The sequence below is a fragment of the Octopus bimaculoides genome, chromosome 10 (assembly GCF_046866305.1).
Source record: "Octopus bimaculoides isolate indiv1 chromosome 10, ASM4686630v1, whole genome shotgun sequence".
NCBI lineage: Eukaryota > Metazoa > Mollusca > Cephalopoda > Octopoda > Octopodidae > Octopus > Octopus bimaculoides.
The window spans coordinates 88,420,267-88,564,445 of NC_142937.1; the positions used below are offsets into that span (position 1 = coordinate 88,420,267).

The following is a 144,179-nucleotide window of genomic DNA, read 5'->3' on the forward strand; positions in this document are numbered from 1 at the left end:
AAAGTTACGCTCCGAGGTACAAGTTCAGGCAAGGTTGTGGAAGAGGAGAATCATTATCACTGTCATCCTTATTGTCATATCCCCATCATAATCTCATCAACATCATCATCATCATTCCAGCATCATCACTAACACTACCCTTCACCCTTATTCTTACCACCCACCTTACTCACCTCTGTTGTAAATCCAGAAATAGTGAGAGGCACAAAAGCCAACGAGAGCATCTGTACAAGGTTCACTAGATCTGCTAGAAATAGCAGCCAGATATTCCCTTATACCACCTCTATCACTTGAAAAAACAAGAAAGGACACACTGGATAATTTATCCTTACATACCCTCAGGGCCAAATTAAAACCTCTAGAGGCCCTAAGCACTTAAAAGGTTTTGGTGCCCTCAAGTCATATGTAAATGGTTCAAAATGTAAACAAAAATAATTCAAAATGTAAATGATAATAAACCATAAAATGAATTTTTATTTTTCAAACTGAAACAAAACTAACAGTAAGATGGGAAATAAGGTTTATTTTTACATGCTTCCATTTTATTTATATTTGAAAAGCTTCCTCCTTCGTTTTTTTAAAAATTGCTTCTATACTTAGTAGAGATCATCATCATCATCATCATCATCGTCGTCGTTTAACGTCCGCTTTCCATGCTAGCATGGGTTGGACGATTTGACTGAGGACTGGTGAAACCAGATGGCTACACCAGGCACCAATCTGATTTGGCAGAGTTTCTACAGCTGGATGCCCTTCCTAATGCCAACCACTCCGAGAGTGTAGTGGGTGCTCTTACGTGCTACCAAAGCATTGTGAATATTATTTTAACAAGGTTAAAGTGATTTCTTTTGTGCCGTAAACCATTTTTCATTTCTGTGGTGCTCTGGTCCCTTGATGCCCTAAGCACATGTTTATTTTGCTTAATGGGTTAATCCAGCACTGCATACCCTTATGGAGACAGATGACCATGACTGGAGGACCTTTTAATCAAGGGCCTACTTGACCTAGGGCTAAACAACACAAACGGCTTGTACAGGAAGCACTGCACTACAGACAGTCAACCACTGCATGTCAGAATGTTTTGTATGATTGGTGTTATGGTCTCTACAGAACAATGACTCTGGTGACCACGTGTTCGGCTGGTGGGGAAACCTCTACATAAGATTTGATCTGGTAGGAATAACAGCCAAATATGCCTCAAATTAACCCCTGCTGCCTTAATGAGGCCACATTCAAGATAATATGATTTTGAATAGACACTGTGTTATGAACAACAACAATGGGATAATGATGACTAAAACACATTTGGTCATAGGTTTGCTTGATTCAAGGATGACCTGGGGTTAAATAACAGCAACATCAGCAAGTAAAATCAGCTTACGTCTATCCAATGGCAACATATGTGAACATGGCAAAGGGCTTTTCCAGTTGAGGGAGTTTATTAACAGATGGTAGTTGACACCACCATTTTCATCATTCCACATCTCTAGAAATGCCCTTAACCCTTCCACATTGATTGGAAATTCCTGCTCCAACATTATTCTCATCGCTTCATCAGTGCTCAGATAACCAGTTTTCTCCTGTGTACAGAAATAATAAGCATTATATATATAGATGCGTGTATGTGTGTGTGTGTGTGTGTGTGTGTGTGTGTGCATGAGTATATGCATGAGTATATGCACATGCACATATATATATATATATATATATATATATATATATATATATAATATGTCATCATCGTCATCATTTTCATCATTTAACATCTGGACAGTTTGACAAGATTTGATGGGGCCAAGCACTGCATCATGTTCCAGTGTCTGCTTTGACAAGGTTTCTACAGCTGGATGTCTTTCCTAATGCCAATATATATATATATACATATATATATATATATATATATATATATATATATATATATATATATATATATATATATATATATATAAATTGGAAATGTAAAAATAAAAACAAAACACAAAGGATTCCGCGGTACATGTGTTTCAAGCTTTATAGTTGTTGCATCATTATTGGTATATAATTGATAGTATAAAGCTATCTTCAGCCGCAAATGTATTCTTTCCCAAGAATTATATCACAAAGAAGAAATTAAAAGAGGGAGAAACATGAGAGATAAAATGTGAGATTCCACTTGGTATTGGCTATTGTAATATACCTTGTAGAATCTTTAATTTGATATATTTACATAAAAGTTATATATATATATATCATCATCATCATCATCATCATCATCGTTTAAGTCCGCTTTCCATGCTAGCATGGGTTGGACGATTTGACTGAGGACTGGTGCAACCGGATGGCTACACCAGGCTCCAATCTAATTTGGCAGAGTTTCTACAGCTGGATGCCCTTCCTAACGCCAACCACTCAGAGAGTGTGTATATATATATATATATATATATATATATATATATATATATATATGGCCGCAGCTCTAAGCTGAAACTTTAAAAAAAAAAATATATATATATATATATATATATATATATATGAGGACAAATTTCCGTCAAATGTAAATAATGTATGGGCAATGTTATTTAACTGTGTATAGAAATATTGCATACAACCAAGTATACTTACCGCATCAGCCTGCTGCATTGCAATAAGGACTTTAGTCAAGCGTGAGTACTCAGTCTCACTCAGATGTTTCCGCAGTGCAACCAGGAAACCAAAATGGTCTTTCATGTCACCGTACTGGAATGGAGTGCCATCATGGATCACTGTGCCAACAGTATCAGTTGCTATTATATGTCGACCAAAAATGTGGTCATACGGGAATTTCCTGCCATCTCGAATCCTGCAAAATATTTCATGTTATTGACGGATATTTGTCCTCATCTTGTTTGTTGTTAACACATTTCGGCTGATATACCCTCCATCCTTCATCAGGTGTAAATAGTCGGAACAAGAATAACAAGGTATTTTGTCCGGCACTGAAGCGATTCAGCAGCTACTTGTTGCCTTTATAAGGAAGATATCTCTCATGTTTTAACAGTTTCAGAAGAGATTACAAAGGGAGAGCAAAAAGATATTTAAAAATTAGGAATTACCTCCCTTACATTTCTGTGACTGTTCTTAGGAGTTTACGATTAAATTTTTCTGTTAGATGTTGTTAGTCTTTTATTCTCCTGACTCGTTAATGCAGGCTGAGTTCAGCTCTCACCGGGGTCAACTTTTGTTTGATTAACACTACAATTGCGTACAAGAGGAGGTCAACCTAATAAAGGCAACGTCTACGCAATATGTTTATTTATTTGCTTTGTTTACTTAACCCTTTAACTACGTAATTAAATTTCATGGTAATTCCAGAAACGATGTTAAATATCTATTATAAAATAGATTTGATATTCTCTGCAAGTCCCGTTGCTTCAATAAATTCCATATAGCTTAGCAGAAAAATAATTTCAAACATGACATTTCTCAACTAAAACAGATCATCATCATCATCATCGTTTAACGTCCACTTTCCATGCTAGCATGGGTTGGACGATTTGACTGAGGACTGGTGAAACCAGATGGCTACACCAGGCTCCAATCTGATCTGGCAGAGTTTCTACAGCTGGATGCCCTTCCTAACGCCAACCACTCCGAGAGTGTAGTGGGTGCTTTTATGTGCCACCGGCACGAAGACCAGTCAGGCGATACTGGCAACGGCCACGCTCAAAATGGTGTATCTTACGTGCCATCTGCACAGGAGCCAGTTCGGCGGCACTGGCAACGATCTCGCTCGAATATCTTTACACGTGTCTGTTTTTTTTTGTTTTTTTTTTGGCAGATTCTGATGACGATGATGAAGAATCAAATCAGTAACAGAAAGCCTCACTCCCTTCAACCAACAGCAACAACAACAACAACAACGATCTCAAATGAGTCCGAATGCTACTTACTGGTTTAGCGTAGTCCCTACCCGGGGATGTGTTTTCCTGTTGAACTCTTCGAAGTCGTAGGATATCAGGGGCGTGGCCTTCTCCTTCCTCGCCATGTCTACCCACTTCATGCTGGCCTTTGTTAAAGCTCCGTCGGAGTGCTTGACTACATCGTCGCCAAATGTTGCTGAAGGTTTGAAAGGGGGCTTGTAACCCCTCTGCACGTGTTCACCAGGGTAGAGGTCCTTGTGCGATGCCACGTACAGGTGGTGGTACTTATCGTCCTGTTCTCTCAGTTCGGCCTGGGAATAAGGGGGGTTGACCACTTTCCCAACATCCCCGTCTGTAGAAAGAAAGAGAGAAAGAAAGAAAAAAAAAGAAAGAAAGAAAGAAAGAAAGGAAGAAACAAAGAAAGAAAGAAAGGAAGAAAGAAAAGAAGAAAGGAAGGAAGAAAGAAAGAAAGAAAGAAAGAAAGAAAGAAGGGGAGAGAGGGAAAGAGGAAAAAGAAAGAAAGAAAGAAAGTAAGGAAAAAAGGAAGGAAGGAAGAAAGAACGAAAGAAAGGAAGAAAGAAAGAAATAATACAATGGTCCAAAATCAAACTTATGTTTGTTTACATATGACGTAAGTAACAATAAAAATTAAGTAGGAGTGGCTGTGTGGTAAGTAGCTTCCTTACAAACCACATGGTTCCGGGTTCAGTCCCACTGCGTGGCACCTTGGGCAAGTGTCTTCTACTTTAGCCTTGGTCCGACCAAAGCTTTGTGAGTGGATTTGGTAGACGGAAACTGAAAGAAGCCCGTCGTATATATGTATATATATATGTATGTGTGTGTATATGTTTGAGTGTCTGTGTTTGTCCCCCCAGCATCACTTGACAACCAATGGTGGTGTGTTTAAGTCCCCCGTAACTTAGCGGTTTGGCAATAGTGACCGATAGAATAAGTACCAGGCTTACAAAGAATAAGTCCCGGGGTTGATTTGTTCGACTAAAGGCAGTGCTCCAGCATGGCCACAGTCAAATGACTGAAACAAGTAAAAGAGTAAAAGAGTAACAAGAACAAGAACAACAACAGGATGAAAGAGAAACTGAAAGCCAGTCAACAAGCCTTACCAGGTTCAACGGTTTTCCCATGTCTCAATTGCTCAACATCCTCTGGGGCGTAAATGTGCCACTGTGACTTTTTTCCAACGCTTGCATGTTTTTTGCTCATGTACAGGTTTTCTTTAAAATTATCACATATTTCTTGGAACTGTGTTTTCATGTGTGGGCTGATCAGTTCTTCTAAAGGGTAAGGGTTTTTCACCACTTTACAGTGCCACATCTTTTCAGTGAAGTAGCGTTCCGGATCGTATGAAATACCATAGTGTCTCCTGCGGAGACCTACATCTGTCTTATAGTAGTCCTGGAATTTCTTTAAAAAGCATGGTGTCGGTGGCTGAACAAATGATAAAAAGACGCATATCATCATCATCATTATCATCATCATCATCATCGTTTAACGTCCGCTTTCCATGCTGGCATGGGTTGGACGATTTGACTGGGGACTGGTGAACCAGATGGCTACACAAGGCTCCAATCTGATTTGGCAGAGTTTCTACAGCTGGATGCCCTTCCTAACGCCAACCACTCCAAGAGTGTAGTGGGTGCTTTTACGTGCCACCGGCACGAAGGTCAGTCAAGCGGTACTGGCAACGGCCATGCTCGAAATGGTGTATTTTACATGCCGTATCAGAATATAGGTGACTTTACAGAACTCTCTAATTTGTGACCCCATATCAATGTTAGAAATCACTTTTATGAATTAGCCCTTAGTGACAAAATGTGACGAGAAAAACTACTATTGTTGAGTTCAATCTTGCCAAGGTTAACAAAATACCAGTCATATATATTATATACACAGTTGAATAAACATACATGCATGCATGCACACACACACACACACACACATACATACAAGTATTTTGACTGCAAATGATCACTAGTCATGAAGTATGAAATAAAGGATTCTTCCTACCTGAGCTGGGTACTGGAGGCACTCCCCCACCAAATCCTTTCGTTTCTTTGATTTTCTGCGAGTCTGCAACAGGTGGAGATTGTATAGAGGAGCAGTGATCATTATACCATCATCATCATCATTGTCATCATCATAGCCACCACCACCACCACCATCATTATCAACATCGTCATCATCATCATCATCATAGGCACCACCACCATCTCCATCTTCCTCATCATTATGACCACCACCGCCACCACCACCACCACCGTTATCAACATCGTCATCATCATCATCATAGGCACCACCACCATCACTGCCACCATCTCCATCTTCCTCATCATTATGACCACCACCACCTACCACCACCACCACCATTATCATCATTATCATAGCTATCCCCACCATCACCATCTTCCTCACCACATGTGAGAGGGACAGTCCTTTTTTTTTACCAAACTCTACCACCATCATAAGCATCAGCAACACCACCACAACCACCACCATCACCACAACCACAGCCACCACAACCACCACCACCACCACTACCTTCACAACTACCAACATCACCACCACCACCACCATCACCACCACTGCTAAAAAAGCCCCACAGTAATAAACACTGTGTTATACATTGTATATAACATTCAAAGCACAGAAGTGAATAAGTGACAAACAGACAGAATGATAAGTTAGAACGTAAGCAAATGAAATTTGGTTTTCTCATACCGTTTTCTTAGGCGTGTCAACTGTCACATTTTTGCAATCCTCTATCTCTCTGCCGACCTGAAATGAAGAAAACACCATGTTGGCAGAATCAGTCAGAATCAAATACATTTATATCTAACTGTATCACTGATCTGGTATTTACTTACTGCCACCACCACCACCACCACAACTACCACTATCACCACCACCACCACCACCATTACCATCATAACCCCCACCACAGCTACCACCTTCATTACAGCTCCCAACAAAAGCAACTTCACCATAATGTTACAATAGCAAAAGGTATGTCCAGCTACCCTTCCTATTGTTCACCCTCTCCTATTTCCAAGTAATATTTGTGTATGTGTATGTGTGTGTGTGTGTGTGCACGCATGTGTGTGTATGTGTTTGCGTCTCCTTTTCTGGACATTGTACAATAATTATAATTGAGCATCACCATCAAACAAGCTTCTATGAAATCATTTTCCAGCCTTGGGGAAATATTACCCTGCTTGAAAACAGGTGAGGATTGGTAACAGAAAGGGCATCCAGCCATAGAAAGTCTACCTTAATGAATTGTGTCTGACAAGCATGGAAAAGTGAAAGTTAAAACAATGATAATGATGATGATGATGTTGCTGATGCCAACAGCAATGATGATGACGCCAAGATGATGATGATCGTCATCATCATCATCATCATGAATTTATACATACATCAAAAGTGATTTTATACACAGTAAAATCCCAGTGGTAGACGTTATACTATACATTATAAAATAGACAAAAATCACATTTGTAAATATGATTGCACAACATTACAATGAGGTTGGATGTTTGGGGAAATGAAATTTGGACTCATACTGTTTGTTTTGGTGAGTCATCTTTTATATTTTTGCAATACTCCTGCTCTTTGCTGACCTGGAATTAAAGAAACACCATTTTCAGTGCATCAGACAGGATCAAATGCGTTTATATCAAAGTCTGTCATTGTTGTTGTATTCATCATGTTGTTATGACAGGATATTAGATCAAACATGGGGTTAGCAATTTTAAAGCATAATCTCGCTTCCAATATTTCTTAGAAATACAGTCACGACCCTTAACCGTGTCTACTCATTAACCCTTTTGTTACCATATTTCTGTTGAAACACATTGTCCTTGTTTCAATTAATTTTGGAGACAATAAGGAATTTAGTAAAATAACATTGTCATAATTAAGCTGAAATATAGAATATAAATTAGTAAGAAATTTTGAAGCAGAGTTTTAATTTAGATTACTTTAACCCTTTCCTTACCAACCCGGCAGAAACCGGCTCTGGCTCTGTAGTACAAATGTCTTGTTTTCATAAGTTTTGAATTAAAATCTTCCACCAAACCTTAGTCACAATTAATGTTCCTAACACTAGCTGAATTGATAACTAAGTTATTTTACTAAATTCTTTGTTATATTTTAAATTAATTGAAAGAAAAGCAGAGCATCTCAACAGAAATATGGTAACAAAAGGGTTAAAACAGAGGAAGTTTATGTTATGGAACCAAGAGTGGCCTCAGGTGGTTTCATATAAAAAAAAAAAACGTTAATAACAGAGAAACTAATCCTCAAAAATATATCTGCAAATGCTCAGCTTCTGGTGATTTCTCAGGCCTACCACATATTTATAATATATAAAACTGCATCTCAAAATGTAGGCTTTGGAGCCAGAAAATATATAAGCTCTGAACAGCTGATGATTTTGTATATGGTACAACGAGTGTCCCTTACACTGAAATACATGCTGAAGCTCATTTATTGGGGCTGGTGCAAAAGTTACACAAATAATCTAGATAAAATAAAGTTATTATTTAGTAGGGTTAAACGACAGCAACAACAAGGACAATGATGATGACGATGACAACGACGACGACAACAGCAGCAGTAGCAACAACAACAACAACACTATATAAAAAGATACAAGGATGTAAGTGTTAACATATTGTATAAACACAACAGCTTTAATTAATCAAGACTAATTAACTCAGTTCAGCAAACCATGAAGGAACAGGTTCCAGATTATCTGGAATTTTTCTCTGTTTTCTTTTTTCTGTTTTACAGGATTGTTCTGGAGGAAGGGACAGCAGCCATAGTTAGTGTCTTTCTTCAGATTGACAATGGTTAATGTTTTCCTCTAATTGTTGCAAGCTGATGACAAGTTCAAGAAAAATATGTGCAAGGAGGGAAATCTAAAGAACCAATGTTTTGTAGAGAAAAGACTATGCATAGCGGTTAGTGTAGGACCTTGGGAGGAAATATGGACATAATATATATAAACTGGTATCCAATCTCAGGTGAGATTTATCCCTCACTTTTACACAACACCCACCACAAAATATACCCACTGCCTAACATTACTCCACCCAAGATATAATTGCCAGCACTCTACACTACACATTTCCACTGTTTGACAACATACAGGGTTTGACAATATACAGGGTGATTCAAAAGTCTCCATACAAAGGAAAAATTAATTTTTTTTATAAGAGTTAGTTTATAAGATCCTCAAGATCCCCTGATCTGAACCCTCTTGATTTCTATCTTTGGGGGCATTTGAAAGGTACGGTGTATCACTGAAAGATAAAAGACAAAGCATTTGAAGGAACGCATCACTAAGTCCCTTGCACACTTATCACCAAATGTGGTATTAAGAGTTCACAATGAGTGGGGTAAACGTATTGCAAAGTGTATTCAAAACAATGGCAACCATATAGAGCCTGTTAAACAAAAAAAAAACTGTTTTTATAAACTGTTTCTTATAAAAAAGATAAATTGTTCCTATGTATAGTGACTTTTGAATCACCCTGTATATCTACTGCCTGATGATACCCCCACTACTGGACTCTACACAAACACTGCACTCTAAGTTCTTTGTGCAGAAAGAAGCAGACATACATAGGAAGCAAATGCTATGGCCTCCTCCTATCCAATCAATTATCCACTTCTGTACAATGTGTCATTTTCCTCAACAACAACAACAACAACATATCTATGCAACAACCATGTTACTCTTTATACAGAACTTCGCAGTTATCACTTTACGCACAACAAAAACTGACCACAGTAGAACACTGGACACCACAGAACTAACATAAGAGAGCATTCCATACCACTGGCTGCTGCCAAACACTCTGCATGACTGACCACTATGGAGTAGTGCGAACAGAACTCTGTGATCCTAGATCATAAATGAGGCATTGTGCATTCTGAAAGCTGGATTCGTACATTGTTCTGAAAATATGTGACTGGCTACCTTCATGTCTATCATGGTGTTTATTCTTGCAGAGCTGACTGATAGAAGCAGCAGCAGTAGCAGCAGCAGCAATTACAATGGTTACAAAATCAGCACTGGTTGCTTGAACTACTGGAAACATCTAAATGTCATTTAAAGTACACCCTACTGGCTTAAAAGGGGGAAAACACATTAAATTATGTCATCCCAGATTTCGGTCTGAAATGAAAGAATGTCTTTGATCACAGGTCTGCTGAATCTGGACTGACTTAGGGCTAAAAAAAACAGCAACAACAGCAGCAGCAGCAGCAACTGCTGTCAACTTTTCTTAACTAGCCACAATGAAATTTTGTTATCAAAAGACAAAGCTGGAGGACAAGTTAGAACAAGTAATTTATAATGGTATTTGTGGTTTAATTTCAACACAGTAAGTTTGAGAATATTTATATCTCCTTCTTAAGACGTAAAAATAGCAACCAAGATAGTTTTCTATCAACACATCACAACAGCTAGCACTAACAAAGGAAGTTCCACAAACACAACAAAACAATAGTCACTTCATTCTGAAATCATATTTACACTGGTTTATTTGATATTCTTCTTGTTATGCTAATGTCCTTGGCTAGTTTCCAGCAACAAGGTATTACATATGAGTAATGAGGTAATAACGCCTGTAGCTTTTTCAAGCTGTCCGAAGTTGAGATGGATTGGGACAAACGAGGTGACTTTGATGCGCTTAATAATCGGTTTTAATGATTTTAAGATTGAGTTTGTTGGGTGGGGAAAAAAAAAACAAAGACATGGGGGAGGTTAGAAAGAAAAAGAGCGATACAATTCTGGCAGTGGGGTGGGGGTGGGGTGGTTAGAAGACAGTGGGGAGTTAGGATGAAGAACAGGCCGCCTTTGGGGTTGTTAAGTGCAGCCTTGTGGAAGAAGTCTGCATTTGGCGTTAAAAAATATATACATTTTTGCTTATTGCTTGAAATTAGGATTTTCATTAATAATATATATATGAGTCTTAATTTAGCCTTTCAACGGTATATATAAATGTGTATGTGTGCTTGTGTGTGTTTGTGTGCATGTGTGTATCAGGTGCAGGAATGGCTATTGGGGTAAGAAGTTTACTTCTCTACTGCATGGTTCCAGGTTCAGTCCCACAGCGTGGCACCTTGTACAAATGTCTTCCACTATAGTTTCAGGCCGACCAAAGCCTTGCGAATGAATTTGGTAGATGGAAACCGAAAGAATCCCATTGTATATACATATATATATCTAAGTGTGTGTGTGTGTGTCTTCATGTCTGTGTTTGTTCCCCACTGTTATTATTATTATTATGTTATTGTTATTATTATTATTATTATCATTATTATTATTATTATTGTTATTCAGGTCACTGCCTGGAATTGAACTCAGAATCTTGGGGTTAGCAGCCCGTGCTCTTAAACACTACGCCATATGCCCGTGGGCATTATAAGCACCTTTGATTTAGCTTTGAAATTATGCCAATTAAATTACATGTTGAGCAGCAGTAGCAGCAGAGAAATAGATACCTGGATCACCAGAAACGCATGATCAAAATATGGCTGCAAAGTATGTGAAGTATAAAGATGGCACAGTTACAGATGTAACTGCAAAACACCATTCTCCCAGGGGACTCATGTGGAAAGAGCATTGTTCAAGATAAAGTAAACCTTCATATTAGTGTGTGATTGGAGAAACTTGTCAAAGATTTTGGTGCAGTCTCAGGATTCTCTGCTATAAGCATCTCTCTATCTCTCTCTGTCTCCCTTTCCCCCTTCTCTCTCTCTCTCTACACACACACATATATATATATTGGGTTGGCAGCTAAGTTCCCACAGTTTTTTTTAATTTAAATTTTTTTTAAGGTTTAATAAAAAATAACAACTAATTAATCAATAATGTATTCAACCTTGTTGTTTACAACTTCTTCCCAACATTCAACAAGATTTTCAATACCTCATTGGTAGAAATTACCCGATTTTGACTCGAAAAATTGATCCAACCAAGCTCTCAATTCTGCATCAGTATTGAATGAAACTCCTTGCATAGCATTTGAAAGAGATCAAAAGAAGTGGAAATCCGTTGGTGCCAAATCAGGAGAGTACGGCGGGTGTGGCAGCACTTCCCAGCCATGCGATTGAATGGCTTCTTTGGTCATACTAGCGATATGAGGGCGGGCGTTGTCGTGCATCAGAAGAACTCCATGCTGACGATTAGGTCTTTTCTCTTGAATAGCCATGCTGAGTCGTTCCATCTGTTGAACATAGAGTTCCGTGTTAACCGTTTGGTTCCGTTCAAGCAAGTCGTAATGGATAATCCTTTCCCAGTCCCACCATACACACAATATCGTCTTACGCGGATGAAGATCTTATTTCACGCGTGGTGTTGCTTGTTTACCGGAGCTAAGCCATTCCTTACGCTGCTTCATATTGATGTACAGGCACCATTTTTCATTACCAGAAATGATTTGGTAAAGAAATCACTGCTTGTGTCCATGAATTGAGCGGCGACGAGCAAGCAAACCAGCGGAGTGTGTGGCTCGTTGATTTTTGTTGTTGTCACTTAAAGCATGCGGAACCCATGCTCCATACTTCTGAACATTCCCCATCGAGTGAAGATGGTTCTCTATAACAGTGTGGGAGCATTCCAATTTCTCTGCCAGTTCCCTTGTCGTTTAACGAGAATTTTCATGCAAAAGTTGGTTTAATCGCTCTTCATTGAACTCAACTGGATGGCCAGAACGAGGTGTGTCTTTGAGGTCAAATTTTCCATTTTTGAACATGGCATACCAATCATGAGTGGTTCTTTCAGCTATGGTACCCTCTCCATACACAGCACAAATGTTGTGAGCAGCTTTTGCGGCCTTAGAACTTTGATTAAAAGCAAAAAGAAGGAGGTGTCGAAAATACTCGTTTTTCTTAACTTGACATTCCATTTTAATGATCTGAAAATAAATAAAAATTAACTAAAATTAACTAGAAAAAAAAAAAATAGATTCCAAAATGATTCAAAAATAGAATTCTCGAAAGAAATAGATTCCAAAATTTAAAAAAGCGATAAATTCCAAAATTTAAAAAAACGGCAGGAACTTAGTTGCCAACCCAACGTGATTGACCGTTGACTGGACACTATTCAATTTTTTTTCTCCGTGTTTTTCTCCTTGTCTCCGTATTCTTTCTGTTGAAGAGCGTAGCTCGAAACATTAAAGACTTTCCGTATTCCCAAGCGTCATACTAATACATCCTTTTGTTGTTTACACCACCTGTCCTCGTCTGTTGTTGTTTTTTCGTACATTCTCCCATATATATATATATATATATATATATATATATACTCTCTTTTACTTGTTTCAGTCATTTGATTGTGGCCATGCTGGAGCACTGCCTTTAGTCGAGCAAATCGACACCAGGACTTATTCTTTGTAAGCCTAGTACTTATTCTATTGGTCTCTTTTGCCGAACTGTTAAGTTACGGGGACGGAAACACACCAGCATTGGTTGTCAAGCGATGTTGGGGGGACAAACACACACATATATATGTACATATACACGACAGGCTTCTTTCAGTTTCCGTCTACCAAATCCACTTACAAGGATTAAATGCAAATTTAATGTACAAATTTGTAATTAGATTATTGAGTATTAATTGAAACAGCTGTAAGAAGCGAAGATGACCAATTTGCTAATAATAAATAATTGTTAACTTCCTTATCTCCATTTTCTTCTTTTAACTTTGTATATATATATACAAATAAAAAATACTTATGATGTACAGGGAATCACCAGCGAGGGAAAAATACGTAAACACACAAGAGAAAAGTACTTTCTTTCTCTCCCGCTTCTACCTCTTTCTCCTGCCCCTTCCATATTTCCTCTCTCAGTATAGTATCTACTCAAGGTGGCGAGCTGGCAGAATCGTTAGCACGCCGGTCGAAATGCTTAGCGGTATTTCGTCTGTCTTTACGTTCTGAGTTCAAATTTCACCGAGGCCGACTTTGATTTTCATCCTTTTGGGGTCGATAAATTAAGTACCAGTTGTGTCGATCTAATTGACTGCCCCCCCCCCCACTCCTCCAAAATTTCGGGCCTTGTGCCTAGAGTAGAAAAGAATATATTATCTACTCTGTTACTCTCTCTACGACCACCTTCTCACAACACCGTTTCCCTCATATTTCCGTTTTAGTTGTAAGGCGACATCACTGGTGCTGGTGCCATGAACAGAAGGAGAGGAAAAAAAAAAAAGAGCTCCCAGTTCACTCTGTAAAGTGTTTGCTATTTGAGAGGGCATCATGCTGCAGAAATCTTACCAAAACTGTGGCGACTATCTTCCAATTCATTGGATCCTGTAAAACCATCCAACCTATGGAAGACTAATGCAAAATGATGATGATAACAACGACGATGATGATGATGACAATGATATCTATATGTTATGTTTGCTATATAAGTGTTATGTACACACACACACACACACACATATGTAATCCTAAAAATGTATTTGTAGGTTGACATATCATTGGTTTCATATCTAATTAGCTGACACAGTAATAACCATAGACAAAGCGGTAAAGCTTTAATGAAAATTGCTCGTTAAAAACAACTTGATGGCTGTACCTTTCATAGACTGACAACTTCTAGACAGATTTTTGTGAGTACAAGAGTGTGGTGGGTAGATGGGTGGTGGTGAGGAATAAAATGAGAGAGCAGGAGTGATTGATAAAGAAAGAAAGAGAGGAGGGTGAAATGATTAGTATGCCACTGTGGTGATAGTGGTGGGGGTGACTTTCAACTTACAAAAACATTCTGTCTGTCAATTATGCCTAGACACACATATACAAATAAACTCTCTCTCTCTCACACACACACACGACTATACGATCAATTATGCCTAGACACATATGTAAATATATTGCAACATATAAATATACTGGCACACATGTCCATGATAGTATATTCACACTTGAGTGCGCACACACACACACACAATCACACACAAAAAAAAAACACACATACACACACACATGCGCATGCACACTTATTCTTGCATGTATCAGTTGTGATGTTACTCAAAAACCTGGATATTTACATATGAATCATCAGAGCAATGACTTCCTGACAATTCAAGAATTTTAATTCACACTGACTGATTATGAAACACTCGCCAGTCATACAGTGCTCCCACTGTTTACAAGCCTCTATTCATACCGTCGCATATTGCCTGTTTATTGTTAAGTTTAGAGATAGTTAAATGCCGTGGCTACAAATAGTTATTTCGTAGTACAGCAATCTGAAGATTCAGTCCATGGTTTTTATAATGTGACCTCTTCCAACTGAACTATAACCCTTGACCTTTTCCCACTGAACTATAACCCTTGACATACCGTTCTTTAACTTTTTGCCTGCCCTGTGCATCACGTGATACACAGGACATTTCCCTCGAATGCACTATGTATGATACACATTTCTAATTTTTTTTTTCCTTTCAACCACCTGAGTAACCATGGAACTTACGAAAGGAAAGCTTTGTATGAAACGAGCCAAAAGTCTGGAAACTTACATCATTCAAAATAGCTAATTCAGTGATAAGGAATATATTTTACAAAAGAAAAACAAAACATAAAGAAGAAAGAAAAAAAGCATCAATGTAGCATTAAGTGCCTCACTTGGCTGCACTCTAAAAAGTTCAACGGAACCCACTGAAGCTAGCCAACACGCTCGCGGCGATGGCGAGGCTAAGGCGTTGGAAAAGCCAGTACCCTCTCAGGCATCAAAAGCTTTGGATAGACGGAGTTAAGACTCTGAACTACTATAGTAGGGAATTCAACACACTGTATGGTTGTAACATTTAACACACTGTACTATGACCTATGGAACCCCGCACCACTACTACATTCTATTCAACATACTTCTGACTTTGAGCAGTAACCTCTGACATACTATACCGTTACTTTTTAATATGGCACCACGACCTCTGTATTATACACAAACTGTATTTTAACCTCAGACATTCTGCACTAACCTCTGATATAATGTGCCCCTATAACCTCTGTGTAACCTATTTCTGTCACCACTGTTGTACATTAACTAATACTCAGTTCTGTGACCCCAACATGCTCACTGTCACCTTTGACACGCTGCTCAGTGATCTCCAAATGTAGAGCTTAGCGACTGTCTACATAACTGGCCTTATTAATTCCCTTTAGGCTGTGTAAACAAGGGAGATGACGCTTAGCCCAGGATTAACTCTAATCAAGTAGTTATTATCTAAGGCATTTCAGCTGTGAGCATCCCATCTTTTTTTCCAGAATACATTATCTAATGAATTTTAAAGGACATGAATCGAAGGAGATTTGACTGTTATTTCCAGCATTTCGTCTACGTAAGGCTCTCACAGTAATCTAAACAGCCCAGCTGGTCTTTTTAAGGCAGCCATACGATCAAAAACTCACCAGATATGATCATCCTGTCTTTTTTCTCAGTCATTATGTATTTAGCACTGCAATATGCATGCAACGTAGTTTTATATATAGGACAGCTGACTGATTTAGGAGAATTTTGGCTGCTGTATCTAGCAGGACGAATGATCGCACGGAAACTTCCTGTTGGCACGTTTTGCAGATAGAGTGAAGATTTCAGCTTAACGTTAGATAGATGGCGGGGGAGAGAAAGATTGATACTGAGGGACAACTACTGACCTACTAACCATATTTAGATGATGTTTTTGGAGGTGGACCAAAAGACACACACACACGTGTGAATGTGCGTGTGGGCGCGAGCGCGCACACATATACACAAACACATAGAAAGAGAAAGTGAGAATAAATAGTTATATATGCAGGTAGTCTGGTTAGTTGGTTGTTAGATCGACACATAAGTGAATTCTATATCTGGAGGTTTAATTTTGGTGTAAGAATGAAAGAATTATACTTTGAACAGAATCTCTACAGGCTGTGGAAACCAGTTGTTACCACCTTGTATTTAATATGCAGAACGCTCCCGAGGTATTCCCCTTAAGCTTATAATAATATTTTGACAAGAGCCAATATCACTTGAACAAGAAAGAAAAGTAGAGTTTCGTGAAAAGGGTTAATATATGTAACAGTTCGACCGAAGCCCCTCATAGAAAAATGAGAGAAGTCTGTCGTTTTCCGATGTCTGGAACTATCTGTCCGAAACGCCATGTATTTATATATTACTCTCAAGATGTTTTGTTTGTTTTTGGCTCATGTAGTTAACATCCATCTACTTACATAGTTTAATGACGAGCATGGGCAGTTGTCTTTGCTCTGCTCGGAATTAATACAAATAGAACCCTCATCTAAACGAGAAGGCTGTATCAGAGGGTTGTCAAGTTTTTCGCACATTTCTCTGGTTGTTTGCCTGTCTTGTGCGTATCTTTGAAATTCTTAACTAAACAATAAACGTAAGAAGCGTGTCATTGTTGACCTTAGCAACGACCTACGTGTCATAGAGCATGCGCAAATCATGACTGTCACAAACGTAGTCAACGGTCTTAAGAATAGTAAGATGGTATTTTTTTCTCGTTTCATCACTATATGGTTCCGGCAGAATTTTTTATTTTTGAATGGTTAATTTTTTCAAGATGTTATCAAAATTGATGATTAAGGAGAAAATAATTAATTAATATGCAGAACGCCTGATTTTTTTTATAATCTCGCATGGAAGCGAGATTACAAAAGCAAACCTAATTAAATCTCGTGCATACGTAACTTCATTAACAATTCTATTTTATTTTAGCATGTATAATAATTATTTTCGTATTTATTTTGCATTTTCTGTCATTAAGAAAATAGTAATGTCCATGTTTATTTAATATCAAACACAATGTATACAAAAGGGAACTCTACTTCATGAAATCTCGCATACACGTGACTTCTCTGGACTATTGTGCTTAATTTGTTTTGTTTTTTTTAAATACTTTACTTAGAAACTCACACAAACATGATTACAGCTGTCAATAGATTCAGTCAGAACATGAAAATATTCAAATCCTTCTACTTGTCTATTATGTTAAGTGACTATGATATCGTTAATGTTTTGGGTTCTAGACTAAGGTCAGTAGCAGCAGCAGCAGCTCGACTGTTTGCTATTATGACGTAATGGTTGTTTGGGGGTTGCCGTCGTTGGAGCAAGGTGCTGTCGCCTGATTCCATGCATATATATAGTTCGCATTTTTCTAATCTGAGAGCTTGCCCAGATGGTCGACACCGCTCTATTAAGACCACCATAAGAAACTCGTGACTGTTATGAACACTCATGCACATACACATTTATATGAGTGTATGTAGCATATATGTATACACGTACAACTACGTACTCACACACATTGTATATGTGTGTATATATATATGTGTGTGTACACTTATATATAGTAGTTGATAATTCCCCAAGGATTGTTTCAAAACAAGTCGGCTCTATAGACTAATGCCACATCAACTTACATCAGTGGTAGAGAAAGGAGAGTGCTTGTGAGACTTGAAAAGGGGGCGGATAAGTTATGTTTAATAAAAATTAAGAGGGTTTAAAAAATTTTTTTAACCTGTCTAACACCACGACGAAGATATAAGAATTATATAGTTCCGAACACTATTTTGTCTTGTCATATAACAAATTACACTTTTTTTGTGACGAAGTATCCTGAATTTATACACCATCATATCTCATGCCAAAGGTGTGTTGTCCATCCTCTGGTGCCTATAATCACTTTGGTACCATTAAATAAAATATATATATTGACTTTCTATAAATGTTGAAAACGAACATTTGTTAAAATAACTTTATTATTATTAAGCTGGTGTTTTGAACATGAATCAGCATGAAATTTAGGTGGAACGTTTTAATTTAGATAACTTTAAAACGGAATTCATGTTTTAGCACCAAGGGTGGTTTCATGCGGGTTGGTATCGAAAGTGTTGAAAGTTTCACTACACCTCTGCAGCAGATGGTTTAGATGTCTGCATCCAATATATACTGTATGATTTGTAGAAGATCAGATCGAATTAATATCATCAATAATATAGTCTCATTCTCTTATGTTCTGTAATCAACTCCTAACAGGATCGAATTCACTTTGTGAAGCTCAAAAGTCAGTCATTTTAGGTCCAATGTAAGAAATACACAAAGGAAGAAATCTGCAAGTTACTCGTTGAAGCAACAGATGATTGCATGAAACCGTTTCTTCGCCAACGATTTTCAAGAGAGGGAATACGACTGAATTAACCCACTCGAACATACATCCATAATACAATGGAGAGTGATTCAATTGCTATATCACTCTGCTACAAGACTAGTTTCTGTGTCTAAAAACATTGTATTCTAAAAGCTATACAATACTTATACCTCTGTATACCCATGAACTGTATTTCTCATTTAAGAAAAAAAAAAAATCGAAAGAAAAAGCCTCTTGTCACTCATAAAGGATTGTTGGCCCTTTATCTAAAGGGTCGTCATGAGCAAAGCCATCCTTACTGAGCCGCGGCTGCTTGAGTAAGACCAGAAATTGCGAGTACGTGGAAGGAGTGAAGACGAATAACTCAACAGGTTATCTGTATCTTGGCCAAATAAACATTGCCGGGTCCACCTCTCCTCTCCAAAATTAAACTCTTGAGGCACGGTAGTGGTGGAACTCGATATCATTGTAGCAAACTAAAAATTAATACCCTATTTGATAAACGACGCTCTAGTTACGACTATTCTGCCTTTTTATAACAACATTGTCCACTTCTTTTTTTTTTTAAGATTATTTGGCCGCTATTTCTAGCAGAAGTAGTGACTGTTTAGAGCAGGAGTTTTGCTCATGGACCTCTTTGGTTCCTGTTTTATTTTTGCTGGACCCTCATAGCCATTCGATGTTTAAAAAATCATATTGTATCTCTATAATTAGATATTATTAGGAATTACATTGAAAAAAAAAAATGAAGATATTTTGTGTATCGTAGAGGTATAACCAATTTATTGCAGATACATTTTAACAAAATGGACCTCCAAGGGCCATGTGGACCCCGATTGAGAACCACTGGTCTAGAAAGTCCCCGAAGAGTACACAGTTCGCAGCTCGGTTTTGGTTCTTTAATGAGGAGTGCCCTTGAGAAAGGCATAAATGTCACAGGATGTCAGTTCTGGTTCTCTCGAGCATATGTGGCCTTGTGCCAAAGTATGAAACCATTTAAATAGCATGACCCTTCCTTTCTTCTATCAGTGAACTGTGTCTTTACATAGATCCTGATTTGGCATTTCCAGAGTTCAGTATCTAAGTCGTACACACAGGTGACAGGATACGATGCACTGTCCCTTCCGCTTAGGCGCCCCACCACACCATTACCATTAGCAATGCATCCAATATATCAAATTTAATCCACAAGCTACATTTTTTTCCTTTTCTCTGTCTTTCTTTTTCACTTTATCATTTGTTTGCCAATCTCTCTCTCTTTAATTAGCTTGCTTATGACTTTCCAATGTACTTCACACTGTGATAAATTAAACTGGACTATTTATCTAACTAGCTATCTTTACATATCAGGCTTACAGCTAGTTAAGTACGTAACTAACTTTCTTTCAACTCAATTTACGCCGTCCTTCTCTCTCTCTCTCTCTCTCATTACTTCGATCTGTTTTCTCATCAAAGATCAATGAACTGTATTTCACTATTCTCATCTCCCGACTGTTTCCTTTTGATTTGAACGAATCCAATAATTGCAAATATTGCTTGAACAAACAGTCCTTATAGCCATATCTAGTGTGTGCGTTTTTTTTTTTTTGGTTAAAATATTATGTTAGATTGTTTTCCTGGAATAAATAAAGGATTAAAAATTATTACTCATATTTATTTTCCCAAAGTGATTTATTTCTTAAACCAGATGACCTCATAGGTCGTTAATTATTATTTTAATGAATTGCTCTTCTTCCCACCCACCCTGTCTACTAATTTTGATATTTGGGTTATGAGTTCATGGTAATAGAATAAAAATGGAAAGAAAATAAACTGAGGTCTTCAGAGTGGAGATTTCATTAATTTATAAGTTCACATTGATCACATCACGCGCGTAGTGATATGATACTAAACTGTGACGATGAAGTAGTTCGTTTAGCGAGAAGTGGCCAGAAGACAGAGAGATAAGAATAAGTGATAAAAAAAAGGAAACATGAGTGAAAGAGTAAAAAGAAAGAGGAGAGCTGAATAGAGAAAGAGAAGGAAAGAGAATGAAAATAAAGTAGAAAAGCAAGTAGTTGAAAATAGTTGGGAGAAAGACTGAATGAATATGAAATGGAGTTAACGACGAAAAGAGAAATGTGACTTCAGAGAGAGAGAGAGAGGAACAAAATGAAATATACAAAAGACAGACAGTACTTGAGTGTAACTCAGGCACTCTACCACTCTTGTTTTAGAGAGTGGTAGAATAGAAGGGAGATGGAGTTAGGTTGATGAAAAGAAACATAGATAGATATAAGTAAAGTGACTCGAAAGAGAAGTATATATATACAGAGAGAGAGGGGGGGATATGAGGTCGAGCAGAAATATATAGTGTGACTTTGAAAGAGAGGCAATGTACAATGAGTGAATCATAAATGTATAGAGATTGAGAGAGAAAGACAGTGAGGGTATGAGGTGGAGAGATAGAAAGAAAGAGAGATACAGTGAGAAAACAGTGGAAAGGAGAGAAAGAGTGAGAGTATGAGGCTATACAGAGAGGTAGAAAAGAGGAGATATAGAACGAGAGAGAAAAAGTGAGTTTGAGGTAGAGCAGAGCGGAGCTCAGTAATAGAGGGTGAGAGTATGAGATAAAGTAGAGAGTGAGAACGAAGGAGATATAGAAAGATAGAGAGAAAGTCAAGATGAGAGTGATAGTATGAGATGTAATATAGAGGTAGAGAGTGAGAGTATGACGTATAGCAGAGAGTAAGTAAGAAGAAGATATAGAAAGAAAGAGAGAGCCAAGTGAGAGGGAAAATAGAAAGGTAGAAAGAAGGAGATATAGAAAGATAGAGAGAAAGTCAAGATGAGAGTGATAGTATGAGATGGCATATAGAGATAGAGAGTGAGAGTATGACGTATAGTAGAGAGTAAGTAAGAAAGAGATATAGAAAGAAAGAGAGAGCTAAGTGAGAGGGAAAATAGAAAGGTAGAAAGAAGGAGATATAGAAAGATAGAGAGAGAGGAGCTACTACTGCGTAGAGACGAGGCTTTACGACCATCACCCGTTCTTCGCTAGGTTTGTATGGGGCTTTTTACTTGTGTCTTTAACAGGCTTATTCCCTTCTATCTGTGTGTGTGCTGCCGCCGCCATCGGGACATTTTTTACCACCAGTGATAATTAAAATACGAGGTCGAAGTCGAGTGAAAGACCATCGAAATACTGTCGACACACAGGGACCGTTTAAACCACTTCTATAGAGACAGTTAAGATAACAAAATACACAAAAAGCTGAAGGTAAGGAGCCACATATATAGGATGGCGGCCGTTGTTTGTATGAACATCAATATATATACACATATATATATTGTATATATGTATATATATGTATAAGCTACTTACTATGTATTAAGGGAACGTTATTCTGTCCTCTATCTGTCTTTCTATCTATATATATATATACGACAAATTTATGTATGTAGATATTGTGTATATTTTAATATGTATATGTATTTATGTGTGTGATACAGGGGGGAGGATGTTTTAAATGTGTATGAAAAGCTAGCGAAAGGGTGTCTATCTATGTACCTATCTATCTATCTATAAATAGTCGTCAAAGAAGGGCGTGTTTGCATTGTATGTATGTATATATATGTATATAGATATATAGTGTAGATAATGTGTGTGTATATAATACATGGATGAGTTCCCTGTGTATAATTATGATCTGGCGGAAGAGTAGGTTAAGACAAGAGGAGGGGAGTCGTTTTATTATTTTTTTTTCTTTCCCCATCTGACACAATTCATTTGTCCACTCGTTAATTTAATAATTTACACACATCTGAGTGAGTGTGTATACACACATTTAAATATCTATATCTGATTGTGTGTATATATATATATTTGTATATATGTATGTATATTCCTCCCCTTGAGACTGCTGCTGTACTCGTACTTGGTTTATACTATCACTCTCTTTCTCTCTAACCTGCCCCTCTCTTTCTCTTGTCTATTCTCTCTCTTTCTCTTTATCCTACCCCTCTCTTTCTCTCTAGCTTACTTCTCCTGTCTTTCTCTTTATCCTATATTTTTTTAACTCTTTCTTCGTCACTGTGATATACACACACTCCGTCTCTCTTTCACAGCATTCCCAATCTCACCCCCTCAGCTTGCCACATAAACCAGACCCCCTACAAAATTTCAGCCAACAACACTATATAATTGTCATTAATAATTATTATAAATATGTCGATAACACACACACATATATATATATTTATATGTATATATATTTAGCTCTTCCCACCTCCGTGCAGCATCAACAAGAAACAGCCTACCACTGCCATCCATCCAAAATGTCTATATTTCCTGTTCGAACCGTCTCCTCTCTCTCCCCATTGCTAATTTCAACTAGAGACTTCACTATAACATTTATCTTTCTTTGTGGCCATTTTGTGTGTAGTATGTATGTAGAATATTGTGTATATGTCATGTCAATCACTCGCCTTCTACCATCAGTCTGAAACCACATATATATATATGAATGTATATATATACGTATATATTGAACCTTCTTCAAATATCTTAATTCGATTCATTCAATCTGCCTTTTGACTGTCTTGAGTCTTCTTTTGTGTTAGACAGTGAGAAAGTGTTTCTATTTAAAAGGTTTGTGCGTGTATACATATATATATATATATTATCGTGTTAAATAGAGTTTCTACATGGTAATCTCATTCTGTCAATTGTCCTCATAAACTCTGTCCCGTGTCTATGTATGTATTGTGTATCTCATTAGGACATTCTCTATGTACGTAACAAATAAAACATCGGTTATTGATGAGCGATTGCCTGTTATACACATGTGTGATTTATAGATATGCCAGTAATTCTGTATGTGGATGTGTGTATTTATTTATTTATTCGCCACCAGAGTAAGTTCAAATCAGAATGCCTATAGTGGTGCGTGCGTGTGTTTGTTTGTCTGTCCTTCATTTTAAATTGACTTGAGCTGTTCAGTGTCCTCAAATTGTCCACATCCACTCTCACCCCTACTCTCTAGTTGGTCAAATTAGCACTTGATAAATGACCTTATTATATCTGCTGTCTATACGAGCCAAACACACACATAGAATATGCACACACAGTCACATATATTATGTAATATAGACGTGTGTATTGCTATATAATTAAATGTATGGAAGAACGAGATGAACACATGAACGTCGATAGTACATTTCAGTGTGTGGTCTCTCTTCTTCTTCTTCCCCCCCCCCTTCTCTCTCCTATTAGCACTTTGATGTGCACATACATAAACGTTTGCATCACAGCTGCCACCTTGCAGCTATGATGCACCTTCATCTTAGAAAACATGAATTGTGTGTGTGTGTGTATAACCTGTAGCTTTGAGTCGTCTTCCAGTCTCTTTCTCTCTCACTCTCTCTCCCTTCGCCCATGACATGTCGAATTTGCTCAAACATCCTCTCACTCTCTCTCTCTGCGCCCACCACCGTTCTGTCTTCAGCCGATTCTCGTGATTACTCAGGGAGTTGGAAATACGTATACATATGTTGGGGGAAAAAAAGGGCCATATTTACACTTATTCCTTTCTCTTGTTAACTGCACACACACATGCACAATAGGCCTACTTTTTTATGTTCTGTGGCATGGTGTCCTCCTGCTCTGCTTTTGCGACACAGGACATTATTACACACCCACCAACTACCTTGTTAATGGCCCAAATTCTGGTCTTGCTCCTTTCATTTAGATGCACACACACACACACACACATACAATCCACATTTTCACATTAAATCGAACCAAAGCAAGATGCTACGTTGCTGAGGCATGGTCGGAGGAATAAACTAAATTAAAAGAAAGACCCCGTTTTTAGTGATGCTATAGTAATGGTGATGATTCCCCAGAGCTTGTGCCCCACGCTCTTAACTGATTCGATGCTGCATTTTTAAAATTTTCTTGATGATTAAAAAAAATTTTTTTTTCTTTAAACATATGATGGCGTTATATACATATTTCTTGATCCGCCACTTCCCCTGCTATGTCTGTATGTCTTGGGGTGGGGCGACTGGGGTAATTAGTAAGGAATGAGGGGTAGGGGAGTTAGTCCTCCCTCTCCGCCCTTTCATCATATGATTATTATTATTATTACAATGATGATGGTTTATATTTTTTTCTCCACCAGCGAGACAACACCCCTCTTTATGCTTCCATACTTCCTCTTCCTTTCCTCACTCTAAATTCTTTCTAGGTCGGCAGATGCAGTTACACACACACACACACAGTTATATATTATGGTGTAGACAACTTGGTATAGTCACACCACCAACACTTAAAAAAAAAAAGCTCCACTCCATTTAGACACAAACCTGTTTTTTTTTTTTTTTTTTTCCTCTTTCGTTTTAATTTCTGCTGTTTACATATATTTGTTTTTTTTTCTTCTTAATTTCTTGAGTATGGCTTTCCGAAGTCAACCCTGTGCTCGTGCGTGTGTGTGTGTGTGTGGAGCTAATCGAGTTCTTTACCCGCCCCTTTTTCGACACAAATTACTCAAAATTGAAATGTGGATGTATATAACTGAGTTTTTTTTCCTGTGTATATAAATAGAATTTTATGTAAATATGTATTCAAGTATGTCTGCCAACGATTACATGCAATTTATATATATATATATATATATATATATATATATATTTATACATATATAATATATAATAAACACATACGTATGCCTATGTGTTCGTCTCTGAGATATGATCTTATTTCGTCTAAACTTGAGGTATATTTCCACGAAGTATTTTAGAAATAAATGGTATTATAATGTATTTGATTATATATCGGGTGTTGTGTACTTTTTGTAATATATTTAATCATAATTTTTGTATGGTGGTTATCTCGCATCATGTCGACCTTGGTCAAGCAGATATTTGACCAAAATACATTCTACTAATGACTTTCGTTATATATATATAGCGTAATCTGACATATTATCTACTGCAGTCATAATTATCATTTTTAAGACAGCAAGATATGATATAAATTAAAAGGAACTTAGCTGATATTTCTAGCAGGTCAAATTACTACGTAAAGACTTTCTTGTTTGGATGTGTATATGTTTATATGTATGTACTTTTGTGTGCATGCGAGATCAACATGTGGCATTATGTGGTTCTCCACGTCTGTGTATTCTTTAAGGTGGATTATTATATCTTCATTAATGTGGTATCTGCTACATGTGTGAATAGTGAATGCATCAAGTCATTATAACCCGTGTGTACAGATTCACATATTTACTTTGTGTGTAATGTATGTATATATGTGTAGTGTATATCTAAATATATATATATAGCCACTCTTTTCTTTAATGCACAAACACGTGTATTTATAAGAATTTCTCTTAGTGCTTATGTATTTAGATATAATAATGTTTGTGTGTGACTAATATATTCATGTCATTATAGACAGATTTGTGTGTGTGTGGAGTCGTGTATCGACAAATGTCTAATATATGCATGTGATTATCAATAGTCTGGCTGTGTATGTGTGTGTGTTAATAATGTAATGTATTTATAAGCCTGTATGTAATGTGTGTGACATGTATCTATCGACAGGGTGTGTGTGTGTCTACGTAACCAGTTGTGCTGTTCAGCTTGCAGTGAAGTTAGTAGCCATATTGTATGTAATGTTTACTGCAACATTCTCTCTCTTTCTCTCCAGCTGGGACCTCCTTCTCCGTCTCAGCCGCCACCATCAACTCACTTCTCATATTTCCCCACCCTGATTTAGTTTTTTAATTATTTTTGTCTCCTATATACACACGCACGCAACACTTATATTACTTACTGGACATATTTGTTATGTAAATTGTACTTAACCGTGATATATATTTATGTTGTATAAAATGAAATGGCTGTGTTTATAGATTTCTATAAATCTTGCTATGTGGAATATGTGTATACAATGCGTATACACATGCCATGTTATACATATATATATATGAGGAAAATACAGATGTGGTATATAACGCTTGTTTCATATGTATTGGTCTGTCTTTGGAGAGTCATTATGCCAATATTAAATAACACGCACTGGTTCAATTCCTCCCCTTAATTCTTAGCCAGTTGGTTATCTATCCAAATTTGTTTCAACACACAAATTCACTTAAAGAATCATGCAAACCAAATATAAAAGCGAAGTCCATACAGTGTGTGTGTGTATGTATGTGTATATATAAGATGTATGTATGGGGTTAATCTATATAGTATCGCGATGGTGTGTGATCTGCTGTTTAAAATGTATATGAAATATATAATGTAATATGTGTGATTTCAGTGAACGTTCGTGAAATGTGATATATAAATAACTCAACGTGGTGTAATGGTGGAATGTATGCGTTACGTGAAATGTATGTTGTGTTGTGTATGTTCTGTTGCTTTGAAAACAGGTTGTCGATATTTTGTTAGATAAAATTCTTCATTTTGTCAATTTATGTATATTAGCAAGAACTTCGCTGTATAATTTTTGTCGATGCATACGAAGTATGGAGCTCTGCTATATTAACATATAGAACAAGCAAAAAACCAAAATATAACCATCGTCTCCAAATTGTACTCTGGGTTGAGTAATATGGCGGTGGTAGTAATTACAGTAGCCTAGCACATTTATACAGTTTGAAGGAGTTGATGGAACAACCTTAGCTTATTTAAACGGCTTTAGGGGTGGTAGCAGAATCGTAGCTTATTCACACGGTTTCAAACGGGGGTTAGTGGCAGAATCCTGGTTTACACTGTTTTAGAGGCTGGTGGTAGAGCCCTAGTTTATTTACACGGTTTTAGAGGCTGTTGGCAGAACCCTAGTTTATTTACACGGTTTTAGAGGCTGGTGGCAGAATCCTAGTTTATTTACACGGTTTTAGAGGCTGGTGGCAGAATCCTAGTTTATTTACACGGTTTTAGAGGCTGGTGACAGAATCCTGGTTTATTTACACGGTTTTAGAGGCTGATGGCAGAATCCTGGTTTATTTACACGGTTTTGGAGGCTGGTGGTAGAACCCTAGTTTATTTACACGGTTTTAGAGGCTGGTGGCAGAACCCTAGTTTATTTACAGTTTTGGAGGCTGGTGGCAGAATCCTGGTTTATTTACACGGTTTTATAGGCTGGTGACAGAATCCTGGTTTATTTACACGGTTTTAGAGGCTGATGGCAGAATAATGGTTTATTTACACGGTTTTGGAGGCTGGTGGTAGAACCCTAGTTTATTTACACGGTTTTAGAGGCTGGTGGCAGAACCCTAGTTTATTTACACGGTTTTGGAGGCTGGTGGCAGAATCCTAGTTTATTTACACGGTTTTAGAGGCTGGTGGCAGAACCCTAGTTTATTTACACGGTTTTGGAGGCTGGTGGCAGAATCCTAGTTTATTTACACGGTTTTGGAGGCTGGTGGCAGAATCCTAGTTTATTTACACGGTTTTAGAGGCTGGTGGCAGAATCCTAGTTTATTTACACGGTTTTAGAGGCTGTTGGCAGAATCCTAGTTTATTTACACGGTTTCAAGGGAAGAATCCCTGTTTATTTATTTGGTGTTAACGGAGTGTATTGGCTAAGTAAGCTCTCGTTTTAAAGCTCTTTCTCAGTCTTCAAGTGTCTCATTCCCCACCCGCGCACCTCTTCGTTTATTACAATATTCCTTCCATTATTGCTTGTTGCTTCTTACCCTCTCCCTATCGATCAATCTCTGTATCTACATAGCTGTTACTTCCCTCCCTATCAACATGCTTCACTGTTCTTGTTCACCATCTTATCTAGATTATTCCATTCGCCAAAAAAGAAGAAAAAGAAATAAAAAAGCCTGACACTAGCGACAAAAGTTCAGCTTGTCGTTCCTGACAAGATCGCCTCCCTTGTCTTCTTCCCCTCCCATTTCTCCGTGTTCTTCTTTCATAGCTTCGTGATCGAATCTCACAAAAGGTGGGTGTGGTGGGGGGAAAAGATGGTATTTGTTGAAAACAGGTTTACACTCACACTCACTCACACACACACACACACACACGTCTTTTTTTACGCAGGACATAAATACGTCGAATTTATTCGATATCGCCAGAGTTTGTATTCATACTTCCTCAAGAATGGCGTGATTTGGGTGTGTGTGTGTGTGTGTACTTGTCATCGTGGTTGGAATGTCTCATACTCGTATATCACTCGGACTATCGTTAACAGGGTAACGGGGAGTGTTGTTTTTGTAATGGTGGACTGTAGGTCCAACTTGAGCACGAGTACATTCTTTTATTCTATGACGTTGTCTCACTCTCTCTTGTCGCACACTCATCCCTTTCGGTTCCAGCACTCGTACCACCATCGCTGGAACCGCAGCGATGGCTGCTCGTCAGTCAGCCCACCCCTTTCTTGTATCATCCAGCACGTGAGCTGCACTTGTCATTCCAGTCAAACTGTCAACAACACGAAAATAGCTAAACTACAGGAAGAAGGGTTAGGGGGTATATTCTCTCCCATTAACCCTCTTGTTGCTTGTGGTGGGTGTTGTGACACTGGTTTGATATAAGCGACTGTACTCCTCCAAAATGTTTCGCCTTATCCGCGAGTTGAAATCGTTATTCTCTCTTGCATTCATTGTACCATTCCCGCTGGAGGTTGATTTAATTAACTCACTCCAAACGTATATAGATATGTGTATTTATTTCTTTATTGCCAACGGAGTTAAAATGGAGGGGACAAACAAGGACGGACAAAGAGATTAAGTCGATTCAACTGGTACTTATTTAATCGACTTCAAAAGGCAAAGTCGACCACGGCGGAATTTGAACTCAGAAAGTAACGGCAGACGAAATACCGCTAAGCATTTCGATCGGCGTGTTAACGATTCTGCCAGCTCGCCGCCCTAATAGATATGTATATATGGTAAATCATAGGTCCGAAAGAGAAGCACACTCCAAGTTATAGAGCAGTGGAGTATATAGATAGATATGGCCGGTGGGGCTACTCTGGGTTTCATATCCATCGTTTCTTCAAACCCTGAAACCCGTTGGCCTATGGAGGAGGAAAAGACTTTATGGACGTGAAACCCAGGGTAACTTCATAGACCGGAATGAATGTCTGTTAACAATGGTTGGTGTTGTTTACGTTCAGCGTTCAAATCTTTTCGGGAACAAGTATTGAGGGTGTGTTTAATCGACTGCAAAATTTGTGGCCTGTGTCGTCAGATTATACGCCATCGAAGATTGGCTTTTGCAGTCTTTTTGATCCCCCTCACAACGACACAGGTAAAAATAATAGGAATTGCCTTTTATATTGCTTGTATAAAGTTTTGCGAATTAAAGATTTCAAACATTTTAACAAAACAATCGAGAAATTGAGCCAAAGCTTCAACCCTGTGGAAGAGCAAACCTGTGACTGCCATTCTTAGCAGGCTGAATGACCCCATAGAAGCTTTCGGTAACTCAATATTATTGTGATGTGACGAATCTTGTAATATTGCATTATATTGTTTTCCTTTGTGTATGTATGTGTACACGCGCGCCCGTATGTATGTGTGTGTGTGTGTGTATATATATATATATATATATATATATATATATATATATATATATATCAATTTTAGTGCAAATGCAGCATATAAACATTGAAATATTGAAACCACTAGTGAAGTGCTCGTACGCGCGTGTGTGTGTGTGTGTGTGTGTGTTTATATATATATAAACTCAGTGGTTAAAAAAATTAACATAATTAGTCATATAACTTCAAATCTGTCCCAGATGTCCACACTATAGAATATAAATACATTAAAATACCGAGGTGCTTAGCACACAGAGCTCGAAGGTATATAAAAATATACATATATATATATATATATATATATATATATATATATATATATATATATATATATACACATAAAAAAACCGTGAAAACCTGTGATAAAGCGTATGGGGATAAAATACACGAAGAATATATACAATATATATACATATAAAAGATATATTATTATCTGTTGTGATATGGGCTACCATACTTGTATTGATGAGTGCTTGTATAATGGAGACGGTTTTCAGTGTGGAAATTTTTAACGCAACGTTAAGTGTAAAAATAGAATTGTGGATTAACATGAAATAAAGGAAGTGACGAGCAGAATGAATGTTTTGCTTATTTGCATTCCGCGTTCCAGTCGCAGCAGACACGAGAGTTAAGTAATGCTGTCGATTTGTCGATCATACCTTCGCCGACATTTATGACTGTGCAAACGTTAGAAATTTTATGATTTTCGAAGTGGGCTCGCGCTTAAGAAAAAAAAAATTGATTACTATGAATTGGATTTTTGTTGTGTTTATGTCGACCTATGTTATAGAAAGTTGAGGTGTCTTTTCTCTGTGAGAGGAAAAGACTGCATTTCGATTTATTTTTCTCCGGTCAGATCATTAAAAATAAAAAAAACGAGAACATGACAACAGAGATGCTTCCACAATGGATGCAACACTTAACCCTCTCCAAAATTTTACAGCAATTCTTTAAGAAAATGAGTTACCAAAGACATGTATTTGAAAATAAAAATTCATACCTTTTTACGCACAAAATGGCTAACATTTTAATAGTTTTCCTGCTGAGGTCAACCCCAACCTCCACCAACAACAACAAAAAAAAGAAAGAAAGAAAAAAGTAAAGGTCACCGAACATAGACTACCTTTTGGTAATAGAATAATATGGGAGTGATAGACAAGGACGAAGGCCCACTTTCGCCTGGGGAATACCTTTGTGTATAGAGGTATGGAGGAAGGTTGCATAACTCTGTTCTGCCTGAAACAGCGTGACCTTCCATATATATACCTACGAAATAATTGACTGATTGGTGAAATGAAGATGTTACCATTGACTGGAGCAGGTCATTTGAGTGTGACTGGTCTTTCCGATAGAAGAGGTGAAGTGACAGGCTGAAATTGGTGCACCAGTCAGTTTACAGGTCGGTTCTGCAGTATATGAGGTGATTGAATATAAAGATCTCAGTTAGAGGCATTAATAATGATTCTGACTCCTCACTTGTCACCTTTCCAGGATGGGTCGACAGTGAACACAAACGATCGTCTGGTGTCTGTTGTACAGACTTTACAAATACTAATGATCCCAAACACCACAAATGCATTGTAGAACTCTACCTAATAGTGAGTCAGTATATTGTTTGAAATTCTCAGACATGAGAAACAGATGACAATGATATTGTGTAATGTCTTTCTTCCTCTCTTCAGTTTGACAATTTCTTTTCTTTGTCCCCATTTATTATTACACCGTTATTGTATGAATGACTCAGCCCTGATGGAAAATAAAATATTTGTTAGGCATGGTTGTGTGGCAAGAAGTTTACTTCCCAACCACATGGTTTCAGGTTTAGTCTCGTCTTGGGGGAAAATATCTTCTATAGTAGCCTGCAGTTGACCAGAGCCTTGTGAGTGGATTTGGTAGACAGAAACTGAATGAGGCCCATCAGGTGTATATGTGCATCTTTGTATCTGTCCCCCCCCTCAACTACTTGACAATTGGTGTTGGTTTTGTTTACATCCCTGTAACTCAGTAGTTTGACAAAAGAGACCAGTAAGTACAAGTACCAGGCTTTAAGATATAAATCCTGGAGTTGATTTGTTTGACTAAAATTCTTCCTTGTAGTACTCTGGCATGGCTGCAGTCCAATAACTGGAATAAGTTAAAGATTTGGAGCAACAATGGTAGAATACCAGATTCAGTTTATTACAGTATTTAGATCTATCACTTTTCTTAGTCTGATTTAAGATCTCACCGGAGCAAACTTCATCCTTCTTTTTCCTTGGATAAGAAAAGTAAGTGTGGGTCAGCTTCTCCGGAGATTTTTATTAACTGTACTCCATACTTTGTGTTGTATTCTGCATCTAGTGTTTTAGTTCATGTGTGTTTTAGTTCATGTCTACCCCGAATAAGCAGAGCTGTAATCCAAAGCTTCAAAAGTTTACCAGATATGGCCCTTTCGACTTTTTCCTTTGTCTTTTCTAGACTACTTTATCTGCTGTGTCCTTCCATTTTTAAAGATAGTTGGTCTGTAAGTTAAGCAAGATTTGGTTCCTATTTCTATCAGGTTAAGGCTTCCACATTGGATCATTGTGTGCATAATTGTTATTTCTGTAAGCATTGAATCTGTCCTGGTTCCATGTGAAAATAATTTGAATCTTCATGTTCTAGCGATTATATTGTACTTTTTGAATATGTCCTGCAGCTTGCTGTGTACAAAGACCAACAGAAGAAAAGAACTTAGTTGAAAACAAGGTATAGCATCGGGAAACCCACCTGGCCATAAAATACTGCTTCAAAAAGTCTTGTCCAACCCATCCTGATTTGAAAAAATGGATGTAAAACAGTATCAAAATATGGATATAAACCTTTTTCACTAATGAAGGATGTCAAGATCCAATGAGAAATAAATACAAATTATACAAAGGATTCAAAAGTAAATAATTGTATTTATAACATTGTGCTTTCTCTGTTTTGACAGGTTTGTCAGAAACTAATATAAATCTGTAGATACTGCATAAATCATTTTGAAGAAATTATTTGTTGAGGGCCTTCCAAACATTTGTTTCAGATTTAGATAGCAGTAAGGTTTAAGAAAAGTTAAGACATATGCCCTGTCCCAAAGTTAAAGCAAGGTATAATAACATTTAAAGAAGATAAAGCATAGTAGATACCTGCTGTGTCTCTTCACATATCAACAAAGAACAGAATATTGGGAGGGAACTAATGACATTCTTATTATTTACTGATCACTCAGCAAAGCTTCCTTTCAAGAAGCTACCTTGTGTTTATTCTTTATTATGGCTGGTTGTTGAAACAGCTGCTCAAACATTCAAGTTGATCAGGGAATGATAGATCAGACATGTGACCTTGTCATTGGGAAAATAGGAGGGTGGCTACTTGACTACAGTATGTATAAGTCAAGTTGTTGCCACGAACAGTACTCTTTTCCAAAGGAAGCAATAATTGTGAGTGAAATCTTTTAGGGAACTGTGCTGCCATTGTCTTCATACATAAACATATGTGTATATATGGATAGGTGGCATGAGTGTTGCTGAGTGGTTAAGAAACTTTGTTCCCAACCATGTGGTCTTGGGTTCAATCCCACTGCTTGGGCTAGTATCTTTTAGTATAGTCCTGAGCTGAGCAAAGCCTTATAAGTGGAAGACAGAAACTGAAAGAAGCCTGTCATTGGATGTGTTTGTGTTTACGCTTGTCCAAACATCATGTAATGTTTGTAAACAAGTGTCATCATATAAGCATTGTTGTTTGTTTTCAGTATTCTGTGAAAAACCTGTTGAGCTATGGGGATTAGAAGTAGGTGAGGACTTGCATCAAGAAGGGCATCAGGGCATAGAAAATTTGCCTTAACCTCCATCTGATGCATAAAAAGTGGACATCAAATGATCGTGATATAAGAGGTGGTACCCAAAAGTAACCGGAAACATTCTCTGGGGTTCAAGCACGTTGCAGTTCAGGTTTCTGCTACTAGAAGTCACTTGATGCGACCCTCAGGTATCAGTATCCTGACTGGTGTTCAGTAGGGTCATACTGCCACATGGTGCATCCTTGCTTTGCAGTGCTTCTTCCCTTTTTGTTGATTTTTGCAATGGCTGAAATGAAAGAACAGTGTGCTTCTGTGAAATTCTGTTTTCTGCTGGGGAAAACAGTGGCTGAAACAGTTGTCACACCTCAAACAATTTACATGACGACTGCCGTCAGCAAAATACAAGTTTGCGAGTGGTTTTCACGCTTTGCGAAAGAAAGAGATGCAGTAAAATTTGTGACTCACTCGCTCATGGAAAATCAAAGCGGTTAAGACTGAATGATTGCCGTGAACTGAAAGAACAGATGGAAATTGATTTGTAGCTTTTTTTCGAAAGGTGGTGCTATGGAATTGGCAGATGTGGAAGAGGGGAACAAAAAATGATGGAGGTATTAAAAGGCATCATTTCACAAGAGTTCCAGCACTTCTTCCAACGGTCACTATTTAGTTATATAATTTGGGAGTTGGATATGGATTTACTTATTGAATCTATTTACCGGTACTGTTGTACATAGGGAAAATGTGTTCCTTTGCTGTTGTTTAATTAATAAAGTTAGTGTTTGATCCTTCCTAGAATTAACATTGAATGAATGTGATTACTTTGGTATGTTTGTTCCCAAACAACACTTACTTTAGTGCTGTTGACACTGCCAGATTGGATGGTACTGTCAAAGTGTCGAAACCATAGTGATATCTGTGGGGCAGCTGATGATGGAAGTATGTTGGATTGTTGGTATGGCTGTTATTGTATGTGCAGAATAGTTTTATAAGACATCCATTTGATATATATATACTTGTGTGTGTGCTCATGTACATGGGTATGTGTGTTTACATGTATGTGTATGTACTCATCGATTGTCTTTTAGTGTCCATATCTTCCTTGGTTTGGATGGTTTGACAATCCTCAGTAAATAAGAGATCAGTGATCTCAATAATTAAGGACTACATTGAAGTTCAATGTTTGTTTTGGCAGGTTTTCTTTGGCTTGATGCCCATTTTAATGCCAGCAATTTCACAAAATATACTTGGTGTTTTTTTTTTTTTGTTCTACCAGCAATAGTGACTTAACCATACAACTTGCATATATACATACATACATTTATGGATGGATAGGTACAAATGTGGGTATATATACATGTAAAACCCTTCAAGGTAGTGTGCCAACATGGCCCCAGTTAAAAATGACTGAGACAAGTAAAAAATGTGTGTGTGTGTGTGTGTGTGTGTATATATATATATATAAGAAAATAGATAATTAAATTAGTTATTCATTATAAAATAGGACATCAAATAATTATTAATATAATTATCTCTCTATTAAAATATATAGTAACCCCAGTTTATCCAGTTACCTTACAGTTGAATATTAACTGTAATATCCAGTACGTCTTGTACTTTTAATAGGTAATTAGCCAGTATATTCATTGGGTTTTATTATTCCTTAATGAGGTTTGTAATCTTTATTTGAACTTATATACATACATTATATATGTATGTATGTATATTAAAATGTGTGCAGACATTGCTGTGTGGTAAGAGATTTGCTTCCACATGGTCTCCGGTTCAGGCCCATAGTGTGGCACCTTGGGCATATATCTTCTGTAGCTCCAGGCCAACCAAATTCTTGTGAATGGATTTAGATGATGGAAACTGATAGATGCTGTTAGTGTGTTAGTGTGTGTTTGTGTTAGTCTCTCTTTTCCTTGACTTCATGTGATATTTTAAAAACAAATGTCTCAATCATGCTAACAGTAACTTGTTTCCAATCTTTGTGAAAACCTGCCTGCTCTTGGGAAATATTATCTTACTTGGAAACAAGTGAGGGTTAGCAACCGGAAGATTATCCAGATGTAGACAATCTGCTTTAACAAATTCCGTCCTACTCATGCAAGCATTGCAAAGTGAACATTAGATCATGATATATATACACATTTGTATGTGTACATATACTAATATACATATATATTTACATATATGTATGGGCATATATATGTGTGTGTGTCTCTGTCTGTCTATGTATATGTGTGTATGTGCATTTGTGTTTATGTATGTATATCCATGTGTGTGTATATACACATGCATATTTGATGTATGAATATATGTATATCCTGCCCCCGTCTCTTTGTTCTCCCTATTATTCCTTTGACCTCTCTATTCCTTCCCTGTACCTGTACCTCGCTTGCTTTACTTCCCCTTGCTTCACTGATGCACCCATTTATCTGTTTGACCACCTCAGCCTCCCTACATCTCTATCTCTCACTACTACCTTCCTCACTTCATCAAACTTTTCAAACCCAAACAGTTTTATAATCACTCTCTCATATCATACATTTGCTTTTTCATTTTCTGAAGAGAAAGCCACTATGAAAATCTGGATTAGCTGGTATTTTGGCCATTATGTTTACTTACAGCATTGCCTCATTCTTGCATCTGCTTGCATGCATAATATTTTTATACTAACTACTCATCGATCATTTGAAACAGCTGTAAAGACATGAACTGACTGCATTATGTATATTTCATACACAGCTTTTCTATAAATACATTTATTATGCCTGTTATTGCATGCATGTTTTTATGTATGTATCTATCATCATCCAGTGTTTTAAATCCAGGTTTTGTCCCCATTAAACGGGGGTGGCCAGATCTACCTCAATGCCATAGCGACCGAGGTAGGCAGGTGCAGCCCACTCCAACCTTTGGGCTGGCTGGTGCCCATTCTCCTTTGCTATCATGAGGCTATTTTGAAGCTGGATTTTCTAGACATGAGTGGTCCCAAGACCAAGGCCTCTACCATGATTTTTAAGAAATGTGGTGGAAAACTAGCTCAGGAAGGCAGGGACGCTACTCCTTGAGACGCCTTTTGGAGTTCCCTAACTAATTATGTACATATATATATATATATATATATATGTACATGTGTATATGCATGTGTGTGTATATGTGCATTCCTGCGTATATATATATGTATACATTTCGGGGTGTGTGTGTTTATATATATGTTTATATATATAAAATCTTATCTGTATTATAATGTAGGTGCATGTATTTGTGTTTTTATAGAAATGTACATATACAAGTATTTGTATTTTTGCCCACACACACACACACACACACACACACACACACACACACACACACACATGGTAGAGAACTTTGCTTCAGAACTCCTTAGAGTTTTTCGATCCAACTGTGGGATGCTGTTACTTGAGATCTAATTTATACCTTGTAGTTTATATTCAGTAGTTGGAGACTAAATCCTATGTAATAGAGTTCTATATTTAAGAGATGAGGAATTATGTTCATTATTTATATTTTGACGGATTTTGTCCTCATCTTGTTTGTTGTTAACACGTTTTGGCTGATATACCCTCCAGCCTTCATTAGGTGTCTTGGGGAAGTTTCAAACCTGGGTTCTCATTCCTAAGGTATCTTAGGAATGAGAACCCATGTTTGAAATTTCTCCAAGACACCTGAAGAAAGCTGGTGGGTGTATCAGCTGAAACGTTGTGTTAACAAACAAGATGAGGACAAAATCCGTCAAAATGTAAATTATGTATGTATGTGTGTGTGTGTGGGGGGGGGGAGAGACTGTGTATTCCCCTTGTTTTGGCATATGTATGCTGATTGTAAACAAATCGTTTTATATATATATATATATATATATATATATATATATTTATATAAATCATCATTTAACGTCTGCTTTCCATGCTGGCATGGGTTGAACAGTTTGACTGAGGCCTAGCAGGCCAATGGGCTGCACCAGGCTCCTATGTGGTCTGGCAATGTTCTACAGCTGGATGACCTTCCTAATGCCAACCACTCCTAGAGTGTAGTGGGTGCTTTTTACGTGCCACCAGCACGGGAGCCAGTCAGGGAGCGTTGGCATTGATGGTCATTTGTTTGCAAGTCCTACATGGTCTCTGGATTTGTCTCAACATGTGCCCACTGATTGTAAATATATAATGTGTCACCGTTCATACAGTTTTGTTTGTTGAAATCCAATGTGGGTTGGCATATGGAAAATTTTGCTTCAATGAAGTCTCGTCTTGAGCATGGGAGCAATGAAAAGGTGATGTTGAATTCATGTTGAATGTGTGTGCATGCACGCATGTTCATACGCATGTATAAAGGCACATGGTCTGGTGATTCTAGTATTTGACTCGATTGTAAGGGTGTGTCTTCTCATTGTGTTTTTGAGAAAAACACTTCCCCTCACATTCTCCGGTCAATTCAGCTGGATATGTACGTTATGTAACACACACACACACACACACATTTACTCATATATGTACATATTTATTGATGCCATAAGAATTTTAAAACTTTCAGAGAATGCAAAATAAATCTTTGAGAATGGTGAAACTCAAAGCAGATAAAGCTATGAATAAGCATGTAGCAATTTTCACCCAATATTTACACTCTTATTTATAGCTGTATCTGCTTCAAGTTTCAAAGCAGAAACATATTCACAAATTTTTACACATACACACACAGTGTGTGTTCATATATATACATATATATATATATATATATATATATATATATATATATATATATATATATATATATATATATATATATATATATATATATATATATATATATATATATATATATATGAATAAACACATAAATATATGTATGTGTATATATATATATATATATATATATATATATATATATATATATGAATATACTGTATATATGTATGTGTATGTATTTATATATATATATATATGAATATACTGTATATATGTATGTGTATCTATCAATATATATATAAATTAAATATTATTACTGTTAATAATAATAATAATAATAATAATGTGGCAAGTAAGGTTACACCTTTACAGGTAAAATATAAACTAAATTCAAATTCATTAGGGCATTTAAATACCACTTGCTATAAACAGCCATCACTCCAAAACCACCAATTATTCACCATCAAAACACACATGACCAATGCAATAACTGTAACAGAAACAGGCTTACTTTGCATGGAATACAGAAGTAAGGAATGTGTGTGTTTCAGGATCAAATGATTTCACTTTCTGTATGAAAAACCAGAGCTTAAGCTCATCAGTTGCAAATAACACTTAACATCTATTTCTGAAATATTCATCACTCCTTTTGATGGTGAGTAAGTGGTGGTCTTGGAGCAGTGGCTCTGTTTGTGGTATTTGGTTACCCTATTGAATTGGAACTTAGTTTATATATATGTGTGTGTGTGTATGTATGTATATATATATATTTAAAAGCAGCAGAAATATAACAAAAAACTGTTACTCAGTTTCACGTTCCCAGTCATCGGACATAACTGTCCGGTGAACGGCATATATATATGTGCATATACATATATATATATATATATATATACACACACACACACACACACACACACACACACACACACACACACACACACACACACACACACACACACACACACACACACACACACACACACACACACACACACACACACACACACACACACACACACACACACACACACACACACACACACACACACACACACACACACACACACACACACACACACACACACACACACACACACACACACACACACACACACACACACACACACACACACACACACACACACACACACACACACACACACACACACACACACACACACACACACACACACACACACACACACACACACACACACACACACACACACACACACACACACACACACACACACACACACACACACACACACACACGTCTAACCATGCTAGCATGGAAGGCGGACGTTAAACGATGATGTGATATATGTCTATATTATGTATGTATACATACTTGTGTGCGTGTGTGCACATACACACTCACACATATACATTCACACATGTATTCATACCCACATATATGGGTATATGTATATTTGTGGGTGTGTGTCTGTGGGAGAAGAGAGGCTTTAGGCTGGCCACCAAGTTGAAAGTGTACCGAACAGTTGCACTGCTTGCAAGACTTGGACAGTTTATGAATTCCATGCCACAAATTTAAACTGCTTCCACTTGAACTGCCCAAGAAATATAGAGATCCTCTCTTGAGCTGATCTTCCAAGCATTTACACACTGCTGACGGGAGTACAAGTCAAGTGGGCAATCTGCCTTGTTTGAATGGTTGGCATGCAACTCCCTAACAGACTGCTTTACAGTAGACTGGCAGAAGGCAAGTGCGCACAAGGTGGAGAGAAAAAAAATGCCTCAAAGATACATTCAAAGCCTCTCTGAAGAGCTTTGAGATCAACGCCAACACCTGGAAAATGCAAGCGCACAATCTCCCTGCCTGGTGGTGCTGCACCAACAGAGGGGCCACCTCCTGTGAACAGAATAAAATTGCAGGGGTACGAAGGGAACAGAACTGCACAAGTCTAGAGCCAACTCTTTGCTTTCAGTCCTAGCTGACCAGCAGAACCATCTGGGCAAGCATCAGACTGATTGGCCACAGTTGGATGCACCATGCCCTGCCTTCTCTCATGTGATGTTCATGGTCATCATCCACAATGGCTGATGAACTAATTTAAATTATCAAATTACTGTGACACAGATATTGTGTGAAGAGGTAATGATTTTCTTGTCTCATATACATACATACATAAGCAAACATTATATATATACTTACATGATGTATACATGAGGCACATGTATCCAAATATGTATGTATATATAGTATGCACACATAGACATATGTATAAAGTGTTTCTATCGTTATTCATGGGTCAGCAAATTCCTTACGGATGAGGCTGAATGGATTAAAAACGGGGGGGGGGGGGAATTTCTTTGTTTCATAAGACTGAGGTCTTAAACTTGTATAAATTCTTACACCTGGCAAAGCGAAAGCATTAGGGGCAAACTCTACCTTATTGATAAAGAATATGGTTGGGTAGGGGTAAAAAAAATTGTGTAATATTTTGTTTGGGATGGGAACTGACTATTATACGTCAGTTTGGGGAACCACTGCAATAACCTCTGTGCGTGTGTGTGTGTGCATTGATGCAATGTAAAACCAAAAAGGAAGAATTCAATTGTCACTAATAGTGACTGAGGGTGCATTGTAGCACCTACATTGCTATATGTATGTGTGTGTCTATATATATATATATATATATATATATATATATATATATATATCGTTGTTATATATATACATACACTTTGTGTCTATTTATATATGTATCTCTCTGTATGTTGTGTGTTAAAAACGGTGTCACGCCAAGCTGTTCTAACTGTCCCATTCTTTGGTGGGCGTGTATCTGTGTGTGTGTGTGTGTGTGTGTGTGTTATGGTATCGTGGTAGACTTAGCTCACTGAATAATCACACACACACTTCTACTATTTACTGTTTACTCCCTTTCCTGTTTTTTTTTTTTTTAGTTTTCCCTCTCCCCCCTCTCTCATACACATTTTATCTTACTCCTGCTAAACCTCTTTTTCATGTTTATTACTCTCTGACTGACACATGCACATTTTTTTCTCACATATACATAATCTCTCTCTTTCTCTCTGACATTTTTCTCTCTCTCTCTTTCTCTGACATTTCTCTCTCTCTCTTTCTCTTTGACATTTCTCTCTCTTTCTCTTTGACATTTCTTTCTCTCTCTTTGGTTTCTCTCCTTCCCCCCCTCTAACCCATCCACTCTCTGTCCACTTTTTATCCACACTCTCCTAACTCTCTCCAGAACACACACACACTCTCTCCCCTTCATCTCTCCTTCCATTGAAAATAGAACGATCGAGACAACGAAAAGTGACTCCAAAGTAGAAATTACCGTCCATCCAGCCTTCTTACACTCGTTTCTAATCTGCTAACCCAGTAGAATGACTGGTACGTTTTTGTAGTAATCAACATCTAATGCATATATACTGTGTGTGTGTGTGTATGCGCACTTGCATGCATGCAAAATATTGGTTACAAAGCCTTGAGATTTACCGTGTGCGTGCGCGCTTTGTGCTAATGAAATTCTTAATCCTCACATTTGTAGTGATAGCAAATGACATGTTGTGCCATTCATGTTTTCCCAGAATTCTCGTGAGCAAAGGTGTATAGTTTTACAGTTAATCTAGGTAGGAAATGCGAACAGCTCTAAATGAATCTGCTTCTGCCTAAGTGAACGACACCCTCTTCTGTGTGTGTGTGTGTGTGTGTGTGTGTGTGAATTTTTAGTTAATGGTGAGATTTTAGGTAATAGTAATCTTCTCTACTAGCACCACCACTTGTACTACAATTATTTCTTAGTATCTCCTCCACTGTTACTGTTAGCCTTTGCCACCACCACCACCACTACTACTACTTCTACTGTTGATATTGCGTATTACTACCACCACTACTGCTGTTATTGATATTACTAAATAACTGACGCTATTGAAATTGCTACATACTATCATTATTATTATTATTATTTGTGTTACAACAAAATACCATTATCGCTGCTGCTGCTGCTGCTACTACTACTTATTTCTGTCACTACGACCGCTACTGCTCTTGCTGTTACTTCCATACCACCACTTCTGCTATTATTGATAATACACTACACACACCGTCACCCTACTTATTGATGTTACTACAAAACTTCCAACTGCCACTGTTGTTTGAATTAGTAAATACCAACCACTGCTATTACAACACTGTTGTCATCGACATTGCAACACGCTGGTGCTCTTTGAGTGTCTTCACTGTTAAAAGAATATATGGTTCCAGTCCTAGATTCCACCCCCAAATGGTGTCAGATGCCGTCTAAGGGGTTGTGGGCATTGATTGGTCTTCTTTAGGGTGTTCAGATAAAGACTTCTATTATTGCCCTTACTAGGTCTATTTGCTATATATTTCCTGCCATCTTCTACTAATTTGTTCCATACAATTATTACCACTGATAGTGTGTACACACACATACACACACATCATCATTATTGTTTAACGTCTGCGTTCCATGCTGGCATGGGTTGGATGGTTTGATTGAGGTCTGGAGAGCCAGCGGCTGCACCAAGCTCCAATCTGATTTGGCAAGGTTTCTACAGCTGGATGCCCTTCCTAACGCCAACCACTCTGAGAGTGTAGTGGGTGCTTTTTACGTGCATGAGGGCCAGTTAGGCTGCACTGGCATCGACCATGCGCAGATGGTGCTTTTTATGTGCCACCGGCACAGATTTATATATATGTATATATATATGTGTGTGTGTGTACACACACACACACACACATCCTTGTATATGCATATATACACATATATGTGTGTGTGTGTGTGTGTGTGTATGTATATATGTATATCTGAGGATAGAAAACTCCGAATGACTCGTCCTTGTTTTCTTTGTATCACCTGTCTGGATGTTTTGCGTTCTTGTCCCATTTTTGTATTTTATATATATATATATATATATGGGTGTGTGCGCGTATATATGTATATTGTCAAAAAAACATGGATCAGAAAAAGAAGCATGCTCTGAAGAAAAGAGCAGTAAGTATTAATAAATATATATACACGCGCGCGAATATGTGTATATATCCATATACAAGGATGTGTGTGTGTGTGTGTATATATTCATATATATATATTATTCATGCATACATTATCTCCATGACTTCTGATTTATTTTTCTAGCCTTATGTTTATTTACATACTTAGACCTTTCCTCCTGCACATATGTACACAACACACACACACACACATACATGCGCCCACACATATTTATACTCATGCACATGCAAGCACACACACCCGCATGTTAGTACATGTATATATAATGTACTTGTGTACAATGCCCATCCACCGAATTCCAGTTACAGGTTGTTGGTTAACATCAAACTTCAATAGAGTGCTTACACAAGGTTTCACTTGGTGGGATTGAACTCAGAATCCTATAATTTCAAAGATTTTTTTTTTAACTACCCAGTGATGGCAATACTCATGGACATGCTGGCTGATCATTCACTGGTGGAGAAACTTTTTTTAGTTGCTGTAGAACGAAGCAGATGAAACAACAGCCTGTCTGTGTGATGGTGGTTTATGCGTGTTGAGCAAATTTTTGCTTGTCTGTCAAGTGGCATAGAACATCTGCCTTTAGACTTGAACAGTCGTCTCTTGTGGCCCTTGTGTAGGTCTGTATATATATATATATATATATATATATATATATGAAAACACAAACACACTTGCATTATGTATATAGGATTGACTCATTTGGCATGTGACTTTCAAATGGAAACAATTACTACTATCATGATAGCCATTTAAAAACACTGTTGTATTCTCTTGTGTTTTAGTTTGTGATAGAATTCACTAAGTGTCAAATTTTCCTTGACCAACTGTAAATTGTCTCACTGATCCATAGGTGGTTAAATAAATTGTTTTGATATTTTATAGTAGTTAATGTTAACGGGAAATAAAACTGAAATATATATATAGTGTTATGTGTGTGTATTTAAATTGGCTATCATCATGACTTTTTCAGAGAGAGAGAGAGAGAGTGTGTGTGTGTGTGTGTGTGTGTGTACACACATACATATATAAATCCTTTCTACTATAGGCAACAGTCCTGAAATTCTGGGAGAGAATGTTAATAGATGATATTGACCTCAGCACTGAACTGGTATTTAATTACTTAATTGACCCTGAAAGGATGAAAGGTAAAGTTGATGTCAGTGGAATTTGAACTTGGAACATAAGGATGGATGAAATTCTGCTAAGCAGTCTCTCCACTGTATCAGATGATTCTATAAACAAATGAAGTCCTTTAAGATAGTTGTTCCTCATCAAGTTATATATCTTGTTACTCTCACCTTCAGAAATATTGCACTTTATATAATTAATATGTAAGCATATAATCTTGGGTTAAAACTTATGTTAATGATATATTAATTATATTTGCAATCAATGTTTTTTCCTTCCAAAGCACCAACAGGGTAGAGGGAGTTCTTCTATCTCTCTTACATACTCTCTTTATTGCTGGTAGCATAATAAGATGCACTCAATCCACACTGGAAAGCATACGTAACGAAGTTGCCTGAAGTTGCCTCTTTGCGTTGTCATGATGTCCCTATATATAATTGTATGTGAACTTGACACTAATTTTCTTGATCTTAGTTTGAAGTGACATGAAATTACAAAAGTGTCATTGCTGATCGTAATGTCACTTTAATTAATCAACGAAGCATGACTGAAATTTGCATTAACTAAAATAAGATAATCACTTTTGGAATTTTCTCTTTTATAACTGATCCATATCTTCATTCTATCTTTTAAAATTGTTTACTTACCAATACATATTGAGGTCAATTTAATGTACTCTTTCATTAATTCAAATTGTACCTTGTTCCTAGGGAAAAAAAGATAACAATATAGTTGTGATTTTCACATCAATCCTCTTTTTCTTTTATCACAGTCTTTTTTATCCTTATCCTCATGGTTTGGGTTGAAATAATTTTCATTGAATTTTTATTTATTTCTTGTGGTTCAGTGCTTTTCTTTGCCACTATTGTGATTGAATGAACATTGAGCCAACAAATCTACGTATGAAATCACTCACCACTTCCATCTATTTGCTAATACTTAATGAATTAATTATGATGTTCAAAATGTTTAGTGGTAAATTGCAGAACAGCGTTTGGTTGATCATATGTAGGTTGTAAATTTCTGGACAGAATTTTTTGCAATAAAGACAAAGCGATCAACGTCAGGTTGCTGATTGAACAAATACAAGTGTTTAACTCAAATCAACATATTTGTGTAAATTGAAGGCTGTGTTGCTTCTGGATTGTTTCTGTGATGCTTGTTCACTTAGCTCTGTGCTGTATAACTACCCATCAACTATAACAACTAAATATATGGCTTGTATTTATCATAAACATTAGACACTTTCCAAATTTACAAATGCCTTACTTTAATTATAAAGGTTACATTCACTCTCTTTATGAAACACCAAATATTTTTTTTTTTTTGTTTGTTTGTCCTGAGGTCCATTCTTAATTTTTAGATGATTTTTCTCCAGATTAACATGCAGCACCTATTGGCAGCAGATAGGGTGAGGCAAGATAACTTATCTTATCTATGATACAAAACATAGGCTAAACATTAATACTTCAGTTGTGAGTTGTGCACATGACTGTAGCTTAATGTGAGGGCTGTAGTTGAAAGTCACAGCTAGGTAGATAGATTGAGGATTTGGAAGTTGGTACATCGTTGTCTGAGGTTTAATGGTGAATGTAACACTCTATCAGTAACACTGTACTGTCATTCAGAAGTATGCTATGACTTTTAGTATCCGTTATGACTAAGTACTCAGTAAAGTTGTGAATCTACAACAATCTGATTACATTGTTCCACATGTGTTTTCAACTTCTTTTTGAACTGTATAGATATCACACTTGGAATTTTACATGTTTAACCTAGTTTGGTATCTCTTGGTTCATAGTTTAACACTTGCATTATCTGGACAGTTGAGCTGGATTACATCTAATTTAGAAGTGTCTCTGGATAAAGTTTCAGTTTTTACAATTGTTCACTTTTCAACTCTCTTGGGTCAAATAAATGAATATCCAGATATTTTTGATGGCTAGAAATCATGATCATCAGCAGCAAATGTTTTGAGGCCATTTTCCCTTGCTAAATGAGGGTTAGTTTTGCAGGCTTCTGAAGTATTCATTTTGTTTCCCTTTTGAAGTAATGTCCTTTCACCAACCATTCTAGTTGCCTTTTACAATATAAGGATACAGTGAACCTGCTTTAAAACCAGGAAATGCACAGTAGTCAGTTCTCACTTTTTTTTTTTTTAATTATTATATTTGACTCTGTGACTTTAATGTGTGTGTGTTGTGTTATTTGAAATGCTGTAATTCTTGTGAGAAATTTTCATTCCAACTAAAGCCAACAAGTCAGTGTCTATGTGGTAACTTGTCCTTCTAGAAGTTTCCTTCAGATCAAGATCACACCCCACCATCTTATTAACATGGAGGATACATTAGATAATGTAGTCCTGAAAACCTACTAAAAAGAGGGTTCACAACTGGAATACTCAAGCAAGGATGACCTGAAGCTAAACAACTGTCTCCATTTAAAGAAAAACAAACAAAAAATTTCATGAGAGAAATATATTTTAATATATTTTTTAGTATACTTTCAAAGTTAGCCTTATTGTTCAGGTCTTATATATATTTTTTTTCTGATTATGTTGCAGCCTAACCCCTCCCTCACCCCATAAGAAGTTTAGTTTGTTGGATGGTTAGGAATTTGATGAACTCATTTTGCTGTTACTGCCTGGTGATATAATACTTGCCATATTTCTAACAGTAGACTGATTGTATGTTCCAGTTAAGTTTTTAAATAAGATTCTGAGCAAAAATATTTAACGTTTCTTTTAATTGATGTTTAGAAGGAAGACTTGTCCTGCTAGAAACAGCTGCTGACTATCCTGCAAATCAAATTTTACCATCCTAAAAATAAAAATCTTGTATATACAGCAAAGAGAGAAGTTGAAAGTGTGTGAAGTTTGCTAATGTGCAGAGTTGTGGGGTGTTCTAAATTGCAGAGCATTGTCAAATCGAGAAGTTGAAGGAAAATATGTATGGAATGACAGCTATGCACTTGGCTTTGTTGATGCCAAGTAGAAAGAGGCAGGAGAGTGTTACTACAAGAGTTGCTATGTGAGAGGTGGGGATACTCCAACTAGACCTGACAGGAGTATATGGCTGAAATATTAAGGGGACAAAGGCAAGGAAAGCTGCTGGATCAGATTTTAGTCACTGAAATGCTGAAAATATGTGAGGTTGAGCATGTACTAATCACTTGCTCAGTCAAATAGGTACTACAGGAAGGTATTATAACTAATGACTGACATACTAATGACTGACATAGGACTACCATCAACAGTAACAAGGGGGGGGGGGGCTTGAAAAAGCAGCTATTGATGGACCAAGTTATGGAAGTAGCAGAAAGAGTTATAATGCAATTGATGAGGAAGGGAATCAGTTCAGATGTGATAGTTTGAGTTGTTACCAGAACAGTATCACTGTTTTTCCTAGGTGAAACAACTAAAAAAAAATAATTTTTTATCTAAGAATATGCTACTACATCTAAAAATTCACTGATTTGTGGGAGGACTTTAACAGGGACCTTACTCACTGGTCTGCAGGTTGCTAAGAATACTAGGTAGACAAATAGTTTGTGAGAGCAAGCAATGCAAACCATATATAGTGATGCTACCAGCAAAATGAGTTAGCAATGAGTTCAACAAGGAATTTTGGTAGGTGTCCACAGGGATTCAATTTTCAGCTTGCTGGTTTATTATAGTTCTCCAACTCATGAGAGAGGAGTTGATGACCAGCTGCCTGCCAGAACTTTTGATACTGATGGCCCAGTTCTCGTAAGTTCCAACATAGGAGCCTGATTTAGAATTTTAAGAGTCAAAAATTATAAGTTTTGGAGACAAAAATTATAAGTTTTGGAGACAGAAATTATAAGTTTTGGAGACAAAAATTATAAGTTTTGGAGACAAAAATTATAAGTTTTGGAGTTAGGTTCTCAACATGCAGGAATTCTTTAATGTGCACAAGGTGTAAACTGGGTGCACAAGAGTTGCAGTAGTATCACAAGCAGGTTGAAAGAGAAAAGGAACTGAAAGAGTATCCATAAAATTCTTTCAAATATTCAGAAGGCTCCCTAGAAGTAGTTGATAGCTTCCATGCCTTAATTATTTGTGGAAGTGAATGCTCAGAGTGTAGATGCAGTGGAAAAAGTTCAGTTACTACCTCTGCTGGTGTATGTTTCTCAATAGAGAACAGATTGTATGGTTTTTGTGCACAAAGAGCAATGTTGTATGCCAGGGAACCATGTACGTTGAATGTTGAGGAGGGACAAATGCTGGAAAGGAAGACAAGCATGCTTTGCTGCATACTGTAAGGTTATGCATGAACGACAGAGCACAAATGAGGTGAGAGAAGAAGAATATGGTATAAGAGGAATCAAATGCTGTACGCAAGAGCAAAGACTGGCGGTGTGGATGTGCCTGTGAAGGGCGACAGTTGGGTGAAGAAATGCCAATTGATCCATATGGAAAAACCTGTGGAAGAGGGAGATCCCTGCTGACATGGGAAAGTGAATAATGAAAATTTATGCCGTCAAAAGGCTGACCCTCAAGAATTTCACAAATGACTAAAAAAATACTGAGGCTGTGCTTGAAAAAGAACATCCAATCCATGTAAGCTTGGACATAGGTGTGTTAAATTAATAAAGTCTAGTTAATTTCTCAAATAGTTTTTGTATTGTTAGTAGTGTGAAGTTGCTGAGCACTGAATCTTTGGATTTTCTTACCCCATTCTCTGTGGTAATAATGTTAAATTCTTCCATATTTGAATATTATACAAATTAGTCATGATGGATTAATTAGATTTTTTTTATTTCTTTTTGAGAGAAGATAAAGATATTGTGTATGAAAGGTGTGAACCATTTCAGCCAACTCGTTTTTATCTACCAAGTATCTAAGCTTTGTTACAGCCCCTTTTGTGTTCCTTTATGAAGTCCAGTTCTCTGTTTTTGCTTCACTGATTCTGTTCAGGAACATGATAAAAAGCAGATGAATTCAAGGTGAATAGCAGAGCGATGAGAGAGACCCAGTGTGATAGAGGAAAGTGTAATGGCAGAGGGATAAAGATATCGATAGTTACATGTTGCTAGATGATTGATTAGAAAAACAGCTTGCATGATGTGATAGGAGAAAGAGAGAGAGAGAGAGACAAAGTAATTGAAGTGAGAGGGGGAGTGATAGTTGTCAGCAGTAAGTGATAAAGGAATGAGTGCTGTGAGAGTGATGGTTACCATGAAGATTGGAGTTGGTGAGAGAGAGAGAAATAGAGAGATGAGTATGTTTTTTGCAGCTTGGGGAAATGATGATTCAACAAAGATTACACTGCGTTTTAACATTGCATTTTGTTGACAATTGCATCATTGGTTACAGGTTTTCAACTGGTCAGTCACTGGTTCACTGTATGCATGTGTTGTGCAATTGTGTTGATGTTTTTGATATTTGGAAGTGTGTGCCTGATGAGGAGGGATGTCGGACAGTGTTTGCAGTCGGCAACCTTTAGGTTCCTAAAAAGACTCTAAATGTATTTGTAAAATCATAGAAATGTTAGAAAGAGAATTTCACATTTAGCAGGAGTCATTCAAATTTGTATTAACATTTACAAAGAACCCATTAAAACTGTTCTTCTCTGTATGTATTTGTTTTCACTTATCAGGAGAGAGCAACAATTTATGTGTATGTGTGTGAGAGAGCAAGACATACAGATGAGACATTCATTGTTAATGGCAGGAAGAAAAATATGACTGTTGTGCTAAAGACATGTATGTGTACATAGAACAATGCAGCAGCCCTCGGAGAATTACTGGGTTAGAGGTAAGTTGTGACTGGTGTGTTTTATATAGCTGTTCCCAGTCAATCATTAGCACAAAAGCAAATGATTATTGGCAAATATATCTCTTGTAAGACCAGACCTCATGATTGCAGGCTTGTCTGTCTAAATATGTCAATTATGGGTTTTTTTCCTTCCCATCTCTTTCTACATCTCCTCAGCTTATTACCAAAGAAATGGTGAAAAATTTTTTTGTTAGCCTAAAATTGATTTATTGTTCTGCAGTTGGTTAGGTACAGGTTAGCTCTTATTCAGCTGATTTTACCAGACTTTCCAACTGTGACCAGCCTTTTTTTTTTTTCTTTTTCATGGATTTTGTTAAACCTGGAAGATATTATCCAACGTGCCCTTTTTTTTTTTTTATGGGAGGACATGGAATGAAAGAGATCTGGCTATTTCTCACAGATTGGGACAATCACAGAAGCCCCAATGTTATCAGTTGACTTTTGTAACAATACCTATCTAAAGCTAATTACAATATTTCCAGTTTGTATCTAGATGCAGTTATTCTTACTTTGTCGTACTTTGCTATTCTTAAGGACCCATAGATTATTCAGCAGACTCTTTGAAACCCACTCCAGATATACTGGCTGTGGTCATGAGCAGGCAGACACTATGTTCTTTACATCGCTCAAGTGGTTTCACAATGGTTCACAAATTACTTGAGCATGCTGGTCTTCAGTGGTTCAATACCCCATCCAAACAGTTTTCTCATTTGCTTAACACCAGTAAAATCAGACCCTTGCGCTTAGGTGATGTATTACAGTAAATACATTGTAGCCTATACTTTTATTTTTCTTACAGAAAACAATATTGTGAACCCAAACTAATTGCCAGTGATGGGATACAAACATACTTTGTTTACTAGACTGGTGGTAGAAATAGCTGTCAAATCTCCCTCAAAATTTTATAAAGGAAGTACACGTTAGATAATGTAGTCCTGGATAATTTGCTTAAAATGGATTGTCGTTGCTGAAATGCTTTTGATTATTTGTCTGTTTAATGGATCAGGGTTAATTTTTGGATAACAACTAACTGTAATTTACATACAAATGAGAAATTTCATGAAACTTTGCTGTGGTATCTTTTTAAGAGACTTTTTCTTTTTTCTTTTTTGTTCCCTCTAATTGTCCTTTTCCTTTAGCTTCTTAACATTTTTGACATTCAGTATGTGTTTTAGTGTGACTCAATCATTACATCATTTATAACTGTGCCAAGTGGTGCACCATTCTTAACCGGTACCCTTTGCATACCCACTGGGAAAGATTTGAAACCTTCTGTAAGCAGTCATCATCATCATCATCTGGTTGAGCTCGCTCAAACATTATTGATCTGCATACACCATCCATCCCAGTCCAGCAGCGGTTGAGGGAGTTCTTCTGAGAGGCATCCAGTGTCTCTGGTGTGTTGATCTACATACATCGTGTTCAGATGACCTACTCAAGTACAGCCGTACTTTGTCATCTATAGCAGTAAGTTACTTGCCAGCTGTTGTTTAGCTTGTCAGCAATAAGTAGTTTCCATTAAATAGTATATTAGATGCAGTCAGAATGATGTGTTTATGTTGCGTTTATAATTGTTTTAAGAGGTGACTAAAAGGATTGGTGATAAAAAGTGCATCTGACTGCATGATACACCAACTGAGAAAACTCAGCCAGATCGAGTCCAGTACACAACTGGTACTTAATTTATCAACCTCGAAAGGATGAAAGATGAAAGTCGACCTCGGCAGATTTTGAACTCAGAACGTTAAGACAGACAAAATACCGCTAAGCATTTTGCCTGGCGTGTTAACATTTCTGCCAGCTCACCACCTTAATCTCAAAATTATGATGAGAAAACAAAAATAAAAAAAAAATGCTCTTATATTCACGCTTTTCCTCCAGGTGTATCAAACAACAACACAAAATAGCTCTTGTGAACTTGCTGGTTTTCTCAGGTTTATCAGTGTATATCACAGAACTTCCATTCATTCAGTAATTTCTTTGTCGACTGGAATATTTTAACATCATCATCAGATTTCTGACTTAATTTCTGTATTTTCCAACTACTTCTCTTCACCAATTAAATCATTAATCATTGCTATTATTTCTGCTATTATTACTTAAATATGGTTTTTGTGTGTTTCGCTACACAACCGAGTACAGCTGCTTGCAGTGGTTTTTGTTTACATGTTCGATCAAGTGTTTTATGTAAGATGTATGCAGTGCCTAGTATTGCTATTTGTCTGTGCTCTTTTTTATTATTACTAGAAGGTACTAGATGGCATAAATGATAAAATGCCAGATTTGATACCTTGTGTTTATTTACATCATTTTACGTTCAGAATTAAAATACTGCCGAGATCAACTTTGCTTTTCATCCATCCCAGTTAATTACTGAGGTGGATTTAATCAGCTGAGCCCTTCCTCCAAAATTATAGCCTTGTACCAATAATTGCTATTATTATTATTATTATTATTATTATTATTATGAATGTATTTGCTGTTTCATGTCTATATTTCTATAGTTAAGTAGTTCTACAGATTGATTAGCTTATGAATTGTTTTAGTTACTGTTTCCTAATACTAGCTACTCACATTCGTCCATTGTGGTTGAAGGCCATTATGACTGGACAATGAATTATTGTCCAAGAAGGATGATGAGCAACTTCCTTGTAGGATATATATCCATTCATAGAATGTTCTGGGTTGCTGACACATTAGGGTGAAATTTTGCTTTACATGTGGTATATAACCACTCGTAACTTTTTATTGTTTTGGAATTTTTAGAAAATTTTTACAAATTTGTGTTCTACACATGGGAGTTTACATTACTATGCAACCCCACCTTATTTTTTGATTTAAGGGGTATTTAGCTGTTATTTTTAGAACATCTAATGACCACCTCATTACTGTCCTCATTTGTTTGTCTCTCTGATGTATTGACATTTTGCAATCTTTCTCGCTGCAAACACATTTAATGGTCTATTGCTGGGATTTCAGCCAAAGATTCAAACTGTCTGTATTTTAAAGTGTGATTTTAAAAAAAATTAAAATTTTTTTTTAATTCAAAAAAAGTATTTTTCCGTAGTCATGTGAATACCTGTGTGTAGAACACAAATTCACAAAAGCTTTCTGGAAATTCCAAAAAATAAAAAAGTCAGATGAGGTCATATGCCATGTGTTAAACAGAATTCTACCCACATTAAGATCTACATGGATGTTTTGTGTTCCAAAACTATTGTGTAACAAGGAAAAGAGGCTGACTGATGTTTAGTAGGTTGTAGGAACTCTGTGTAAATTAACAATTTAACTTGTATGGTTGAGATTAAATCAGATTTGTTGAGCCACTAGAAGTAGCCTTCTATTTGATGTATTATTCAAATCCTGTCAAGGCTCACTGACTTTGTTGATCTTTTTCTAGAGTTAATGAAATAAATCCCTGTCAAGTACTGGGTTCAATGTAACTGACGATTCCCCTTCTTCCAGTTTTCTGACCTTGTTTAAGAAATCTTTCTGCAGTCAAGTACTGGAATTGATTTAATTGACAATCTCCTCCCTCAAATTTGTGGCCTCGTGCCAAAGCTAGAAGTCATTTACATTCAGCAGTGTATAGTAAAATTGTTTGAGCAATAAGGAAATTGTTGGTGTATTTGTCTTGATGACAACCAGCCAACAAGAGAACTTCTATGCAGATGCTCTACCATCATAACCACTAAGGAAACACTAAAAACATCTACTCTTAGGCAACCCAGCAGTAACAGGATGGTCGTTGCTGGAATTCATTTGGTCACAGTCTTGCTCAGTTCACTCTAACTCAGTCGTGCTGTACACTGTGATTAACCAAAGCATGTTTAAAAGTGCAAGACTGATGCAACACTACGGCAGCTTCTAGAAACCATTTGTGTTGGTTATTCTGCAGCTACGACTCTGTTTGTTTCTCTAAAGCTTCTGACTTATTTCTTGTGAAAAATTAGAAATGTAGACACCAGGTCTTCTTGATATAATTCTAGTATATCTTTAGAAATCTATGACTTCGACACTAGTCCATTTGACTGAATTGATTGATGCTATTTTACTTGTACTTTTAATTAACAAGAAAGATTGGAGAGTAAAAATCAATCTTTGTTAGGATTTTAGTTAACTAAGAGCTTGAAGATGATAAAACAAAATATTGTAGTAAATTCTGAGTAATACTTCTTTAGAAAAATAAATTAGTTAATGGAGTGAGTATGGTGTCTATAACCCGCCCAAGCTCTCCCAGATTGAAATTAAAGTGACTGATATCCAACCCGGACATTTTGTAGGTGAGCAGTTAAAGGAAAAAACCTGTATGGAGTACTGATTGAAGATGTGGTCTGAATGCTTGTACAACAAAATGAATATTGTTTAAAGGTACCCTAAGGATAGGCAACAGCCATATTAAATTGGCATTTTACACCTTACACTCACCCTACATTCCATGGCATCCCAGCCATTATTATCACTGTGCCAAAATCTCACTCACTCGCACTCTCTTTCTCACTCTCTCACTCGTACACTCTCACTCACTTGCACTCTCTCTTTCTTATCCAGGAAATAACCCCCCCCCCCCCCCCCCCTCTTTTCTTCAGGTCTTTGAAACCTTGATAACTGGTATTTTCGTTCTATGAAAGTTATGGCAGATTTTACTATATAAATTTTTACAAAGTTCTTTTCTAACTCACATGACCTGCCGCCCACCAGTCATCTCTCTTGCAGATACTTTGTTGTTAGAGTGCCTCTTAAGTGTCCTTTCCTATTATCCAAGATATTACCTCAGTCTTCTTGAGCTGATGGTTAATTAGGTTGGAGCTCATTCCAGTTTCCGTAGCATTAAGTGACTGAGAGTATGCAGCTCCACTCCCATCCTGATCTGGATGCTTGTCACAAGGCACCCCCTCACCCCCCATGTTGCACTCAGTTTCAGCTGAGTGAACTGAATTGATATGAAACACAACATACTGTCCAGACCAGTTGAACCCACACCCCCTCTATTATACTATGTCTTTATTTATATATATATATATATATATAATCATTGCACTCTGTCGGTTACAATGACGAGGGTTCCAGTTGATCTTGAGTGTCTTTAGTAGAGTCCACTCTAGTGTAACTGCTCAAACCAGGTCTTCAGTTTCAGGACATCTTCCTCTCTCCTTTGTTCTTGCCTAGGAGGTCCTGACTGAAGTGGGTCATCACCTATTTCCTTCTCCTGACTAAGCAATATATATATATATATATATATATATATATATATATATATATATATATATATATATAGGCACAGGAGTGGCTGTGTGGTAAGTAGCCAGCTTACCAACCATATGGTTCCGGGTTCAGTCCCACTGCGTGGCACCTTGGGCAAGTGTCTTCTACTATAGCCTCGGGCCGACCAAAGCCTTGTGAGTGGATTTGGTAGACGGAAACTGAAAGAAGCCTGTCGTATATATGTATGTGTGTATATGTTTGTGTGTCTGTGTTTGTCCCCCTAGTATCACTTGACAACCGATGCTGGTGTGTTTATGTCCCCATAACTTAGCGGTTCGGCAAAAAGAGATCGATAGAATAAGTACTAGGCTTACAAAGAATAAGTCCCGGGGTCGATTTGCTCGACTGAAGGCGGTGCTCCCGCATGACCACAGTCAAATGAATGAAACAAGTAAAAGTGTAAAGAGTATATATATATATATATATATATATGTTGTTGTACTTGGGGATGGTCATATTGCCAGTTTAGCCAATAAAAACACACGCACTGTATATTTGGTGTTAATTTGCTTCAGCTTTATATTACATTAATCTTAATCTTATTTCGGCCAGAGTTCTTTCGTCACACTTCTGTGACCTCATCAGTGGTCCTTTGTTTCCTTCCTTCTTATGTGTGTCTCACCTTGCTAAATATCAGCCATTTTGTATTTTGTATTCCTATTGTATGTGTCTACGCATGCGTGTCTTTCAATGTGTCTGTGTCTTTTGTAAGTGCATGTGTGTATGGGGAGTGTCTGTATCACCTATATACTCTGTTAATACGTGTTCGTTTGTATTTGTTTTTATTTATTTATTTATTCATGTGTGTGTGTTTTTTTGTTTTGTGTTTAATTAAATTTTGTTAACGTATGTAGTATTTAATTCCACATGTTTATCTATGTATTGTATTATACTTTGTTCATATTATTATTGGTTTATGGGTAACATGTTGTCACATGCTGTGGTTTGTGATTTGTTAGTGGTGTGTGTTAGTGTTCCATTCTAGTTTGCTATTCAGGCTAGGTTTCTCTTCTATTATGTGTGTAGCTTCAGTAATTTGTCTAAGTGCTGCATCACTGCTATGTGTAGATAAGATTTTAATTTCTATGTTGTTGATTGAGCCTCTATGTTCTTGCTCAGCGTGCTGATAGATTCCCTGTATTAGATACTGAACTCTGGCTAAAAGCTAAGAACAATAAAACCAGAATCCTCCATTCACACTATACAAAACCTATGGCCTCCAAATACCTGATCCACCGGAACTCGGCTATTGCGGACAATGCCAAATTCAACATATTGATGGCAGACCTCGTCAGAGTAATGCGAAATGTCTCCTGCATGTGCGACCCTACAGAATTAAAGAGACATATACAACATTTCGTCCACCGCATGCAGTTCTCAGGTTACAGCCATAAAGAAAGGATCAGGGTATACAAAGGAGCTATGAAGAAGTTTGAAACAATCAAACGCAACGATAGGAATGGGATTTGCCCACTCTATAGGAGCAACTCATGGAACACCATAGAAAGGACTAAGAAGAAAATAGGGAAGGCAAGCTCATGGTACGATAGCCACAAGTACCAGAGCGTCATGTTCGTCGACACCACCCCTAGAGGCGAACTGGCGTACTGCTTTAGAAGGGCCCTAGACAAACTTAAGCTAAGAATTAAGGTTGTTGAAAGGCCAGGCAACCCTATTAAATCCCTTATCAGTAGAACATACCCTTTCAGTAGAACCCCCTGCACTGATAGGAACTGTATCGTATGTAGATTTAGCCCACGAACGAACTGCAAAACCAGAAATGTGGTCTATAGTATAAGATGTACAGAGGGACGATGCAGAAATAAGACAATGACATATGTAGGCGAAACAGCAAGGAGCATAGGGGAGCGGGCAAACGAACATTGGAGGGAACTTAAGGAAGGGAAGAACTCATCAGTTCTGTACCAGCACGCTGAGCAAGAACATAGGGGCTCAATCAACAACATAGAAATTAAAATCTTATCTACACATAGCAGTAATGCAACACTTAGACAAATTACTGAAGCTACACACATAATAGAAGAGAAACCTAGCCTGAATAGGAAACTAGAATGGAACACTAACACACACCACTAACAAACCACAAACCACAGCATGTGACAACATGTTACTCATAAACCAATAATAATATGAACAAAGTATAATACAATACATAGATAAACAAATGGAATTAAATACTACATACGCTAACAAAATTTAATTAAACACAAAAAAAACAAAAAAACACACACATGAATAAATAAATAAATAAAAACAAATACAAACGAACACGTATTAACAGAGTATATAGGTGATACAGACACTCCCCATACACACATGCACTTTCAAAAGACACAGACACATTGAAAGACACGCATGCGTAGACACATACAATAGGAATACAAAATGGCTGATATTTAGCAAGGTGAGACACACATAAGAAGGAAGGAAACAAAGGACCACTGATGAGGTCACAGAAGTGTGACGAAAGAACTCTGGCCGAAATAAGATTAAGATTAATGTAATATAAAGCTGAAGCAAATTAACACCAAATATACAGTGCGTGTGTTTTTATTGGCTAAACTGGCAATATGACCATCCCCAAGTACAACATCTGTTTCAACACACTATTTCACATCAAAAATCTTGCAAAACAAATATGTATATGTATATATATATATATATATATATATATATATACATACATACACACACATCTTTTTCAGTTTGTCAATTTTGTACAATTTCCTAGAATTTACACCATAATAATTGCTTGTTTTGATATGAAAACAAATGAACAATGAGAATCCTCATTTTGTTTGTGTATTTTAGGTTTTGCGAAGTTACGTTCCAAACATCAATCATATGATTGTATCAAAATATTCCAAATTTTTACTGAATCCCCAAAAGATTTCACAACAGATACTTAACTAACAAAGTAGCTATCTATGGTTGTGTTCACTAATCTAGATACCAATGTCTTTAATGACTTTGTTTAGTAGCCAGCTGTTCAATCTACTAGTGTTCACTACTGTTAACTAATTGTCTGACATTCCTGATTGTTGAAATTTTTCAGTGTTCTATGAAAATAAATTGACTGCTGTTTGGACAAATTGCAGTCACCATTTATTGAAATATTTTCAGCTTAAATATGTGGGTTATCTTTTTCTTTATTATCATCATCTACTTTTGAGAGCAGAGAAATATTTTCTGTGGTTTACTTGAGGCTCATTTCTCACTCACTATTTTGTTGAAAATCTTAATTCTCGAGTGGGTTCTATGTTCTAGTCTGATGATTAACTAGTGACTAAATAGTTGGAGGCTTATTCTATTTGTGCAAATGACCCAGCTGTCGGGGTCAGGCGACCCAGTTCTTTGTTTGCTTGGCACTTTTGATTTATAAAATCAAATGTTAAAATTCCAAAACATACTGCAGAACAATCATTTCCTGGCTTATTGATATTAAAGTGGTGAAGCTGGACACTACTTCTGAGTCAAAGATTAACGACCTTAATCATTTTTATCGTAATTGTTTTAAAACTGATCCCCTAATGTTGAAAATACGTAAACTATGTCACCAGCAATAGTTTGTAGACGAGTCTTTGACATAGTTTCAGATTCTCATTTCTCAAACCAAATCCACTTCTCTTGAGCTTTAACCCTTTAAGCGTTTAAACCGGCCATATCTGGCCCTGATAGTCTACATGTTTTATATTCAAACTGGCGATGTCTAGCCTCTCACACCTAACCTACATTGATATTCTAAAAATAAACAATCACATCATTGAAACCTCAAAGCTATAAGATAATGCATGATTAATTCAAAACAATTTGAGTGAAAAAGTATTACATTTAACAGAGTAATCTGAACACGAAAGGGTTAATGCTCTTGAGAAATGCTTGATTCACCTAATCACATTCTCCTTAAAAAAGTTTGGCCTTGTTCTTCAGCTGGAAGTACATTTTGTTTAGCCCTAAATAATCTCTCATCAACCAGACCTGTGATCAGAAGCATTCCAGATGTGACCACCCTCATTTTTTTTTTTTTCAAGCATACTATACATTATCTCTTATGTTTTTTCCATATTTTCAAGAGAGTAGGGTGTGGTTTGAGTGAGATTTGGCTGCTTTTTCTAGCTTCCTGATTGGCTCAATTGTCCCCTTAAAATAAACTTGAGTCACCACAATTTGACATTTCAATTTCCAGATGTGTAACCTTCCAAACTTGACAATTGTTTTCTCCCAAATGCTGGATGGTTTCTCTTGAATTGTTGGCATTCTTTCATTTACATTGTTTTCATACAATGAAAAGTCAGCCACATTTCATTTCTTTCTTTCTCTCTCTCTCTCTCTCTCTCTCTCATAAGATGGATTGCAACATTTTTGTCATAGAAATATATTTATTTTTTTACTACCCACAAAGGGCTAAACATAGAGGGGACAAACAAGGACAGACAAAGGGTTAAAGTCGACTACATCGACCCCATTGCGTAACTGGTACTTATTTAATCGACCCCGAAAGGATGAAAGGCAAAGTTGAACTCTGAACGTAACAGCAAACGAAATACCGCTAAGCGTTTCGCCCGGTGTGCTAACGATCCTGCCATCTCGTTACCTTATATATAACGATCCTGCCAGCTCGCCGTCATAGAAATATATTTTTTAAACGTGTGTATGTTTGTATGCATGTATGTGTTGGTCATTATGGACCTTAACATTGTTGCTTTTATTGTTTATCCTTAGGTCAGCCCTGAATTGGTAGACCTGCAATCAGACCATTACTGTCCAGTCTGTTTTATGTTGTATCAGGTATCCCATAAGTTCTGTCCGAATTTTGAATACAGAAAACAAGTGATCAAATGTTATATTTAATTTAAATTTAATCATCAATGTACTTTCCCTGATTATCTATGACTTCCTTCCATCTATTTACAAGCTTTTTAATCCCATCAATGTAAAACTCTTTTGGTTTCAAAGCGAAGAACTCTGAAATGTCAGTTTCGACCTCCTCCTGTCTTGCAAAAGTTATGTCCCCTAAATGTCTGTAAACTACGAAACAAATGGTAGTCTGAAGGAGCAAGGTCGGGAGAATAAGGTGGATGAGGAATTTTTTCCCAACCAAGCTCTTCGATCTTCTGTGATATGATCTTTGCAGTGTGGGGTTGTGCATTGTCCTAATGAAACATATCACTCCTTGATTCACTAAAGCGGGTATTTTTTTCTTCAAAGCTTGGTTCAAACGCTCTAATTGCTGACAGTAGACTTGAACATTGATTGTTGCATTAGATGGTAACAATTCAAAGTGAATTTACTCCTTTGCAATCCAACCAGATAGAGAGAAGAACGTTTTTCCCATGAAATTCCCTTCTCGCTTGTGGTTGAGCTCTTTCCTTTTTACCAAGCCACTGTTTACGACGTTTAATATTTCAATAGAAGATCTATTTTTCGTACCAGTCACAAGCCTATCCAAAAAGGATGAAATGAGTTTGCGAGAATGGAGAGAAGAGCAGTTGTCAACTCTGGAGTTGTGGTTGCTTTCGGACAATTCATGAGGCACCCATTTTCGAAGTTTAGGAACCTTTCCAAGTTGTTGAAGATGACAATGAACAGTTGTAAGGTTTCAACTGAGCTTTATTGCCAATTCTTCAACTCATAATGCAGGATTTTCTTCAAGTAATGCCTCAAGGAGCTTATCATCAAACTCAACTGGACATCCTGTTTGATCTTCATCTTCGAGGCTGAAATTTTCACTTTTGAATTTTGCAAACCATCTTCTGCAAGTTCTTTGAGTCAAGCATTCTTTCCCATAAACTGAGTGTATGTTTCGAGTCGCTTTGGCTGCAGAGTTTCCCTGTTTTGTACTCATAAAGCATTATGTGCCTCAAATGGTCTTTGGACACTTCCATGTTAGAAAGGGTTTTAATCAAAGAAATTTTAATTCTCTTATTCTGTAAAATAATATTTAATTTGTTTAAATGTACACAAATGCATAAAAATAATTTTTAATTCCATTAGACATTCTAAAATACTATTAAATTTCGTTCAATTTTTAAAAAAAGTAAAATCGGACAGAACTTATGGGATGACTTAATATATCCAGTACTAAATATGTCCAACATGTTTATTTATTGAAGTTGTAGGGTGTCATTTAAGGCAGATTAGGTGGTCCTGGTCCTTAACGAATATATGTGTTTGTAAATTGCATAGGTGTTCACTTGTTTATCTGAATCTTGGAAGAAAGTGTTTGTAGATATTACTGCATATAATAAAGCCAAGTCAACAGGTATAGCTAATTAAGTTAGCAATATGGGTGAATACTGAGCTCTTAGAATAATAAAAACCCTTACCCATATACGTCATTTGGGGGATAGTTGAGAGCATTAAACATCCTATATTTCATGAGAATGGTATCTCTGAATTAAATAGTTTCTTCATACCGATTCTACTCACTGCTTTAGCAAATACAGTGAAGGCCAGGGTTTACAGATGAAGCCAGAATAAGACTGAAGCATATGTAGATATATTTCTTTTTTTTTTATCTGGTAAAATAAAAACTAGTTATGCACAAATGCCTTTTTCTTCACCATTTATGTCTAGCTAGATTTTTGGCCTTCTTTGCATGAGGTTGTTGCTGTTAACCTATTTATCGCCTTCTCTCTTTCCTCCTCCAATCCCCTCCCCCATCTTTCAGTCCCTCCCCCCTTCACTCGTACTACACATTAATTTCTAATTAGCTGTTTAACGCTCTTGTTAACTATGTTAACACTGACATACCTAAAGACTAATTACTTGTAAAGGTCCTCAGCCTGTTTAATAGATTTCCTAAGGCGTTAGGTCAGTTTCGAAGCAAAGGCATGTCTGGTTGATCAAGTGGACACTAGCACGTCGTTGGTACACACAGCATTTGAACTTAGAATGAAGAGGGATGAATAAATACTGTACAAAATTGAACCATACTCTCCTGTTCCAACTCTAGTTAGAGAAGCCCCTCTTTTTCTCATGCCTTTTTAATGGCAGCTAATTAGCAATAACTACTCGGTTGTTACAGCAATGCTCCTCTTGCGCTATCAGTTCAGTACTGCTTCGTTATTTGTGTGGGAGTAAGATGCAAACATACTGGTTGTTGCAGCAGTTACTACTGGCGATATTTAATAATGACTGAATTATCTATTTGGCGAGTGAAAAATATCTACTGACGAACATTCAACAACTAAGCGTTGTTAGCCAGATTGTTCTAGAAGTGATTACTCTTTTCACGTAAATCCTCCTCTCTCTCTCTCTCTCTTGTTTAAGCATTTGTTTCAAAAAGAAAACTACAATAAAAATTTAGTTCTTATCTTTTTAAATCGTATTTTTATTTTTAAATGCATTTATCACTTTGCTTGCTTATTTTGATAAAACTTTTATAGTAACCTCCATTATTTTTATGTAACCTGGCTAAACTCAATGTATAAAAATTGAATTAGCTAAAACTAGAGGATGTGCTGGACTATTTGCTACATGGCTGTAGGTTCAAATCTTGCTAATATCATTATGCTGTGCCCTTTTTTGCTTCAGTTTGTGTGACTGACAAAAAGAAAAAGCAAAAAAAAAAAGAAAAAAAGAATGAAAACCTGACCATGAGTGTAGACAATATCCAGCTTCGAAAATAAAATCGATCCAACAATTAAACTATCTTATTCATGCGTTGTTGGTTTATTTGTTGTGACCTGAACAGTCACGCATATCGAAACCGATTAGTGGTGAGCTGAATCATCAAGGTCGTCTGTCCCCACTGACCCCAAGTGAACATGCTCTGCTACAAGTATTGAGTACTTTTCCCTCTTTGTAAACTGCAATGTGTGTATTAATTTTAGCAATTACGTTTATATTTGTATTTGTGCATACACCCACACATAGAGATAATTCTTAAAAATTGATTTTTTTAATTTTTTTTTTTTTTATTTACATTTAAGAAAAAGCATTTTTCATTACACAAGTGTGTATTTTTATCCCTGTTAGATGCAGCAGTGATATTAGTTGATAAAGCAATGAACCACAATGGTCCACTTATGCAGGGAAAACGATGCATTTCCGCTATTTGTGTTATGAAATGAACAAAATCGAAAGCTATTTAATAACTATTTGAAAAAAAATGAATTAAGAAAATGAAACAAATTTTTAGCTTTGTCTTGAAAAATCGTTTTTTGTTGTTTTTTTTTGTTTTTTTAACAGTTTGAATACATACTTAATATTATATTTAAGATTAGTGTCAGTCTTAAGAATTATAACATTTATACATGTTTTAAATTTTAAGTCTGTCCTTAATCTTCCATAGAAAGAACTGCTTATGCCTAAGCCTTTTACTGTAGTGATATCATCTAGGACCACTAGAAAAAACAATTACTCATTAAGAAAGCCGTATTATAATAGTTGTGGAATAAATACTTCCTAGTTTGTCTTTAGTAAGGTTTCTCTGAATTTCTGTTTTCAGTTTATCCTCATTCTTTATTTACTTAATTCATAGAAGTCTCCACTTGTGCAATTGAGTTAGGTTCATCAAACTTTATACTCTGGTTATAGTGTTATACAATAATGTGCATTTTCTTTTTGCATTTGTTTCTTTTTATAAAAATTCTGGCTTGTGGCTAGTTGTTGTTTAGCCATAGGTCATCTCTAATCCAGCAGACCAATGATCAAGCATATTCCAACTGTGATCAACTTTTCTTTTATTCAGGTGATATATCTAAGACTACATTACATTGTATCCATTTTATTTTTTATTTTTGTTAGTAGTGTTATTTGGAGGTGATTTGGCTTTTGTGTATTGCAAGTCAATCTTAGTCTTCCTCATTGTTAGTGGGGTAGATAGACCTGTTGGCTGAAATGGTAGAGCATCAGGCTTGTTTTGTTAGAATATTTATTGGGTTTCATTCCTTCACATCTTCAGCTTAAATCCTATTTGAGTCAATCAAAATAAATACTTGTAATTTATCAAATTATTCAGTTATACTACCATCTTTACAAAGGGATAAAATATTGGCCTTTTTTTTTTTTGTAAAAAATCAAAATTACTCTTGACGATGAGACTTCATTTATTTCAAAGCAATATCTGATCAAATTTATTCTTAGAAATATACAAGAAAGGAGTGTAAGAACCATAAATTACTAATGGTGAGCCTTGATGATACTGTTAAATCATTAAGGATCGTCTCTAGATAATTATGTAATTACTGGAGCTGGAAATGTTTTGCAATACAAGCCATTGAGGAAGCCACTACATGACTGTTCAACATGCTAGAAATAGCTACATCACTTTCAGATCACACTCTTCTGTTTAGAAGGATTTCTTGTATAACATGGTGTAAGATAAACTATTTGAAAAGACTGGATGTTCACACCTCTACAGCCCTGAGATCACATCGGGTTGACTGATCTGAGGTAGAACGTTCTCTTTCTATAGCTACAAAGTTTGAGGCACCATCTGTGACAGTTACTGCAGCTGTCAACTAAATAGATTTTAAACTGTTTTCTTTCTTTGATATATTACTCAAAGTTAATGCTACCATTTCAAGCAACATTTGGAAAATTAGTCTGTTGTTGTTTACAGTATTGGAAGTGTTTGCTAGCCTGTTCTTGCCATTCTTAGACAAGTCTTAGGCACATCTAAAGAAAGTGAGACTCAATATGATGAAACTATGTTTGTTGGAAACCTGTTACTTAACTGTTGAGTTAATCGGTTATTACATTATTGACAATGTTGGTGATTATTAAAACTCATTTTGCATGTCCTACATAGAATAAGAGCTCTTGATTCTAAGTGTATTTACTCTTTAACGTTCATAGTATCCATGGCGTTAGACATAGAAAGAGTGAATGTAGTGATTTCATGGATATATCTTTGTATGGTATTAGAGTGTGTATTTGTAACATGGGAAAATGATGGAATTAAACAAAAAAATTGTGATTTCCTGCGATTTGCTGGGAGATTTTGTTGCTTCCAAAGGTCAGGTCAACAATGCAATCTGTGACAAATTTTTTCAAAGACCATTGCTTTTAAAGTGTTCTCGTTCAGTCAGTTTGGATGTAGAACATGGCAGCTGAAGATGATTGAAGAAATTTTATGAATTGAAATGTGGTATAAATGAAGACCTACAAAGTGAGGTGACCCTGTTGAATGTGTATTTCTCTGGTGTAATCCATTACCTTATTGTATAGGAAATTCAGAGACGTAGGTAGTAAAGTGGTTGTACTTAATGAAATATTAGTTATTAAACAGCTCTGGTCTTCAGATCTTGGGAATTCTCACCTTCCATCTTGTTCATATTGATTCGTATGAGGCTAAAGTATATTTCAAACGAGCTCCTATTGAACTGTCTCAACTTTCATTGTGTGAAAGCTTTATCATTGCAGACTGCTCACTGCAGCAGCCGTGTGCTATATATTTGTTATCTAATTTTTATTGCTCACCCATTGTATCTCTTTGTTTACATCACTCTTTGTCTGTCTGTCTCTCTCTCTTTCCCTGTGTGTGTGTCTCTCTCTCTTTCCCTGTGTGTGTGTGTGTGTGTCTCTCTCTCTCCCGCGCTCTCTCTTTCGCCTGCTCTCTCTTTCCCTCTTTCGCTTTTCCCCTCTCTTTCTCTGTCCTCTCCTCCCCCTCTCTTTCTCTGTCCTCTCCTCCCCCTCTCTTTCTTTGTCCATCTCACTTTTCCTGTCTCAGAAACGACCTAGAATACAAGAACCTCTTTTCCATTCCAGCACCTATTTCCTTCTGCAATTGAGGTTGCTGAAGCTGGTTTTAGTTACTTTGAACTTGGGTGTATATATGAGACTGCAATATATACAGTTTCTTTTTAAACTGTTAAGGTGTATAATATGGTTTTCCCCAATAACCTATTTACTAAACTCGGTCAAAAATGTATTAAGTTTCTGTTTAAATTCTCTTAACACCTAATATATTGGCAAAATGATTATAAAACTTGTTTAACACTTTCATTACTGTATTTATTTTGAGATTCATCATTACTGTATTTATTTTGAGATTCTCTGTGTTTCTTTCAATTATTTTAAATATAACAAAGAATTTAGTAAAATAGCTTAGTTATCATCAATCTAGTGTTAGGAACATTAATTGTGACTAAGGTTTGGTGGAAGATTTTAATTCAAAATTTATGAAAACAAGACATTTGTACTACAGAGCCAGAGCCGGTTTCGGCCGCAAGGTTTGTAATGAAAGGGTTAAATGTTCATTTGATGATTCTTTTGTGAAAAGAGTCTAGTCCTAAATTCTTTGTATTGGTGCCTTTAATTTAGGGGTTATTTGTTAAAGTGAAGGTAGTGAGCTGGTAGAATTGTTACTCAGAAGGCTTGGCAGCATTTCTTTTTGCTGTTTAAATGCTGCTGAGGTCAGCTTTGCCTTTCGTCTTTTGGAGATTGATAAAATAAGTACCAGTTTAGTACTAGGGTTGACGTTACTGACTTCTCCACTACCCCTAGAATTGCTGGTCTTGTGTCAAATACAGAAGGAATTATCAAAGTGTAAGCTGGCCAAACAAGTGATGCTCTGTGTTAAAAAAATAATTAAAAAAATTAAAAAGAAATTCAGGTTTGTGAAATTATGTTTGCGTTTCATGAGACTGAATAAAAAATTCTTTCATTTCTAAGGAGGGCCTCTGGCTGAAACATCAGAACTCATGCTTCCCCATAGAATGTGCATGCGTACAGACACACAGTCTTTCAACCAATAAATAATATTCGTCAGTGGGCAACATTTATCTATGCTGTATCCATATGGCCAATATGTTTGGACTCGTGCTGCTAAATAGATTCAAAGGGGGAGGTGCAACTTACTGCTGTAATCAGCTGGTTCTCAAAACTTCTACTGGTTTTGTTGTTCTGCAGTGCAGAAGTCAGTGTTGATCTGTTCAATTAGGAAAACTGTCAAATCACTCTGTCATACTTACATTGGGTAAATAAATATTGGTTGATTGAGTAGACTTAGTGTTAATAGATGAAGAAGGTCTTAGAAATGAAGTAAAATAGATTTTCTGCTTTTAAATCGATGCACAGAGTTTTTAGATAACCATGTATATTTTTGTTCTTTAGCTCTAAGCTCTCAAGTGAAGATCTGTGATCAAACACCTTGTTTACCCAGACTACTTTATCCAATGTTTTTATATGGTAGAGTGTGATTCAAGGGAAATTTGAGTGATATTTTTAGCAGGTTGAGAGATCTCATAGAGACTCTTTAGTTAGCTTGTGTTTTGTGTTGATAATTCTGTTGTGAAATATAAACAGTAAAAGCAGAGTACTTGTAAATCTTTAGTTGTTGATGTAATGGTCTGTGGTGATAAATATCAAGTAGCTGTTAGTTTATTTTGTGAATCTGGTCACTTTGCATTTGTTTGGTGGTCAGGCGAGATTTAGGGATGATAACTGTGTGAGAAGAAAGCTCCAAAGTATTAATGATTGACAGGTAGGTGTAAGGTAAGGAGATCAGCTCTTAAAAAGTTAGCTTTTATGGGTGTAATAAGAGTGGGCAGTGTTGATTTATTAGTTTTGGTTGTGGGTGGGTATGTTACTGTACAAGATCCATCGAATGATAGAGAGATCACAATACTATAGTGATAAGTTACTGTTACCTGAAATTATTTTTTTTATAGAAACATTGACATGTTGATATAAAAGTTAACCTTTGACCTAAGACATGATAAAATACTTATTACTCAGAAGAAAATATACTTACCAAGTCTTGTGACCTTGTTAGTTTACCATCTGGGAGTGAAAAGCAAGCATTATGTTTATCTCTGCTTCTCTGAACACCTACTTACTCCTTCACCTATTTATTTAATCAATTTAAGCTTTGTATAAAGCTGGTAAACCATGGCAAGACTGAGAAAGGTATATATTGATTGACGATGGATCTCTGTCAGTTGAGGACAAGGATTCAGTTTGAACAGTTGAATTATCCACTCATTTAATTAGCATTCAACAGACATAGGCACCCTTAATATTGTTCTTAGGCAGAATCAGTGTGGTACAGTATGTGACAAGTGTTGTGTCTTTCAATTAGTTACAATCCATTCTACAAACTTCTCTACAGCTTATGGTTGCCCAGTTTTACTCACATGTACCTGTCAGCCCAAGGTTATAGAAAAGGACGCTTGCCTTAGATGCCACATGGTGAGATTGGACCATGAACCTTGTAGATGCATGCAAAGTGAACTTCTTAAACCATTCAGCCATACTGTACTTATGGTATAATACATTGTCCCCTGTATATATTTAAAAAATAACTGTTAAAAGAGAAAGTACAGATAAAGAACAGATGTTTTTGTTGAATTTTTTAATAGCTTCCATGAATTGGAAGAACTTACTTATGGTTGGTAAATCCTTTTTATGGTTGGTAAATCCTTTTTATGGTTGGTGATGTGTCACCTTTGTAGTCTTTTAAAAGTTTTTAAATGTCCTTCCTCTCAGATAATGCCATAAGATTTGTGAAAAGTCTCAAGATCTTACAGAGCATTCGAAATGACTTGTAGGATGTAGTTCAAAGGAATATGGCCCATTCAATGCCAGCAAAGTCTTTAAACTTACTTAGTATCTGATAGATTTTATACATTGATAAATCTAAGATAATGGAGGATTAATGTTTCATAGTTTATATCTTGATTCTTCCCAATATTTTTTCCATCTTTGACTAATTATGCTTTTGTTGAATGATTTAAATTGGGATAGATTTGGAACACAGCCTTTATCTATTTCTTTTTTTATTCCTCTTGTTTTTAATTCTTTCTTGCTTCCCTTAATACTTGTGTCACCAGGTGTCTAAATCTTTGTTACTTGTTTATTATTTTTCACTAAATATCTATTTTTAGAAGAATGATCTAAATTTTTATTGAAATAGCTCCAGGTTTCATAAACTATTTTAGTAAATAGAAAATCCTTTTTTTCATATATCTCTTAGGCAAAATCTAGATATCATTCCTCACTACTCTGCATGAAATAGTACAAAACTTATAATGCAGTCTGAACTTCATATTTGTATTTTGGAAGGTCCAGGTTGCCCAAAATCCTGTTCCATTGTTTGAATGTGACCCATCAGTATAAATGAACCAGTTGTCAGAACAGTTTACATCATGCTCTCATATCCTTCAACTAATCTCTGTTTGTGCTCCCTCTTTTAAGCATCCAGTCGCCCATTCTGTATCCGGCTATTCCTTCTCAGGAATGACACCCTCTTTAACTCTATCCATATACATTTCATCTGCAAAAGCCATATTGATGTAATGTTAGCTTTAGTAACCTCTCTGAGACCTTTTTAAAAGGTTGGTCATTGGTTCTTCTTTTGGAACCAAGAAAAATTTCGAACTTGTTCCTGTAACCGAGATGGTAAGCTGCTCCTCTTAGCAACCACTGCAGATTTAGGATTCAGAACATATTTCCCACTCCCATTTTAAAAATCAACCCTTGTCATGTAAGCCTCTGATGAAAGACATTCCGGCCATGACCTTCATACTCCCCACTTCCACATGTTTAGTGAGTATTTCTAAAGCTTAATTTGTCCTTTGAGAGTCTCTCTCTCCCTCTCTAACACATTAGTTCCTCATCTACTTAGTTTAAATACACAGAACGTCTTTTCCAATAAATCCTCGATTAGTGTATGAATAAAAAAAATAAGTTCATATGAAGGCAGTGCTTCAATGTGGTTAATTATCTCACACCCACCAGTAATGTCACTGAAATTCCTGTACAATATAACGTGTATCTGAATATATTTTTTAAACATTTTTTTCCCCCCTTTCTAATTTATCATTCCATTCTAATTCATCCTTGTATGGACTATACCAATGTCATTTTGCTTTCGTTGTACCAGATTCCTCATCCTGCTGTGTTTTTCTCCCCTCCTTTAAATAGATGCCATTAACATGTAATTCTCCCCCTCCTCATAAACCTATTTGTAAGTTATGGGAAATGTGTCATCTGAAGCAATTTTTTTTCTTTCTTTATGTACACCTCCAACCCTGCCCCTCTCTCTGCTTGATACCATGTCAACTGTGTTCTCTTGCTGTCAACATGCTGTTGATGCCATTTCCTTTGATATTTAGACTCCTCACCTTTCCTTTTCTAGCCACTGAGTTTATCCAGTTAGCCAAATGATCCACAATCCACAAAGAAATAGAAAACGTTTATCAGTTAACTTTTTTATGACCTACTGTTGTATTTCCAAGACATATATATATATATATATATATATATATATATATATATATATATATTATTCTTTTTTTTTTCTATTACTGGTGTCAATATTGGTATTGTAGTCATTCTTGGGTGTCATTTGTAAGTGCTTAGTCTGATATTTAATCAATCCCTGTTTAGAATAGTTAAATGGTTTTGTTATAAAGGGAATTAACTCAAAACGTAAATTCTAAAAAGTATTTTTGTACCCACATATAATGTACAATAGGATTATGATAAAATGCTTGTGTAATTTTAATTTGAATAATAATTGTATGTGCAGAAAGGGATAAAGAATAGAATTCATTACATTTTAAAAGAGATTAAAACAGATTTATTCCTAAGAATAACTTTCGGCATAAACCTATCATTACCATGTATACAAAATTCGATGTGCTCTTGAAGTTCTAGAAATATGTTTGGCATCTAATTTCCAGTTACATCCTGAATTACATTAGTTATTCCTAGCCTGAAAATCATCTATAGAATAAGATTTAGTTGAATTAATTTCCATCTTTACATGTCCCAATAAAATGAAGTTGAAAATGTAGTATGTTAAAAATAAACAAAAGTAAAATAGAAATATCGGTTTTCTAAATATTCTTTATGGACTAATTTTATCATTTACAGAAATAGTTAGAAAAATTTAAAATTGCATTAGGATTTTATAATGACTCTGTCTTATATACCATTATTATTCATTTTAACATCCAATTTTCCCTGCTTGCCTGGGTTGGACAGGAACTGATTTGAAGGCAGGATTTCATGGTCAGTCTTCCTGTCATTAATGCTCACTTGGTTTGCAAGTCAGGGATTTTATTTATTCACAGGACTTTGAAAGTGCTAGGCAAATGGTTGTCCTGTCCTTCAGAAATGTAAACATTCCCATTCTGTGTAAACAGTGACAAGCAAAAAGTCCAAGATACACATACACACTCATTTTTACCAAATTCACTTGGCAGATCACCTACCTGTCTGGGACTTTAGTAGGGGGACACTTTCCCTAAGTGTTAAGCTGTGGTTAGAAAGTGAAATTCTTGATCATACAGCCATACATATATACATACATATAGCACAAGTATGACTGTTTAGAAGTTTGCTTCCCGGCTACATGGTTCCAGGTTCAGTTTCACTGTGTGACATCCTGGGCAAATATCTTATGCTATAGCCTTGGATTAACCAAAGCCTTGTGAGTAGATTTGGTAGGTGTAAACTAGAAGAAGCCCATTGTGTGTGTGTGTGTGTGTGTGTGTGTGTTCCCCATCAGCACTTGACAATTGGTATTGGTTTAGATCTCTGTAACTCGGCAGAAGAAGCCAACTGAATAAGTCCCAGGCTTAAAAATTAAATCTTGGGATCAATTCATTTGACTAAAATTCTTCAAGGGGGTGCCCCAGCACTCCCGCAGTCAAATGACTGAAATAAAAGATTACACACACACACACACACACACACATATATAAATAGCATGCTTAATGTATGCACACCATCAATAAGTCAGTTGCTGCAGTATTTGCCTTGAGATAGCATCTCTTATGGATCACTATTCATTAAATCAGTGAATATTTTATTCACATTCTCCTGTATCAGAGATGATGAATTCTTGCTGAAGCATGTGACTGACTGTGTGTATACACCATTGAAAAGGCCAAAATACATCTGGCACCCTTGCTGACTACTGCTGCTGGGATGGATTTTTTTCTCTCTTATATTTGTGTTTTTAACTCTGTAAGTCCTTAAAAGATACTATCTCGGGGCAAATACTGTAATTGTTGGCCTATCAACTGTGTATACATTAAGTGCATTACATAGATGGTTATTTTAATTTAACACTGCCCTAATATTCATATCTTTTACTTGTTTTAGTCGTTAGACCACGGCCATGCTGGGGCAGTATCTTGAATTTAAGTCAAACGGAATTATCCCAGTATTTTCTTTTTTTTTTTAAGCCTGGTGTTTATTCTATCATTTCCTATTGCTGAACCACTAAGTTACGGGGGACATAAACACACCAACTCCAGTTGTCAAGTGGTGGTGGGGAACACATACATATATACTCACACACACACACACACACACACACGACAGGCTTGGCTCAACGCTATAGTGAGACACTTGTCCAAAGTTCCACGCAGTGGGACTGAACTCAGGACCATGTGGTTGGGAAGCAAACTTCTTACTACACAGTGATGCCTATTCTATGCCTGTGCCTCAAATTCTAAACAATAAACTCTTTCTTGCATTGAATTATTTTCCTCTAGTTAGTAAGTACCAATTATATATGCCTAAATTATATGCTGCATTCTGGTGTGCAATTTCTGTCTATCAAATTTCACTCCTAAGACATTGGCTAATTCAATTCTATGGTGGAATGCAATTGTTTTTACAAAGTGAACTTCATAACCACATACTCAACTTAACACTTAGATCTTTTTCTTTTTGTATGTGCATTTTTTCAGATTTACAAATGGTGACATGGTTATATACTCTATAAGTTAAATCTATCATGGAAAGCTGGTTTCATACTGATTCTAATATTGTACCCAGTTGTGACCAGTGCTTGTTTTCAGTTAATGCAGGTAGTGGCAAGTTATATACAGGCTGTAGTAAGCTCTCAATTCAAGGCCATGCAACTGACCCCTTTAACTTCAGTTACTTTGTACTCATAGACTTGGCTGTCCTCCCTTAGTCTGCAAGAATAAGGAGGAGTGATGGCAGTATAAAGTAATTACACATAGTTTATACACTTCAAATTATATGAGGAAAACCAATGATTACTGATCACAATGTCTCGGAGTGTAGGTTTCGTTTGTTACATCAGTTAGATCTTTAAGAAGTGCAGTATTCTGATAGGTAAATTAGCTCTAGAGCAATGTGTTGCATATTCATAATATTTCTGTAGCTTTAGAGGTTATCTTTTTTTACTAGGCACTTAATTCTGTTTGCAATATTGCTCATTCCTCTGAAGACACATGGGGACACCTTACCAATTTGCAACAGCTATAATCTGCTTGATCATCATCTTTGAGTTTATATGCCATTGTATAAGCAAATACATTCACACTTATGTCCTTATGGTTGCATGTTAGTGATGTAACACTAACCTATTTTCAGTTTCAAGCAAAAGTATAAATGCCAGTCAATGGCTAATTTTGGTTTCTATGTGTGAAATAATGTCTGGACAAATATAATGCTCTAGTCAAACATTTTCTCTCAAATTAGACTTGAACTGATAAAATAGTAAAGAAAATATTGGGCCCTGCACCACAGGACTAATTCTGCTTTCAATCTCATTACGTGAAACAGTATTTACCACATTGAATTTTCCCAAAATTCATTCGTTGCTATTATGTTAAACTATGATATGTCCAAATTTGGCCAAATGCATTTTTTTTTTTTTTCCAATATTTATTTTTGCTTGCAATAGCTGGTTCTTTTGGTCAATCTATTGTATCTCCAGCTGCTTCATATGCCAAGATATCAAAAATTGTCAAAGCATAGTACAGCAGTTTTGCTATGGAATGGTGAAACTAGATTTTGTTTTCTGAAAAAGCAACCTTTTGGACTTACGATCTTTTTGCATAATAGCAAGGATATGAATTTGAGAATAAATATTTTTGTGCATGTATAAGGGTTGAATTTAGGTTAGGGGCCATGTGAATGTTTGTGTCATGTATAAAGACTTAATATACATGTTTGCTGTACTTGTTACCTCCTACATGGTATTTGAAACCATGTTACTGATACCGAACTGTTTTTGATTGTACCTTCCTTCCCATCACTATCCTTCTTTCCTGGAATCTTAAAACCCAAAATAAAAGCTTGCAACCAATTTTTAATTATCAGTTGACTGTTTTGTTTTAAGACAGTAATTCATGCAATTATGTTCATTAAAGTTTATTTCTAACCCAAAAATATAAGCAATTGGAAAAATCCTGCTTCATTGTTTATCATGTTAGTCATTTGTCCACCACTGGCAGGGATTGAACTGCCACACAGCACCCATTCTTGGTTTGATTCATGGTGTGTTTAGGGTATTTAGCTCATGATTATATGGTTATGAGTTTGATTCCAGCCAGTTTGATTCAGAACACTTTTTCACTGAATATATATCATCAAGTCCAAACTCAATCTTCTTGCCTCTGATGTATCTTCATTTGTATATAGTATTAGGTTTTTAGAACTGCAGAAATAGATTCATATTTGGAATGTTTTTTCTGTTGTTTTTTTATAAAAACTTGACAATTTACTGAAATGCTGAGTCACTGGTCTCTGACCACCACCATAATACTTCTTGAAGTTTATTGGTACAGTTAATTTACCTGGATAATTCTTTTCTACTCTAGGCACAAAGCCCTAAATTTTTGGGGAGGGGGCCAGTTGGTTAGATCAACCCCAGTTTGCAACTGGTACTCAATTTATCGACCCTGAAAGGATGAAGGGTTTTGGCCGAATAGATCAACTCCTGTACTTATAGTTTTTCAAAGCCTGGCATTTACTCCCTTAGTCTTTTTTGTCAAACTGCTAAGTTACAGAGCCATACACAAACCAACACTGGTTGTCAAGTGATGTTGGGAGGCAGGCACAAATATAATGATACACACAGCCATTGCCAGTACCGCTGGACCGGCCCTTGTGCCGGTGGCATCCAGCCATAGAAATCAAGCCAAATCAAACTGGAACCTGGTGCAGCTCTATGGGTTGCCAGCTCTGGTCAAACCATCCAACCCATGCCAGCAAGGAAAACAGACATTAAATAATGATGATGATGATGGCGGGGCTGTAGTAGACACTAGCCCAAGATGTCACACTGTGGAACTGAACCCAGAATCATGTGATTGGGAATATTGATAGAGTAGAATGTTCCCACCCACCTACATACCTTTTGATTTGTGCAAAGGGAGGCAACTCAAATAGCTATAAAAAAATTAAAAGAAACCTGATAGTTATGGTTGTATGGATGGCAGCGGCAGTGTTGGTGTTTATAATAAGGAATGAAGAAAAATATAAAGAGAAAGAACAAGAGATTAGAATTCACATGAAAAGATAGAAAGATGAAGAGAAAGAAAATAAGAGATATAATAATGGAAGGTGGTAGTGTGTTGTTTGCTTCTGATGGCTGTTTTTTGTTGTTGGTAATGGTGTGACAGCAATGACATTACTTGACAAGTTATTTGCACCAAGGCAACACTAAATCATGTTTTTTTTTTTCCTTCAGAATTTGGCTACAAAAATTAATAGTTTGCTGTCAACTTTACTATTTACCACCACCACCACCACCACCATTACCTTGCGTTGTACCAACAGCCTCACCTGAACAAACTCTTACAGTTTTAAGAGTGTCTATATATGTGTGCACATGTACACATGCATGTGCATATACTTCTGTATCAATTCATTAGCATTTCTTTTTGTCCCTTTTTTTTCTCTCCCTCCTATCTTTCACTGTTACCGCCTCAACACTGGTTGCAACATCTGCTTCTATCTCTTCTTCCCTCCATTTCTCCGTCTTACTTCCAATGCTGTCATCTCCACCATTGCAACAACAGACAATTTACTGCTTATGTTTCACTTGCAAACCATGTGGAATCGTCTTGGCTTTCTCTAGTTGTGGTTTTACTTTTTCATACGGATGCTTTGTCTTTGAAGGTTTATGGTTAAATGTAGAAATCCCAATTTTAATATTCGGTTTAGTATTTGTTTTCTGCTCATGTTTTTACATCTGACAGTCAGAGGGTTGTCCAAAATACAAATTGTTCCACTAATTACTTTTAGCTCTTCTGTTTTGATTATACAACTATTTCATTTCATTGGCAATTGAAAATGTCTCCTAACCATTTCCTTTCCTTCTATTGTATTTTATGTAATTTTTGGAGAAAAAGAAATGTTTCCCCTGAATTCATGGAATCTGCGTTATTACCTAGTGCAAAAGGTTTTTTGTATTCTTTACAAAGCACTTTCATCTCTTTATGATGATTTGAAAGTGTTTATTCCATGCATAAATTCTGTTACCAAGAGAGGAATACAGGAACTCAAAGCTATTAAAAATTATAAATTTTTGTTGTTATCTTTTTTCTTGACATAATTTTTTTTTAAAAACTGGAGTGGCTAATGTAGTCATTTGGTTTGACTTTCCTATATTTTCCCAGTACTTGCTTCTTTTTCATGTTAAGTATGACTCAGTAATATAAAGGAACGCAAGTAAATGATTCGGGGCATTTAATCCTGCAGTTTCTGTCATTTCTCTGGCTTAATAATAATAGTAATAATAATAATAATAATAATGTTGCTAATGTCGGCTCTCACAGTGACCTGTCAATTCTTATCACCGTATGTCATGCCAATATACATCTTTGTTTGCATTACTTCCTGAGTTTGTCAATATCCTTGTTTGTGGGTTTTTTGGGTTTTTTTTTTTTTTTGCTTTTGTGGATCATTTCTCAGAGAAAAATAGTATCAAAGTATGTGTTGGCTCTGCAGGTGTGTCATCAGAATGGCGTAATTGACTTGTTACAGGTGTTAGATCAGTGTTCTTCATGTTATTTTTGCTTCACTTTATGGTTGAATGCTTAGCATTTAAAGATGTTACTCATCTACAAAAACCTTTTCCTCCATATTCTGAATACATTTGATTTGATGTTGTAGCCAGCCAGTCACTATTGTTGTGAGTGTGCTGTGCATGTTACTTCCTAGTGTTTACTGCATTGAGCAAGTTTGCAAAAGGTATTACAAGTTCCCTTGTTAATTAATACTAGTTCTAAAAAGGGCCTAAACATTGCATTGCTTTTGTATATCACATGGGCCCAAGAACAGACCGGAGTTTGGTATAGACAGGGTAAAAATTCTGGTATGATTACCAACCTTTATGCTATAAAACTGATAGGGGTTGCTCAACAATATACTGCCTACCTTTACTATAATAATTTGTGAAATAAAATTTGTTGAAGTCCTGTTTCAGACTTCTACAAATTAGCATTCATATCAAAAGTTAGCTTAGCCTGGCTTTAAGCATGAAAGATAAAAATGTAATATATATATATATATATATATATATATATATATATATATATATATATATATATATATATATATATTGTGTGTATTGTATAAAGTGGGACGTCACTTTACTGTGAGAGGATGTATCAAACACAGAAGTTGTGTAGACTTGGAAATGAAGCAAGCATGCTTCCCTGGAAATGTAATGTGTGCTTGCATGAATGACATGGTACAAATTATAAATCAGTCGTAAGAGCAAAGACATGTTTATACAGATGTGAGGTGTATAGAGGAAAGCAAATGGCTGGAGAAGTGCCAGGATATTTGAAAGGAGACTGTAGAAAAGGAAGATAAAGGAAAACATGGACGGAAGATGGTAAAAGAATGTAACAAATGGTGAGATACTGTGTTGGAAAAGAACCCATCTAACTCAAGCAAGCATGGAAAAACAACTGTAAAAAATGTGTGTGTATATACACACACTGCCCCCTTTTTCACCTGGGGTAACTATGTATCTTCTTTACAGCAAAGCACCTTTTCCTATCCTATCGTAGTCTTGCAAACTACTTGGCAACCTCACTGGTGCTAGTAACATGCAACAGCTCTCTACAATGTGGTTGTTTTTGGCTTGGGTTCTAAAGCCAGATGACTTTCCTAACACCAGGCATTGGTGCTTGATGCAGTTCACTGTCCTGTCAGATTGAGTCAAATCACCTAACCCATGCCAACATGGAATATGGAAGCTAAAGCTACACCTACTCACAAAACCACATGTTTGTGCATGAGTGTGTAAGGATGTGTGAGTACAAGCACTTCAGTAAATGTGCAAGATCTAATCAAAAGAAAATTATGACTAACTTGTGGACCAGAAATGCATACCCTGGTATCATGTTGGTATCGTGTCACTTATGTTCAACAGTTAAAATGTCTTGTTTGTCTTAAGACTGTTTGTGGTTGTCTGTATGATGACACTTGGCTATTAACAAGTGGGCGTGGTGTGACTGATAGTTTTCTCGTTATTTACTCTTGTGATTAACATTAATTTTCATTTAAACACACAACCCCCAACCACATTTCCTGATCATATTTCCATCATATTCATAATTCTTATAAATCCAGCTTAGTTAATAATGTACAATTTCCCAGAAACTCTAGATATCTGAAGTACTTGCAGTATTACTTTTAGGATCTGATTACATTACTTGTTGAAATCAAGGTCAGCCTTTCTTGAACAGATCTATGATCGAAGGAGATTCAGAGATGTCCATCTCATTTTAGGTTCCTCTCTACTCTGACCCTTGTGTACCCAGGACTACGTTTTCTACTATGTACTTCCTTTTAACATGGTAATATATGCTTTGAGTGGTATTTGGTTGCTATTCCCTGCAAGTCTTGCAACACTGTATAGAGGCTTTCATAGTAACTTGTCTTGTCCACTGTTTATCAGTGTTTGCTTATTATTTTTAGTTATTATTCAGAATAACAAGAAATGGATCCAAAAGTATAACATTACATGTGCCCCACCCTCAAAATCTTATTCATTTAGCTTAGTTGACTATTGTTGAACTGTTACCTGAGTAGGAAGCAAGTTGGTGCATAAGGTAAGACTAGTATGTGTGTGTTTATATTTAGTGGTGACTGAACAAAACATTAGTGGTTCTGAACCAATCATGGTGTTCGTAAACCTTAAAAGAAAAAAATGTGCAAGGAGGTGGTGAAATATGATCTTCAGTTGTTGAGTTTCACAAAGGTGATGACGAGTGGCCAAGTCTTCTGATGTTAAATGATTATTATTTGGGAAGTGGGATTACTGTGTGTATGTGAGAGAGAGAGAGAGAAAGAGAAAATGAGCTTTCTAAATAATCAAATGTTTTATATATCTGTAAAACAGTCCATTGAGTTTATAATAGGTGATAAAGGTTGACTCTTGCCTGATGAAGGGAAATATGTATGAAATTAATGTACTTTTAAACAATGGAGCAAACATGACTGATGCCTTCATATAGTTTGTATGGTGGTTGGTCTAGTTCCAGGAATTTTGGGTACAAGAGTGGAAAACCATGGCCCTCCTTTTATACTGCACAATGTAACACCATTCCTTGTGGTATTAAACTGCAGTGTTTAACACTTGCTCTTTGTCTTTAGTAGCGCTAACCCTTAACCTATATGCAAGCCTTCTCACTAGATCCATTATCTATTCAATATTTTTTTTTTTTTTGGTGTTCTGTTGAGTGTCACTGGTCTGGGAAGATTGCAAAGGTTGTGGAAACTGACCTTTCCACCTCTGATCAACAAGTACAAAAATTCTACACAATTGCCTTCTAACTCTGTCCCTCCTCCTCAATCACCACCACATAGACAGTCACACAGTCATTCATTTTCTGTCATTTCTCCCTCCATCTCTCCCTCTCTCCCCCTCTCTCTCTTTCTCAAAAAGTTTCTGCCAAAAATCCTGGCAGGTCACTGTAGTTGACCTTCCTATTAAATTTCCCTCTCATTCAAAGAATTGAGGAAGAGGCTAAGTGGTGGAATTTTCTGACAGAGATGGTGGCTGTATTTTTTTCTTTTTTTCTTTTTTCATCGGAACCGCGTTTATCAAGATGTGGTAAGCCTCACAGCTCGTCTACTCGATAGATATTGTGTAGCTTTAATCTATGCATCCATCCATTGATTATATTGACTCTCTTTTTATGGAGATATAGATAATTCAGTAGAGATTGAACTTGTAACTGTTTTTCAAAGTCTATGTGTGCATACTGCAATAATCCAGTGCAGTTTGCTACATCAGTCATCAAATCGCTGTTTTAGCATTACAGGAGTTTGGGGATTCTAGATTATGACACTATTATAGAAGGACAACATCACATCCTGGTTTGTTAGAAAAGGACTATCATCCTCAACACTCCTGACCACTTGACCTGCAACTGAAGTCCTATTTTTGTATGTGTATAAGTACATGTAGTAGTAGCAGTAGTAGTAGTAATTTTGTGTGACTAGTTCAAGCTATAAAAAAAAAAAGAAAGAAAGAGTACTCAATGCTTCAATAGCGAGTTGAAAAACTTATATGTATTCTCAGGTTTAAAAGTGAGAACAGTGTCTACCTGAAAATTGTTCCTTGCAAGAAACCTCATTGCATATTATTATTATAATTGAAATCACCTCCATGCTATTTTACCGTTGTTTTATTTTTTTTTATAGGCCAGTTGAAGTGGTTTAAATTTGTTGGGGCTTTTTTTTTTTTTTCCTCCATATTTGAATCCTACTCTTCTTACTGTTAATAACTCAACTGTGAAGAGGACAATTGTTTTTGATTGGATGACAAGGAGAGAGAATTTCAAATGAAGAACAGATTGTCATTTCTTGTTTTGCTTAAGCATTAATTCACTTGATTTTATTCCTAATTTCTTTTAATTATCTCCCCCTTTATTTAAAAGATTTTTTTGTTTACTTAAGGTTGTTAGCAATGGCCACCAGGTAGCTTTGTCTTCTTTCTCTGTATTTAAAAGAAGCTTTAATAAATTAAGACTCTATTGTGTATGCTATTTGAAGTGGGATGTATCCTATTTTATCTAAATTTCTGCAGCTGGTCCTTTTGAGTTACTTACTTTTAGTGTATCTTCCCCCCACACACACACACACACACATACACTATTTTTGCTTTATAACGATTGGAAAAAGGTGGGTTATTATGCCAAAATTATTGGCTTTGAGACCAGACCATTTGTTTCAAACTATTCTCGCCAGGTTCTCTATAGCCAGTCTCATGTTGAATTGAAGAGAAGAAAAGCACAACTAAAATTATTATCTGAATTTTTTTCTTCTAGAGCTGTCACAACAGCTAAGTTTTTAAGTGATTTATGTATATTTTGTATGTGTGTGTGTGTGTTTAGAGTTACTTTTATTGTCTGGCATTCCAGTGTGAAGTGCTTATTTGTTTATCTGCACAGGGGCTCGTTAGCTTTTTTTAATCTGTTCCTTAACAACAAAGATCATTAAGCCTATTGCATAACTCTCTAATCTATAACTTTGGGGAATGGGACAAAGATCTACCCTTGAACAGTATTCAGTCAGATGAACATAACTTTCTTCAACATTACCTGTTGCATTTCCATCTACCAAAATTCCACTCACAAGGCTCTGGTAAAGACAAGGCTATTGTAAAAGATTTTGCCCAAGATGTCTCACAGTGGGACTGAACTCAGAACCATGTGATAGGGAACAAGCACACCCGATACATACTTGGTTCAGATATAAATATATATGAAGCGTTTACTGTCTCTAGTCTAAGACGAAAAGAGCAAGTTCTCCTAGTCAGCTCAAATCCCATCTCCATTGAACTTGGGGAACTGTGTTACACTTAGCTTGGCATTAAGTGACCATAAAATTATCTGTGATCTAATGTTGTATATGGTGAGATAGTATTGTGTGTATGTATGTATATATATATATATATACACACACACACAAACAGCATAGACTTGACAGAATGTAATAGCAAGATCTCTATGGTGGTAATCAGTAATGCAATTTTCCTAGTTATACAACAAATGTGAGATTCAACACTTGTGGTAACTCTTTCTGTCCTAGATTAATGCTTGTCTATAAAACATGCACACTCATATGAGCAGTAACTATTTAGTCAAAATCTGCAGCATTTTTTCCCCTTGTGTATGGCAGTGGATGCTTGTAATCTTCAGTGGGTTGAGGTTAGTTCGTCTCCATTTGGTTACCTAAGTGAGACTATATATTATAGACTTAAATAATTGCACACCTTCATATACAGCCACAAACACATGCTTTTATAGTTTGTCTGAAACTTTTTTTTTCTTTCAGTTGTAGGATGTTTCTTTTGGAACAGCTGAGGTTGGCATAGCTATATATGTGTGTGTGTGTGTGTGTGTGTGTGTGTGTGTGTATGTATATACCATAGAATAGTTTTTCTAGAGTCATTGATATATGCTGTGTAATGTGGTCCACATAGTTGTTTCTTTATTTTTAACACCTGTTCACTTCTCTTGAGTGCTTATTGTTGAAGTGCGTAAGGCTGGCTAGGTCAGCTACTACTTGTTTTTTTCTTTTATTTATACCTGTTAAGGTAGAGTTCACAACTGAATTTGAATTGACAAACTCTTTATAGCAGTAGCAGCAATGATTGACGCAAGCCTGTTATATTTTATATGAGGCATAAAGTCAATTGAATCAACCCCTGTTCATGACTACTGCTAATTATATCTTATCTGTTCTGAATAGATAAAACATAGTTGTGTATGTGTGTGTATTCTTGAATGTCTTGCTCTAAATTTCATCATAGAACAAAGAAATAAACAAGAGTAAGAGATACAGTCAGACCCTTCTTTCCGACTGTGTTAAATCTTGCTTTCAACACTTTAACTTCTAACCCTTTTTGTAATCAGCGTACCCAAATCTACCCTTGGTTTGGTGATACAACTTGTTGTTTTAAAGTGATTTAAATTAAAATCTTTCCATGCTAATTTATGTTCCAAACACCAGCTTAATAATGACTACTTTAACTAAATTCCACAAAAGCAACAGAACCGAATGGTTAATGGAAGGGTCAAAACTCCACAACTGTTATAAGCTAAAAAATTTAATCAGATTCTCTTGAGTCTTCTAAAGGTTGTCTAGATACACTGATTTCTTTCCGAATCAACCATCTGTAAAACGTTATATAACCAGTGCCGAGTAGCTACTATTGTTGAGTGTTGGTAAACAAAAACATACATGAAAAAAAGAAAAAGAAACTTTGCCTCTTTCTGAATTTGTGAGTAAGTGACATTTGACTTGTAGGCTGGAATTCCAAATGAGATCATTCATTGTTTTGTTATGCATGTTTCGTGCTCAGTCTAATCTAATCTATGATTTAAAGTGAGGAAAGTGACATCACCCACAACCTTTTGTTGACCTTCCCAGTCTGATGAAGATCAATGAGAGGTATAGACAAAATCATTCCAGGAGTTTCAGAGGTGAAGTGGGTGGTGTCGGAGTGGTACACTGCTTCTTAGTTCAGGGAACAAAAGCTGGTATAGTAACAACAGAAGTGTGGGTGTTATATAGACAGTATAGTCCTGGAAAAATAGGGTTATGCTCTTCTTTGCTGTCATGTCTCACATATGGACCTTTTTTGGACTGAATAGTGACTGGTTACGAGAAATGGGTTCTCTGTAAAAATGTCCAGCACCAAAGACAATGGGTAGGGAAAGGAGAAACACCGTCACCACCAGGCTAAAGACGGTCTTCACCCATGTAAGGTGTTATGTTTGGTGCGATATGAAAGGTTTAGTTGAATTTGAACTTTTAAACGCAAACCAAATGATAACAGAGGAGATTTACGTTGAGCAGCTTAAGTCAGCGCTAGAAGGAAAATGACCATCTTTGGCTTCAAGACGAAAGGTGTTCTTCCACCAGGTTAATACTCAGCTGCATACATCAAGGATGACATTCCAAAGGCTGGAGCAGTTTGAATGTGTGTGTGTGTGTGTGTGTGTGTTTAATGTTATTTAGCAAAATTTGGTGTTTATTTCCAGATTGTCCAAGTTAGTATTCTGTTCTAGGTTGCCATATATATATCCAACCCATGCCAGCATGGAAGGTGGATGTTAAACAATGATGATGATGATATGGTGACATTTTTAACCTAAAAATACTCTACCATTCTTATACTGCAGATATAAAATGTGGACCTTAACTTCTGTAATTCAGTGTTATCTTGGGTGATGGTTGACAGTAGGCTAACCCCTGCTTTCATAACAGTTAACATAAATATTTTGTACACAAACAACTTAATTCATACCTTATATAATAAAGTGAAGTGTGTAATAAAAGTATAATGTTGTATAATATGGTGTGATTGTGTGACAATAAAATGACTATTTGTGTCAAGTGAAATCCATACTCATCATGATGTTGCCTTCACAGTGAATGTTAAGTGAATGGGCTGTAAACAAAACAACCACTAGCAATGGATGTATTCCATTCACACTACTTGACAAGAGTACTCTACCATTTCATTGCATTCAGGATGAATATTTAGTCAGTTGTATAGACTAATGATGGTAGTTTAGCCTACCAGCCAGTCATTGTTAGTTTGATTAACCTGGCATCCATGAATGAGTTTGGATTGCATATTTTGGGCTACAAAATCTAATGCATCAATGTGTCTTTTCTTTTCCCTCTAATTTGATGTTGTATGAGGGAGATTTAGTACCTGCTTTTAGCAGGCTCGGTGACTATAGAGGTTCCCACTACCGGTATGGTTTATTATGCTCACTTGTCATAACACGTTTCTGTCTAGTAGAAAATAACTTGCGGACATGGTTTGTTAAGGTCATTTACAGAACAGATTTCTCTCCTGCTGTAGCTGCTTATACCAGGTTAATTACACACTTGTGTTGTTAACCCTCTCGAGTTCATTTAGAAGTATGTGTGACGACTGTCAATAATCACTTTGGAATCTGAAATGTTTGACTGGTTAAATTTGTATGGCTTCAGAATGAATGACATATTCTTTGATGGTGAGATGCTGTTAGTTAAACAAGCCCGAGTTAGAATATTCAAATGCAAGTTCATATTTTGGCATGGCACTGACTTAGTCCCTGTTCACAAATTTTGTTGTTCAGCTATTTTGTATATTAGGGACTACACAAAGTGGTTTGTCCTTTCCTTTTTGAAGTGGTAGCATGTGATTTGGCAGCTCTTTCTTGCAGATTGGATGACCATATACTCTCTCATCAGGTTGTCTTATCTATTAGTAGGTCAAGTGGGGATCCTAAATAGGTTAGATCACTATTATTAGTGATGGGGGACACTATAACAGAGTTTAGTAAGTTTGCAGAACAGTTAAATTCCTTCAGTATATGTGGGGTAAACAAAACACTACAGTGTATTCCTTCAGAAATCAGTTGTCACCATTGTCTCCACCATAACATCCTGAAATCTGTTGGTCAGCTGCACTGAAATCTTTCTATCTTACCTAAAATGGTAAAAAGCAGCTGTTGCTTAAGTCCCCTGATAAGCTGTGATCAAAAGTGTTTGTCATGACCATCATGTTACTTAAAAAAATTTTTTTTATTGTATCAATGACAACATTGCCTATTATGTGCCCTTCTATTCAGACAGTAAAGTATTGAGTGAGATTTGGCTGCTGTTTCTAGGAGGTCAAGCAACTGCATAAGGAACAAGAGCCGCTTATTACTATAATCTTACTCTTTTTTCTAATAAGCAGTAACTGTATGAAGCTTGGAAAGTTGTGCATGCTTCATTTATGATTTTCAGAACAATATCTTGATCATTTTTTAAGTTTCACATCCAATAATCTTTTGAAATATGTTATGGAGGTTTTGCAATGTTTTTAATTGTTTTTCTTTTTCTTTTTGATATTTTTTAGATTGCTTGTTACAACTGAGGATTCTTTGAAAAGATGGCCAACAGAGGAGCAGCCCAACGCCCAAATGGTGCCACACAAGGCAAAATATGTCAGTTTAAATTAGTTCTCCTTGGAGAGTCAGCTGTGGGCAAGTCAAGTTTGGTTTTGCGCTTTGTAAAAGGGCAGTTTCATGAGTATCAAGAGAGTACGATAGGAGGTAAGTCCTTGATTTCTATTTGTTTTATACATACTACAGTAGCACTGTAGTCCTGTTTTATATCTGCTGCAACTATAATGTAGTCATGAGTGAAGGCACATAGTCCAATAGTTAGTGTTGAGCTCACAATCTTAAGGTCTTAGGTTTGATTCTTGGAACAGTTGGCATTGTGTATCTTTCACCAAAGGCAGTTCATTTTACTCATCTGAAATGAGTACCTTCCAAGTGCTGGTGCAGCGCTCTCCCACTTCAGTGTCTGTCTGCTTGTGACTACATAAATCATCATCATCATCGTTTAACATCCGCTTTCCATGGGTTGGACGACTTGACTGAGGACTGGTGAAACCGGATGGCAACACCAGGCTCCAATCTAAATTTGGCAGAGTTTCTACAGCTGGATGCCCTTCCTAACGCCAAACAATTAGTGAAGGCACAGTGCTTGCAACCAAGTTATATTGGCTTTTCTCTGACTAGTTATGCTACTGTAGTGATGTATTATATATGCTGCAGTAGTTCATGTAATCATGATAGTACTGTGATATTATGTTTTTATATATATATATATATATATATATATATATATATACACACACACACACACACACACACACACACACACACACACACACACACACACACACACACATATACACACACACTATAGCTTCAGGCCCACCAAAGCTTTGTGAGTGGATTTCGTATATGGAAACTGAAAGAAGACTGTCGTGTGTGTGTGTGTGTGTTTGTACCCCCATCATTGCTTGAAATCCTCCGAAAGGACACTCCAACCTCTGGCCCACAGATATGCTATTGCCTTTTTTACCACTATTGGCTGGTCTCCTGCTAACCCCACTTAGGCACTCCCAAATCACTCATCTCTCTTCTTATCTTTCATATTGTTTGTGTTTGTGTTTCTTAGTCCTTATTTTAACAATAATAAGGCCCGCGTCTTTCTTTCCCAAAACATGCTCCCTCTAGAAAGCCACACACACATGACCGGATTCTTTTGGTTTTCGTTCGCTAAATCCAGTCACAGGTTTTCAGTCTAAGGCTACAGTAGAAGCCACTTGCTCAAGGTGCTACATTGTGAGACTGAACTGAAAACCATGTAGGCGGGAAGCAAACTTCTTAACCACACAACCATGCCTGCACCTTCGTGTGCGTGTGATTGTGAAATTTGTTCTTCAACCAGTCTCAGGCTCAGCCCCACTGTGTGGGACTTCATGCAAGTGTCTTCCAAAATCTTGGGCTAACCAAAATCTTGTAAGTGGATTTGATATGTAGAAACTGAAAAAAAGCCCATTGTGTGTTTGCATTTCCTTGTTTTGATATTATCTGTTTGTTGTAAATGGGTGTAACTGTCATACAAGCAAAGGGATTCATTTCCAATATTTTGCAAAAACTTGTGGTTAAGGAGAAATATCATGTTGCTTGGAAACAGGTGAGGATTGGTGATAGGAAGGGTATCCAGCCATAAAAAAATATGCCTCAGTTAACTCAATGCACTGGAAAATGTATGTTAAAATGATGATGAATGGCGATGAGGCGAGATGACAAAGGACTGAGATACTTGGTGCCTGGCTGTACACAAGAAGACCCTTACCCCACAGCAGAAGTGTTAAGACTGATTCTTCTGGTGGTGTAAAACACTCGTGGTGGCACCACTTACAAGCACCCATGTGGTACTGTGTAAAATCACCCATGCAGCACTTTGTGAAAGTGCTTGTGCAATGCTGCATAGAAGCACCTACATGGTACCATGTAAAAGCAGCCAGCACACTCTGTAAAGTGGTTGGCATTAGGAAGAGCATCCAGCTGTAGAAACCTTGCCAGATAAGACTAGAGTCTGGTGCAGACCCTGCAGCTTGCCAATTCTGGTCACACTGTCCAACCCATGCCAGCATGGACAGCGGATGTTAAATGGTGATGATGAATATTATATGAGAGAGAGAGAGGGAGGGTGTGTGTTAATAAATGACAAATGAACTGGGGTTACATAATCCCACTCCTTGGGCAACAGTTGTTTCTGCTATAGGGAGCTGTGCCCCCATTGGTGATTGACAGTGTGCCATCTTATAGCTTCATCAGAACCTTAAGAGTTTAGATGTTAGGGCATCAGTGAATTCTCACCGCTAGACTCTTAGCTCTGGCATATTGAGCTATAAAAACTGGTTATTGGTTCAGCAATGACTAAACAGAATTATAAAATATATTCATATATCTGTTTTGTATCTAGCTGTAAGATTTTGAGGATTGTTGCTTTTAAGTGTTTGGCTGTGCTCTCTATGTCCACGTCAGAAATCTACTTAAACAGGACTGGCTGAGGCTGTGCTACTTAACAATGACCTGTTGAACTATTTATTTCACACATCAGTGAAACTATGTGGGCAGACATAAAATATTCCATTATTCATTATCAGCAGTAACCATCCATGTTAGTTTTATTGGGAAGAGAAATAGGAAATAGGTGCTGTGACTGTCACGTTTTGAAGCTGTTTACATTATCAAAGTATGTGAAAATAATCAAAAATTAGATCTGATGTGAGCTTACCCATTCTATTGTATAGTGTTCACTAGTCCTTAGTGGTATTCTTTAAAATTACAGATAAGGGATAACCAGTATTATTGGGTGATGGCCATGCCTTTCCGGAGAGCATTAATGATACATTTCGTTTTTGGATTTGGTTTGCAAGATTCTTTATGTGAGTTCGTGTGTTGAAGCATATTCTGTTGTGTCTGGGGAGAGTCATTTTCTTTTTTTGTCTTATAAATTAACACACTCACCAGTAAAATTTTAAGACACTCACCGGTAAAATTTTACTGGTGAGTGTGTTAAATTATAAGGCACAAGAAGAAAATGACTCTCCCCAGACACAACAGAATTAGTGATACAGATAATGTGAGATTATCCACAACTCTGAATTGAAACTTAACCTACCTGCCTCCTCCTTTGAAAAATGAATGTCTCCCCTAAGGAATTCTGGGGACAAATACTGAACTCCTGTTCCATCCATGAAGTGGATATATACCTCCATCTGGGTAGGAAACTAGTCTGTTATAGCAAGCTCACATTTCCAGATGATTTTTTTCTCTTAGCAAGGAAGCACTGATAATTATAGTTGTATAATTAATTGACTAATAACTCATAGGAACACACTGATAATCAAACATAACATATTCTTTTACTCTTCCTCCTGCCCTTGCACTTCTTCCTCTCACCTCTCTCTCTCTCCCTCACGTTTTCCTCTTGCCTCTCACTTGCACCTCTTCCTCCCATCTTCCTCTCTTGGATCTCCTCTTCCCACCTCTAATCTTTTTGCTACTCTCAGTTAAGTTGGTGTTTATGCAAAGCTGTTGGTGACACCTGGCTGAGTTACACACCTCATCAGCTTGGTAACTTGTAGCAGAAAGCCTGACAAGCTCACCCTCTTCCCTCACTGAATTAGATCATCATCAAACCATTGTTATTTTCTCAACTAGGCAACTGGTATTAACCAGTAATTAACCGTCTGATAGCCTCCATGTTGCTACTGCCTCCTCTAGTATGTTGCTTCCACATCCATACTGTTAATTTTAAAGAGCTTTTAAATAATCCTCTTTCATTTGTTGGGTTATAGAGGTGGTTGACTGATACCCTAGCTCAGTGCTTCTCAAACTGACTAAGAGCATCCCCTTCCTCTTCGAAAAGAAAAGAAGAAAATGAAACTTGTCCCATCTCTCCTCTTATCAATGAAAAGACAATACAAAATAATTTGCACCCATGTAATTTTTCTTTCTTTAACATGGAGTTGGTTAAAATTAAAAAGTTTTAAATCATTATAGATTTATTAAACACAGCATCCCTCTTACTAACTGTGCTATGTGTTAGTATTATAGCTGGGTGACCAACCCACTGGTTGTGGTGGCTCCTATTAAGACTGCTTGACGAAAAGCTCAACATTCATTCATCATCAGGTGAGGTGATCCAGACCTGTTTGATGGAAAGTGTTTCAGCATTACCATTCTGGTAATTTTTTTTTTTTTTTTCTAACAGCATAACCTGGTAGTGCCGTTGTGCAGTAATGTGTGATTTGTGAAAGATTTAGCTGCTTTTTCTAGCAGATAACCATATGTATATAGTTGGTGTGAATCAGTGTCATGACTGGTTAACTTCACTTTCCGATTGTATATGTTGTTGTTAGGCCACAGGTTTATTCCACTCCAGCTGTGAACATATTGTCTTTTATTTGGGCTTAGTACATCCTTTAACCCTCTCATTACCATATTATTGATTGATATATGCTGCTTACATTTCAAATCATTTTGAAAATGAGTTTATTAAAAACAAGAGCACAAACCTCTGCCAAAGCAACACCAACATCCTTTCAACGATTAACCAGAGATTATTTCAGATATTCTCATTTTAAAAATCAACTCGACTGCTCTCACAAACGAGAATACTAAAAATGAACCTGACCACTCTCAAAAATTAAAAGAAAAAACTGGAAAAATAATCCAGAATCCTTGTCTGGTACCGGATCGATCCCAAAATCTAATCAGTTCGTGCCTGTCACGATGCCAAACATCCCTGAAAGTTTCATTTGAATCCATCCAGCAGTTCTTGAGATACCTTGTCCACAGGCAAACAAACACGACACTGAAAACTACCTCCGTTTTAGCTAAGGCAGAGGTAAAATTTTGATGGAATGTTTTAATTCAGATCAAAACACACATTTTTACATCTGAATCAAGGGCAGTTTCAGGTGGACTAGTATCAAAAGGTTTGAAATGGTATGATTTGAGAGAGATTTGGCTATTATTTTTTGGAAGTCTAGTGCCTATTATTTTTTGGAAGTCTAGTGCCTATGTACAGGCTCTCTCAGCAGTTCATGGCTAGTAGTAGTGATGGTCGATATTAAATATATCCGCTGGTCGACCTCTCTTACTGTGTGTAGTAAGCGCGTAGTGGTTAGTTTCATAATCGTGTGACTTTCTCATTAGATACTAGTGTAGTTAATGTCTGTAATGGTGAAGAAATACCATGTAGCTGTCTGTCTCTTTCTCTCTTTACGTGACTAATGTGTTTACACATGGCTAGTTGTATGTTGCTCCCAGCAGAGTTGGGGATCCATCAGAAGTAAAAATTTTTGTTGGTCAGTCAATTTACTGTACCAGGGTCACATAGACACATCCCAATTATAAAGATGTTAAATTCACTAAAAATATTCTTTTCTACTCCAGGCACAAGGCTCAAAATTTTTGGGGAGTGGGGGCTAGTCGATTAGATCAACCCCAGTACACAACTGGTGCTTAATTTATCGACCCCGAAAGGATGAAAAGCAAAGTCAACCTTGGTGGAGTTTGAACTCAGAATGTTAAGACAGATAAAATACTGCTAAGCAGTTCACCCAGTGTGCTAACATTTCTGCCAGCTCACCACCTTAAATTCACTAAAAATATTGTATACACAGACATTGATTGCTAAAATCTTGTTTCTGTGGTTTGTTGCCTATAACGTTGCATATAGAAATAAAACTAGTTAAAAACTCACATGTATTCTGATCACTGTAATGTTTCTCTCATTTCAGTGTTCTTTACTTGCTATTATTTATCGTAGGCATAAAACAGTGGGTCATGCACTGGTTAATAATTACTTTTGACATTCACAAAAGGCTACACATTCAATGGAAATATAGTTAATTAAATCAATCCTAGTACTTGACTGGTGTTCATTTCAGCAAAGTTAATCCTGGCAGTGTTTGAATTTAAAATGTAATGATATATAATTAAGTACTGCTAGGTATTTTCTTTGCCTTCCTATGAATTCTGCCATCCATAGATTTAATGTCATTTTTCTTTCCCATAATATGAATTGTGCTGGGTTGCACTACAATATTTTGATTGTATACTATCTCCTCCACTGCTAATAAATTCAACTCTTGACTTTTTTTCCTGTGTCATCTTTGTCCTTTGAGTTCCATATCTCATTCATTCATAGCTTTTTTCTTTACCTGATATCTCAGTTACATTAACACATCTACACATCAACCCCCCTTTAATCATCAATTACACTTTCACTCATTTGAGTGTGAGAGAAAAGTAACGAGTAATGATCCACTCTTATGCTCATCTTCTTGTACCTTGAGAGTTTGCTCTGGTACCCCGTCACTACCGTCTTTATTTTCTCCCCAGCTACCTTTGTTTGTCCCTCTATTTTATACCCGGCATAAATCCACCTCTCCCTCTCAAAATATCCACCGTCCACTTTAAGGGGGCTTTTTTTTTATATTCTTTTTCTGTCTTGCGAGTTACTTGCTGAGCTTGCTAGTGCCTGTGCCATGTTAAAAGTACCCATCACTCACTGTAAAGTGGTTGGCATTTGGAAGACAGTAATATTATTTAAGGTTGGTTTAGGCAACTATTTCAAGAAGGTCAAACAAGGACATAAAAGATCTCTCCTCCCCCTATCACAATGTCTTTTACTCTTCTGCTGTTTTCTCCTTTCATTGATGCAGTAAATGTCTTGAAACATATGAATTGTGCTCAATATACATGCTTTAATCACTTGCATAGGTATACTTGTTTACTTAGCTGCACTTGTTCACTAGCATGTGTGTACTTGTTCAGTAGCATTTGTGCTTGTTCACTGGCATGTGCATGTTTGTTCACTGGCATGTGCATGTTTGTTCACTGGCATGTGCGCAGTTGTCCATTGGCATGTGTGCAGTTGTCCATTGGCATGTGTGCAGTTGTCCATTGGCATGTGTGCAGTTGTCCATTGGCATGTGTGCAGTTGTCCATTGGCATGTGTGCAGTTGTCCAGGCATGTGCACAGTTGTCCAGACATGCAAGCACTTGTTCACTGACATGCGAGCGCTTGTTCACCGGCATGCGAGCGCTTGTTCACTGACATGCGGGCATTTGTTCACCAGCATGCGGGTACTTGTTCACTGACATGTGCGCTTTTGTTCACTGACATGCAAGCACTTGTTCACTGACATGCAAGCACTTGTTCACTGACATGCAAGCACTTGTTCACTGGTATGTGTGTACTTGTTTATATTCATGTATGCACACATTTGCATCCATGATTGAAATTTTGTCGATATGCTCAATCATATTATTGCTTGCACACACACACACACACACACACACACACACTCCAATGTACATGTAATTAATCAACTAGTAACACATTACATGTGCATGTTATATTTAATTGGTTACTCATTTCACTTCAACTAAATTTCTTTTCCTATTGCTGCAAAAGAAGTATAAGACTAGAATACCATTAGTACTGCCACATTTGCTGAAACTGAATCGTGGGAACTTGCTCTGGCTATATTCCTAGTAATAATTGCTGTTAATTTTCTCTTGGTATTTTAATTACAGTTTGGCTATTGTGGATTGTTTTTTTTTTTTTTTTCCTGGTTAAATATGAAACCATAGTATGGTTTGTGGAGATATACCTAAGTTCTGTACTAACCTGTGTATCAAACGTTTTAGTTTCCATAATTTATTGGTGTATAAAGGTGTGTGTTTATATATTCACACACACACAGGATACATCTATTTTTCCATGCTGGCGTAGATAGAATGGGTTATTGTGGTCTATGTAATTTGTGCAGGCAAGAACAGAAAAAAAAAACCCAACCTGCTTTGGTGATGTGTATTTCTTTGTGTGGACTCAGTTTGGTTTATCATGTCACTGGCACTATGGAAATTATTTCATATGAAGCGGAGTAAATAGTCCATGCTATTTATTCACTTTCAGTTCTTGAAAGTTACTCCCCTACTAGAGGGACAACCGTGTCATGCATCTTGCAAAGTTCACTTCCTATTCATTGTTGCTGAGTGGTAATTTGATTTGGCTTGGCATATTGGTCGTTTTTATTGTGTAGGTAGGTAGGGGCTGCAAAGTTATCCTGGGTGTGAGTGAGGCTGTCTCCAAGGCAGTTAGTAGATAGGCTTATCAATGAGTTATATGAAAGCTTTCATGTTTGGTGGCCAAGGCAGGTGGGTATTTATACTAAATCGGCATTGATATGAAACGATCCTAACATTCTAACTTCTTTCTTTCTCTCTAAATGTGTGTGTGTGTTTGAATGATACAAACATAACTCACCTTGTATTTTTCTCGTATCCTTAAAAACATCCTCATTTATATAAAATTTCAGTAATTTTAATTTTTTTAATCTTTGAGTTGAAGTGAAGCAGTATGACTGTTTTAGCTATGAGACCATATTGAAAATAAGATGATACAAGGAGTTAATCAAGTCTCATATCACAACTAAAATAATTTACAACACTGGAGAGAAAAGCAACGATAGTCTGAGGTTGGCTCCATGACGTAGGTAGTGAGAGATGGACATTTAGGTGCTGAATGGGGTCTGCTAAATATGGAGATAAAATGGTAGCAACAAATAAAACTTTGATTTTGCATTTTCTAAACTATTAAGTGTTTAAATGTCTACATTCTCCTACTTCTCCTGAATATTAGGCCTCTCAATACCAACCTACCTGAGACTGCCAATATTCATGTTGAAATTAAAATCTCAATTGAAATGTCATAATTTCATGGATGAAAATGATATTTTGTTGTGTTGCCTTCATCCTTTATTGTTAAACACCATCCTCATTTATTTTCCAGTAAACACACGTTTTGGGTTATATTCCAAACACCACCCTAATAAAATATTGTTTTACTCCTGAATCCTTGGAAATTCTGTTTGCTTCAGTTAAATGTCATCATAATTCAGAATTTTTGTACCGAAAAGTTTGAAACTCAATTTTTTGACAAAAATTCTTTGATTTCTTTAATACAAATTTGATCCTCCGTTTCTCTCTTCACAGCTGCCTTCCTGACTCAGACAGTTTGTCTTGATGATACTACAGTAAAGTTTGAAATTTGGGACACAGCTGGACAAGAACGATATCACAGTCTTGCTCCAATGTACTACAGAGGAGCCCAAGCTGCAATTGTGGTCTACGATATAACAAATCAGGTAAGCCTTCTTGTTATTATCAATGGCTTGTTGAAAAATTTCAGTTATTGCTGTGTAGCCCTGGTCAGCCCTATTGTTGTTAATTGGCTCCTGGTCAGCTTTGATTGAGTCTTCTTATAACCTGTAGGGTGTCTGCAAAGTGACCTGGTGTATTATATCTCTGCCTCTTTTATGGGACCAGAGATGCTGATTGGGCATGTTATATTCTCACCACTCTTCACTTTGTTTCTACACACTTTGCGATTCTGGTAAACGAGATGGACTCTGCCAGAACAGTGTGGTAGCTGCTGCTGCTTCTCTACACTTACCATCTAGCGGTGTGCATTCCACCCAACACAATGATTAGATCAGTTGGGGTTTGATGTTGCTGTTGCAGGAGAGATAGTGTTTCTGGGACAATGTTGAAGATGTCTTGGTGTTCAAGGATTAATTTTTCATGTAATAGCTGGAATTGCAAGGATTTGAAGCTTGCTTCAGCAACAGTTGTGCATGTGTTTGTGGTATTTAAAAAACATCAACCCATGATTGCATGAGTCCACCTGACCCATGCAAACATGGGAAAGTGGATGTTAAAACTATGGGGAGGATGATATTAACTGTGGTGATGATGATGATGATGGTCATCAGGTGCAGTCATCAAACACATATGTATAAGGTTGGTGCAAAAATAATCAGTGTTAACCATCACCTTTAAAACAGTGTCCCTCTGTTTTATTAACCATAACCATCAGAATTTTTGCTCATTTTTGGGAAGAGAAAGTCTGAGGGCTTGGTTTACAATTTCAAAATCAGTGGAAAGATGGTGAGACGGACTAGCTTTGCAGGTGTATTTTGCTGCCTGTCATTTCTAAATATTTATAATTTGTGTATAAATATATAACATCAACCACTTAACTGTGCCTATCTACATCATCATTTTACAGCCATTTTTCTATGCTTGCATGGATTAGACAGGTCTTATCCAGCACAATTTTTCACCTTGTTTCTTATGCCCTCACTCTTAAGAATAATGCAGGTTACACAACACTATGGAAGATAGGTATACGACGTGGGAATAGTGAACGGGTGAACAGCTAATTCAACAGTGCTTTCAGAATGCCTTCACCCGTAAGTGTCTTTAGATAATCTCAATGTTCCTCGATAATTTTGTGAAGACATTAACACCAACTCTGAAAACCATCTGGATAAATTGTTTACAAAGCTATTATTTGTTCATTACTTCAGTGAGCCTGAGGATGATTTCCATAACATTTAATTGTAGGTGCTAGACAGGTGTTTTCATTTAGTCTGATGAAACCTATCCATGTCTTACGTTGACTCTTTTTATGGGTTAGTCAAAGAAGAAACAGCAATGCTCATGACACAATTTCCAAGATCTCTGTGACTGAAAGGAGGAATTTATCCTCAGAGTAGAGGCCAAAATGCTTGCAATGAAGTGTATTCAACTGAAAGCATGCAAAGGTCAGGTGGCAGTGCTAAATCAAGCAACAGATTAAATCTGTTATCCAAGAACAAGACCAGTCCTTCCAATCAGCTTCTACAACTTCCATTTACCATATTTCACTTGCATAGCTTTTTCATAAACACTTAACTTTTTGTTGGCTCAAAGTTTTGTGTTTAATGTATAAACTAACAGAACTGTGAAAGAGTAGACTGCTCTGTCTTTGATATTCCCTTGTTTTATAAGTAAAGCATATCGGCTGATTGGTTGTTTTGGATGAGAGATGCTTTTGTGCATTACGTTGCCTGAAAGACCTACCTTCCCAACTACAGCAGAATCAGCCGGTCCTTTACCAAGATGATTTAAACCAGCTTGGTGGAATCCTCCAAAGCGTCACACCTTAACTCAAGTGCCTCAGACATTTGGAGAGGAAAAAAAAAAAAAACTCCTCCTTCACACTGTGTATAATTAATACTCCTTAACTCTCCATCTCCACAACCCCAGTTTCACTACAGTGGATAGACAATCTCCCACAGCATCCCTTCAAAAGGTGCACTTTTCAATGTACAATTAGCCCTAGTTTTTTTTAAAACAAATTTTGAACCCTTCCTCCTCCAAAAAGGGAACACCTCCAAACCTATTGCTCATATATCCAACATCTCAAAGGTGAATGAAATGGGTGTTAATGACCTCCCTCATCACTTTGTCTCTTTTTCTCTCCAATCACCACCAGATCTATTAAAGATTTACTCTTCTGTGTCACTCATTAGTAATTGTTCACTCTTAAAAATTTTAAGTCATTTAGTTGTACCTGATATCAGCAATTTCCCTTTGACATAAGAACTTCCTGGCTAAGTTGTCTTCTGTCTCTCATTTCTTGATCAGAAATCTCTTTGTCAAACTACACTATTTGCCAATAGAGTCTCTGTCCCACACACTTGCATACACCAAGGTTTGCTAATGTCTCCAACACCTTTCCTTCTCTATTGTAATGAGCTATTTAATATCTTCTCTCTCTCTCTTTCTCTCTCTCTCTCTCTCTCTCTCTCTCTCATTTCACTGATCTTGCATTGCCCATTGAACATGATGGAGAATTTCAAGTAATAAAATTAAAACAATTCTGTAAATATCCAAGACTGTAGACAAAGGACAATTATTTAAATTCAAATGCAATACATGGTTTTTATGAAAAATAATTGAGAATTTTGCATCACTTGCATCTTTCCACCCTGATCTATGAATATTTTGAAATTATTACTCAAGAAACAATTATTTCTGAGTTTGCCAAGAAATCTATTTCTTCTCAGATGTGGTGGTAGTATTTCATTGAAAAAGAACTTCTATTCTTCTAGTGAATATATGAAATGTTTCTATCCATGCTACTTATTGATTGTCATGTGTGTTTCTGTATGTAATTATCAGTGTCAATGTTAAGAAGTTCAGCAGTGACATATTATTCTCTTCTTTTTGTCTACACAGGATACTTTTAGTCGAGCTAAATCTTGGGTAAAGGAATTGCAGCGACAAGCCAGTCCAAATATTGTTATAGCTTTAGCAGGGAACAAGGCTGATCTTGCAAACAAACGAATGGTAGAAAATGAGGTAGGTTAAAGCATTTTCTACATAAGCTTTTTCTGGGGGGGGGGGTTTCTGATTTTCCTTTATCTGTATGTAATTGTCTGCTTAATATCATGAACGTAATTGCAAAACCTGAGAAAATTACGTATTCTTTTTTCAATTTTTTTCTGTTCTTCATCTCTTTAAATTTTGTTTTTGATTCTACCCAAATTTTTAAACAAATGTAAAATAAGTACTTAAATATATGCAGTAGTTAGTGACAAAGAAAGGAATATAGAGAGAAATATTTTACCCTTCAGCATTTAAACCAGCCATTATCCGGCCCAGATATTCATCTTGTTTTTTGCATAACCAGCCAGATCTGGCCTCTGCCATCTATCCTATAATGTCATTCTAAAAATAAACAATCACTAAGCTACAAGATTATGCATGATTAATTTAAAACAATTACCAACCTTGCCTTCCTGGCACGTGAAAAGACATTCGAGCGTGGTTGTTGCCAGTGCAACCTGACTGGCTCCTGTACAGGTGGCACGTAAAATACACCATTTTGAGCATGGCTGTTGCCAGTACTGCCTTACTGGCCTTCATGCCGGTGGCACGTAAAAGCACCCACTACACTCTTGGAGTGGTTGGTGTTAGGAAGGGCATCCAGCTGTAGAAACTCTGGTTTAGTCATCTGGTCCACCTGTCCTCAGTCAAATCGTCCAACCCATGCTAGCATGGAAAGCGGACGTTAAACAATGAGGATGATGTGAATGAATAAGTATTACATTTCACAGAAAAATCTGAACACTAATGGGTTAAATTTATTTTCACTGCTACTGATGAAAGGCAAAAGACAGGACAGAGTTCTGTTACCTGGAAGCACTTTAGAGCAGTCAGACATAATTTGTCAGCATCTAAATCCAAGAGAATGTAAGTTCTGCCTTATATGGCTGTTTGCTTAAGAGGTTTGCTTTACAACCGATATAGCTCAGGGTTTGATCCCTCTGTGCAGCACTTTGTACAAGTGACTTTTCTTATGACCCTGGGTTCACTTAATTCTTTGAGAATGGAATTTTGTAAAGTGGGAAGCTGTGTGGTAATGTGTTGTATATTTGTTGTTGATGTATATCAGTAATGGATATAAGCAGCATCGGAAACACTGCAAAACTTGTGCTTTTCAAATGAAGGCCTTTGCAGTATTTGTTCTGCATCAAATTACAAACACTCTGATCAGTCTTGATATCAGAAATAGGGAGACTAAAATTAGCCTATTGGAAACCTCTAACAACATTATCATGTATTCCAATTGCAATACAAATTTAAACAAAATTACAATCTTACTTGGAATGGGGACTGGTAAATTCATATCAGATAACACAAACATTTGCATAAAAAGAAAAATAAACTTTCATCATTAATAAGTCCATTGTTTGAATGGCAGCTTCCAATGTAGCCAACTCCTATCTTAGATGCTTGCAGATGAAACCATTTATGAGCTCAATCTCTCAGTATCCCATGTTATGTTTTGTGTGAGTGAGTGTAGGAAAGAAAAGTTCTTGTTAGTGTGTACAGTGGAGTATATTAATAATGATATAAAAATTAGTCAAAAGCAAGGCAGGTACCTTTTCTTTATATTCAGGTATAAAAAGATTTTTTTTTTTAAAGGAAATTAACACAGATAGAAAAATGGATTTAAGCAATATTTTCCTTGGAAAAATCCATATTTTCATATCTGCATATAAAGAAAAGCTGCTTCCATTACTTTAATTCTTCTATCATTATTGATACAAACACAGAGTTGAGATATTGAAACCTGTGCACTCTAGGCATGCCATTCTCAACTCATTTCTTTTATATATATATTCATAGTCCTGTTTCTCTCTGCTTATCACTGTGAGTGAGTGCATATTTAAAACATTGTAAGGCATACACTGGTGTCCTTTTGCAAGATTCAACTTTATATTACAGGAGGCACAAGCTTATGCAGATGAAAATAGTTTGTTATTCATGGAAACATCGGCCAAAACTGCAATGAATGTCAATGAAATATTCCTTGCTATTGGTAAGTAGATGACTCCTTTGATTTGTCAATTGTTATTTCGAATTCATTTTTATTTCAGTGTGGGTCTAAAACAAAAGTGTCAGACATAGATTGGCTCCCTTCCCATAGGACTATTTACCACTTCATACCATGAACTCCAGAATTAAACATTGGCTTTCAAATCTTTCATGTCTTAGACTTTGGTTAAGGCAGTCAGCTGGCTGAAATGGTAAAACATCAAACAAAACACTTTATATATCTTTTTGTTCCTCAACAAAAGGCGGTGCTCCAGCATGGCCGCAGTCAAATGACTGAAACAAGTAAAAGAGTAACATTCCAAGGTCAAAACCTGCCACAATTGGTGTATTTTATTGATGCTGTTATTGGAACATGGGCCATAAAGTGGCAAATAAAATACCTTGCAGTATTATGTCCCTTTTTTGTGTTCAACTTTCCTTTTCAAACTTCAGAGATATTTGGGGTTCATGAAATATAGAACCAGTTACATATTTGGTTCAGTTAAATCTAGCTTCCCCCTACAAAATGTTTACTTGAAAAAAATTAAAAGTGCATTGCAGGGATATGATGTCAAGGACAAGTGTAAACTTAAAGTCATCTGTTGAATGATTCCCTTCATTAAATTCTGTCATTATTGAATGTGCTCCAATTTTTCCTCAATACAAGTTTAAATATATCAAACAATTAAAGGTTGAATTTTAATAAACTGGTATTAGGCTTTGGAATTGCTTATCTCCCTTAGCTTTCATTTTTGTTAGTTTTTTTTTTTTTGCCTGGCTTTATACCAATTTACAAATTTTGGCCTTTTGATCATTCAGTATATTTGTTAGTATTGAAGGAAAACAAGGTAAATATTCAATAATGAGGAGTATATAAAGAAAATAATTATTCAATAAACTATTTAAGCTTTTGCTTATGTCTTTGATATATCCCAGCAATACATCAAAAAGGAAAAAGGTTTTCTTTTTAAGTAAACAGGTTACATATTTCTTTAATCACTTTTAAAACCTGAAAACAAATTGTTTTCAAAATTCAGAGTTTTGATGTTTTTTTACAATTATGGTATTTGTATTGTGAGTTTTTGGTTTTTACACACCTTCAATAGTTCTTCATTCATTTGAAATTTTACCTTCACATATTTTACTCCTATTATTCCTTGATTGTTATTTCTGCTAATTCATCAATGTAGGTAAGATTTCGGTTTTTTTTTTGGTTTTTTTCTTCTAAATCAGAATTTATTTTAGTCATAGATTTCAGTGAAGCTAAACAAAAAAAAAAAAAATTATCAATTATCAATTATCATTATAAATGGCGGTGCCCCCAGCATGGCCACAGCTCATTAGCTGAAACTGGATTAAAAAAAAAAAAAAATGATAAAATGTATGAGATCCTCTCAAGCAATTTAAATTTTAAGGAAGCTAAAAGTAAAAATGCTCTGTTAGGTCTGGATAAACCTCTTTGAGTCTATGATCATGATGAGAATTAAGTCCTGTTCTTGTTCAGCCCAAAGTCAATCCTAATCAAACAAATTATCAAAGATGTCCCAGCCATGACTTTGTCTTTTTAGTGGTTTATAAGTTTACATTATCTACTTCCTGTGTTTAGGAAAGAAGTTTGATTTATGGTGACTACATTGGTTTTTCTCATTTGCTTGATACTTTTAATAATCTGATCTGTGTAGTTTGGTGTGTTTGTCTAAGAGGCACACTAAAATGGTAGCACTTAACAGGATCTTGGTGATTTCAAGAAAAAGAAATTTTATTATATTGATGTTAAAATCTGAAATGACTTCTATTAAAAAAAATTTTTTTTATTGCTAATTAACTCCTTAATTATGCTTGTATCTAATGATAAAAAATATTATAATTTCAGCAAAGAAATTGCCAAAGAATGAGACTGGAGGTACTTCGCAACAGAGACAACAGGGACTGACGCTGAATAACGACCAAAACCAACAGACTAAGGTCGGATGCTGCAATTAATGTAGTGTCACATTGTTGTTTGTATTGGTCAGTCAGTGGCTGAGAGCGAATGAAAGAGTGGACAAAGTTATGTGTGCGGGGGTAAAAAAAAAAAAAAAAATTATTAAAAAATGACGACTCAGCCAGCGAGTCACTCAAAAATGTCACTGCAATGGAAGACCTTTAATTAATTAATTAAAAAGAAGAAAAAAAGCAACAACACACACAAGAAAAAAATTATATACATACATATATATATATATATATATATATATACATATATATATGTATATATATAATTTAACAAATATAAAGCAAATGAGAAGAGTTGAACAGCAACACCACCACTACCAGTAACCACCACGTCCACCACCTTGTGGTCATGTCATCAAAGCATTAGTTGGGGACTAAAATTGTATTTTTTACACATAACAGAAGAATGATAATATATGCTGCAGCCCTATCTGAAGAATGAAAGACACAGACAGAAAGACAACACTTAAAACATGGACAAAGTCTGGGGGGTTTTTTCCTCTTCTCTTCATTTTTTTTTTTTTTTTTTCCAATTAAATTTTTTTCTCTTGTTTATTTGTTTTTTTTTATTTTGTTTGCTTTTTTTTTCAATTTCTTTTAATTTTACATATATATATATATATATAGTGATATATATATATATATATATATTTGCATATAATACCCAGATGACTTGTTGTATAGACACACACACACTCATACATACACAGAATTTTCTTCTTTTTTAAAAAAAAAAAATTTAAGACTGATAATCTTTACTTATTTCTTTGATGGAAAAATGAGACTTTTTTTTTTTTTTTACCTGAGAAGGAGAGGGAAAGAAAGTGAAAAAGAAAAGGCACACATAGAACAAAAGGAAAACAGCAAAAAAATCTTGTAAATTTCTTTAAAAAGGTTCTGCACCTGTGTAAAATATTGTATGCTTTGTCTGTGGGGGTCATTCATAGGGTTAAGGTTTCACAAAAAACTCGTCTGTGTCATGTGTGTGCATTATATAAATATATATATGTATATATATATATATATGTGTGTATATACATATATATATGTAATGTATATATTTGTTCAAAGCTAGTGATTCACTCCTTTTGTTCCTTGGTTTCTTGCCATGTGTGATCCTTCAAACAACAAAATATCTGTAGCAAGAAGCTGTGTAGCAATGGAATAAAACATCAGCTTCGAATGAATAATTTCTATATGTATTGAGTACTTTTTCTCCCGTTTGTACATCTAAACGTGTGTGTATATAGATGATATACTGACACATACTTTTGAAAAAATAAAAAAATTTCTAGCTCGTTAATAAAGTTACTTAAAATATTATATATATTTAAGATGTGTGTGTAAATATATATATATATATATATATATATATATATATATATGTATATATATATATATATATGTATATATATATAATTACTTAAAAAGAATTTCTGAAAGTTTAATAAAGCTGATGATGATAAATTATATTAATATTAACAAACAATGATAATTTGTAATAAATGTAATTAAGGAAGAGAATCTTAAAAACCTGGTCTTCAGGTTTCAAGAAAGATTCCATTGTTCTGCTAGTACTGTTTCAGAACTTACTTTAACCACCACTACAACCAGCACTATCATAACCACCACCACCACCATCACTTCTACTACTACTACCACCACCACCACCAGTAACAACTTCTACAATAATAGCTACTACTCTTAATATTTCTAGAGTCTTGTTGTTACCACTTAACTAAACATCTTCTGCCTCTTCCTGCATACTACTACTACTACTACTACTACTACTACAGCTCTTAATTTTTCTATTTTTATGGTTGGCTGTCTTTACCTCACTGTCGCTAATTAGTCACAGGACTTGTGCGCATACACACACACACACACATTTACACATTCTCTCTGTCACACACACACACGCACACACACACACACACACACACACACAAGCATAAATATTCTGACAGCTGAACTTTGTAACTTATTTACACTCACGCTGAAGACATGAACACACACACACACACACACACACACACACACACACACACACACACACACACACACACACATTAATCATTTGTAAGAGGACAGTGCTGGACAATGATGGACTAGTGTGGTCAAAAGTAGACTAACCATTGCTACTGTGCCGCCACCATCTCTGCCACCGTCGTCATCATCACCATCATCATCATCATCACCACCATCATCATTATCGTCGTCGTCGTCGTCTCATTATCATTCCAGCTTCTCAAAAATTTTCTTGTCCATTGTATATTGAAGGTGGCAGTGATGGTAGAAGTGGAAAGTTCTGGGTTTGTGTACTGGGTGGGGACCAAACTTTCTATAAGATTATATACTATACGTACACATATGTAGGTGTGTGTGTGTGTGTGTGTGTGTGTGCGTGCGTGCGTGCGTGCGTGCATATGTATATATATATATATATATATTATACAGACAAATGCGATATGTATGGACATATATACACATAATTATGTGATTATATGTATGTGTGTGTGTGTTGATCTATTTTCTCACCCGTTCTTTAAGCTCTCACCATTTAGTGTATGTGTGTGTGTGTGTGTGTGTGTTGTGGTAGGGAATACATTTCCTCTCTTCCACCTTAGCTACTCCCCTTGACTCTGTTATTATTTGTCTTCTCCACCCCCCTTTTATTTTTTTTTATAATTGTTTCTATTACAGTTAAACCTTCCCCTCTCTCTTCCCCCCCCCATCCCAGTTCACTTTTTTTTTTCTCTCCTGCTCTTAATCTAAGCTAATCATAATTTCTTATTTTTATTAATTAATGCATCGTTAACTGCTTTGGGTGATATTTAGAAACGGAAGACGACTGTGTACACACTATATACATCCTTTGTACATGTTAGGCACACACATACATGCATACATGCGCTTTATGTACACATTCTGTGCACGCTTATGGCATATGCTATATACATGCATACCATATACATATGTTATATACATACATTTCTTTATATACATACCTACTTTTGTTACAAACATATATGCATACATGTTTATATGTTGATTTATATACACGTGTGTGTATATGTGTAATATATACATGTGTGTGCTCCCTCACCTTTCTAAAGGAAAACATCGTTGAATGCTCATTTTTTTTTTTTTTTTACATTCTGCATATACTAACACACACACACATGCATATATATATATGTATATATATACACATACCTACATTCACACATGCAAATATACACCTATTACTAAACTATGTTATGTGTAGTAGGGAAAAACTGTTTATTTTCTCCTCCAGTGTGTATATTGCGAGGTATATATATTCTGTATATAAATGATATATATCTCATACTCGCAGAGATGATGGGGATTTTTCTGTTGTTTTATTGTTTTTTTTTTTATTAAATTTAAATTTTTTTTAAAAAACTCCTTTACTAGTGACTTTAGAAGCGCATCCTTAATTTGATTCAATGAACTTCCTACGTATAGTAACATTGTTTGGAATAAATAATTCTATCTTAACAGTTTCCTTTTTTTATTAAGATTCTTTCAGCTTCTCAACCTTTGCAGCAGGTTTCGGAGGGAACGGAGGAGGGCAAGGAAAGAAAAACCTTCAATAATAATAACGATAATAATAATATAATGATGGTGGTGGTGGTGGTGATGGTGATTTTCTTTTTATCCCCTCACCCCCCATGCCCCATTTTGAAGCAAATACAAGAGGACGCCTGGAAGATAATCAAGTGTGAATACTCAGCTGGAAATGAATCTAGGTTTCTCAACTATTGCCATTTTGTTCATGTATTGACCTCTCTTGTTAATGTTCACTCAATTTCTCTTATAAAGTTGTTCCCACCTCCCTTTTGTTTTTTTAATAGGAAATCAACTCAACCCCTTACAACATTGTCTGCTTATCGCCTTTTGGGATTGTCCACTCGATCCTCACCTCCTTTCGGAGCTGTCTCCTCACCTCACTCCTGCTTGATAAACTATTCGTAGGAGTAAATTCTTGCAAGCCTCTCAGCTTCACCTTCTATTGAGGTTATCTGCTCAGTCTTTCCTGTAGCTTATATATTCACAAGTACTTGAGGTTCAAATGTAATAATTGTGTTTATAATGATGAGCTCATTGAGTTGTATGTAGATTGAGCCTTAAAAAAAGAAAAAAATACCAGTTTACCTCCATTACCATTTTATTTTGCTTCCTGTAATCTATTTGCAAATGAGATCCCTTTTCTAGAAATTTAAATATTTCCTTATTCAACCAATTCTCTTTTTTTGTATTTCTTACTGCCAGCCTAACTCAACTGTGAAGTGAAGAGTGGAACCTATTTGTGCACCATGCAGGTCTGAGGATTACAGAGTTACGTACCTTAGTAACTAAGCCTTTTTTTGTTTTGTTTTTGGATAACCTAGCTAAGAAATGTTTAGTTCATGATCTTGTGAACAATAGTCCAGCTCGCTAGGCAAATTGTTTTCTTTTACTGTTTGGATAGTTGATGTAATATTTAGTATTTATATTCTTACCTCTTTACTCTGTTAAAACGTTTTTACTTTAATCTATAGGAAAGGGTAGTATCCATAATTTTCACAAACCCTGTAAATCAAAGATTGTGGTTGATGTTAACATTGAACATGTAGGAGTCAATATCTGCAAGAAATTTATAGCCAAAGAGAGAATTCCAGAGGATTCACAGTCCTAAGTAGAAGGATGAGAAAAAGCAGTCACTGAGGGAGAAGAGAGGATATAGTGTGATGAGAAGTATCATCTGGTAGACCTGAGAGTAGTATCTGTCATATACTGGGGTTAATGTGACCATGTACCAATAAGAAGTTATCTTTAACGTTGTCAAAGACTTGGCGTTTAGATCCACTTGATCCACCCAGATTCCATGACATAACATCAATATTCATTGTAGATTTTTTCAACTAGTTAGTCCCTTGTAGGTTAAAAACAGAATTCTCATGCATGTATGTATGTGGAGATATATGTAAAATATGTATGTATGTATGTATATATATATATATATATATATATATATATATATATATATATATATATAATATATCTTTTGTTGGCCTCAGTCAGAGGCTGAGGCCATGCTGGATCACCACCCCTCAGTGTGTTTGGGTTTCTTTTCTATACTGTTTTTTAGTGAAGTAGCAAGTTGGACAAAGCTGCTCTTCTTTATGCATCCTGCCACGATGTGGGCTCATCTGGTATCTCAGATAAAAATTTGTGCAGATGATCTTTGAAGACCCCCCCCCCCCCCTCCACATCTACACCTTGCAAATCTCTGAAGCTGTTTGGCAGAATGTTGATCAGTTGTGGACCCTTGAAACCCAAGCTGTTACAACATTGGATCCTTATTCTAAGCAGAGAAGCTGGGATCTTTGGCACTATGCAGTGCTTCTAGTTTGGTGGTTGGTATAGTTTTCAAATCCAAAGTTGGGAGCTAGACCTTCCAGGTTCTTCCATATCTATATTACTGCATATATGTGGAGGCATGTAGCCTTGTGGTTACGGTGTTGCACTTATGATCACTAAATCATGGGTTCAACTCCCAGTCCGGGTACCATGTTGTGTTCTTGACCAAAACACTTCATGCTGCTCTCTGATCATTTCGATATCTGAGGTGTGGTACACTTATGCATCTGTACAGGCATTTGATCGCTATAAGCATATCATTCATGTTGGTTGTTCAGCAAAAACTGAAGACTCGTATGTCATCTTTCATGGGCGATTCCATCGTATAAAATATATGTATATACATATATTTATGCAAATGTATATATGTGTGTATGATTGATAAGTGCTAATGCATGAAACTCTAAGCCTTTGAGTCACTGTGCTGCCAAATATTGATAGAAACAATAAAATATATGGATATATATGACGGAATATAGCATTACAAGTAAGAGGTATTAATCTTCATGATTGACTGGTTTCTGTGTAAAATACAAAAATGTTTTTATCACCAAGCCAGTCTGAGACCAAGTAGACCTATGAACATAGACATTCTAGCTGTGACCATCCTACCATTTTGTATATAGGGGACTGCATTGTCCAATATATCTTTCTTTTTTCTTTTTCTTTTTAAGCAGGGGAAAGTGTGATTTGAGCCATATCTTTTAGATGAAGCAGTAACTTTGCAGAGTCTCTTTTGTTGGTTCATATGTATAAGCTTGTCTTCATTGATGGGGGATGAATTTTAACATTTCAGGCAGGGCTCTCCGAAGATGTGCTGAATAATAAGTGGACAATCTTCTTCATAGGCTATGAGATCTCTTGACCTGCTAGACATAACAACCAAATTCCCTCAGATCACAATCTTCTACCATGCAAAAGGACATGTTGAACAACGTAGACCTAGATCAGTAGTTCCCAAACAGTGCATTGTGACACTGGTGTGCAGTGAGATGTAACTAGGCATACTGTGAAAATAATAAAAATTATCTGCAAAAAATGTGTAAACTACAACTGAAATTCTAACTATAAAGTCTTGATAACTATGCTTCAGTTATTGAATAAAGAAATTAATTGATTTTCTCTGGTTTAAATTATTTGAATGTAGGCAGACAGGATCTTTAGGCAAGTTGTGATAACTTACCTGAAGATCCTGTGTGTGTACAGGTGAAACTCAGAGTAGCTGCAGGGTAACTCGACCAAAATAAAATATTAACCTCTACCATGGAATTGAGTACTTTTTTTTACCCCTGACAGCTGATACCAAATGGATATATATATATGTGGCGTTAGGAAGGGCATCCAGCTGTAGAAACTCTGCCAAATCAGATTGGAGCCTGGTGTAGCCATCTGGCTCGCCTGTCCTCAGTCAAACCATCCAACCCATGCTAGCATGGAAAGCGGACATTAAACGATGATGATGATGAGATATATATATACAAAACATTATGTACAAAGTGTGCTAAAAAAAATTTTATTTGCTCTACAATACACAAGTAAAGTCTTGAAACCTCTGTCCTAGATATACAAAAAAGAGGGAATAGTGAAGTTTGGATTTGCTTTTGATCATAAATCTGCTTAGTCATGGTTGACTTGTGGCTAAACATCAGCCATCACCTCCACAAATTTTCTCAATCTAGCATTTCTCTTACTAGCTGCTATAGATGCTGCAACAACATGGGAAGACTTGGCCAGGAGTCTGGTTTTGTCATTTTTGTTGTTGTTTCTCTTTGAAGTCAAATCTCCTGCATAAAACTTACATTGTTTAGGAAATGGGTTCTCTGGTTATCTTACCTATTATTAATGCCCCATGTCTAATATATATATCTCATTTTAGACACTATATTCTGTCACCCATCTCACCATTATCTGTTTTCCTTTTCTTCTCCTTCTTCTGTTTTCAATTTAACTCCCATTTTTTTCCCTTCCATTTCAAACTTGTCAAAAATATGTTGTTTAGATGATTGCTGTGGTACAAACTTCATTCGACACCCTAACATTTTTATAACTTTATTTTATTTTACGATTTTTGAATTGATTAAAATAATAAATTGTTGGCTGATTGCTTATCATGAAATCTGTTTTTGCCCCCCTCTTTTTAATGACAAGTATCTGTTCTTTTGATTCTTTGAAGCATAATGGTTATTTGATAATAATTCCCCCCCACCTTTTTTTTTTTTTCACAGTTCCCTTTCCTTTTTTTTAAATTTTTTTTTTATCAAACTCTGTGTTTAGAGAAAAAGAAACACATGAGATTCACACATGTCGACTGTAATTTTATTATTCCAATGTTTATTCAGCTGTAACGTCCCAGTAGCTTACAGCAGAAATTTAATATAGAAGTTGACCTACAAATTACAGCAATTAGTGAAGTCAGCCAAGGAGGAGACCTCTTCTTAATCAGTTTGACTGCTATTTCTAGCAAATAAATTTCCACTAAATCACATCCTAACATTTTTATAAAGAGAGTGGGGGGGGAGAGAAATTAAAAAAGACAACCATTGCCTTTCCCTTTCTATCCCATCATGCTACCCTATTGTTTCCATGCCAATAGTCAGCATCTAGTCATCACGATGACTCCCACTCTCCTCCCTAGTATCCTTTCACTCTTATTACTCCCCCTCCCCCAACCCATCATGTTCATAGTCTCTTTTCTCTTCAATTTCTTGATCACATTTACTCTAAATGAACAGACAGGAGTAGCTGTGTGGTAAGTAGCGCGCTTACCAACCACATGGTTCCGGGTTCATTCCCACTGCAGGGCATCTTGGGCAAGTGTCTTCTATAGCCTCAGGCTGACCAAAGTCTACTGAGTGGATTTGGTAGACGAAAACTGAAAGAAGCCCGTCAAATATGTATATATATGTGTGTGTGTGTGTTTTTGTGTGTCTGTGTTTGTCCCCACCAACATTGCTTGACAATTGATGGTGGTGTGTTTATGTCCCTGTAACTTGGCAGTTCAGCAAAAGAGACTGATAGAATAAGTACTAGGCATCCAAAGAATAAGTCCTGGGAAGCAGTGCTCTAGCATGGCCGCAGTCAAATGACTGAAACAAGTAAAAGAGACAACATAGAATAGAGATGTTTTAGTGTTGCAGGAAATAAAGCAGCTTCTCTATTGTTTGTATCAGTAACACTCTGTAAAGTGACTGGGAAATGAATGATTACAAGAGAGGAGAGATGGGATGCTTTTAGTTTTGCTGGGGATAAGACAACTTGTCTAGAGTTGTCAGGATAAGATGCTCTCAATAGGGAAGGAATTGATTTGCTAAAACCCTTTAAACATTGGGCCTCATTGAGGCAATAACAAATGACTGTTACCTTTGGCGATATGCTGCGCTTGAGAAGGCCCATCAAGCCAAACAGAACCGTAGTCATGGCTGATGCTGGTGTCATATAACAGGTACGTAAAAAGCACCCTTCAAACGTTGGGCCTCATGGAGGTGTAATTGACCAAGATCTTTAGCAATATGCCATGCTTGAGAAGACTTGTCAAGCCAACTTGTGGCTGATGCCAGTGTCCTGTAACTGGTACCCGTTCCGGTGGCATGTAAAAAGCACCCATTAGACTCTTGGAGTGGCTGCTGTTAGGAAGGGCATCCAATGGTAGAAACTACATCAGATCAGACTGGAACCTGGTGCTGCTCTCCAGTTTCAGTTAAACTGTCTGATCCATGCCAGCATGGAAAGCAGACACTAAATGATGATGCGTGTCAAAATGTGAAATGCTTGATCAAGACTTGGTCAGTCCTCTGACTCATTTAGGAGAGCAACGACTCTAAAGAGAAACTGGTTTGGACTGTGATAACCCACTAAACTCATGTTGGCATAGAAAAGAGATGTAAAATGATGAGTCATTTGTTAATTTAGCCCCAGTTATTATGTCTGAATAAAAGACAAGATGGTCATTGATGGAACACGTTTGATCACAATTCATTAACGAAGGAATGAGTGTAAGGGTGTTGGGAGACGGCCAAAACAGTAAAACTTCGGACTGAATACATTTTTTTTTTACAATGCTTTAGGTTCCTACATTGCCAGGATTAACTTTGCATCTCAATATTGTAAGGTTGATCAACTATTATAAATATCAGTATTAGAATTGGCTTAATAAATCATACCTCACCTGGCCAGGTATTCATTCTTCTGCTTTATTTCCTCATTTTAAGCTGATTGGTTAAACGAGCTCTCAGTTAAATGCTGGCATGGTTGTGCGGTTAAGAATCTTACTTTGCAATTATGGTTTCAGGTTCAATCTTACTGCATGGTATAATGTGCATGTGTCTTCTGTTATAGCCCCAGGTCAACCAATGCCTTATGAGTGAATTTAATTGACTGAAACTATGGAAGCCTGTTGTGTGTGTCCATCCACCTCTTGATAACTGGTGTTGCTTTGTTTATGTCCTGATAACTTAGCAGTTTGGCAAAACAGACTAATAGAATAAATACAGGAGTCAACCTATTTGACTAAAACTCTCCGTGGTTGTGCTTCAAAGCTGTAGTCCACTGATTGAAATAAAAAAAAAAAATTTTAGAACATTTGAAGCCTGTGACATTAGACTTTATAAACCTCTTATTTTAATCAGAAATGAACCTCTTTTTTTTATTTTCCTATTTTATGCTTAAAATCAGTCATGTTAAAATTTTAATGCAGACTGAATCACTTAATTTCATACTGTCACCATGGCTTACAGTGGTGGGTTGTATACATGCCACGTCACCTCTGGCACCAACTTACAGCTGGAGGCCCTTGAGTCACTCTGTTGCTTCTGCTAAATATTAATAAAAAAAATATCTATAGACTCATGATTTTAGTTCTATTTTTCCTGTTTGGCGTCACCAGACATAATGCCAAGCTCTAATTGTGGAGGGTACCTGTGGAAAAGGTAGATTCAGTAAGATGTGGTGAGAAAGGATCTCCGGACGCTGGGCCTCACTGAGGAAGCAGCAAGGGACCAGGAAATGTGGCGATTTGCTGTACTTGATAAGGCACACATCAAGCTAAGTAAAATCATTGTCTTCCACACACCCAGGCTGGTCCTTTCAGGTGTGGGGGGCCACATAAAGAAGCATGGGATTAAAGGAGTGTCATCATCATATGAGTTGGGTGGTTTGTTTCCAGTCTTCCATGAAAACATGTTCAGCCTTTGGGGAATATTAATTTGTTTAGGGAACAGTGGAGATTGGTGATAGGAAAGGTATCTAACTGCAGAAAATCATGCAAATGTAGGAAAGTGGGCATATGGCATAGTGGTTAAGAGCGCGGGCTACTAACCCAAAGATTCAGAGTTCGATTCCAAGCAGTGACTTGAATAATAATAATAATAATAATAACATTGAAAAATTCCTTAGGAATTTAGGAATGAGAATCAAGGTTTGAAATTTCCCTAAGACACCTGATGAAGGCTGGAGGGTATATCAGCTGAAATGTGTTAACAAACAAGATGAGGACAAATATTTGTCAAATGTAAATAATGTACATAATTCCTCATCTCTTAAATATAGAACTGTATAATGATGATGATATATTAACACATATATATATATATATATATAAATATAAATATAAATATTATTACAATACAATATTATTTTCCAGCAAAGTGAAGCACTGTAGAGGTAAGACGAAAATTTTTTATATTATATTGCCCACACACATCTTTGCCTCTATACATTCAGTGAAGTATTACCTAGCGTCAAATGGTTATCGACTGCTATTTCCAGCAAAAATTGGTACCTTGTTATGCCACTATTTCCTATTGATATACATATATGTTTAGGGCTTAGCCAAAATCTTCTTTGCTATTGTAGACTCTAACTTTCCATGTTGCTGTAAATATCATTTGATCTTCAACAGACCTACCCTAAAATTATACCATTTCTCTCTGCCTAATATGGAATCTATTGTAGCCTCATCTAATAAGCAAAAACTTAACACCTACTACCTAATTAACACCTTTAAGCAGAACAGTCAAAATAAATATAATGATATAGATCCCAGCAGTGGTGGTACTAACATTGGGTACTAACACTGACCCAAATAGTCAAAGTCACACCTATAACCCTAACACTATAATTAATGTAAACCATGATATATAGATAGCATCACTTCTGATAGTGGTGGAACTGTGAATGGAGATAATAATAATAATTTAGCAAAAACCAAAGTCTTAGTCATTGGGAAAAGAGATAAAATCACAAGTCCCTTCTGGGAGATGACCCTGCTCAATATGTAAGGAGGGTGTTGATAGAAACTGCATATGTTGTACCCAGTCCAAGCTTTGGACACATAAGACGAGCAGTGCTATCAAAAGAAGATTAACAGAGAATATAGTATTTGTGTGTGGCAAATGTGCAGGTACAATAAGCTATAAAAATACATAGGTGATAGGCTCCCTCAAATACTCAGGTGGATTATTAAAAGTGGTAGATAAGTTCTGTTACCAAGGAAACCAAGTTGGCAGTGGGGGGGGGGGTCTGAAAGTATAGTTGCTTGGATAAGAACAAGCTGGGCAAAGTTCAGAGAGCTTCTACTTTTGTTGATAATTAAGGGCCTCTCACTCAGAGTGAAAAGCAGATTGTATGATACCTGTGTATGTGCAGCTATGCTACATGGAAGTGAAACATGGGCTTTGACTACAGAAGACTTGTGAAGGCTTGAAAGAAATGAAACTTAGAATGCACTGATGGTGAGGGTTAGAATAAAAGCCCATTAACATGCCCCCTCCCCCCTCTCAGTAATGCTTTCACTCTTTGGGCAAAAGAAAAATGTTTTGAGCCCTATTCCGGGAAGGCAAAGGTTTTCACTTCCATTTGGCCCTGGAGATGAAGAACAACTGACATTTTTTGTTAAAAAAATAAGTCAGCTTATTTTTAAAAAAAACATACTGTGGTTAAGAAGCTTGTTTTGCAACCAGAGAGTTTTGAGTTTGATCCCACTGCACAGCACTTTGGGTAAGTGTCTTCTGTTATTGCCTGTGCTGCTTTAAGGAATGGGCACACTGGGCAGTTGCCTAGGTGCCTCATGGGTCTAGGAGTTGTATTCTGATCTTTGCATGCTGTAGAAAAATTAGACAGATAGTGGGCTGCTTTCTGATTCTGTCTATAAAATCCACTCACAAGGCTTTGGTCATCCCAAGGCTATAGTAGAAGACACCTGCTCAAGGCATGCAATGGTAAGTCGATGTCGGTGAAATTTGAATGCAGAACATAACAATGGGTGAAATACTGCCTAGCATTTCTTCCAGCTCGCTAACGAACCTGCTAGTTCGCCACCTTGAACAACAACAACAACAACAATAACAATAATATAATAATAATAATGATAATAATGGCTTTAAATTTTGGCACAAGGCCAGCAATTTCAGTGAAAGTTGGGGTTAGGCAATTACATCAACCCAACTGCTTAACTGATGCTTATTTTATCAAACCTTTGAAGATGAAAGGCTAAGTCAACCTTGGTAGTATTTGAACTCAAAATGTAAGGAACTAGAGGAGATTCCTTTTAATTTTAGTACAAGGACAGCCCTTTTAGTGGGAGATGGTTAGTTGATTACATTGACCCCTGTACTTGACTGGTATGTTTTAGTGAAAGGATGAAAGGCAAAGTCGGCCATGGTGGAATTTGAACTCAGAACTTAACCCTTTCATTACTATATTTATTTTAAGAAGCTCTGCGTTTCTTTTAAGTATTTTAAATATAACAAAGAATTTAGTAAAATAACTTAATTATCATTAAGCTAGTGTTAGGAACATAAATTGTGACTAAGGTTTGGTGGAAGATTTTAATTCAAAACTTATGAAAACAAGACATTTGCAGTGCCATCATCAGTTGCACAAATAAATAGAATTTTAACAAATTGGACACAAGAATATAATTTTTCTCGGATTTTTTTAAAACGGGGGCCACATTTTTCATTAATGTTTTATGTAGTGTTTTTGGTACGGAAAAACTTTCAAACTTCGTATACTTATCTATTTTGTGTTATAGAACAGAAAAATATTTTTGTATTCGAATTTATTTCATGTAAAAAATTGTCTTATTTCGATAATTTCAACCAATCACTGACAAGTATTCAGTTGTTTATATTTACTCCTTTGGCTCATTAAGCGATGTAAAGCGTATTTAATCTCCATACCTTCGTTTTATTTGCTTTTTTTTCATTTTAAATTTGCTTTAACCCTAACCCTAACCCTAACCCTATGGTTAGGGTTAGGGTTAATTGTTTCAGAATCGTTTGTTTATGTAGTCGGCACTTAATGTATATCGGCTGAATGGACGTCAGTGATTGGTTGAAATTACAGAAATACGACAACTTTAACATGGAATAGTTTATGGATTTCTTTTTTTTTAAAGAAGACTAAGAGAAAAAGATGTTTTATATGACACATTCTACCAGTGTTCCAAGTTTCAAAGTGTTTCGTTAATGAAAAATGTGGCCCCCGTTTTAAAAAAGATCCGTTTTCTCAAATACTTTAACAGCGCAAGAAGATGGAAGAAATTCCTGTTGTCGCTATTGTAGTTAAGAATAGACTACACTTGCAAGAATGGAATCGCTTGAAACGGTCGTACGGCATCACCTCTTGATATCTTGTTGCTTATTTTGATTTTATTCACCTTACTTTGAGCTGTGCGGATAAGACTGGACTCACTTGGTGCTTCAACTTAAATACCTAATTCAACTGAATCTCAATTATTTCTCATATATATATATATATATATATATATATATATATATATATATATATATATATATATATATATATATATATATATATAGAGAGAGAGAGAGAGAGAGAGTATCGTGGAAGAGTCGGTCGTGCAATCTTAAAATACAAAATCTGTTTAATTCACTCCCATTTACTTATTCGGATTTCAAAATTATAACAGAACAACGACAATTTAGCCATTTGACACTCCAATATAACTAAGACTATGTCACTGACGAAGATTTTGACACTTCAACACAGTATCAGAATGAATCCACTCGCAAGACAAGTAGAACCGCTGTTTAAAAGTCTGGAATCAGTTGTATTTACACACACGCATCTGAGTGTACGTGTACGTGATTGATTGCGTCATAGCAACAATGTAAGGGAGATAACTGTATACAGATTTGACAAAAACCCACGCAAAAACAGAAAAAAAGTATAACAAAACAATTACCCCCACCTACCCTACAAAACTTACAATTAAAAAAAACCCACTTCAATTATCTCAAGCGAAGTGGGTAGGGTTAGTATATATATATATATATATATATATATATATCTTTGTGTATTAGTAGTTTGGTCGGAAGACAATCATTAATGTAGTTTGAATAGACCGTAAGAGTCGGATTGTTTGGTGCAGTAAGCCGAGGGGTCAATTAGCAGAAAACCAGAACCCCACAAATGACAAAAGAAACACCGAACGAAGAAGATACATTTCTACAACAACAACAACAATTAACTAGGATTAAACAAGCGTGAAAGACTTGATAAAAGGAAGAAGTGAAATTATAAATAAAAAGGGGGCGGTGCTCGTTAGGAGTTTTGTTAACTTTTAACGCTATCACCACCGCCGCCGCCACTACCATCAAATGTAGGAGGTTGAAGGCTATGTGCGTATATGTATGTATTTATGTATATGTGTGCGTGTGTGTGTTTGTGTAAGTTGTATTAACGGATAGTTTGAGATTGCAAACGATCACTTAGTCAAAAGTAATTAATCAGTCTTGAACGAAGCTTAAGAAATCGATGTTTACCGTTCAAACCATACAAATCAACACACACACACACTACAGCGATGTTTTAACATGGCACTATGTGCGTAAATGCTAAGGTAAGCGTTTTTGTTACTTTCAAATGAAAAGGGGTCGGGTTCGTATCCTTCGTATTCCTCTAATTTTTCTTTCTTTCATTTTTGTCTTTTTCTTCTGGGTGCGCTGCTTCAGCCTCCAATTCTTCTTCTTCTTCTTCACCACAACCTCTGAGTAAAACCATTCCGTTTCCCACCCGCTTTAGCTATTGTATTAGATTTCTTTTCCCTCATTTCCTTTTCCTTGTTTCCTCCCCCACAATTTTCTTGTCTTTCTCGTTCTATAATTCGTATATACTGGCTTGCTCCAGTAGGTTCCGCTGAACCTTCTTGTGTGCGACCAGTTGCTGTAATAAAAAAAATTTTTTAAATTCCCCACAAATAGTTTCAATACAGTTTTAATAGAAAGATTTGGGAAAATTAGAAGAAAGTTCTCAAGTAATTTTCTTTCGTATAAATAAATGTTCATGTTAATTTAAGAATTTGCCAGTGAAATCTTTTTAAACGACTCTATTCCAAAAGACCTACATGTTTATATGCTGTATATGAAAATAAAACATATTCTAATAATTTATAAGGAATCTGGGGGGTGTTTGGGTGAGAACAAGTCTCTCACACATTCTTTTTTTTACTTTTATTTTTGATAAAAGCGTTACTGACCTCTGCCATGTAGGGATCTTTGGCGCTGTAAACTAGAGGTCGAAACACACTTAGACACTTGCTTCCAATGGATTTAATTTTACTACAACAAATTAACATCACAGATTCAGAACTTCATACTTATAAAGAAACGGAAAGCAGGAAGTCAGAGCATTTATGCTTTTGCTAAGATGGTTCAAAATATAATAGAAAAAGGCTGATGAGTCTGTGAAGTGGAATCAGGTCACAGACGGAACTCACAATAAAATGACTGCTTTTTATACATGAAATATAATAGTTGCAGATAGAACAATACTTTTGAGGAATGATGTTAAAACACGTTTATGTGTATGTATTGTCTTTCTATATTTATGTATAAATATGTCTGTGTATGTAAGTATATGTGTGCGTATGCATGAATGAATATATCTGTATGTGTATGCATGTATATATATATGTATATGTATGTATATATGTGTATGTATGTATATATGTGTATATATATATGTATGTATATATATATGTATGTATATATATATGTATATGTATGTATGTATGTGTGTATATATATATATGTATGTGTGTGCATACATATATATGTATATATATGTATATATGTGAGAGAAAGAAAGAGAGAGAGAGATAGCTAAATAGATACAATCATACATACACACATAATATAGGTATGTGAATCAATAGGTAATCACCTCTACCCTCAACCCCTGTAACCCCCCCATTACTATCCTATCTTTAATCATTCCTCGCTCTCCCTGAACTCTCTTTCAACCTCTACCCAACCATTCCTCCTGTGCCTCTGTTCCGAGAGTCTACGCTAACACCTCATTACCACATCGCAGCGTTCTGAGTCCTTCCTTCATGGCATGTAGCTTACAACATCTCCTTCAATTGAATGGGGTTACAGTAGAGAGGGAGGTTGCTTTATACTAGGGAACCTCTCTTCCTCTCTCTCTCTCTCTCACACATACACACAGAGACCCCCATCCACCCACCATATATAATATATATAAGTGTGAGAGTGTGTGTATATTTTCTTGGTCATCTATCAGTCTCATGCTACCAACACAACCAGCATCAATATCAGAAGAATACAACCACTGCCATTACTTACTCAGAAACTCCTTAATGGCCAACAACAACAGCAACAATATTATGAACAAGATAAGTAACTCCATTTAAAATAAAAAAAAAACCCCAGAAAAATAGTAGATAATATGGTACCCTTGTATACTTTAAACTTTGAATGAAATGTCTTTGATCTTGGATCAATGAAGATCGAATTGCAACCAATCAGCAACCACATTACAATAAACAAGAATAGTACGATCACTGCCACCAACCATAGTACTCCCACCATTTTCATCATCACCAACATGAAAACCAATAAAACCAACAACAACACCAGCAACAACCCACCAACTTTTGAATAACCGACTGGCTAGCAACAACAATAATAGTATCAGCATGATAATGTCTGAAGCTACATATGTTGTATGTCGACATAACGTGTGTGTGTAGTTTTATGGCTCTAGATGGAGGGTAATCTTTCAATTAACTGTAATCATACAGTACTTCTACCCACCTCACTCCTTCACCTATTTATCTTCTCATTACCATTCTTACATCTATAGGAATAAGACAACACCTTTCTGTTTTCACAAAACAGTTCTTTTCTAATACTGCTTTTGTTTTAACTACATATTTGTTGTTGATAATGTTGTTTATCAGTACTATTGAATTTATCCATTTAGTTTTTATGTGGAACCAAAGGTAGTAATGAAATAAGGAACTGCAAAAAGGATTTCACCGCATATTAAAACTTGATGTTTTAAAAAGATTTTGATGTGGGAGAAAACCATCAGCCATACTGCCCTTTCGTTACCGTATTTATTTTGAGATGCTCTGTGTTTCTTTCAATTATTTTAAATATAACAAAGAATTAAGTAAAATAACTTAGTTATCATTAAGCTAGTATTAGGAACATAAATTGTGACTAAACTCTGGCTCTGAGTACAAATGTCTTTGTTTTCATAGGTTTTGAATTAAAATCTTCCACCAAACCTTTGTCACAGTTTATGTTCCTGTCACTAACTTAATGATAACTAAGTTATTTTACTAAATTCTTTGTTATATTTAAAGCAATTGAAAGAAACACAGAGCATCTCAAAATAAATACAGTAACGAAAGGGTTAAGTGAGGAATTTTCGATATGAGTTTTGTAAGCCAAGTACAGTGAAAGGCTTTATTGGTGTTGAGAGAAACACGGTTACTTTCAATGAACTCATCTAAAGTGAGAGCTCACCGGTGTCTGATGTAAGAGAGTCGGTGTTCAGTGGATCTTGCTGTGTGGAAGCTGTACTGATGGTAACTAAGAACAGAGAGAGAAATTAAAGTTCATGGAGAACATCATTGTTAGTGGATATTTCTATTATCTTGGAGGTGTTAGAAGTGGGTGCAATGGGGCAATATTTGACTGGATTTGAGAAATTACCTTTTTTGAAACAGGACACACTGAGATGTGTTTCAAGATATCAGTGTGTATCCCTGTAGAGAGTGAAAGAATAAAGAGTTTGTTGGATATAAAGAGCATATTTCTGGGGTTCAGTGTGTATGGGTACTAGAAGGGACACTGTCAGGGCTGGTGGGTTTGTTCCACACTGGGTAGTGTGTGTTAAATGTGTTTGCTTTTTAAATGGGAAGAGCATCGTTTAATGGGGATGTGAGAGCCATTTGTAGCAGGTCACGTGACCACACAGAGGCTCCTTGGTGTGTGTGTGTGTTCGTGTTCATGCATGTGTGTATTTAGGTCACTAAACTTTTCACATATAAACTAGATAAACATGGTGTAAATTTTATTTTCTATTTCCTGTAGACACACACACCAAACATGCACACATATGTGCACACACAGACACACACACGCCTGTTTGTAGACAGTCTACTCCTCTTTCGTAAAGAATGTAGACATTTATGTGTATTTGTGCATGAAAGACACAAATACAATATACACACAAATACAATATACACACATATACACACATATACACATACCTATATATATTTGTAGGTTTAGAAAGAAGGCTTTGTATATGCTTCCGACCTCATCTGGGCTGTTTACAAACCTACAAGAAAATGTAAGTTTCTATAGATTTATTCATATATATATATATATATATATATATATATATATATATATATATATATACATATGTGTGTTCATATGATTACCTGAAATACATCTGTGTATAAACAATATATATATAAAAGAAAGTATAAATAGAGTCAAAATGAAGAGGGGTACAATTCAACAGCCATTTAATGACCACTATACAAGTCTCATTTTTCACACATGAAGAATGTCTTAGCCTAGAATTGGTGGTAAACCATAATACTGCTGGGTATCTGGTAATTCTAAGAGTGAATGGGCTCTATTTTGTACTCTAATATGTTCTTCATGGAATACACTTCAAATATATATATTTCCAGCCATCTGGTTTGCCAGTCCTCAGTCAAATCGTCCAGCCCATGCTAGCATGGAAAGCGGACGTTAAACGATGACGATGATGATATGTATATATATATATATATATATGTATATATATTAACAATATTAATGATAGGAGTTACTACAATGTTGCAAGGCATTACCTTAAATTCTTTCCTTTATACACCATCTTATATGGACCAACACATGTTTCTGAGAGCAACCGGTAATCGTTTTGGTGTAATCCCTTACTTTTTACACACACACACACACACACACACACACACACACACACACACACACACACACATATGTATATGTATGTTTGTTCAGTTTTATTTCAAGATTTCTTGCCAATAGAGAAAGAGCTGGTTTCTAACCTAGATTCAAAGCTTTTCCATTGGAATATCAACAACAGGGTATTTTTGTTTGTTTGTATGTATGTATGTATGTATGTATGTATGTATGTATGTATTTTTGTATGTATGTATGAATATGGGCAGATTTTAATGTTTTATGTATGTATCCTCATGCATATAGCTACATATCTAGACATGCTCATATATATGTATTCAAATGATAAACTTTTGGGAAGTTTTACAGATTTTTACAGTTCCAGTGATGGTTTGGATCTGTAGTCTTCGAATTAGCTTTCTCCTTTCTGGTTTTGAGAAGCCTAATTTCTCAAGATTAGTATTTAGGCAGTGTGTTACATATCCCAGGACCCCAATAATTACAGGTATAAACCTGAACTTGTAATCTGGATAGAGTAAGTACAGATTTCTCGATAGTTCTGCATATATATATGTATGTATGTATATATATATGTATGTATGTCTTTAGCAATGGACCTCATTGATCTTCTGAGGCTTCCATCGATAATGTTTTGAACATGTCGTATAAATTCCGGTGTCCTTTTAGTGTTTGAGCATGGTGAATATTTTTTTCTCTTTGATAAAGGTGAAACATTATCATTACATGCTTCCATTTCCAATCAAACTTTGTGTACAAATGATCTTGCAACATGTAGAAAGATGCTAATTTCTAAATCACGGTGGTTTGCATGTATAGCCAGTATGACTGTATGTCTTTTCATTTCTTGAGTTAGCATGATATCTAGAAAGGGGTATCTGAAAAAAGAAAAAAAATGATATAGTAATTAATTTGAAGGTGTAGTGAACTAAAAACGAAATGTCATCAAATACCCCGTGCACCCTGTCTGTGTGTGTATATATATATGTAGAGAGAGAGAGAGTAGCTGTGTGGTAAATAGCTTGCTTACTAACCACATGGTTTCAGGTTCAGTCCCACTGCATGACACCTTAGGCAAGTGTCTTCTACCATAGCCTCAGGCTGACCAAAATCTTGTGAGTGGATTTGGTAGATGGAAACTGAAAGAAGCCCATAGTATATATATGTATATATGTATACGTTTGTGCGTCTGTGTTTGTCCCCCCCCCCCACCATCGACTGACAACCGATGTTGGTGTTTCTACATCCCCCGTAACTTAGCGGTTTGGCAAAACAGACTGATAGAAAAAGTTCTAGGCTTACAGAGAATAAGTCCGGCGGTCAATTTGCTTGACTACAAGCGGTGCTCCAGCATGGCTGCAGTCAAATGACTGAAACAAATAAAAGAGTAAAAGAAATTATATATAAATAGGTTTAGGAGTGGCTGTGTGGTAAGTAGCTTGCTTACGAACCACATGGTTCCGGGTTCAGTCCCACTACGTGGCACCTTGGACAAGTGTCTTCTACTATAGCCTCGGGCTGACCAAAGCCTTGTGAGTGGATTTGGTAGACGGAAACTGAAAGAAGCCTGTCGTATATATGTATATATATATATATATATATATATATATATATATATGTGTGTGTGTGTGTATATGTTTGTGTGTCTGTGTTTGTCCACCCCACCCCCAACATCACTTGACAACCGATATTGGTGTGTCTACGTCCCCTGTAACTTAGAGGTTCGGCAAAACAGACTGATAGAATAAGTACTAGGCTTACAAAGAATAAGTCCTGAGGTCGATTTGCTCGACTAAAGGCGGTGCTCCAGCATGGCCGCAGTCAAATGACTGAAACAAGTAAAAGAGTAAAAGAGAGAAAATTAGAAATATTTATTCATGTTTTGAGTTTTATTTTCCCTGCTTGCTTTGCCAGACCTCTCTGTGTGTGCGTGCATAAATACACACACACACACGCACGCACGCACGCACGCACTCACATACAGACACACATGCACAAATGTATTTAGGTTAAATATTTTATATATGTATTCATCTATATAGGTGTATATATCATCATCATTTAATATTTGTTTTCCAGGCTATATATATGGCGGATGTTAAATGATGATGATGATATATACATACATACATATATATAAATGAACATGTATGTGTCTGTGTGTGAAATATTTTCTAAAACTAAGCAGTTATTAATACAAATTTTTTTCCACAAATTCAACTCACAGCCTGGTTTTATTAATTTACTCAAATACTTCAACATTATTTCATAAACTCTCATACTTCCACCTTTCACAATTTCCATATATCTTACCTCTAACTTTCACACAGATAAAGAAAAAAAAAGAAAATGGAGGAATTTCTACACTGGTGACTTCCCCACCTATTTTCAGGTGTCACACTCATTGCAAACACTTTAATTTTATCACCAAACTATTGTTCGATGATAGAACCTTGTACTTTTGCTTTTTGTTTTACAGATGTTTATTTAAAGATAATATATATATACATATGTACATACACACACACACACTCACATATATATATATATATACACATATATATTTTATATATATATATTATATATGTATATAATATATATATATATATTGTGTGTGTGTGTATGCTTCTAAAGCTGAACATTAGAAGCATCAGTTGTGGTGTGCAAGAGAGACGATTGCACTGGTATGGACATGTAGTGAGAATGGATGAGGATAGCTGCGTGAAAAAGTGCCACACCCTAACATTTGAGGGAACCCGTGGAAGAGGTAGGCCCAGGAAGACCTGGGCTGAGGTGGTGAAGCAAGACCTACGTACATTGGGTCTCACCGAGGCGATGACTACTGACCGAGACCTTTGGAAATGTGCTGTGCGTGAGAAGACCCGGCAAGCCAAGTAAGATCGTTGCCAGTGCCCCTGGACTGGCTCTTGTGCAGGTGGCACATGAGATGCACCATTTTGAGTGTGGCCGTTGCCAGTACCGCCTGACTGGCTCCCGTAGGATTTTCGAGGGAGATCGTTGCCAGTGCCCCTGGACTGGCTTGTGCGGGTGGCACATAAAAGACACCATTTTGAGCGTGGCCGTTTTCGTGTGGGTGACACGTAAAAGCACCCACTACACTCTCTGAGTGGTTGGCGTTAGGAAGGGCAACCAGCTGTAGAAACACTGCCAAATTAGATTGGAGCCTGGTGTTGCCATCCAGTTTCACCAGTCCTCAGTCAAATCGTCCAACCCATGCTAGCATGGAAAGCGGACGTTAAACGATGATGATGATGATATATACATGTGTGTGTGTGTGTGTGTGTGTGTACATACATATATCTTTTATCTTTTACTTGTTTCAGTCATTAGACTGCAGCCAAAATAACATAAAGATATCTTGAAATACTAAAGAGTAAATTCATTTAATAAAATCGCCATTAGCTTCAATCACTGCCTCCAGATGACTTCAGAATCTCCTGCAACTCTTCTGTACAGTCTCCATGTTTAAATTGGTGAATGCTGCCATAATCCTTATTTTCAATTCATCTTTGGTGTTACAAGGAGTTTTGTTGGTCTCTCCACACAGTAATCAAGGAGGTTGCAGGCTGGGGAGTTAGGTGGCCAGATGTTAAGGGTGGTGTGGTGGCAGAAATTGTCTGACAGCCATGACTGGTTTCTCGTGCTTGTGTTTCATGGTTCAGAATTCTGTTGCCAGACATAGAGTCCTCTAGCAGCCACCCTCTTGACCCAGGGAAAACGGTTCTTAAATGATGATGACGATGACGATACACACACATGTGCACACGTGCACACACACACACACACACACACACACACACACACACGCACACACCGTGCGTGCATTCTTTATTCTCAGATTAAAGACCTGACCTTAGTGTTTACACTAGATTGAACTCCTCTGCTGAAGGCCCCCAAGCGCTAGGTGATGGTGTGAATCTAGGAAACGGTTCGAGTGTATCTGTGAGTTATTTTATGAACCCTAAAAATATGAAAAGACATTGGTCACTTACGTGGGATTTGAACTCAAAAGGAAGAATGTAACTTAATATCACTAATGTCCCACCATTTATCATTTGTGTTACTCACAACCAATAACTAACAACACTATTTTGCAAGCATTTCAGACCAGGGCTCTTGAGGATTTTCATAACCACAGAGCACAATGTCAAACTTTACACTTCCCTATATGTACATATCTGAAACTAAAACCCCTTAGGCAATCTTGATCTTTTTCCATAACATCCATAGGCTCCAGTCCAACATAGACTGCCCCACGCCTCACCTCTTATTAGCATGCTGACCACACATCCTATCCCCCCTCTCAGTCCTTATATGTAATCTGTCTCTATTGACTAGACTAAGTACACTCTTTACTCAAGTTTTACTTTATAAAGCGGTGTCAGTGAATGATGTGTATGTTATACTATCCTACCAATGCACCACTGTCACCTTTATATCAGCAATAAAGATTTCTAGTTAACTCTGTCTCAAAGTCTCTTCCTTTATTCCTCCCACTTTCTCTCTCTCTCTCTCTCTCTCGCTCTCTCTTTCTCTCTCTCTCTCTCTCTCTCTCCTCAAACCACCAACAACTCTCTTTGTTGACATCTCTTCTTCAATCAAGGACATTTATCTCATTTTCACCACTCTCTCACTCCCTCACTCTCTCTCTCTATCTCACTCTTTCTCTTTCTGTCTCTTTCTCTCTCTCTGTCTCTCTCTCTTTTCAGTCGTTGACTGTTGTAACTTCAGACCTCACAAATCCCATTGGCTTTCACATTCACCTCATATTGATGCCACCAATACAAACAACAGCAAAACAAAACAACACAAAAAGACTAACCCTTTCACAATTCTCTACTCACTACATCAACTTCATTCATCGATTTACCATCCCCAACTGGCTCCCACACACACACACTCCACACACTCTTTCTAAGTTCCAAACCCAACATTTACCTGACTATGTGTGTGTGGGTGGTGGTGGTGGTGGTGGTGCGTATGTGTATATATATATATATATATAGATATATATACATATATATATATATATATATGTATGTGTATATATACTCTTTTACTTGTTTCAGTCTTTTAACTGCGGCCATGCTGGAGCACCGCCTTTAGTCGAGCAAATCGACCCCAGGACTTATTCTTTAGAAGCCTAGTACTTATTCTATCGGTCTCTTTTGCCGAACCGCAAAGTTACGGGGACATAAACACACCAGCATCGGTTGTCAAGCGATGTTGGGGGGACAAACACAGACACACAAACACATACATACATACATATATATATATATATACGACGGGCTTCTTTCAGTTTCCGTCTACCAAATCCACTCACAAGGCTTTGGTCGGCCCGAGGCTATAGTAGAAGACACTTGCCCAAGATGCCACGCAGAGGGACTGAACCCGGGACCATGTGGTTGGTAAGCAAGCTACTTACCACACAGCCACGTGTGTGTATACATATGTATATATATATATATATAAATAATAATAATGGTATTTTTATATAGGCTCAAAGCTTATAGTGATCACCGTGCAATGACTAAGGAAAATAGTCTAATAAAGGGGCATATAAGCCCTCGACAGAAAAAAGAAAGCTTTGCTCATTTTCATCAATATATATATATATATATATATATCTTAAACTAGCACTACAATGGGTCTTGACAACAAAGATTCCAGTCTACATGATCAGCAGAACAGATTACTCATGAAATTACCATGCAAGTGGCAGAGTACTCCATAGATACGCATACCATTAATGTAGTTCTTAGGGAGATTCAGCATGACACAGAACGTGACAAGGCCGATCCTTTGAAACTCAGGCACAACTCGTTTTTGCCAGCTGAGTGGACTGAAGCAACGTGATTGAAGTTTCTTGCTCAAGAGACACAACATGCTGCTGGGAATTGAACTCATGCCCTTACAATTGCGAGCTGAATGCCCTAACCACTAAGCCACGTGCCATCACATGCCATCATGGAAGGTGTGGTTCTCATGCCTGTCCTAATTCTATTAGTTCACTAATGTGCTTCAGCTACTAGTACCCCATTTCTCTGTAGTACCCCATTTCTCTACATCATCATCATCGTCGTCATCATCATCATTGTTTTATCATCCACTTTTCCATGTCCACATAGGTTGGATGAAATTTTTTGAGACAATTTTTCTACAGCCAGATGCCTTCTTGTTGCCAATGCCAATATATATATGTGTGTGTGTGTATGTATATATTTCTACCAGATTACATGATCATGTAGAAGCTCCCTCATTGGTGAAGATTAAGGGGATGATGAAGATGATGGTGATGAGTGTTAGTGGTGGACTGGCCAGGTTGCCCAATGGCAAGTGGGTCCCTGTGCCATTAGAATCCATATATGGGGGCCCATCCCCTCAAGTTTGAGAATTTTTATTGTCTCCTGGAAGAATGTATTAATTATTTCAGCTTGGCTGTGTTTGTAGACAGTCGAAAAGAATACTTTTTTAAAAAAAATAATAATTAAATGATAGTATTGTAGTTGCAGGTAGGCCCCTTAGTCTCTTGGCAACCAAAATTTTTAGACCCAGCCCACCACTGATGAGTGTTATGATGACAATGATGACAATAAAGATGACAAGAATGATGATGATTACACCAAAGGGGAAGAATGGTGGATTTCATGACAATGGATAAAATTCTGTTTCTTTTTACCCAAACACGAGCTCATTTCCATAGTGGAATGGATTCATCAACCAAAAACACCGCATATTACTGGTGAATTACTGTATTGATGAAACACAAAATTATTCTTGGTATGATTTGAACTCAGGACACTTCTGTCAAACGTAGACAGTTGGGTAAACTGTTTCATGTGTACCCAACTAAACAAAAACATATTGTTAGACATGGATACATTTCTACAAAACTAACTCGAGAAAGGCACGTAGTTTGATGCAGTAATGGTATCTTTACCGAGCAGAGAAAAGTAGATACAGTAACACACAGTAACATTTCTCTCAAATAAAACATATTGTATTTACTCTTGTGCAATGTTAGAAATCTAATACAAAACATCAAGGTCAAAATTGAGGTGGGGTGGCTTTATACATGAGTGTAAAAGCAAACAAAAGACATGACATACATTATTGATTTTATGTAGCAAAAAAGTGGAGATTTCATTGTACTCAGGTAAATATTGTAGTTAAATATTGTATCATTTCTATCAAATTCAGTGCATTGAGAATATGGTGAATATGGTTTTTGTTTAACCCTGCACAAATCCTTTATATTTTAGAGAACCAAAAAATGGAAGGTGTGGTTCTCATGCCTGTCCTAATTCTATTAGTTCACTAATGTGCTTCAGCTACTAGTACCCCATCTCTCTGTAGTACCCCATCTCTCAGCAGTACCCCATCTCTCTGCAGTATCCCGTTTCTCTGTAGTACCCCATTTCTCTACAGTATCCCATCTCTCTGCAGTACCCTGTCTCTCAGCAGTACACCATCTCTCTACAGTACCCCTTCTCTATGCAGTACCCCATCTCTATGCAGTACCCCATTTTTCTACAGTATCCCATCTCTCTGCAGTACTCCATCTCTCAGCAGTACCCCATGTCTATGCAGTACCCCATCTCTCTCTGCAGTACCCTGTCTCCCAGCAGTACACCATCTCTCTGGAGTACCCCATCTCTCAGCAGTACCCCATCTCTATGCAATACCCTGTCTCTCTGTAGTACCCCGTCTCTCTGCTTCTTCTACCACTATTACAATGGCCTCTGAACCCCTCAGCTAGCTAATTACCCACTCTAACCAAGCACACTTATCCCTCTCATCCTCCATTCTCCTCTCACCTTTCCGATGCCAGGCTTTCAAGATCCTACTCCTCATACTTTTCCAATCCTTCCTCTCTCAATGACACCCTCTGGTACTCCCTCCTTCTCTGCTCCTGTTTTATATACAGACACAAATCTCTAGAATTGTTCAGTCTAAACAACAACCGAATTAATGTCACCAGTCTGAAAAGATCCTAAAATTGTTATGTGATCTGCTCATCTTATGCTGATTTTTCTAAAACAGAAACATGGAAACATTTTCATTTAATTCACTCTTCAAAGTTTTTCTCTTTGGTGAGTCAGCAACCATCTTTCATTTTTACATTCCATAAATCATATCCTATAGCCTTGACATGAAAAGAACACATTGATACAATATGGTTGACGTATGAAACCATTAATTATGAGCCAGTGATCTGGTCAATATTCATGCAGTATTATTATATGAATATGATGAATTGGAAATTTGAAAGAAACATGACTAATCTCGTGTTATCATCTGAATAAAACAAATATCTCTGTTCTGTTGTACGGTATTGAATCCTTTAACTTAAATTGTAGTTCCATTAAATTTTTAAACAGGTGTCTACTAACATGCATGTATGTGTGCACGCATGTGTGTGTGTGTGCACATGGAATATGTAACACACTGCCTAAATACTAATCGTGAGAAATTAGGCTTCTCAAAACCAGAAAGAAGAAAGCTAATTCAAAGACTACAGATCCAATCCATCAGTGGAACTGTAAAAATCTGTAAAACATTCCAGAAGTTTATCATTTAAATATATGAGTATGTCTAGATATGCAACTATATGCATGAGAATACATACATAAAACATACAAATCTGTAAGCACATACATACATACATACATACATACATACATAAAACAAACAAACCTGCACATACATACATACATACATACATACATACATACATGCAAACAAACAAAAATACCCTGTTGTTGATGTTGAAATTCTAATGAAGGAGCCTTGGATCTAGGTTAGAAACTGGTTCTTTCTCTATTGGCAAGAAATCTTGAAATAAACTGAATAATGACATACAGACATACATACTTACTCCATACAGTATACCCTAAGGCATATAGTATTGATGGTGATACCACCAGAATGGAGAAAGCTAATTAGAAGATTACAGATACAAGCCATCAATGGGACTGTGAAAATTTATAAAAACCTTCCTAAAGTTTAGCATTTAAATACGTCCAACTCATGCCAGCATGGAAAATGAACAATATCCTATTAATGCATAGTGTCCAGAAAAATGGACGCAAGTTAAATCAATATTACTTGTTTCATACATGTGTATAGTTGGTTTGTTTGTTATTTCTTTATTGCCCACAAGAGACTAAACATAGAGAGGACAAACAAGGACAGATAAAGGGATTAAGTCGATTACACCGACCCCAGTGCGTAACTGGTACTTAATTTATCGACCCTGAAAGGATGAAAGGCAAAGTCGACCTCGGCGGAATTTGAACTCAGAACATAGCAGCAGACGAAATACTGCTAAGCGTCTCGCCCGGCGTGCTAATGATTCTACCAGCTCACCGTCTTGTTTGTGTGCAGCTCTGCTCATTCATAGAGCACTAGTTTAGAGGCCGACTATATCAAAAATAAACTCAGTACGTAGTTTACTTAATAAGCAATAGTAATTCCCCCCCCCCCATGTCCATTTTTCTGGGTGCTAAGCATTAATGAATTAAATGATGATGATGACGATTATGATCACACACACACACACACATAAACATACACACACATGCAGACATATATAGACAAACAAACTTAGAGATAAATAGCTAGATAATGAGCCATGTATACCATATAAGGTATCCTCAACAGTGATCTGATATTCAAAACACTCTTGACTCACCTCTCCTCCACTTTTATGCTTTGTCAATAGATTCTCAGTTTCTTATTAAGGTTTTGTCAGAAGTTATTTGTTTAGCCTTCAACAGTGATACTCCACAGCTCAGAATCTGCGCAGTTTGGCTGCAACTGCACTTCTGACGCTGTGTTTTGTTTTATTAATGATTCACTTTGTTGCTCTTTCCAGAACTATCAATCTAGCTTTATTTGAAGATCATCTTTAGTAAACATTAATGAAGTTAATTAAGAAGGAAACTAATTTAATGTTTTCCTTCAACAGATGACAACCAGCTCTTTCCTCTTTCTCACTGTGGTTAGTTCAATTCTTGTGACTTCTGGACTCTAGGTCTTGATATTGTGGTGCCAGTGGCACGTGAAAAGACATTCGAGCGAGTTCATTGCCAGTGCCACTGGACTGGCTCCTATGCAGGTGGCACGTAAAATACACCATTTCGAGTGTGGCCGTTGCCAGTACCTCCTGACTGGCCTTCGTGCCGGTGCCACGTAAAAGCACCCACTACACTCTCGGAGTGGTTGGCGTCAGGAAGGGCATCCAGCTGTAGAAACTCTGCCAAATCAGATTGGAGCCTGGTGCAGCCATCTGGTTCACCAGTCCTCAGTCAAATCGTCCAACCCATGCCAGCATGGAAAGCGGACGTTAAACAATGATGATGATGATGTAGATTTTTTACCTATTGCTTAGTTCAACTCTTTCAATATCAATCCATCCGAGACTACCTCTTCTCATTTGAATGCATTCATCATCATTACCATTGTTTTAATGTACACACTTCTATGCTCGCACAAGTTCGATGGAATCCATTGAGGCAGATTTTCTGTGGCTGGATGTCCTTCCTGTCACCTTCCTCCACCAAGCAAAGTTATATCTTTCCAAAGTCAGAGATGAAGGCTGGACATGAATGACACCTCTATGGTTTCAAGTTCAATCCCACAGGGTGACAATTTGGGCTTAGTGTCTTCTACAATAGCCTTGGAATATTTTGATATTTGGAGGATATGGCTTCCGTTCACTATAAACGGTATGCTAGAGACATCTTTTGATGAAAACATTTATGTCTTTACATAGCCAATACTTCACTGCCATGTAGAACAGCTCCATGTATACAGAGATTTTGGTAACCATAGTGATGAGACATTTGGATTATAGATGATTGTACAGGAAGGTGAATGAGGAGTGGTGGACATATATCATCATCATCATCATCATCATAATTTAATGTCTGTTTTCCATGCTGGTATGGGTTGGACGGTTTGATTGGAGCTGGTAAAGCCAAGGTCCACATCAGGCTTCATCACCTGTCCTGGTATGGTTTCTATGGCTGGATGCCCATCCTAATGCCATCATATATATTTATATACTTATACATACATACATGTGTGTGTGTGTGTGTGTATACTCTTGTCTTGATGTCATGCGATGATTGTAAATGAACATCCTTGTCATACAGGCAGTGTTGTTCATTTCCAGTCTTCCACGAAAAGCATGTCTGGTCATGGGAAGGAAATATTACCTTACTCGGAAACAGATAAGAGTTGGCAACAGGAAGGGAACCTGCCCATAGAAAATCTGTCTCAACGAAGTCTGTCTGACCCAAGCAAGCATGGAAAAATGGACGTTAAATAACGATGATGATGTGTGTATGTATGTATGTGTGTATGTATGTATGTGTGTATATATATAATGTGTATTGTATGTATGTATGTATGTTTGGATGTATGTTATCATTCAGATTTACTTCAAGATTTCTTGCCAACAGAGAAAGAGCCAGTTTCTAAACTAGATCCAAGGTTCCTTCATTGGAATTTCAACATCAACAACAGGGCATGTATGTATATATGTATGTATGTTTGTATGTTTGTATGACGTACATAGGAATATACGAGAGGCTTAATATAGCATCTGTACTTAATAACAGTGGCTCTAAATACACCTTGACAGTGGTCAGTGAAGTGTTAGGTGAGTGATGACTAGAATGTAATGATGTTTGACTTTACAGTCCTGTCAATTTTTCTTCTACTGTCTGCAGTTCTTTAAACATGACAGACATTTGCGACAGTCTAATGCATCTAATAAATATAATTAATTTGCAGATACAGTGATGGCTAAAATCTATGTATTTTTCTCCATATAAAGTTTAGTGTGTGTATGTATGCATGTATGTATGTGTGTGTGTATGTGTGTATATAGTGTATGTATATATATATATATATATAAATATATATATAAAATATACACATATGCACTCATGTGTGTGTGTACATACGTATGTTTATTACCTCAAAGTCGACAGTCTCCTGACTGGGCTGTTTGCAACTATACGTATGCACATGTGTGTGTGTGAGTGAGACTAGATCATGATAAAGCAGCGAGTTGGTAATGTCAGTAAGAGGAGATAAATCTAATTAACAAAAAGGTTAATTAAAATTGCTGAAAGCAAAATAGAAAAAACAAACAAACAAAACATGACAAAACATGAATTAAAACATTATTTGAAATCACATGAGATAAATTGTCTTTTTAGTATGTATTTAATTAGTAATTCATGTTTAAGGCACAGACAAATTTAACTCCACAGCTCTAAAAGTGCTTCATAATTTCAAGTTAATCATTGAAGTTTAATTGGATTTCCTGTCTTCTTTGTTGGCCAAAATCAGTTCTTTAATGCATTTTGAAATAAAATACTTGCCTTATGATTCTCTTGTTTGTGACTTATGTGTAATCCTATATACACACACATAGACACTCACATACTCACACAATGTCAGCAATATGTTCTAACATTCATCGTCCATGCTTGCCATGGGTTGCAAATACATATAAATAAATAGATATGTATGGAGATAGAAAGATAGGTAGACCGAGATATATTTATATATGAGCAGAAGAGACAGACAAACAATAACAGGTGTGAGGAACATATATTCAAGATTGAGTGCGGGTAAAAGCACCCACTACACTCTCTGAGTGGTTGGCGTTAGGAAGGGCATCCAGCTGTAGAAACTATGCCAAAACAGACATGGAGCCTGGTGTTGCCATCCGGTTTCACCAGTCCTCAGTCAAATCGTCCAACCCATGCTAGCATGGAAAGCGGACGTTAAACGATGATGATGATGATGATGATGAGTCAAAGGTTTTTTCGGCTTTTCACAGATGATTTTTGGCAACATGTATTTCCATGTTACATCATTATATTGACACAAGTTGATGTCCATTCATTGCTGAATTGTTTATTCTGTATGAGTGGCTGTGTGGTAAGTAGCTTGCTTACCAACCACATGGTTCTGGGTTCAGTTCCACTGCATGGCACCTTGGGCAGGTGTCTTCTACTATAGCCTCGGGCCAACCAAAGCTTTGTGAGTGGATTTGGTAGATGGAAACTGAAAGAAGCCCATCGTATATATGTATATATATATATATATATATATATATGGGAGAATATACAAAAAATAACAACAGACGAGGACAGGTGGTGTAAATAACAAAAGTATATATTAGTATGACGCTCGGGAATACGGAAAGTCTTTGACGTTTCGAGCTACGCTCTTCAACAGAAAGAATACGGAGACAAGGAGAAAAACACGGAGAAAAAAAAATGTGTGTATGTGTGTATATGTTTGTGTGTCTGTGTTTGTCCACCCACCATCGCTTGACCACAAATGGTGGTGTGTTTACGTCCCCGTAACTTAGCGATTCAGCAAAAGAGACTGATAGAATAAGTACTAGGCTTACAAAGAATAAGTCCTGGGGTCGATTTACTCGACTAAAGGCAGTGCTCCAGCATGGCCACAGTCAAATGACTGAAACAAGTAAAAGAGTACCAGTCAAATAGTATAAATGTGGAGTTGAGCTTCTAGCATAATGATGGCAACAGACAATATTGTGTGATAGAATATCTATATATATAAAAATGAGAATGTGTGTCTGTCTGTCTGTCTGTCTGTGTGTGTGAATCCCTAAAACTCGAGAACTACGCAACCAATTTCATTCAAATTTTACAGATGCCTTACTTAGGGTTCCAGTTGTGTTTTAGTCAATAAAAATTTTAACTTCTTGCAGAGTTCGAGCCCACGGCAACATAATATCTCCTCCACTATTTAAGTATTACGTGTCAAAAGTGAAACAAAAACACTCATGTCAAATACTTTCACTTTAAAAATGAAACTATTCTACTAACTGAAACAATCACATTTTGATACTGTAATGACAGATACTTTCAGAGAGAGAGAGAAAGAGAAAGAGAGAGAGAGAGAGAGAAAGAGAGAGAGAGAGAGAGAGAGAGAGAGAGAGAGAGAGAGAGAGAGAGAGAGAGAGATGTATATGTATACATATAGATGTATATGTACACGTTATTCCACTAACTGAAACAATCACATTTCGATACTGTAATTACAGATACTTTCAGAGAGAGAGAAAGAGAGAGAAAGATATGTATATGTATACATATACATGTATATGTACACGTATATGCATAGATATATATAGATATAGATCTATATGCATACATGTATATGTATACATATGTGTAGATGTATATATATATAGATGTACATGTAATATGTACACATATATACATATATATACATGTATACAGATATATATACATATATACACCCATCACACACAAACACATGCACACAAACACACACATTAGTCATTTGTTTTCTTATCCAAAACTACGTCAAAAGTACTGAACGGATCTTTATGAAATTTGGAAATTATATTCTATGTATAACGGCCATAACTCCCATGAAAATTCATATATTTTTGATGTTGATGAAATTTTAACCCGAACATAACAGATGAGCATTATTTGTAATTCAACGGTACAACGGTGTAAGACTACCCTTTCAGATATACTTACATTGGGATTTCTGCAATGTGGTGCATAAATTGTCAAGTAAATGAGACGCATCTTTGCCTCCACTGATTCACTTGCAAAGTGTTGAGTAAAATTATTTCGTTGCAGACCTCCTTTGGGTCTTTTTATTATCACTGCGACACACATAGTCCCCAGTTGGTAACATTGATTTCAAGGCCCTCCTAGATGAGAGACTGGCATTCCACTTAATGTCTATGTTCCATGCTGGCATGGATTGGAGAGTTATTAATGTAGAAATATGGTATCGTAGCTACTAACAGTTGAGGGTTGCGTAGTCTAGACGGCGTTTTTAGATTTCATTATTCTCTTTAACCCGGGCAAAGCCTGGTATTTCTGCTAGTATTTTCTAAAACTAAGCAGTTATTAATACAAATTTTTTTTCCACAAATTCAACTCACAGCCTGGTTTTATTAATTTACTCAAATACTTCAACATTATTTCATAAACTCTCATACTTCCACCTTTCACAATTTCCATATATCTTACCTCTAACTTTCACACAGATAAAGAAAAAAAGAAAATGGAGGAATTTCTACACTGGTGACTTCCCCACCTATTTTCAGGTGTCATACTCATTGCAAACACTTTAATTTTATCACCAAACTATTGTTCGATGATAGAACCTTGTACTTTTGCTTTTTGTTTTACAGACGTTTACTTAAAGATAATATATATATATATATATATATATATATATATATATATATATATATATATATACATATGTACATACACACACACACACTCACATATATATATATATACACATATATATATTATATATGTATATAATATATATATATAATATATATATATAATATATATAGATATATGTGTGTGTGTATATATGTATATATATGTGTATGTATGTGCATATATATATATATATATATATATATATATATATATACACGTGTGTGTGTGTGTGTGTGTACATACATATATCTTTTATCTTTTACTTGTTTCAGTCATTAGACTGCAGCCAAAATAACATAAAGATATCTTGAAATACTAAAGAGTAAATTCATTTAATAAAATCGCCATTAGCTTCAATCACTGCCTCCAGATGACTTCAGAATCTCCTGCAACTCTTCTGTACAGTCTCCTTGTTTAAGTTGGTGAATGCTGCCATAATCCTTATTTTCAATTCATCTTTGGTGTTACAAGGAGTTTTGTTGGTCTCTCCACACAATAATCAAGGAGGTTGCAGTCTGGGGAGTTAGGTGGCCAGATGTTAAGGGTGGTGTGGTGGCAGGAATTGTCTGACAACCATGACTGGTTTCTTCTGCTTGTATTTAATATATTTTGATAAATAAATGCCATGCATACACAATTTGTTTGAGCTATTTATTAAAGCTTGAAATACGAAAAACTTTTGACTCAACCTGGTATATGGAAAGTTTCATATAAGAAAAGTTGCATATACAATTTATGTGATATAATCAAGTCTTTACTGCTGTTTCAGATAATTGATAGCTTGCATGGATTTTGATAGACCCATGCAGTCATGATGCCCTCATCAGAAGATGTAGGCAAATGGCTTAGGAGAGAATAGTGTTTATAAATATATGTAAGTTCAATGAAATTAGAAAGATGGAGAAGAGTAGAAGAGGATTTATAAAAATATGTATAAAGGTACGGAGGGAGGAGCTGAGGGAGAGAGATAGAATATCTGAGACTGAATCGGAATAATAGCAAGAAGCCTGCTATTAGCACAAGAAATTAAATGCTCTTATTTTGAAAGCCAAAGTTTATATCTTGCAAAGATAGTGAACTTCTTATAATAATCCGTCATCATTGCATAACATGAATAAATAACATTGAGATATTATACAAACGGTAGTTTCATGGCTGGAGCAACTGAGTTCATAAGAAAGAGGTTTCTCAAAAGCTATTTGATTTGGTTGCTTATTCAATGACATTATTGTCTCATGTCATAACCTTAACAGGTAATTCTGAATGAATCTGATGGGGTTGTTGGATGCCAAAAATTTAACAGGTACTTATAGAAGTGATAGCATTCATTGAAAAATTCTGAACAAGTGTTTTGGTAATCATATGAGATTTGTGTTGTACAATATTGTAGCTTTCTCTGTTGTATGTAGCTGACACCTTCTTGTTCCACTGATGTGCGGTCTGTCATCTATTTCTCTTTTCCTCCTTTTATCATCACCAATGTCATCAAGAAACCATATATATTTGAACTATACTACTGACAACCTTTTGTCCTTGCCTCTGAAGGAGGTAGCTATAGTTGGTGGTGAGCTGGCAGAAACGTCAGCACGTCGGACGAAATGCTTTGCGGTATTTTGTCTGCCGTTACGTTCTGAGTTCAAATTCTGCTGAGGTCGACTTTGCCTTTCATCCTTTCGGGGGTCGATAAATTAAGTACCAGTTATGCACTGGGGTGGATATAATCGACTTAATCCCTTTGTCTGTCCTTGTCTGTCCTTGAAGGGTGTATTAAATTTGGTTAACCTCTGTATACACCTGGAACTTTCTGTCATTGACTCTTGAAGGATGAATAGTAAAGATGATTTTGGTGGGATTTCAACTCAGAACATAACAGGCTGTGACTAAATATTTATTTCTGTATTGCCCACAGGGGGCTAAACATAGAGGAGACAAACAAGGACAGACAAAGGGATTAAGTCGATTACATCAACTCCAGTGCGTAACTGGTACTTATTTAATCAACCCCAAAAGGATGAAAGGCAAAGTTGACCTCGGTGGAATTTGAACTCAGAATGTAACAGCAGACGAAATACTGCTAAGCATTTTGCCCGGCGTGCTAACGTTTCTGCCAGCTCGACACCGCTGCAACTGAATATTGCAAGAATTTTGTCCAATGCTTTATCAAGTTTTGCCAGTGCCCCACCAAATAGTCATATCACTTTCTTTCTCTTTCTCTCTCTCTCTCTCTCTCTCTCTCTCTCTTTCTTTCTTTCTCTCTCTCTCTCTCTCTCTCTTTGTTTCTTTCTCTCTCTCACACTTCATTCCTCTCTCTCTCACTCTCATTCTCTCTCTTTAAACTAGAATTAATCCAGTTGACATTGCAGAAATATTTGACTAATAGTGGACACCGATGGCGTCAAAGAACAAGGGAAATAATAGTGATGGCCAGAAGTCACCTTCAGCTCATCTAGTCAAAATAGTGTTGCTGGGTGACCAAGGAGTTGGCAAGTCCAGTATAGTGGTTCGCTTTATCAAAGGAGAATTTGAAAGCACAGAAGCTACAATCGGAGGTAATGTAATGATATTTGCTCTCAGTTTTTGTTGAAATTTTTCTTGTTACTTTTGTTTTTGTTTATACATAAAGAAAATTAGATTTTTTTCCTGCAAAGTTAGATATATATATATATGTGTGTGCTGACATGGCTGTATGGTAGAGAAACTTGGTTTTCAGCCATGTCGTCTTGAGTTCACTCCCACTGCAAGGCACCTTGGGCCAAAAAAAAAGCAGTACTTGTGAGGCTTCTTTGGAAACTTATTTTCCCTGATGAAGGAGGTGGTGTCCTATGATGGATGTAAATATTTTTTATATGACAGGACAACTGAACCCCCCCAGAAATGGCTCATTAATAGGATTAGTCAATACCCATACGTCGTTAAACACTCTTAACTCTTTTTATGACTTCGTTTTATAATCTGTTAGTTGACATATATATATAGATGAAATTGCAGTGACTGGAATGCATAATTGCATAGAGAGCAATGTGCAGTTGCTGCAGTTAAAACATATGTTGGGCAGTGGGACTGAACCCAGAACCATGTTGTTGGTAAGCAATAAACTTATCACACAGCCATGGTGTTGATTCATATCAATCTTTTTTGCTGAAATGCCAAGATACAAGGAAATTCACATCCAAAACATTTTTATTAAAACATTTTCTTCAGCATAATTGAGGGTTAGGGTTATATATATATATGTATGTATGTATGTATGTTTGTATGAATGTATATGTAAGTATGTGTGTGTTGTGTTCCTCCACCCCACACTTAACTAGTGTTGTTTGGCTTATTTCCTTGTATCTTGGCATTTCGTCAAAAAAGATTGATAAGAATCAACACTGTGGCTGTGTGGTAAGTAGCTTGCTTACCAACCACATGGTTCTGGGTTCAGTCCCACTGTGTGGCACCTTGGGCAAGTGTCTTCTACTATAGCCACAGGCCGACCAAAGCCTTGTGAGTGGATTGATTTGGTAGACTGAAACTGAAAGAAGCCCGTCATATATATGTATATATATATATATATATATATATTATATATATGTTTGTGTGTCTGTGTTTGTCCCTCCCATATTCCATGACAACTGATGCTGGTGTGTTTACATCCCCGTAACTTAGCAGTTCAGTGAAAGAGACCGTTAGAATAAGTCCTGGGGTCGATTTGCTCGACTGAAGGCGGTGCTCCAGCATGGCCACAGTCAAATGACTGAAACAAGTAAAAGAATAAAAGAATACTTGAAAAAAAAAAAAAATAAGCACCAGGGTTGATTTGTTAGACCAAACAACTCCAAGGCACTGCCCCAGCATGGCCACAGTTTAATGTCTGCAACAAATAAAAGATAAAAAATTATTGCATAATTCGTTGCTGCTGTTATTGCCGTTGTGCTTATTGCTGGTCGCCTGGTGTCGCTACAGTTGCTATTGTCATAACTGCTGCTAATGTTGTTAATGTTGTTGTTGCTGTCCTTCTGTTGTTGATCCTGCTGTAGTTTGTGTTGTTGTTGTAGTACCGCTGCTGTTGTTTTTATTATTGTTGTTGTTGTTGTTGTTGTTGTTGTCTAACTTCAGATCAATACTGATTTCTTGGCTGCAAATTATGGCTAGAAAAGTTAGACTTGTACGGCATAAAATATGGTGTGATTAAAGTCAATCCACGTGTGACCACCCAGTCTCTTCAGGAATATGTCTTGGATTTCTTCATCTCATGTTCCCTTTCCTTATTTAAGATCATAGAGTGTGGTTTCAGTGAGATCTAGCTGTCATTTCTAGAAGATCGAGTGGCTATTTAGAAGCCTCTGCTGTTGCTATTGTTGTTGTTGTTGTTGTTGTTGTTGTTGCCATTGTGACTGTTGTTGTTGATATTGTAGCTGTTGTTGTTGTATGTTGTTGTTTTCCAGCTGCATATCTCACCAAAACAATAAATGTAAAAGGTCGACAAATAAAGTTTGATATTTGGGACACAGCAGGGCAGGAACGCTACCACAGTTTGGCACCAATGTACTACAGAGGGGCTCAGATTGCTATTGTTGTTTACGATATCACCAAAAAGGTGAGTGGGTTAAGAAATGTATGATAATACTAATAATACTAATAATAATAATAATAATAATAATAATAATAATAATAACAAGAACACTCGGAGAGCGCAGACCTGCACCATGGCAACACTAGTGTCCTCTCAACAATTAGCTAGAGATGATTTTTAAAATGAGAATATCTGAAATAAACTCGACTGCTCTCACAAACGAGAATACTAAGAATGAACCTGACCACTCTCAAAAAACCAGAAAAATAATCCAGAATCCTTGTCCGGTGCCTGATCAATCCCAATGGTAATCATGGAATGTGAAGGCAGCTGTAGGAAATCTAGTAACAATAATAAATAGTTTAACCTTATCTAATATGAACCAAAGTTAACAGATTCACCATTCAAAATAGTTTCAAAGGCAGAAGTAATAATAAATTCTACTCAGGAATTTTTAAATGAATGGCATGAGACCTTTTGGCTTTCTCTTCTCTTAAATTCCGACTTTCCTTTAGTATTCCTGTTGTTTTAGATCGATGTATAGATGTATATATATGTATGTAACTATACTGTAAAGTGTTAATATGTATGTATGATATGTAATGTATATATTATAGAAGTATGTTAGTGTTATTTAATTTTTGAATGGTTTTGCTGTTTGTTTGTGTAGTTTGGTTTCTTTATCCATCAGTTTCTACTAAGACAGACTTGCAAGTAAAATTAATGATAGAGAAACGAAAATAAAACTAAAGGGAGATAATTCAGAAAGACTTGAAAGTTAACGTAAGATCGTAATCATGTAAAGTAAATATAACAAATAATCCAGAATTCTTGTCCGGTATTGGATTGATCCCAAAATCTAATCAGTTCGTGCCTGTCATGAGATCAAACATCTCTGAAGGTTTCATCTGAATTCATCCAGTGGTTCTTGAGATATGTTGTCTACAGACAAACAAACAAAAAAACATGACAGAAAAAGAATACCTCCGCCTTTGCTAAGGTGGAGGTAATAATAATAATAATAATAATAATAATAATTATTATTATTATTATTATTATTATTATTACCCCCACCTAGCGAAGGCGGAGGTATTCTTTTTGTCATGTTTTTTTGTTTGTTTGTTTGTCTGTAGACAATAATAATAACAAAAATTATCCAAAATAGAATATGCAAATGACATGTGGTCCCTGAGCCAACTAAGAAGGTAATAACTCCAAGTAAAAACTGACTTGAACTGTAATCATCTATCCAACTCATATGTCAGTATGGACAAGATGTGTAACCTCGTCTTTTAGACATCCAGCACTTGCCTGGATCTGAACTGAATGCTTTGCCTTCTTGATATTGTAAATAACTTCTAACGATGTTTCTTTATTGCAGGAGACATTTGCTCGGGCCCAGGAGTGGGTGAAGGAACTACGCAAACTGGCAAACCCCAACAT

The 144,179-nt window shown here is 36.5% G+C and overlaps 3 protein-coding genes across 9 annotated transcripts in view; 2 read left to right on the plus strand and 1 right to left on the minus strand.

Moving 5' to 3' along the window:
* Nucleotides 1–17,349, minus strand: part of LOC106869937 (EF-hand domain-containing family member B) — a 20,718-nt gene extending 3,369 nt beyond the window's left edge. Inside the window, exons 1-8 of one of the 3 annotated variants that reach the window (XM_014915873.3) lie at nt 17,132–17,349; nt 7,460–7,516; nt 6,615–6,671; nt 5,904–5,966; nt 5,000–5,324; nt 3,909–4,230; nt 2,602–2,818; nt 1,382–1,580 (exon numbers count right to left, since the gene is read on the minus strand). In XM_014915873.3, coding sequence (XP_014771359.1) covers nt 1,382–1,580; nt 2,602–2,818; nt 3,909–4,230; nt 5,000–5,324; nt 5,904–5,966; nt 6,615–6,671; nt 7,460–7,516; nt 17,132–17,245 — 1,354 coding nt within the window. In that variant the 5' untranslated portion in view covers nt 17,246–17,349. Of the gene's footprint in view, nt 1–1,381; nt 1,581–2,601; nt 2,819–3,908; nt 4,231–4,999; nt 5,325–5,903; nt 5,967–6,614; nt 6,672–7,459; nt 7,517–11,856; nt 12,581–17,131 lie in introns of those variants that run through there. The other 2 variants (XM_014915874.3, XM_089358980.1) reach the window with 2 other exon arrangements.
* Nucleotides 17,350–21,603: 4,254 nt separating this feature from the next.
* Nucleotides 21,604–103,762, plus strand: LOC106869941 (ras-related protein Rab-5B). 4 transcript variants are annotated; one of them, XM_089358981.1, is made up of 7 exons: nt 22,087–22,330; nt 33,297–33,527; nt 86,970–87,165; nt 95,998–96,149; nt 99,070–99,192; nt 101,125–101,218; nt 103,088–103,420. In XM_089358981.1, the coding sequence occupies exons 3-7, from the start codon at nt 87,003–87,005 to the stop codon at nt 103,195–103,197; spliced, it is 642 nt and encodes a 213-aa protein (XP_089215107.1). In that variant the 5' UTR covers nt 22,087–22,330; nt 33,297–33,527; nt 86,970–87,002; the 3' UTR covers nt 103,198–103,420. The 4 variants fall into 4 exon arrangements, with proteins under 4 accessions (XP_014771364.1, XP_014771363.1, XP_089215107.1 ...); XM_089358982.1 differs by lacking the exon at nt 33,297–33,527 and adding an exon at nt 50,907–51,064 and having other exon boundaries at nt 22,100–22,330; XM_014915878.3 differs by lacking the exon at nt 33,297–33,527 and having other exon boundaries at nt 21,604–22,111; nt 103,088–103,762.
* A 14,160-nt stretch (nt 103,763–117,922) lies between these two features.
* LOC106869935 (uncharacterized) overlaps nt 117,923–144,179 on the plus strand; it is a 34,122-nt gene continuing 7,865 nt past the window's right edge. Inside the window, exons 1-5 of one of the 2 annotated variants that reach the window (XM_014915870.3) lie at nt 117,923–118,498; nt 122,199–122,265; nt 140,519–140,727; nt 142,609–142,760; nt 144,118–144,179. The exon at nt 144,118–144,179 is cut by the window's right edge and continues 61 nt beyond it. In XM_014915870.3, the coding sequence (XP_014771356.2) occupies nt 140,568–140,727; nt 142,609–142,760; nt 144,118–144,179 (374 nt within the window). In that variant the 5' untranslated portion in view covers nt 117,923–118,498; nt 122,199–122,265; nt 140,519–140,567. The remainder of the gene's footprint in view (nt 118,499–122,198; nt 122,266–140,518; nt 140,728–142,608; nt 142,761–144,117) is intronic. The other variant, XM_089358983.1, reaches the window with a different exon arrangement.

Bases quoted from the DNA above. Each gene is read 5' to 3' on its own strand.
- LOC106869941 (XM_014915878.3), top strand. From the start codon at position 87,003: ATGGCCAACAGAGGAGCAGCCCAACGCCCAAATGGTGCCACACAAGGC. The intron at 87,166-95,997 runs GTAAGTCCTTGA...CTCTCTTCACAG, and splicing joins TCAAGAGAGTACGATAGGAG to CTGCCTTCCTGACTCAGACA. The intron at 101,219-103,087 runs GTAAGTAGATGA...TTATAATTTCAG, and splicing joins TGAAATATTCCTTGCTATTG to CAAAGAAATTGCCAAAGAAT.